Source organism: Calypte anna, chromosome 3 (genome assembly GCF_003957555.1).
Source record: "Calypte anna isolate BGI_N300 chromosome 3, bCalAnn1_v1.p, whole genome shotgun sequence".
Classification (NCBI taxonomy): Eukaryota; Metazoa; Chordata; class Aves; order Apodiformes; family Trochilidae; genus Calypte; species Calypte anna.
Genome location: NC_044246.1, coordinates 4,589,672 through 4,733,850, shown reverse-complemented (window position 1 = coordinate 4,733,850; position 144,179 = coordinate 4,589,672). Strand labels below are relative to the sequence as shown.

Here is a 144,179-nt window from a genome sequence, read left to right as displayed (position 1 = left end):
TCCTCAGGACAGGAGATGTGGTTGCGTTTAACCAGATCTCCATCTCTCCCCCTTTCTCTCTCTACCTCCACCACTATAGATATGGTTTTATGCCAAATAGCTTATCCCAGAACCAGGGAATCATTTTCAATGGAAAAGATCTGCAAGATGATCAAATCCAGCTGTTTACCCAGCACTGCCAAATCCACAACTAAAACGTGTCCCTAAGCGTCACACCTACATGACTTCCAAATACCTCCAGGGATGGGGACTCCCCCACCAGCCTCACAACCCCTTCAGTTAAAAAACAAAACAAAAACCAAACCCAAATAGCCAATCTAAATTATTGATTGGGGGAAAAAAACATTTAAAAAAATCACTTTGTTCTGACTTCAGGAGAGGGCTGCAGGCTATGATCCCAAATGGAAAGAAACATTTCCCTGGAAGTCTGGGCTAAATACCTGAGGTCTGGAGAGACCTGGGGCTGAGGATTCATCTCTCTCCTTCTCCTGTCTTACTGGCAAGCTCCAAGCAGGTGGTCCAGATCCCTGCCCAAGCACAAATCCTCCCCAAGCACTGTATCCCTAAGGATGCCCATCCAGGTGACAGTGTGCTGGGACATCTAGGAGTCAGAGAGCTGCTGGAACTGGATGCTGGAGAACAAGTCCTCAATAACTTATTAAAGACCAGCAGGAAAAGCTACATTAGGTTGTCTGTGAGAGACCTAAAGAGAGCATTTGCATGGCACACAGTAAGGGGACAGGCAGACTAAATGATGGAACTGTCTCTCCTGGCCTCAGCTCTGTGTAAAAGGATTTTTATCTTAGAGAGGCTGAGAGACTAATTAATCTGTGCTTTAGAAAAAAAAAAAAACAAACAAACAAACAAACAAAACATGAAACTTGGAAGAATGATGCTATTCTGTTTGTAAATCTTTCATTCTTCTTTAGTTGGCTTAAATCAGGCTCCTTTCCCTTAGCATCTATCAGTGTATCCCCCAGTAAGGTACTCTGAGCAAAGCAGAGTAGGAGATGCTTTGCAGCACAAGGCTGATGACTACTTGAACACATTGCTTTTATATCCTGTATATGCTCAGCTGGCTGAAAAGCTAAGAAATAAATTAAAACTTGAGACTGCCATGAGGCAAGTTCTGTCCTTTGTTCCTCTCCGTTATCCTCAACATGCCAGAAGGTTGGGAACAATGTCTGGCTACTCATCTCTGGCAGATTATGATCACCTACAACAACAACAAAAAGAAACAGGTACAGCTGGGAGGCTGGATTTCCTTGCCTAGATCCAGGAGATCCAGGCTTGCTCCAAATCAGGGGAAAATAAACCATTGAGAGCCTCCTACCATGGCTCCTGTCCAAACCTAGGAACTATTTCCAAACTTAGGGAGAGGACTAAACACTATTCCAACAACTATTCCAGATAGTGGGATACAAACCCAGGCACTGGGAACAAAAGATACCAAAGCATTGCTACCAAGGACCACAAGTTACCAGTGTGGGAACCACTCAGAAGTTCTCCACCACCACTTAAGTGCCAAAGTGAATGGAACAAGAACAATTTCTCCTGCTGGTCATCCAAGACTCTTTGCCTTCCACAGGGATGTAGGGAATAAAGATACAAATCCCACTGTAGCATATACACATGTGGAGAGCAAACAAAACTTCTGTGTTCTCTGGGACAGTTAAAATCTTGGGTTATAACTAGAACAAAGCCTGGATTTAAATCAGCTTTAATTTACACTTCAATTCCTTAGCTCACCTTCAAAAGATGGGATTCTCATTGGATACCAACCAATAAAACATGTTCACCCACAACCAGATCATGCTGTATCTGAAAATATATACTGTATGTTTTCAGAGCACATGATATAAACATTATTTAAACAGATTTAACCACTAGACTTGTACCTTTATATTTATGATGCTCATATTTATTTTATTAGTGACTAATAAGCTAAGTTTCCATAATGATTTTAATATATTTATACCAAAATCAGCCCAAATGAAAAGGCAGTCCTGTTTAAAAGGCACAGAAGACCACTGCAAAATGATATTAATTCACTAAATAAATTACTTTCAAAGACTTGTGTACATATAGAATTCAAAACTGTATTTAAAATTGATCAAAAGGAAATTTTGCCTCCAATTAGGGAGGAGATACAACCAGTTCTGGGTCCCAAGTCCTTCTGAGATTGCAGCTCTGTGTGTCCACACCTAGCTTTTCTTTCCAGATTTGGGGAGGGAAAAGAAGCTTCTGATTAGTTTAACTCAGTCTGTTCCTTGATGTTCAATAAACCAGCAACTAAACTGGATCAGTCAAATAAACTGAAAGAGAAAATTCTCTTGCAGCTCCTGCAGGAGAGACAAGAAGGAGAAGGCACTGTCAGAAGGTCCCTGTTTCAAACAAATTGGGATCCCAACTGTTTGGAGTCCAAATTTCTTTTCAGATCCACTGTTCTGGTAAAGTTTTAACTCCTGCACACAAGAAGCAAAATATGAAAACTGTCTCAGCCAGCTTAGTTCTTTACTGCTTCATAATAATCCCAAGCCCAATTTCAGACCAATTCTTTTCCTTTTTGGTTCTAAACCAAAAATGTGTGAGGATTTATTTCCTTTTCATCACAAACAAATAAGCCACATCTCTCTAGATGTGCACCAGTTTTTCTTGCTGCCACTTCCCCAGAGACATCTCCACTGCCAATATATTCAATTTGGTGTTAATAAACCATAATGAGTCAGCAGAAATCCCTCCTATCCGAAGGTTTTCCTCCTCCCTGAGGGTGCCAGCAGATGTTCAAAGGAAAAGATCAGCAGCAGGGCACTGCCAATCACCATGGTGTTATTTTAACCTCAGCTTTTAACAGTCTGCATTAGAAAAAAAGGAGATAAAAGAAACAAATCTTTTCTAGGGATATAGTTTGCTCCTATGGAGATAAAAATCTAGACAGTCCCATTCTCACTTGCATGGCAAAACATACAGAATATCCCATTATCAGCTGAAATGATACAAAGGCACTGTCAGCTGAATCAATTGGCCTCCTGTTTGCTACACACACAACAGAAAAAAGCTCGGGGGGGGATTTGTTCTGCATTTGCAGATCCATCCATTCCTTGAGCTGAGAGCTGTGGCACGTAGGAAATCCCACATTCAGTCCTGGACACCTCATTACCAGAAAGCTAACACATTAGAGAGGGTTATTAGAGAGGCAAGAAAAATGGTAAGTGGAGATTGAAGAGATTTGTTCCATCAAGACATTGGAAGTTCACTGCCTAAAGGTTGGCTAAGAAACATCTTTCTGGAGGGCACAGTAAGAGCCTGTAAATATTGGAAGGCTATGTATGCCAGCAAGGAAAATGAATTATTTAGGCTGGCAAACACTAGATACAATTAGGAATAACACGATGAAATTAAGAAAGGCCTGACTTTTAAGAATAAAAAAAGAAGGGTAATAGAAGGCAGGCCTTGAGAAGTCTATAGCTTGGGTGACTTAATAGGTCCTTTTGTATCCCTGCCTCCTGTAACTCCATGATAATAATGATGGAGAGAAAGAAAGGACTCAAAGTATGAAATCCAATTAATTCTTTGCCAGTAGGCAAACCATCTTTATCAGATACTTTGGCTTAGCAATAAGCTTAAGCTTGGCGTGATAGATCCTACCTGTCAGTTATTCAGATGTAGCTTTTTGTGAAGTCTTCAGGGAAGCCAAGAGTATTTTTTATACTTTCATTAAAACACCAACTACATCCATCAAAGGAGGAAGTTATATTAAAAAGATCTGTGGCATTTTCAGACTAATCTGTGCATCTGACCAGTGCCATATTTAGCACTCCCTTACTGTTTTCTGCATCTAACAGCCTGCAGAGCCTTTGGGGCAGAAATCCCATCCTCCTCTTTCTTTATATTACACAGCTTTGAGTGTGTTGTCAGCAATCAACAAATAACGGCCAATTCCAAGGAAGAAGTCTGCACTGAACAGTGTTATTTCAAGGGATGAACCCTCACATTCACAATGGAGCTCGGAGGCTTCACGTACGTTCCAAGAGAAGAATAACTCCTACTTTCTCAGGAAGAAAAAGAACTTTACAATCACAGAAAACACACCAGGGCACTCAAAATAATCCATCATGGGGATAGGCACAGAAATTGGCTGGAAGTAGTGACAAAGAGGATACAAATTCTTTAGAAAAGGGAGAAAATCTGTTAAAGAGCGAGGCTAAAATTTAGCACCCACGAGGGAGGATCCTCTTTAAAGACCTCTACAGACAATTTGGATGCATCCTGATACTCCCTTGAAAAGCCCAGCCAGGCATCCCTTCTCAAATAACAACTCATGACTAGGGGAACACTTAAAAGTCCCATATCAGTGCACTTCTCAGCTTCCTAAGCAAACATCCCACCCAGGGCTCTATTTATTGACACGACTTGGGCTGGTGAGAAGCTCCTGTAGAAACAGGTCCTGTACAAAGAGCCAAGGAGTCTGTTCTCCATCTCAGTGTCTGCCAAAGTTAGTTTTCAAAAGAGCATCCAGGGACATACACAGTTATGTATTGATAAGCTGCCCTTTAAGGTATTAATATGTTGCCCTTTAAGGGTGTTCTGAACTAAAGCATAACAAGCCACAGACTACTTATAAGATCAGTGGGAGCAAGCTAATGCTGGCACATGGATACTGCTCTGACAAACAATTCCTTTAAATATTCAAGATTTCAGTCACATATTAGTGTATTACAGACTCCTTGTGGTTACAAACCTGATCTCCTTTTACGATCGGGTGACTGCCTGGTGGATGAGGGGAAGGCTGTGGATGTGGTCTGCCTGGACTTCAGCAAGGCCTTTGACACCGTCTCCCACAGCATCCTCCTGAAAAAGCTGTCAGCCCCCAGCTTGGACAGGGGCACTCTGTGCTGGGTTAGGAACTGGCTGGAGGGCCGGGCCCAGAGAGTGGTGCTGAACGGGGCTGCATCAAAATGGCGGCTGTGGTGTCCCCCAGGGATCAGTGTTGGGCCCAGTGCTGTTCAATATCTTTAGTGAGGATTTAGATGAGGGGACTGAGTCCATCATCAGCAAATTTGCAGATGACACTAAGCTGGGGGGGAGTGTGGATCAGCTGGAGGGCAGGAGGGCTCTGCAGAGGGACCTGGACAGACTGGAGAGTTGGGATGATCCCAACGGGATAAGGTTCAACATTCCAAGTGCCGGGTCCTGCACTTTGGCCACAAAAGTAGCAGAGAGGGACCTTGGAGTTTGGATTGACAGGAAGGTGACCATGAGCCAGCAGTGTGCCCAGGTGGCCAAGAAGGCCAATGGCATCCTGGCCTGGATCAGGAACAGTGTGGCCAGCAGGTCCAGGGAAGGGATTCTGCCCCTGGGCTCAGCTCCGGGGAGGCCACAGCTTGAGTCCTGTGTCCAGTTCTGGGCCCCTCAGCTCAGGAAGGAGATTGAGGTGCTGGAGCAGGTCCAGAGAAGAGCAAGGAGGCTGTGAAGGGATCCAGCACAAGTGCTGTGAGGAAGGGCTGAGGGAGCTGGGGGTGTTGAGGCTGGAGAAGAGGAGGCTCAGGGGAGACCTCATCACTCTCTCCAACTCCCTGAAAGGAGGTTGGAGCCAGGGGGGGGTTGGGCTCTTTTCCCAGGCAACTCTCAGCAAGACAAGAGGGCACAAAAGGTCTCAAGTTGTGCCAGGGGAGGTTTAGGTTGGAGATGAGAAAGAATTTCTTTCTGGAGAGGGTGATCAGGCATTGGAATGGGTTGCCCAGGGAAGTAGTGGATTCTCCATGTCTGGAGATATTTCCAAAGAGCCTGGATGTGGCACTGAGTGCCATGGGCTGGGAACTGCAGCGGGAGTGGATCAAGGGTTGGACTTGATGATCTCTGAGGTCCCTTCCAACCCAGCCAATTGTAGGATTCTATGAAATGTTCCGGGCTGTCCTGTAAACTAGTGGCAAACTGAGCTGTCCAAAGGAGCCAAACCTTGGTGCAGTTGGTGATACTGAATTATTTTTCTCCTAACTACACAGAAACCCTGCCCTAAAATAAAAAAAAATAATTGCAAAAGTCAAAGGGCTGTATGTTCACTGAACTAAATTCAAAATAATTAGCTTTTAGCTTTAAAACTACAAAATAAATACCTGCTCTTACAGGAATTTTCCTCCAAGAAGTGCCAGATGAAATACTGATGGCCAAGGAAGGGGCAGGTTTTACTGAGATGCTTTGGTATTTAAATGATCCCAGTCCAGTGTATGAAGCACACATTGCCTACTGCCCCTGGATACAAAACAGATATTGGAGAAAGTAATTTCCATCACTGCAGTCCAGTGAGATGAACACTTACAGCACATTTGCCACAGCCCTTAAAAACTGTGTGCATTTACAGAGCTACCAACTTCAGAAGCATTTGCATTGTGCTTTCTCTTTAAAAGGATAATATTAGTACATATGCAATAAACTGCATTTCTTTGGCTCAAGTTAGTAATCCTCAATCAAATAAATCCCAGGTTTTGATGGAAAACTTGGGATTTTTTGTATTTACAGGTACTTATTTTTCTTGTCAAGTTTTCATTTAGTCTGAGAACTAAATTATTTTTTTTAAAATATTGTAAGGCTTAAATGAGATAGGAAAATAGATTTTTATTCATTTTTCATTAATGATTCTAGACTATTTAAAAAACCCAACAACTGTTGAAAAATATACTGGAAGTAATATATAGAAAATAAAGTATATATCTCATTTTTGTAATCACTTCTCTCATTAAACAGCCTAAATTCTAGTTCAAGTCCATGGGACCTCACCACTTTTGATAATTTCTTCCACTGGACAAGCCAAGCAAGGAGAAACTCTTAAGACCTGTGAGAGCATCCCAAGCTCACATGTTCCCAGCTTCATCACCTCTGACATCAAGAAGCACCTGCAGGCAAATACATCTTTTAGAACTCCTAAAAGTCAGGGACAAAGACAACCACAATGACAGAAGGATTTTGTGATAATGATAAGAAGATAGCTCTGCATAAACAAGGATGGAAAAAACCCTAAGATGGCAAATGTGTTGAATAGTATTTGTCTAATATTAGCTAGAAACTCAAAGAAAAAGGGCTTGATGAGAAAGCCCTTTACAAAAAGAGATTTAAACAATTCATGAGATGTCACACAAACTCACTGGAAGTGGCTGACTACAAGGCTTTGGGACCAGAAAACACTGAGGCTTTAGGTCCTGGCTACCATTTTGAAATTCTCTGATATATTCCAGGATAGCTGGGTGATGACTTAACTCTCCAGAGCTGTTCTCATTTTAATTGTGGATAAAAGGAGTTCAGAAACCTGTGTTCATTAGAAGTGGCCACATTTGATCTTACACCAGGTGTTCTGCTCCAAAGGAATACAAGAGAGCATTCCAGAGAGCAATGCAATCAACTGAAGGGGTTAGTGCAGGTTTTCCCATCTTCCATACAACAGAACTAATAAAGTGAAGTCATATAAAATAAAATAAAAGGGGCAAAAAAATTAATCCTCAGTAAGGTCAACTATGAAATTCACATTTTTCCTCTTATTGCTAAACAAATGGCTAAACACTAGTTCTGAAAGGAAAATGGTTGCATACCTCAACAAATCATATTCTGAAACAGTAATTTGGCTGCAACACTTGTATTGATTCCAACAGATAATAACATTCCTCTCCCCCCTCAAAAAAAAAGATATATTTCACGTTGTCTTCACTCCATTGATCAGGAGTGTTTTATAAATGTTTCAATCAATCTGATAAGGCTTGTAGCTACACGTGTGCATCCTGCAGCTTTGCTGAGCTCCCAAAGCGTGCAGGTAGTGCTTGCTAAGTAAAAGAATTCACATTTTTGTAATGGGCTGTTTCATCCTCTATATCCACTACCTTGCTAAAGTATGCTAAATCAGATTTACCAGCAGCCCCCAGCTGTTCATGTCTTCTGTAAGAGCAAAAGTGTAGCAAAAAGGGAGGTTTTTCAACACATTTTATGCTTGGTAAATTACTGGTATTTTTAGGCTCCCTGTTGATACAGATGCAGAGTTTTTTCCCATCCTAGCACACATTTTTAATACATTAACCTTTACTGACAGAATAAGTCTGAGACTGTATCAGCATGGCCTGCCTGGCACATGTACATATCATGATACAGATGAGCAACAACCCTCATGGAAATTGGAATTGCATTTACAACACAGATCTGAAAATAAAAAGAAGCCAAGAAACTGAGACTTGAGGGCTGTTAAAGTCACTGACAACGTGTGATGTCTTGGGGGGTTACAAAAATGTTAAAACTGACACCTCAAAGTCAGTGTACATCCTCACCAGAATATGAGTGACCATCCTGATTCCATTTCAACACTCCAATGAACCTCAGTTCTGACTTCCTGGGCATAAGCCTAAAAAAGAATTCAAGTATTTTGCTTATAAACCAGAGCTACTTCTCATGTGTAATTCCCTTCCAGGCATAAAACACCACAACTGGTTGAGCTGCAGCTGGAGGGAAGTGAGGAGTGACCAAGAAGTCTGAAATCTGTTGTGAACAGATCCATCCTGAAGATGGAAATCCAGGCAGAGAAGGGAACCTGCCTTTCATTACCAACTACTTGAAGCATTCAGCTGCCTGCTGAAACTAAGCATGGTGGTTACAAACCAAATAAAATCTCTTAGCAAGCTCAAATCCCACCAGCAACATAGGAAAGTGGTATTTCCACCTCTGTCAGTACAAATTCCCAGGGACAGAAGGATGATTTAATGCACACAGTGGCTACAGAAAAACAAAGCTCCAGCAGTGTTAATGCACCCACTTGTTTCCTGTACTGACAACTGAGATTTGTCCTCTATGAAAAAGCACTTGATGGGGCTCAGTCTCTCATTATTACACTGTTTTAAAATCTGGCTTCCTTACATGAAGCAGCATCACCAGCACTGACCAAGGACAATAATTCAATTTTAATTGAATAATAGTCATTTAATCCAAGCAGCATTCTGACATTTTGAAGTTAGGTCAGACAATGCCCAAGACTCATCCTGTCACTGTATCAGGAAATATTAATTCTCTCAAAGTGCTTGTTTACCCCTGAGATGGTGGAGCTATCCACCCAGGAAATCGAATGCAAGAGACAAGGAGGGTAAGAGGCTCAGCATCACCCCTCTGCTCCTGCACTACCTCATTCTGTGAAGAAATCTGTGATGCCCCAGCCCTGGAACTGTTCAAGGACAGGCTGGATGAAGCCTTGAACATCCTGGTCTAATGAGAAGTGTCCTGGACCACGCAGGGAAGTTGGGTCTTCAAGGTCCCTTCCAACCCAAATCATTCTGGGATTCTATGATCTAAGGTAGCTCAGAACCAACCCATGCCTGGGCCTGCCCATGGAGACCCCATTTCCCAACCACTGTATTTGCTGGGGATTTTGGGGGGTTTTGGTTTGGTTTGGTTTTTTTGCAGCCTTTGCTTGAAAGAGTTTTAGTTTGAGCTCTTCTGAGACACTCCAGCAAACCCCAAAGCTTTCCTAAGCTTTTACAAAATGTCTTCTTTCCAGTTCTGTTACCCAGCTTGTCCCAAGGGCTTTTCCATTCAGCATCTACAAGGAAAAAAAAAAATGCCTCACGCTCCTTGGTGTTCTGGTTTTGAACAGTTCCAGAGGAAATGCAGAATGTCATTATTCCATGACACAGCAGTAGAAGCAGCACAAAATCCGTGTGTGGTGTGATGTGCTCCCTCTGTGCTTCTGGGAGAATTTTAAGAGTCTGTTATTACTGTGATTAAAAGGTTCAGCTCAGTCGTATCACTTCAGTAGCACATCCCAGGTTTGTCATCTACCTGTTTGGGACACTTTCCCCCCTAATTATGCAAGTTGGTCTTTTCCTCTCACAGAATTAACTCTTAGCTTGTAAGTGGAACTTGAACTAAATTTGGAGTTGGGGAGGCATCCTCCTCCCTGTGAAACAGCTCCAGCTCCTCCATACCCCACTGCTTCTTTGACAAGTTACCATCAGGAAAGTGCCTGACATAATACCCGAATTTCAGATGTTTTGGGTTTGTTTTTTTTTTCCCCCCCTTGTTAAATCCTTAAGCGTTTTGAACACAGCACCAGGGTATAACAGAGTGTGAATAAGTAATGAAAGGTAAAGTAGTGGATTTAAATAAAATATCCCCTATTACCATTTCTAATTCTTATCTATTATTAAGACGACAGCCGTCTGGAGCTTTCCAACAAGGTGTGGATCCCAGCAAGGTGTGGATCCCAGCAAGGTGAGCATTCCAGAGGAACCCAGGGAGAGGGAAACGCGACTCAGCACCCAGAATGAACATCACCAGGTGCCGGCTCCCGGGTAGTAAGAAAAACCGTGTCCATTCGCCCTATCCGGGCCGGGGGAGGGATTGGGGTGGAAGGGTGAGAGGGGGGGAAAGGAGGGAGCAGATGATGGAAGGGGACGGGACGGGAGGAGGGGACGGGACGACGACGGGGAACGGGGTGGGAGGGATGGGAGAGGTGGGACAGGGGTGGGGACGACGACAGGGGGGGTGGAATGACGGGTGGGGACACGACGACGGGGAGGGGGGGAACAACGACGGGTGGGGACGAGGACGACGACGGGGTGGAACGACGGGGAGGGGGACGACGACGGAGAGGAGGAGGAAGAGGGACAATAGGGAGGGAAGGGGGGGCGGGGGGGAAAGAAGGGGAGATAGGGGAGCACGAGAGGGAGGAGGGAAGGGGGGTACGACGGAGGGGAGGGAGACCCGGAAAGGGGGACGGGGAAGGGGACGACGACCGGGGTGACGATGGGGACGGGAGGAAGGGAAGGGGAAAGGGAGAAGGGGAAAGGGAGAAGGGGAAAGGGAGAAGGGCAAAGGGGGAAGGGAGAAGGGCAAAGGGAGACAGGGAGAAAGACGGGGAGGGAAGGGGACGACGGGGAGGAGGGAGAGACGGGTGGGGGTCGCCCCCGGCCGGCTCCCTCCGCACCATCGCCCCCCGGTGGCTGCTGCCGGTGCTGCCGCTGGGTTTCAGCCTTAGCCCAAGGTCAAACGGAACATTCGGAGGCAGAAGTGATGAGGAAAACACGGTGTTAAAAAGAGCTGGTTTGGGGTTTTTTTCTCTTTTTTTAATGTAAAATTTGTCTCTCGCCCTGTGTAACCCTCCAATGTGTGTATGCAGAGCAACCCTGTAACCCACCCGCCAAACTAAACTCAGCCACCACCAAGCTTTTCTCTGAATTAAATCATTCTTGAAAATATTTTCTATCTCTTTCCCAAATGCAAGTGGCCAATAATGTCACGCTACCTCTGATTCTATTTGTGTGATATTTGTAAGAACATAACGGGTCCAATTCAGGAGTGATGGATACAGCAGCTCAGAGTGGATTTCGAGTGCAAACAATAAATCATAGAAATTGCATAATTACAACTTCCTAGGGTTCCAGAGACAGCTTGCACCAGGAAAAGCACTGAGTGATAAAGCAGGATGAGTTTTATAAGCCCTAAATGGAACAGTCTCTAGGATGGGGGTGAGGATGCAGAGGTGAGAGCACAATCCTTCCTCCAGAGCTCCTGGGACACCCCCATCCCCTCCAGCCTTGCCCTGTCCTGGGGGTCAGGGTGGTGGATTTAGGTGCTAATGAACTGAATGCAGACACAGCACCCTCAGATAGCACCCTAACTGGGATACAGGTCTCCCACTTCTTCAAGGGGAAAAAAAAAAAACACTAATTCATCAGATTCTGAACATTTGCAGTGGGAGAAGATTGAAGCTTTGCTTTTAGCTGAAGGAAACTTTTCATACATGACTAAATCAAGACCTTCTTCCAATCTACCACACTTTCTGTCCTTGATTTCTATGTGCCCTCCCTGCCCCCACTTAAATTCTTCCACTGTAGCTTTTTTTTTCTTCTTCCCTCCCTCAATTTTCCAGTTCATTAGACAAAAATGAAAAAGAAATGATTTGCAGTACCCAAATCACAGCTACCCCCCTCAGGACAAGAGAGGAACACCCCCTTCCCTTTTTCTTCTTCATTGCAGCAGATTTAGGATGAGTCTGAGCTGAGGGTACCAAACTCCTCCCTCTTGGTGCCCCCTGACAAAGGCACAAAAGAAGTGGCAAAAGCAGAACTGGCATGAGGCTTCCTGCAAGACTTAGTTCAGCTGGCACAGCTGATGATCCAAGGCTTCAGTGAATGCTACAACAGTTTAACTTCATGTTACTTTCTCTCTGCTAGCAAATTGCTCCCATTTTCCAACCAATTTACAGCCCACATCCCTACCCTCAGCTGTTGGAACTGCTTACAGTAAATCAGATTTGCCTGAGATTGTTGAAGCAATAACTCCTGGCAAAGGGGGCAGCAAGAACATATCTCAAGCTAATAAAATAAACCATGGCAGATTAATCTCTCTTTTAAAGAATGCCTTATCAAAACTGTCATTTCACAGAGGTGCAAGGGGGGGGGTGGGTTGGCAAAGCTGGGAAGAGTTAAAGAGTTTGCTGTCACTCACACAAGGTGTGCCAAAATAACACTAATAATGTGTGAAGAAAGCAATCACCTCCAGGAGGAGCAGGGAACAGGAGCTAAATGAGTTTTGTCTGTGCTGGTGACCTTTGACTGCTGGGCACTCAGAGAACTCTCCCCACCTGACCTCTTACTACAGAGTTATTCTTGGGCAGCTCTTCCAATTCTGTTCTCTTCCAATTACTATTCTTTTACCTGCTTTATAACATTAAAAGCTCAAACTATTCAGACTTAAACTATTCCCTGAAGAATACCCTATGTACCACAGAACTCTTTATTAAATAATCATTTTAGATAGGGCATTTCCAGAAATTTATCTTTTTGCCTCTCTAATTTTTACAGCTAATAAAATGTCCAGAAATACCATGGATATACAAATTTATCACCAGCTCTTCTGGAAGAAATACAGACAGAAATAAATAAATGAATAATAATTTCAAAAGAAAGACAACATCTTAGGCATAGGAGAAAGACTCCACACTCTACCTTGAGAACTTTGTACTTCATCACAGCAAAACTTGCTGCTGGGGCTGAAATCCTGTCAGTCAATCCCTGCTGATACAGCCTGAAGAAATCCCTTTGGATAGCAAGAAGTATAGAATCATAGAATCATAGAATCATAGAATCCTAGGGGTTAGAAGGGACCTCGAAAGATCATCTAGTCCAACCCCCCCTGCCAGAGCAGGGCCACCTAGAGCACCTCGCATAGGAACGTGTCCAGGCGGGTTTTGAATGTCTCCAGTGAAGGAGACTCCACGACCCCCCTGGGCAGCCTGTTCCAGGGCTCTGTCACCCTTACAGGAAAAAAATGTTTTCAAATATTCAACTTGAACCTCCTGTGCTCCAATTTACACCCATTACCCCTTGTCCTATCACTGGTCACCACTGAGAAGAGCCTAACTCCATCTCCCTGACACTCACCCCTTACATATTTGAAAACATTGATGAGGTCACCCCTCAGTCTCCTTTTCTCCAAACTAAAGAGACCCAGCTCCCTCAGCCTTTCCTCATAAGGGAGATGTTCCACTCCCTTAATCATCTTAGTAGCTCTGCGCTGGACTCTTTCAAGCACTTCCCTGTCCTTCTTGAACTGAGGGGCCCAGAACTGGACACAATACTCCAGGTGCGGCCTCACCAATGCAGAATAGAGGGGGAGGAGAAGCATTTATTCCCAGGCTGGAAAATACCTGTCAGCAAATGTTGGCAATTTTTCCAGCAACCATCTAACTACCATGTCCACAAATCATCCAAGTAGAATGCAGAATCTTCTTGTAACTCAGGTTTGCACATGTGAGTTGAAAAAAAAAGGAAGAACCTGCCATGTTTTTTTAAAAAAACTCAGTTAAGCTACAGAAAAGTAAAGAAAACAAAATGAAATTAAGATGCAGCTTATACTTCAGGAATCATTTGGATCAGAAAAACTACTAGAAATCAGAGGATAGCATGGTTTTACACATACAAATGGACACAAATAAAAAGACTATAGAAAATGGAAAAGGTTTCAAACAGGTGAGGAAAGATAAAAGTGAAAGATCAATAAAAGGAAAACATGCTAATTGGATTGAGGAAAATGAAGGCTTGCAGTGAAAGTAAACATACAATAAAATAAGAAAGAACATTTAAGTGGAGAAAAATATATATAAATAAAAGGAAAAGCTGTAAACAACTTAATGTCCAGATTTTAGAGGTTAACTTTTTTTTCTGCTGCAGAGGTGCATGGTGTTTATCAGAGATGCAATCCATTAAAGCTCATGCTTACTAGAAGGCTTAATGCTAGAAAGAGGCTGTAAAATAAACACAGTGATGCCAAAGACAAGAGACATTGGGAGTCAAGAACTTTTAAAACAACTCCCCAACCCCCCCAAAATTTTAAAAGATACCCAAATTTCTTGCTGCTTTGTATTTCTTCAGAAGGCAGAAAAAGATGCCAGGTGCCCTATCTAGGGGGATGCTACAGAAACAGAACTCATCAATATAAACCACGATGGTTTTCAGCTGCAGTTCAGTATTTTAGTGCTGTGACAAAGTATCCTCAACAGAGGAAAATTTTCATCCTGGTGCCCTGATCCTTCATCCTGCCAAACTGTGAATACATCTTCCATTCAGAGCAGTGAACATGGGTTTTCAAGGTCAAGCAGACAGCTTGGTAAAATGATCTGCACTTTTTGAGTGTTCTGGGTTTTCCTGCAGTCCCCATTTCCCTCCCCAACCCACTCAGACACTACAGAAGTGACCTCAGCAAGGGGCACCACAAGAGGCAAAATGCAAGCAGAATAACAAGTAGGTAACACCTACATATTCTGCCTTTGAGGAGTCAAACAAGTCAGAGAAGACTTGGACATAGCAGATTTTTTAAAGAAGGAATTAATCAAGTGCAGAGAGTGGTCTTGGTTAAGTGTGCACTGCCCTGGAAAAGGTGTGAAATTGCCCTCCATGTGATTAGGAGCTCAGATAAGCAGAACTTCAATTAATTACTGAATTGTAAGTGTAAGATGGGCAAGAAAATAAAGCATGCAGAGGCTGAAAAAAGTATTGGGAGGTAGTAAATGAAAAATTAAAGAAAAAAGGAAGAGAATGAGAGGTTACTATAGAACCTAGTTGACTGCAAAAATAATAAAAAATGTTAGTGTCATCCTGCACTGGTCTTCATTGATCTAAAAAAAAAATAAAAATAGGAATAGCTTCACTAGTTATTGTTAAATTGATAAAACAATAGTTCCACAATTCAAATCTAATAGATTATTGCTTTGACTAATCCTGGTCAGCTGCAAAACACTGAACTTCTCTGAATTCATTTAAGCTGGAACCAGTTACTGGGAATTTGCAGCAATCTTTGCTGAACTCTGGCAAAAGCTGATTGTCCTGTCAGCTAAAAGGTGAAAGATTCATTTTCTTAATCTAAAGCTGTCAAGCTTCAATTGCTACCCCTTAGGAAAGATCCCTCTGCTTTTCCATATCATCAGAAAGATCCAAAGAAGTGATTCTGCCCCTGTGCTCAGCTCTGGGGAGGCCACAGCTTGAGTCCTGTGTCCAGTTCTGGGCCCCTCAGCCCCTCAGGAAGGAGATTGAGGTGCTGGAGCAGGTCCAGAGAAGAGCAAGGAGGCTGTGAAGGGATCCAGCACAAGTCCTGTGAGGAAGGGCTGAGGGAGCTGGGGGTGTTGAGGCTGGAGAAGAGGAGGCTCAGGGGAGACCTCATCACTCTCTCCAACTCCCCAAAAGGAGGTTGGAGCCAGGGGGGGGTTGGGCTCTTTTCCCAGGCAACTCTCAGCAAGACAAGAGGGCACAAAAGGTCTCAAGTTGTGCCAGGGGAGGTTTAGGTTGGAGATAAGAAAGAATTTCTTTCTGGAGAGGGTGCTCAGGCATTGGAATGGGCTGCCCAGGGAAGTAGTGGATTCTCCGTGTCTGGAGATATTTCCAAAGAGCCTGGATGTGGCACTGAGTGCCATGGGCTGGGAACTGCAGCGGGAGTGGATCAAGGGTTGGACTTGATGATCTCTGAGGTCCCTTCCAGCCCAGCCAATTCTATCATTCTATGATTCTATGATCTCTTCAGTACCCAGCTCTGGTCTTTGAGCAGGCAGATGCAGATTGCCACCAGATCATCTCAGAATTCTGCTGAGAAGTGACCAGAGGCACAGAGCATCTTCAGCCTCATGGCTGGGGCTGTTTTCCAAGCCCTTCATCTCCAATACCTGCTCCACAAATTGTCTTCAATTTTTGGAAGTGCTGAATTCATTCCATCACTGAGCAACACCTATGGCATTCAGAAAAATATGTAACAAAAATATTAAAAAAAAAAATAATAATTACATGTTCTACCTGTTGTTGAGATTAGGGAAATGGCTGCTCAAAATGAAAAAAAAATTAATTCAAACTGCAAACTAAAATTTCATTTTTTCTTCCAACTGCTATCCAAACCAACTCTGTGATCAATGCAAAAATGCTCATATTTAATACAAGACAAACTCCAGGCAATGGAAAATACCCTGATCAGGGGGACAACATTGTCTCAGGCTGCCTGCAACAGAGCAAAGAGAGCTCATACCTGACACTGCTTTTCAGCAGCCTCATTACCAAAACCCATTCAGCTTCAAAGGCTTTATTTTTCTATTTCCTCTGGTCTGTAACCCACACTGCAGTCAGGCTTTGGCAAAACCTTTTTAACTACTGGCCAATTTCCTCCTGAAGAATTTTCAGGCTTCACTGACACACATCCATGGATTTTTGGGTGTGGATGCAGAAGCTGTCAGACTCAGCAGGAGAAAGTTGCAGGATCTGTATCTCTCTCTAGAGTGCTGTTATTTTAAGTTTTTCAAAGATTCTCATTACTTAATCATCACAAAAATAGAAGTCACAGGGAGACAAAAAATAGTTTTTGACACCTATGCCTTTGTAACTCCATCTCAGGTGCTAGAGAGGTCACTGTAATGTTGGGTAGTTCAGTTAGTGTCTAAAATTTATTTAAATGGCATCTGTCATTTAAAGATCATCATCTTGGTGGCAACTGAGCCATCTGAGACCCTGGCTTACCACCTGATGGATGATGGTGCTACACTGGTACAGACACAGCTTTTTCCAGAGGTATTGAACAGAAGGAATAAATTTATACCAAGGTTTTAACCTTCTTCTGTTGGGATATGCAAAAAAAAAATTTTTTTCTATTTATCAGTAGATGAGAAATAGCAAGAACATTTACATACCCACAAGACTGCATATGGGAAATGGGAAAATATGTGAGCAATCCATTTCATTCAGGTCATTCTTCTAGTGCTGTAACAAGGATGAATGCTACAGGTGTTAGAATCTGTCAAATTGCAAATGCTCTGACTTGTAAAAAATTATTTTTCTCCTAACTCCTAGCCTAAAACAAAAAAATAATTACAAAAGTCAAAGGGCTGTATGTTCACTGAACTAAATTCAAAATCATTAGCTTTTAGCTTTAAAACTACAAAATAAATACCTGTTCCTTCTTTAGCAGAAGAGGTCTACTAACTGCAAAAAGCAGCATCTGGGGATTAAACTGAAGTATTTTCAAGTTCAGAGAACTTCTGAGCAATTTCTGCTCTTCAGAAATCCCTGATCTCACAGACAGATCCCTCAAAGGGGATTTGCATCCCTCAGAAATGGTCACTGCAGTTTCAGTCTGTGCCAGTTTATACATTTCAGAATGCCAGATATGAAGCCCTGAGCTCTGCTGAAACTAGAGGGAAACCTCTTACTCTTACCAATGGATCAGAATTTCTGCTTCTGGGTATTTTCAGAATTCTCAAACACAACATTCAAAATGAAGAACACAGAAGATCTGCAAACCCCACTGTTTCCTGCAGGATTTAACATTTTCCAAAGGTTCTTTAAGCCAAGCCCAGAGGACACATGTCTGGTACCTATTTGGTTTTTTCTGGTATGGAGCTCTAATTTTTCTCTCTGCAATGCTTTAGAATGCAGGAACTGGGAAAAAAATAAATTAGTTGAGAAATAAAGTCCAGACTTGTGATGTAGACATAGGATTGTTTATCTGCACAAAAATACACCTAGTTTCAGCCTGTCATTTCCAGCTCATATGATTATATTTCAGTGCACCCGACCAGATAAAAGGCATAATCCAGCCAAAAGCATCATAATGTTATAATCCAAATTATGCAATGTGTCTCCCAGTTGATAATTCCAACAGGTAATGAACAGTTTAATCTTCTGCAGCTTGGCCAACACTGCCTCTTTATCTCCACCCAAGCCTTCACCACATACAAACCCAACATTAATCTGAATCCTCAGTTAAGCCATCAAAGTTGTTAATTATATTCTGCCTACTACAAATTTTTTTTGCATGAAGAAATAAACCAGGGTTTGAACACAACAACAACAAAAAAAAGTGTAGTCATTGGAATACCCAGTTTGATGCATTCCTTCCATGATCTCAGGCATTTCACTTGAAATCTGGTGGGTCACAGAACCCATACCAACCACTACCACCTGCTCCACAGACTCTGGGGAGTTATAGGTGACAAAATCTCTGTTTTTACTACAGCTTTCTACTACTACTATCTCCTGTGCTTAAGTATTGAGTCTGCAGAGCCCACACCTCGAAAGCTCCTGGTGCTGGTGGTACCTCCACTCCTCATACAAGGAAAAGATCATAGAATCATAGAATCACAGAATTGGCTGGGTTGGAAGGGACCTCAGAGATCATCAAGTCCAACCCTTGATCCACTCCCGCTGCAGTTCCCAGCCCATGGCACTCAGTGCCACATCCAGGCTCTTTGGAAATATCTCCAGACACGGAGAATCCACTACTTCCCTGGGCAGCCCATTCCAATGCCTGATCACCCTCTCCAGAAAGAAATTCTTTCTAATCTCCAACCTAAACCTCCCCTGGCACAACTTGAGACCTTTTGTGCCCTCTTGTCTTGCTGAGAGTTGCCTGGGAAAAGAGCCCAACCCCCCCCTGGCTCCAACCTCCTTTCAGGGAGTTGGAGAGAGTGATGAGGTCTCCCCTGAGCCTCCTCTTCTCCAGCCTCAACACCCCCAGCTCCCTCAGCCTCTCCTCATAGGGTCTGTGCTTGAGTCCCTTCACCAGCTCAGTTGCCCTCCTTTGGACCTGCTCCAGGACCTCGATATCCTTCCTGAACTGGGAGGCCCAGAACTGGACACAGGACTCGAGGTGTGGCCTCACCAGGGCTGAGCACAGGGGCACAAATCAGCTGAAAGATGAGAAAATTCTCCCTGATCCTGAACCAGTGAGAAGATAAATCAAACTGAAAGATGCAAAGTCCCAGCTCCTGACCCCAGGTATTAGCAATTCCTTGGGTTTATGCATTTTACTCCAGTTTGTGTCTCCAAAGATGAAAGGAAGAAAATTTTTGGATGAAAACTTTCTGTTCCTGAAGAGGAGATACAAAGTACTTAACACTGCTCTAAAAAAAGTATGATTTCTGGTGCTTCTCAGTAATCAGTATTTAATGGGAATACAGAAAAAGACAAAAAGCTTAGAGGACAAAACAAACAAAAGGGAATTGTAGACACATTTTCTCTGAGGAATATTAGCCACAACATATAATCCCTCTTCTCCATTTAAGTTTTCTGGTTTTCCATTTTTGTATCTTGGTAAAAGGTGTGAATTGCAAGAGGTTTTCTATTGTAAAGCCTTCTCTAGAATAATACATGCAGCATCAAAATAATTTGGGGGATAAAAACAGCTTTGGTAGAAAAGATTACAATCTCAGTGGTTTTATTCAGGTTTTATCATCAGATATTATACCTCCTCCATTTTTTAATAAGTATTTTCCACTACTTCAGATTTGCTTATCTGCCTTTGTCTGTGGGTATAAAGTCTGCAGCATGCTTGGAACCCAGTGGTGACTCAAGTAACAAACTCAACAGCAAACTAGAGTAATTTTAAATATATAATTATGAAGTGGAAAGTCAGTTGGGGATGATAGTGTCCCTATTTCACAACTTCTTAATTACAGAAAACCTTCATTTATCTGGTATCTCTGCTACTCTGTTTGCAAATACCTCGAAGAAAACCTTGAACCAGTAACAAGAATGAGGCAGGAAAATCAAATTACTCTGCATCTAACAGTCAACAGGAACAAAAACTGGAAAAAAAAAGCCCACCAGAACTCTTTAGTTCATGAGGGACATGGTGTATTCCAAATGGAATGGTATCCCAGGGATCTCTTAGAAGTTTGAACTCCTAGAAACTCTAACTGAATATTGCCAGTAAGAGTAAGGTCTCAAAATCATCTGATTTTTCATTCAGAGGTGAAGTTACCATCAGTGTAAGGAGGTGCAATCCTTGCATTTATGCAAGAACAGAATTAGACTTGTACACTGTAACCCCAAAATACTGCCAGAACTCTTAAATTAAAACTTCTGAGTGGAAGTGCTGATTTTTAATCAATATACAGGGATCTGAAAAAAAAAACCAAAACCAAACCTGTAAATAAAAGCTCAACAAATCTTCACTCTCTGTTTTTGCTGCAGTATAACCCTGTTCTAGGGCACTGATTTTCCATCAGTGATCACAGATGACCCAAACCCATCGTTTTCTTGTTTACAGCTGAAAAAATTAAATAAAATCTGAAACACTGACTGAATGTAAAATGCTGTGCTATTTTTATCTTTAATCTGCAGAAAGCCTGAATCTTTGGAGAGGATAACTGCCTGTTTTCACTGAAGTGCTACTTGAAAACAAACTGACACTATTCCTTAAATCCCCCATCCATCCCTATACTCATCCCCCAATGGAAGTAAGTGAGGCAAAGCATCCTAAAGAGTCCTTTGAAAATATCACACCATGTTAACAGAACTTCAGCAGTACCAAAAGAAACAAGATAATAAATAAAAGCCCTGCTCTGTGACACTGAGAATCAAAACTGTAATTAATATAACTTAAAGAAATCTGTGAACACCTGGCAAACTTAGCTGACTTGTGCAATAAAACTTCAGGTTAAGAGGTCAAACAGTGTTTTCACACTTCCAGCCTGTAAATGTTTCAGAATCAAGGAGCTAAATACATGCTCTAACCCCATCCAACAGGTCCTGAGCAAACACCTACAGGCAGTAACTCTGACAAATGGCAAAACTAACAGAACCACAAAAGCAATTACCTGAGTGTCTGTTCCCTCACCTGCAAGGCAAGGAAATGAGTATTTATCTTCCTTTGAAAAGCAATTAAATACTACCTCTTAAGTATAACTACATATGTCAGCAGTTTTTGGTCCTTTTCTGAGCATCTCACCACCCTAAGGCAGGTTCCACCTTTCTGCCTGCCTCCCAGCATCTCTAGAGAGGCACAACTTCAGAAGAATTCTCTTTAATGCGGGATCTAGAAATGGCAGCTCTACATCATCAAGGAAAAAAAGGCCTTCAGAATGAAATAAAACAAAGTACAGTAGCATAACAGTATACACTATCTGCTCAAACTCCCCAAGAAGCAACAAACCTTAGGAGTTAAAAGTCTAAAGGAGTCTAAAGTACTTAGAACTGCATGTTGGAATGTGTTCCATCTGTCTGATGAGAAGACAACACTTAGTTTTTTCTTTCTTTTTTAATTCTAGCTTTCTGACACCTTAGCATCTCATTCCTTTGGAAACTAGATACAGTAATTAAAAAAAACCAAAAAAGTATTGAAAGTTCAATCTGAACCCAGTATCTCAGAAGATGCAGCTGTAGAATTAGAATCTAATGAAGAATGATTAAAATTCACAGCACACACTTCCAAATTTACTTCATATTCACTCATCTGTGTTGTCCCATATTTATCCAGTTGCAACTCAAGTCAGCTGAAGCAGCTGAACTAAAATGTGGAGTAATGCAGGAACCTAAAGCAGAGATGCTAAACCAGGAGTGATTTGATATTACACACCCCAGAAGTTTAATGCACTGTGCATACAGCTGGCAACAGCATTTCAAATGTAAAGGAACAAGTTGCCTAGCATACCATCAGAATTTAGAATTAAAGACTGATTAAAGTTGGAAAAGACCTTTAAGATCATCAAATCCAACAATCAACACCCCCAAGTGCATTAAACCATGTCCTGAAGTGCCAGTCTACACATTATCTAAACACCTCCAGGAATGAGGACTCCACCACATCCCTGGACAGCCTGTTCCAACACCTGACCACTCTTGCAGTAAAGAAATTTTTCCTCCTATCCAAAGTAAACCTCCCCCAGTGCAATCTGAGGCCATTTCCTCTCATTCTATCACTTGTTTCTTGGGAGAACAGACCAAACCCCACCTTGGTAGAACCTCCTTTCAGGTAGAAAGAGAGCAGTAAGGTCTCTCCTCATCTTCCTCTTCTCCAGACTGAACAATCCCAGTTCCCTCAGCCACTCCACATAAGAATTGGGCTCCAGACCCTCCATCCACTTGGTTGCCCTTCTCTGGACTCACCCCAGCACCTCAATGTCCTCCTTGCAGTGAGAGCTCCAAAACAGCACTCGAGGTGCAGCCTCACCAGTTCTGAGCAAAGGGACATGGTCACATCCCTCCTCCTGCTGGCCACACTACTCCTGATCCAAGCCACGATGCTGTTGGCCTTCTTGGCCACCTGGAAACACTGCTGGCTTATATCCAGCCAGCTACTGACCAACACCCCCTGATCCTTTTCTGCTGGGCTATTTTCCAGCCCCTCTTCCCCTGGAGCTTTGCATGGGGCTGTTCTGGCCCAAGTGCAGGACCCAGCCCCATACAACTCCCTTGGCAATCTGTCCAGATCCCTCTGCAGAACATTTGTAACCCTTCCTACCCTGGTGTCATCTGCAAACTTACTGTGGGTGCTTTCAGTCCCTTCATCCAGATCATTGATTAAGATATTAAACAAGACTGCCCCCAGACCAGCCCTGGGGAACACCCCTTGTAACAAGCCAGCACTTGGATTTAATTCCATTTACCACAACTCTCTCAGCTCAGCCATGCAGTCAGGGTTTTTTATCTATCAAAGAGTAACTTTCTGCTTGTTTGTCCATTTGACTGTACACCAGCAGACTAAAATACCTGTGTTACATGACAGGCTGGGGGTTCCTCATCTCTCCTTGCAGCAGGAGGCTCTTCAGTAACACTTTTCACCATCACATTGCACTTCCAGCATTCCAGCTGAGCCACTCTGTATTCCTGCTGCACTACAACTGAGGAAACCTTCCTGTCTTTCCTGCTTATCCTAGTTAAATGAGATCAACATTTTCCCCAAAGAGAGGCAGCAAACTTCAGATCAAGCTCCATTTCTTGCACTTCATACAGAACCACCTCGCCGACTGCCAAACCACTCACTCCAGGAGTTGTTATTCTGTAATTAGGTCACACTGCTGTCTACAAAGAAAGAGTATTACACAGGTACAGAAAACACTGCAGCAAAGTTCATACCATCAGATCTCAGAAGAAAGAGACAGAAGAGAAGCTTACCTTTGAGCATCAGCAGAGAAATGGCCTGATCAAAAGACCCCTGTAGATATCAGGGGGCTTTGAACCAAGCTGCAGTGTCACTTCAAGTTGCCTGAACACAGATGTTGTATTTCCCATATTACAGATATTTGCATCTAATTATACAGAATGGCCAGATTAAATTCAATGTTTCCATTGCATTTATATAAATTAAACTTCTTCAAGTGAAAGCCATAAAGTGTTCTACATACCCAAATGAACAACAGCAGCTGAGATGACCTTTATAATCATCATTGTAAGAAACACAATTACAAGTGACTCAAGACATATGGTAAATTTAATTATACTAAACCAGGCTGGTTTCCAATCTCTTCAATCCTGACAAAAATTGATGTGTAAAATAAAAACATATTACATGTTTCAGTTATAGGAAATGCTCAGAACTTACTCTTTATATGCTACTGAATTCTACTGATAACAGTTACCAAAAAAGCCAATTCCATAACACAAAAAACCCTTCAACTACTTACAGTTAAATATAATTTAAGACAGATGTTGCTAAGAAATCTTATTATATATAGATTTAGTACATGAAAACCATCAGTCTGAGTTTGATTATTAAAGCTTGACACCAATTTGAAATGTAGTGCCTGCCACTGGAGAATTAGAAGCCCTAAAGCTGCATATTGGTATATTTAACTTGAAAGAATCCAAGTGCTTTAAAAGTGACCCAAGAAAATGAAGATCATGCTCACAGTCAATAAAATGCAGACAAGCAGACAATCTGCACCACAGCACAAGTCCAAGCAAAGGCAGAAATACAAATTTCTCCTATGAAACAGCAGAGTAAATAGGGATGAGCTGAGGGCAAATACTTGTAACACAAAAAGAGCTCTGGGCATCTTGGGGGGTTTTAGGTTGGTTTTTTTTTCTTTTTCTTATCTTGACCTGGCTTTTCGCTGCTGCCTGACAGAAGGCTGCAGGGTGAAAATTTGGAGCGTCAGCTGAGAATAAAGGTACTGAGCCCAGCTGCCAGGCCAGCCCCACTCCTCCATCACCACTGAGGGCTTTATCCTGCCTCTGAAAGCTGCAGAGAATGACTGATGCCTAAATCTGACAAGATCCTTGCTTAATCAGAGATGGCCACAGACATAAGCCATAAGCTCTTCCATTTCACCATTCATCTAAATGACAAGCATTCCATGTAGGTATGGGAAGCAGAAGAGAGAGCATGCACATGGAGGGCCAGAAAAATTATTTTTTATGAAGAAACGCTGAGGGAGCTGGGGGTGTTCAGCCTGGAGAAGAGAAGGCTTCAGGGAGACCTAAGAGTGACCTCCCAGTACCTGAAGAGGCTACAGGAAGGCTGGAGAGGGACTGTGTGCAAGGGGCTGGAGTGATAGGATGAGGGGTTTAAATTAGAGAAGAGCAGATTTAAATTGGGTATCAGGAAAAAAGAATTCTTTACCATGTGGGCAGTGGAAAAATGGAAGAGGTTGCCCAGGGAGGTGGTTGAGGCCTCATCCTTGGAGATGTTCAAGGTGAAGCTCTGAGCACCCTGATCTGGGTGAGGGTGTCCCTGCTGACTGCAGGGGGTTAGACTGGATGAGCTCTGGGGGTCCCTTCCGACCCAAATCATTCTGTGATTCCATATGAGAAGTGGACACACAATGAAATTCACAAAGGGTTGTTCCCCATGGCAGCCCCTCTGTCACACACTATCTGGTTTTCCTGGAACAATTTATTTAAACAGAAGTCATCAAAAGGTTCAGCTTTTCAGCTGGGAATCAGACAATGTCTCAGCCACGGAAGGAACTCTGGAAACAACACAGAAAAACTATTTGGTGCAGGAAAAGCAGAACCATGGAAAAAAATTAAGCACATCACCCAAAAATTCAGGGAAGCAAAAGATGGAAGCATTCTTGTCATGTCCTAGGCAAATATTGAATTGGCATTTTTTTGCAGTAATTAAAAGCAGTATGAAGTTTTTAGTCATCTTCAGATATTTTTTAAAAACACTACAAAATCAGTTACAAAAAGAAATAGAGAAGTTTTGGTGTTAACAGCTATTATTGAAAACAAATATTTAAACCAAAAAGAAATAAATTTTCTCCCCCAAGAGGAGCCACATTGCATGTACTATTATGTGACTTCTAGTGCTGAATCTGTCAGAATAAAAAGGTGTCTTTGAAAGAGAATAAAAATGCTTTGCAGTCACTGTCATTAAGTTTGGTAAATCAGATCCTATATAAATGTACATGGAGCACAGAACCTGCTTTTCAGCAATATTTCAGTATATAAAGGGAATATTACTTTAAGCAGAACCACAATGGTTTCTGCTCTCCACATGATATTAAGTTTCAGACTATATTAATTGCATCCTCCATAACAACTAAATATGCAACTTGTTGAACAGTGGCTGTCAAAAGACTTGAGAATTTTTGTTATTCTTCAAAGTCCATTCTGAATTCATTTTATTCTTAAGCAGCTAAGTCCAAATATATTTTAATAAAGGAAAATTCAAACATGGACAATGGAAAATTTAAAAATGGATACACTTATTTTCCATTAGGAGCTGAGATATCCTGTGCAAGCATGCAGAGTACATGCACTGAACAAGAGAAAGAAAACCTGAGTGTGCAAAAAAAAATTCCAACTTCCTAAGAAATTCCTCTCCCAGACCTAATTCATGATTTAATGAACACATCTGTTCAATCCCACAAGGCTTTACCCTACAAGCAGGCTGGGAAGAACTTTAGCACTTCCACAAACACAATCTATGACAATAAAACTCAGTGATATCAATGAGAGTTGAGCAGTAGAGACTCAAGTATCAGCCTGCAGAGAATAATTGGTTAAAAGGGATTAAAATTTTATTTTGATCTGTGTGATAGCCTTTATTTTATATAAATTCAGCATAGAAATTCTACTTAGGATGACTTAGCAAGCAGAACCAAACAATTAGATCACAAAATACAGTCCCCCCCTAGTTTGGGCTTATATATTATTTACCAGGAGATGCTTTCCCAAAAGTGACAGAAAAAGGAAATGAGCAAAGGAGGCAGGAAAACCTGCCCATCAGTACTGGGAATGAGGAAGCCAGGAGAAAAGGGAGGTTTCATTTCCAGCCCTGGGTTAGAGATGCCAACCAAGCCAAGCCAGAGTTATAAATGCAATCCAGGAGTTTGGCAGAGAGGTTTCTGGGATGAAGTTTCTCTTGTCTTGAACACAGGTTTGGTTGTTTTGGGCTGCCAAGCAGTTCTCTTCCAGGCCTGGACAGAACATTCTGAGTTTCTAAGGCTCAACACTGAAGTACAAAACCTCCAGTAATTTCCCCAGAATCATCATGCCTTAGGCTACCCAGGTTGCTGCAGTCTAAAAGAAGCTACAATGATAATAAAGAATTATTTTGTGCTCTGCTCATTGCAAGTGATGAATTCAATCATGCTTGGTGCTAGAGCATCAATCAGAAAAGTTTCACCACCATTTCAGGTAAAAATACATCACCTGTGTCCCTGAATTCCCTATCTAAAACAGCAATAACAGCTGATCACTTTTATACAAGTTTTGTGATGCTCTCAGAAGGGGGTTGCTACACAGAGGACAAATTAGTACCATTCATCCTAAAATGCTAATTAATAGCATTACTTCTTGATGTTTCTATTGTCCACTGGGAAAAACATTTTTGAGCAGCTCTAAAAATAGAAAAGGACTGCTGTCAAATCTCCTTTACAAAGAGCACTGCCAGCTCTCAGCACAGAAAGTCAAGCCTGACTCTTGCAGTAAAGAAATTTTTCCTCCTATCCAAAGTAAACCTCCCCCAGTGCAATCTGAGGCCATTTCCTCTCATGCCATCACTTGTTTCTTGGGAGAAGAGACCAAACCCCACCTTGGTAGAACCTCCTTTCAGGTAGTTCTAGAGAGCAGTAAGGTCTCCCCTCATCTTCCTCTTTTCCAGACTAAACAATCCCAGTTCCCTCAGCCACTCCACATAAGACTTGGGCTCCAGACCCTTCATCCACTTGGTTGCCCTTCTCTGGACTCACCCCAGCACCTCAATGTCCTTCTTGCAGAGAGAGCTCCAAAACAGCACTCGAGGTGCAGCCTCACCAGTTCTGAGCACAGGGACATGGTCACATCCCTCCTCCTGCTGGCCACACTACTCCTGATCCAAGCCAGGATGCTGCTGATCACTTTTATACAAGTTTTGTGATGCTCTCAGAAGGAGGTTGCTACACAGAGGACAAATTAGTACCATTCATCCTAAAATGCTAATTAATAGTATTACTTCTTGATGCTTCTATTGTCCACTGGGAAAAACATTTTTGAGCAGCTCTAAAAATACAGAAGGATTGTTGTCAAATCTCCTTTGCCAGCACAGAAAGTCAAGCCTGATTTTTGCACCACGTCTGCAATATCTTTTCTGCTCTGGCAGCTGGCACAGAGTGAGAAATTTCATTACCATGCTAATGATCTGTCCTCTTTACAATTCCAGCTCTGATTATTATGTGATTAAGTCTCTTCCCTTGACGTCTGCTTCCTTATATCTGCATCACTGGGAGAAATCTACAATTATTAATGAAGTAAAAAAAATAAGGGACCAATTTGTACACAAGGGAAAGACAAACATAACATGGAGTTTTACATTGCAATTTTTTTGTTTCATGTTTTCTAGACATAGCGATGTTGTGTCCAGGAAAAAAAGAGAGAGCAATATTTCTAAAGAAGTTATCAGGGAGTTCACAGGTGTAGAGGATAAGAGTTCAAGTGCCAGATGACACAGGAAAAGGGAAAAGAAGAGGAGGAGAGGAGGAGAGGAGGAGAGGAGGAGAGGAGGAGAGGAGGAGAGGAGGAGAGGAGGAGAGGAGGAGAGGAGGAGAGGAGGAGAGGAGGAGAGGAGGAGAGGAGGAGAGGAGGAGAGGAGGAGGAGGAGGAAGGAGGAGAGGAGGGAGGAGGAGAGGAGGGAGTGTACGAGGAGGGAGGAGGAGAGGAGGGAGAGGAGAGGAGAGGAGGAGAGGAGGAGAGGAGGAGAGGAGGAGAGGAGGAGAGGAGGAGAGGAGGAGAGGAGGAAGAGGATAGGAGGAGAGGAGGAAGAGGAAGGAGAGGAGAGAGGAGGAGGAGGAGAGGAGGAGAGGGAGGAGAAGGAAAAGGAAAAAGGGGCAAGGGGACAAAAGAAAGAAAAAGAGAAGAGAAAAAGAGAAAAAGAAGAGAAGAGAGAGAAGAGAGAGAAGAGAGAGAAGAGAGAGAAGAAGAGAGAAAGAGAGAGAAGAGAGAGAAGAGAGAGAAGAGAGAGAAGAGAGAGAAAGAGAGAGAAGAGAGAGAAGAGAGGAGAAGAGAGAGAAGAGAGAGAAGAGAGAGAAGAGAGAGAAGAGAGAGAAGAGAGAGAAGAGAGAAGAGAGAAAAGAGAGAGAAGAGAGAGAAGAGAGAGAAGAGAGAGAAGAGAGAGAAGAGAGAGAAGAGAGAGAAGAGAGAGAAGAGAGAGAAGAGAGAGAAGAGAGAGAAGAGAGAGAAGAGAGAGAAGAGAGAGAAGAGAGAGAAGAGAAGAGAAGAGAGAGAAGAGAGAGAAGGAAGAGAGAGGAGAGAGAAGAGAGAGAAGAGAGAGAAGAGAGAGAAGAGAGAGAGAGAGAAGAGAGAGAAGAAGAGAAGAGAGAGAAGAGAGAGAAGAGAGAAAGAGAGAAGAGAGAGAAGAGAAGAGAAGAGAGAGAAGAGAGAGAAGAGAGAGAAGAGAAAAATAAAGGAAAATAGAGGAAAAATAAAGGAAAAATAAAGAAAGGAAAAATAAAGAAAGGAAAAATAAAGAAAGGAAAAATAAAGGAAAATAAAAAAATAGAAGGAAAAAATAAAGGAAAAATAAAGGAAAATAAGGAAAAAATAAGGAAAATAAAGGAAAAATAAAGGAAAATAAAGGAAAAATAAAGGAATAGGATAAAGGAAAAATAAAAGGGGAAAAATAAAGGAAAAATAAAGGAAAAATTATTAAAGAAAAATTAAGAAAATTATTAATAAAATTAATAATAAAATTAAAATTAAGAAAAAATATTTTAAGAATTATTCTAAAAAATATTTTAAAAATTAAGTTACTTTCTGTAACTTTAGTTTCTGGGTGGCCTCCTATTATCTAAGGAGTTGCTCAACAGTGCAGCACAACCATTCTCAAGGAGGATTTGGGTCCATCCCTACTGCCCACCAGGACGTGGAGCAGCCAGCCAGCCCTGATGGGTTTTGCTGGGTTTTTTATGGCTAATTTGGCCTAAAGGGGTCCCTAATCAATTCTGAGCAGACAGAGAGTAAAACCAAGGTGCAGGACAGTGATGTCCCCAGCCAGTGGTTAGATGGGGAAAGGATTTCACCCCTTGGCTGACAGCTGGAGAGGGAAAAGTCAAATTCACCAGGAATGGGACCAACCCCTCAGATTCATTTAGCCAACAGGTATCATCTCAGCAGCATCCTGGATTTTCCAGCCCTAAAAGCCTGAAACCAAGCACTAAGCCAGCTCTGACCCCCCAGTGCAAATCACACCTTTCACAAAACTCACACAATTATCCCCAGAGCTAAAACTTATGGTAACAAAATCCTATTCCAACTGTTTGTGCTTTATTCTTATCCCAAAATTGAAAGTATCTCACAAAATAACAACTTGTCCCCAAAAGGGGATGTCATCTTGGAGATTCCAGAGGGTATCAGAAAGCATTTATTCATTTAAAGGGTTGGTATTAAACTCATGCTGGTGTTATCAACCCAAAGTGGGTTTCCAGTTGTTAAAGGAGAAAGTGGTATCAATTACCAGGAGAAAAAGGGAAGATCTCAGATTTCAATTTATGTATCTCTGCCTAATATGTGCTTGATAGAGCTTTATTTTACAGAAGAATCAATTTCTCCTTAGGCCTAGAGAGTGACAGCAAATTAAAGGAAGAAGCCACATAGCAAACACCCAGTGTTATGCAATTTATTGTCATAAAAATAAAGACAGGCAAGGTCAGCCCAAGAATCATAGAATCCTAGAAACATAGAATCAGCTGGGTTGGAAAGGACCTCAGAGATCATCAGCTCCAACCCTTGATCCACTCCCGCTGCAGTTCCCAGCCCATGGCACTCAGTGCCACATCCAGGCTCTTTTGAAATATCTCCAGACACGGAGAATCCACTACTTCCCTGGGCAGCCCATTCCAATGCCTGATCACCCTCTCCAGAAAGAAATTCTTTCTAATCTCCAACCTAAACCTCCCCTGGCACAACTTGAGACCTTTTGTGCCCTCTTGTCTTGCTGAGAGTTGCCTGGGAAAAGAGCCCAACCCCCCCCTGGCTCCAACCTCCTTTCAGGGAGTTGGAGAGAGTGATGAGGTCTCCCCTGAGCCTCCTCTTCTCCAGCCTCAACACCCCCAGCTCCCTCAGCCCTTCCTCACAGCACTTGTGCTGGATCCCTTCACAGCCTCCTTGCTCTTCTCTGGACCTGCTCCAGCACCTCAATCTCCTTCCTGAGGGGCTGAGGGGCCCAGAACTGGACACAGGACTCAAGCTGTGGCCTCCCCAGAGCTGAGCAGAGGGGCAGAGTCCCTTCCCTGGACCTGCTGGCCACGCTGTTCCTGAGCCAGGCCAGGATGCCATTGGCCTTCTTGGCTACCTGGGCACACTGCTGGCTCATGGTCACCTTCCTGTCAATAAAAGCCACCTCATTACAGCTACAAAATGCAAAGGGGAAAAAAAAGAAACCTATGAACTGCAACCAATTCTTTTGCTTCAGCACCAGTCTAACACAGGGCTTTGCTGAAAGAAGAAAACCACAAATGAGAAGTGCATGTGTGTTACAGGAAGCTTAATTGTTCTAGAAACAAAGGAGCAACAAAACTGACAGGTTGGAAGGGCAGAACTTCCTTCAGCTCACTTGCAAATCCAGGCAATGAAGAAGGATTAACCTGATGGGAGCTTGGATCATATGGCTTAGGTAATAGTGCACTCATTTGAGGAATCATTTTTTAAAGTGTTTATTTAGTTTCTAAGACAGTTCATACCTAGTAGAGTGTGACTCTGTGTGTGTGTATATATATATTTATATATATATATATTCCTCTTACCCTAACCCTAAGTTTGTCTTGTCCAGAGTGTGAGAGATCACTGCACAGCATTGCACTGGTCCTTTTGACTTGCCCAAAATCTGTCATTTGCATCTTTAAAATATTGTCTTATATTATAGACATATTATAGACATATAGACATACTATAGACAAAATAGTCTTATTTTGTTGCTACTAAGATAGCTCTTGCCTATGAAGAAACTTATTAAAAAGCCACTTTCCTCTTTTCAGCCAACATACTGCTCATAAGGTCCTGGAAAAGCAAAGACATCTCAAACCTCAGAGTTTTCAAGTACCTCTCAGATTTCTACTTCACTGTTGAGAAGTACATAGAATAACTGAATATTTGTAGACAAAAAGCTGTCATTTTGTCTCTTTCAAGAAGCAAGGCCACTTCATGTGCTCAACTTCAGGAGAGGGTACAGTAGACAAGAGGATAATCAAGTCTAGGCAGGACATTGCTATTTTCTTTTCACTCTCTTCCCAGTAATGCCAGAGAACTTCCCCAGTGCCCCCATTGTCCTGGTTTGGGCCAGGATAAAGGTGATTTTCTGTCTTGTACTTTTGCTTTTAGCTGAGTCTCTTTAAGTAGTTGCACTTGCTGAAATTAACAGCAAGTTTCTCAGACAGTGTGTGCTTCTAGGACTGATAACACTTGATGTTTATAGTTACTGCTAGAGACTGGTGTGCAGAGCCAAGGACACTGCTCAGCTCTGAGGAAAACTTTTACCCTCCAGAAGGAATAAAGAGGTCCCACCTGCAGCCTCCTTTGGGGAGGAACAGACAAGAGAGATGCCAGAATTGACCAAACAGAGGATTCCATCCCATACACCTCATACTCAGGATAAATTTGAGGCATCACGAGGGTCAAGCCAGATTTCCTGCTTCCCTTCATTCACCTGTCCTTGTTTCCTTCAGCATCCTGGAAGGATTCCATCCATTCCTCTGCCTGTGCTCCTGATCCATCCCAGCCCATATCTGTGTGTTCCTGCCTCCAGCTCCAACTGCTCCTGACCCAAGGATTCCAGCCTCGACTTTCCCAGGGCTGCCCTGCAGCCTCGGTGGTGACGTGAGAGTTATTGGGGGAAAAGGGGGGAGGAATGTGGGATCCATTTTCCTGTGTATTTGTATAGATTTAGTCATTTTTCCTATTTATCATTCCTGTTTCATTAAAGTTGTGTAGTTTAGTTTCCAACCCTTCAGTCTCTCTCCCTTATTCTCTCTCCTTTCTTCATCAAGGAGGAGAGGGAGATTAATAGAGAGCAGCTGTCACTTGGTCTAATTGCCGGGCCAGTGTTAAACCCTGACACCCCATGCACTGAAACTCCAGTTCCATGGGAGCTGTGCTTGGCAAACTGTTCAACCCTCCTTTTCAAGCACAAAATTAAAAAGAAAACCCTTGTCTTGAACCAGGCATGCCTTGCACATCATACATTCACACTGACCACCAAACAAGTCACATATACACTAAATATTTATAGTAAATATGGTTCTAATGTCACAGCAAACCACATCTACTACTTCATAGACTATATTCCTCTGTGTATGAATAAATCCAGAATATCAACATCTTAATGACAAAAGTGGGCTTAGAAAAGGATGATTTTGAGAAATGGGCTAAAATTTGGATATATCCCAGCTGTATATTACTGGGATATCCCTTCTGCCCCTCAACCTACCCCCAGCTCCAATGGAAACAGCTGAGGGCACAGTCAGAATTTTGCTCATCCAGATCCTGAGCAAAGTGCCCTCAGCAACTCAGGAAGTTTTGTGAAATGCAGGATGGTTCTTTGAACCCAGCAGACCTCTAGGCACTCATGACTGAGCAAAAGCTTTAACAGACTGGGAGCTACTTACCAAAGGCAGCCTCTCCTTCTTCCAGCTCTTCTTTCAGTCTGGAGTAATCATCTTTTATTCTCTCTAATTTTCGGATGTTTCTGGCACTCAGAATCAACAGTTCATTCAGAACTCCTTCCAGCCCTTCCTTCTCAGATGTCAATGATTTTATGTCTTCTGCTAGATCCTTTGCAGTCCCAAAATTACTTCCTACATGTTTTGTGGAGGCAGAGGGAAGAGGGAGAAGAGAGACAATGAAAAAGACACTTGCAGCATACATAAATTAAGAAACAAATTAGGGAAATTAAGCAACTGGACTTTCCAGCAGAAACTGAAAGACCAATTTTGGAAAAAAAACCAAACAACAAAACCTGCTTTGTAAGCATCCAGTTCATTAACATGCTAAAGAATGACCCACACTTGAAAAAATGCCACACTAAGTCACTGATTACTGAGGTGGGATCTGTCAGACCATTTTCTTCTTTTGGAGGACACCTCAACTCCCAATACTTTTAAAACAGATGCTACTATCAATCTGCTAAACCCTGAAGGATTTCTTCCTTGGACAAAGCAGCTGATGGCATTGTCCATAACAAGCACCAGAAGGTTGTTTAGAAATGAGAAGCTGTATTTTTTAGATGATGTGCACCCTATGCAAAGACCATCAGGAGATTGTTCTGAGAAAACATCTGTAAAAACCCCAACCCTCCACACTTCTGGCACTCCCTGGAGCATGAAACCTCAGAAACAGACAGAAAACTCAGTATCACCAACTGCACCAATGCTTGGCTCCCTTGGACAGCTCAGTTTGCCACTGGTTTACAGGACAGCCCAGAACATTTCATAGAATCCTACAATTGGCTGGGTTGGAAGGGACCTCAGAGATCATCAAGTCCAACCCTTGATCCACTCCCGCTGCAGTTCCCAGCCCATGGCACTCAGTGCCACATCCAGGCTCTTTTGAAATATCTCCAGACATGGAGAATCCACTACTTCCCTGGGCAGCCCATTCCAATGCCTGAGCACCCTCTCCAGAAAGAAATTCTTTCTAATCTCCAACCTAAACCTCCCCTGGCACAACTTGAGACCTTTTGTGCCCTCTTGTCTTGATGAGAGTTGCCTGGGAGCAGAGCCCAACCCCCCCCTGGCTCCAACCTCCTTTCAGGGAGTTGGAGAGAGTGATGAGGTCTCCCCTGAGCCTCCTCTTCTCCAGCCTCAACACCCCCAGCTCCCTCAGCCCTTCCTCACAGCACTTGTGCTGGATCCCTTCACAGCCTCCTTGCTCTTCTCTGGACCTGCTCCAGCACCTCAATCTCCTTCCTGAGGGGCTGAGGGGCCCAGAACTGGACACAGGACTCAAGCTTTGGCCTCCCCAGAGCTGAGCACAGGGGCAGAATCCCTTCCCTGGACCTGCTGGCCACACTGTTCCTGAGCCAGCCCAGGATGCCATTGGCCTTCTTGGCCACCTGGGCACACTGCTGGCTCATGTTCAGCTTCCTGTCAATCCAGACTCCCAGGTCCCTTTCTGCCTCTCTGTGCCCAGCCTGGAGCTCCCCATGGGGTTGTTGTGTTGAACCTCATCCTTTGGGATCATCCCAACTCTCCAGTCTGTCCAGGTGCCTCTGCAGAGCCCTCCTGCCTTCCAGGAGGAATTTGCCCAATTAACCTTTCTGAAAAGCATTTTTATAAGAAGCTGGAGAGGAACATTTCCTCACTTCTGAAATATAAATAGGTAATGACAGTGAGATGCTGAGTTATTATCTTAAATAGCAGTATATTACAATGCTACAATTACATGCTGTACCTGTGTGTTTTCAATAATTTAGCTACTCGGCCAAGGGGGAAAAAAAAGGAGAGAAAAAAATAATCCAAACACAAAAAGCCCCCACTTAAATCTAAGGAATACTTGACTGAAGTAATTTCCATGTAGAGTTGCCCAATACAAGACAAAATATCTCTAGCAGAAGATCTAAACTTCAGCATCATCCTAACTCAGCAAAAATGTGGTGGTGTGAGCTAAGAGGTGATGACATCTGGTAAGTAAAGGCACTTAGGAAATGTAGCCCTGAAACAAATATTATGCACACCCAGTCACACCTATGTCTTATCACCTTCTGAAGTATCTGCAGTAACCTTAGACTGCTGGAATACATTTTTAATACCAGCATAATTCAGATATAAAGGTGTCCTTTGGCTTTTCTTCCAGGAATATTGCTTAAACAGAGCAGATCAATTTTAAAAAATTATTTTAGAAAACTTATACATAATCCAAAGTCTTAAACAGGATTGGTTTAGCTTCTGTTTAGTTCCTTCAGGACAGGGGAGCAAGAATGGGACAGGAGGATTTACAGAGGTGGGAGGCAGCAAACCACCCCAGCAGAGTCTCAGGGTGGATGGAAGAACTCCCAACAGATAATCACAACCATTCTCCTGCAGGAGAGATGTTGTGCAAAGTCAGTGGCTGTCTGAGGACAGGTTTGCCAAAGGAAAACTGTACTTTCATTGGAAAAGACCATCATAATCATCAGGAGTAAAGACTGAATGTTGCTAAGTATGGTAACTTCATGTTTTGTGGGGATTTTTTTATTTAGTCCTAGAGCTACAGTAGTTTCAGTGAACTTGTTTTCCTTGTTTAAATTAAAAAAAAAATCAGCTTTAAGAGTTCAAAACTCCCTTGATTTCTAATTCTCAGCTAAAACCCTGTGTGTCAGTTTTATTTTTTACAAAGAATTACACAGGTGAAAAACTACAAACATGCTTTGCAAATAGTAGGATCTTCTGGCTTCCAAGTGCATTTACTGAGAAACTACACCACAAACTTTATCACTTTAATCTCTCATGTTTCCTAAACAGTAAAACCAAACAGCAAGACAAGCAAGGCAGAAATCACTGGGAGGATGGCAAATATTCAGAGGCTTCTAAGGGTAATGAGACTCAGGGTGCACCTTGATTCATCTCAGCTCATCCCAGCCATCAACACTCAAAAGCCTTAATAAAAGATGAAGGCAAATTCTTCATTACAATCTGAAGCCTGCTCTGAAGTTTCAGAAGACAGCAAGGAAAAAATGGGTAAGGTATTAAAAATGAAAGTTTTATACAGATTGAAGGGATCTTAATTCTCAGAGGAAAACTTTCTATCAAAACTGAGGCTGTGAGGAAGTGGCATCACATATATATATATATATATTTATATATATATATATTTGGGGATATATATATATATATATATATCTCCAAAAGCCCCAACTGCCTGATGCAGCTCCCCTTGGCAGCAGAAATCTCTGGAAGTCTGCAATGAAAATTCAGAAGTGTGCATACAAACCCCTGTGCTCAAAGTGCCACCAGTGACCTCAATCACAGCAACAAAAATAACTGCTTTCTAGATGCTGTAAGAAGCTGATTTAAAAATTAATATATAATCCCTAGCTGCCAGCAGTAAAAAAAAAAAACAACAAACCATGCCCTCCTGGGGCTTCTGTTTGGTAAGAGACAAAGTCACATTGAATGCTGTAGAAATATTCTAGTGTCAATCTGTTTTATTTTGCTAATATCCTGAAAATGTTCTAATTCCTCTTTTTGATGAAAAAATAATTGTTCTAAGTGCACACAGTAACTGCTACTTTGTCAGCCACTCAGTGTTTGTTGGGAGAGTCCCCCCCTCCTTGGGGGACATGAGACAAATCAAGTCAGCCCTAACTCTTGCCATGAAAGTCAAAAAGCACTGAAGCTAAGAGGTAATCACTGAGAAAATCTGCATGGAGACAACAGATCTAAGGAATTAACAGTCTAAGACCCAAGCTGAGCTTCTGGTCTAAACCAAGAGATGAGACAGGGATGCTGTGGAGGGGACTGAAGGGCAAAATGCCCCTTTTCTCACTCTTCCCCTGTACCCCAGTGATGCAGACCAGGGAAAAAACCCACAAGGTCAGAAAACTGCTTATAAATGTCCAAGCTAGAAAGTCTGTTGCTCCATCAGTCTGAAATCTATTAATTATTGATTAGTACTTCAACCTGAATGCATATATGAAATCAACAGTGCTGGGATAAAATGGGGAAGAAGGGAAGAACAACCATGTGAAGGGAAGTTGGGATTAGAGCAAAACCAGAAACCTTTCATGAGAACTTGGCCAAACTGATTAGAATCCTCCAACACTTGAATATTTTCTCTTTCCAGCTCATTTGAAGCATCCAGTGCTCTGGCCAGGTTGGATAACATCTCTGCAGTACATGGTCATAAGGAGCTGAGTATATACACTTAATTTTGAGGGGCTGAACCTTACTATTACCCAAAAAGACAGCAACAAAAAAGCCCAGTTTAAACTTCCCTCTTCATCTTGCTCTCTTCACACAAACCCTTCATCCCTTGGTCTCTACAGAAAGTGATATCAGGTAAGCTCCAGGCTTGATGTCAAGGCCAGAAACAGCAGCCAAATCAAGCAGAGCAACCCCAATTGGACAAATAAAATAGTAATATATATATATATATCCAGGCACCTAGTTATACTATTGCTTTTACTCACTTTAAACATAAATAGTATCTTTACCTTATTTTCCTCTCTTCCCAAAATCTTACATGTATGGCTATACACTACAGCCCTCAGAATATATCAAATATATTCCCTCTCTCCATAGTTACATGCCACAAACTCGTGTCCATTATAACAGCTCACTGTCAGATTTTACTATATTGGGCAGACTGTTGCCCATTTAGCAGGCTTCAAACTAATATTTAATGATTTTGAGACCATTTGTCAGCAACAAACGGACTAAAAATATGGTTTGAAATCTGTCCCATTTTGTAAAAAACAAGAAATGTGTTATTTTTCATAGAATGATAGAATTGGCTGGGTTGGAAGGGACCTCAGAGATCATCAAGTCCAACCCTTGATCCACTCCCACTGCAGTTCCCAGCCCATGGCACTCAGTGCCACATCCAGGCTCTTTGGAAATATCTCCAGACACGGAGAATCCACTACTTCCCTGGGCAGCCCATTCCAATGCCTGATCACCCTCTCCAGAAAGAAATTCTTTCTCATCTCCAACCTAAACCTCCCCTGGCACAACTTGAGACCTTTTGTGCCCTCTTGTCTTGCTGAGAGTTGCCTGGGAAAAGAGCCCAACACCCCCCTGGCTCCAACCTCCTTTCAGGGAGTTGTAGAGAGTGATGAGGTCTCCCCTGAGCCTCCTCTTCTTTAGGCTGAAGAGCCCCAGCTCCCTCAGCCTCTCCTCATAGGGTCTGTGCTCGAGTCCCTTCACCAGCCTGGTTGCCCTCCTTTGGACCTGCTCCAGGACCTCGATATCCTTCCTGAACTGAGGGGCCCAGAACTGGACACAGAACTCGAGGTGTGGCCTCACCAGAGCTGAGCACAGGGCTTAAGCTTTGTTAAATATTTTCCCTTCAAAATACAAGAGAAAGATAATGACCCACAAATCCTTTACTCTCACTTTTCCTCACATTGACACCAGAAATCACAGAAATTCCTAGTTTCCATGATTCACACTGAAGCAGAGAGGTTTGTCCTATCCCAGCACAAGCTATTTTCATTGTGGTATAAAAAAAAGAAGGAATTTTTGCACAACACTGAAGCATTCACACTGGACATTGGATGGAATGTCAGAAAGAACAGCCTGACTGTTATTTATCATTAATGAACTGATTCTTCATAGACTGACACACTTTTAATAATACATAAGAAAGTGGAAATTTACATTTTAGCTTGGGGCATTTGCCACCATGGTATTTATCAATGGTACTGGAACACAAGGCTGAAAATCCTCCATCTTGTGATTAATGAGAATACAAAGCAACTCCAACAGCAGAAACTCAAGAAAAGAAATATCATGCTCAGAAAGAGAAAAAAAAAAAACTAAAAATATTAAGATTTTGGATTCACTGTCAGTGTGTTTGCACCTCTGAAAAACAAATAGCAAATGAGGGACAGTCTATTATCTCCTGAAAAGTTTTACAGGATTCCAGCATGTCCAAATTACAATTTTTATTTTTAAGCAATAAGATGTGCCAACACTTTTATGAAACATAATGCAACTGAGTGGCTGATGTGATCCTGAAAGGTAATAAAATATATCTAGAGGCAGACAAGAGCCCCTATAGCCATGCTTTTGGAGGAGGAATTCTCTGCCACAGAAAGCCTCTTGTATCAGTCACCACAGAGCAACCCAGGGATCAAAGAAAGAAAAGAAAGAGAGACAAAAATCCCAACAAGAATAAAATTTTAAATCAGTAATAACACAAAAGCTCCAGTGAAAATTATAGAATTATATATAGTAAAATTATCAATGAGGAAAGGCACAAAACAGGTGATAAACTTTGACTCTTTGTGCATGCACTTCTAGTACCTAAATCTAGGTGCCATGAATATTTCTCTCTCTGTTTTGTTTTGGGTTTTTTTGATTCTTCTTGGCAAAAAGGAGGTTGATTTCATGCAGCCCTTGGGAATGGTGAAGATCAGAGCTGGGCTTGTCCCCTTCCACAGATGTCACAGGGGTTTTCTCATGTCCCCTCCAGACCACAGCACAGCCTGCCCATGGGACAAGAGTTTTGGGTTTGGTTTTGGTTACAATTGTTTCCTGGGCCATGCAGAACTTGCCCTAAATCAGCCCCAAAGAGAAGGCAGAGAGGCAACAGTCCCAGCAGTAAGTTCTGTGAAAATACACTGGTATTTATGTCATGTTATTTAGAAATCCCATTTGTACATTGACATAAGGACAAAACCCTTTTCATTGCACTGCTGGCAATCACCCCACAACAATATTCCCATTTGCAGGTATTTCATGGAACAGAGCCAGGGTGATGAGACACAAACCCTTGCTGGTGTAGGCTGTTTGGAGAGGAGAATTTTTAAACTATTTTTTTAACTACTTACAAGTCACAACATCCTCACTCCTGTGTTGGATTCTATTTGGTATTTGTGAAAACAGAAGCTACTGACATCCATCTGATAGATAAGTACATCAGGAACTCAGGATTTCATTCCTGCCTGCTTAGCTCCCATCCTGGCTCTCCAGTCCCAAACTCTTATGCATGCTCTAGAGGGAAAAAAATTCACAGAGCACCTCTAAAGCCATTCTAACACACATCAACCAACAACCTCTCATTCAAATATATGAACCAGACAGAATGATGACCAAAAATTCACATTAGCTTGCATCCTTCCACTTCCAATTCATTTTTTCACAGAGGAAGAACCAGAGAAACACACCAGTTCTCACATTTGCTCTCCTGCAAAAGAGCCCAAAGCAAGAAAATAGATTTTTATTATATTTCTACAGTTACATTCACACCAGTTTACAAATCATCCTGTTTGAAACCTCAGCCAGTAAGAAAATTATTTCACCTGCAATCATTCCCTAAAAAAAAAAAAAATTCATGCTAAATAGACACAAGATGCTCAGAGAAAGAACAGAGCATCAGGCACTGCCACGTTCTTCCTATAACTGATAAGAATTTTTTTATTAGTTAAAGCTACTGTAAGATGCAACTGTTCCAATGGAGGTTTCTAAGCACTGACATTGAGGTGCTTGATTTAATTAAAAGAAATCTACAAGATGCTAAAGCATAAGATTTCATTGCTATGTGTTTACAAATGTGTTTGTCAACAGGAACACCTCATGCCACTGGGAGCACTTGTTAGCTGTAATTAGCCAGTGCTACAGACTTTAAAAAAAAAACCCCAAGAACAATATAATAAGATTCTACTAATTACATTTGGGGGAAAATTCTGGACTAGCATCTCAGGAGTATGAAGTCATTTGTCACAACAGGCAAATGCCAATCAGAAGTAGGAGAGGTTTTGAAATAAAGGATCTAATTGTAACTGCTGAAAGAAACACCTCTTGAAAGTATGGGCTTTTGAGTTTTCTCCCTCATCAAATCTCGCTGCAATTTATTTAATTTATTGTATTTATTTTACAGCCTTCAATAAACCAAAGATTCATAAACCTATTTTTTTTTTCTCCTCTAGATTTGATTTTACACTTCTCCCATGGTCAAAATAATATGGAGGAGAGATGGTTACATATGTAGCATCATCTTTTATATTTTTACAATGTCATTTATTATATAGTCTTAAAACCCAAGGTATTGTATTGAGAGAGGATTAGTAGAATTTTTAAGCTTGCATTGCATTTATTGTGGTATTTGAAAACAAGAGAGCCTATATTCTCATATTGTCTGCTGCAAATACTGCAAATCAATATGTTGAAAACACCAAGTGCAGCTCAGAGAGGAGCTGAATGTTGCCTGAAGCCATCAAGGCTGCCATTAAATGCTGAGGTATCCATCATGCTTCCCAAGTCATCACATGTAAGCTCTGAAAACCAATGTAACCATTAGTATGGATGTAGTAATGTATGTGTGGCATAATAACTCTGTTCTTTAGGCTCATCCAGCTTGGACCTTTGGAATATGTGGATCCAGATATGTGCAACTGCTTTCAGTTACTTTTTGCTTTGACTCTGTTCCAGAATCACCCTGACTGCTTCCTCAAGGAAAATGCTGTGTTAAACTAAAATGATGCAACATCTGCTTAGAGAAAACTAGCTGTTCCCTGCAGCCATTGGTTCTGTTTGAAGAAATGGTTTGAATGGTTTGAGCCAGCAGTGTGCCCAGGTGGCCAAGAAGGCCAATGGCATCCTGGGCTGGATCAGGAACAGTGTGGCCAGCAGGTCCAGGGAAGGGATTCTGCCCCTGTGCTCAGCTCTGGGGAGGCCACAGCTTGAGTCCTGTGTCCAGTTCTGGGCCCCTCAGCCCCTCAGGAAGGAGATTGAGGTGCTGGAGCAGGTCCAGAGAAGAGCAAGGAGGCTGTGAAGGGATCCAGCAGAATTCCTGTGAGGAAGGGCTGAGGGAGCTGGGGGTGTTGAGGCTGGAGAAGAGGAGGCTCAGGGGAGACCTCATCACTCTCTCCAACTCCCTGAAAGGAGGTTGGAGCCAGGGGGGGTTGGGCTCTTTTCCCAGACAACTCTCAGCAAGACAAGAGGGCACAAAAGGTCTCAAGTTGTGCCAGGGGAGGTTTAGGTTGGATATCGGAAAGAATTTCTTTCTGGAGAGGGTGATCAGGCATTGGAATGGGCTGCCCAGGGAAGTAGTGGATTCTCCGTGTCTGGAGATATTTCAAAAGAGCCTGGATGTGGCACTGAGTGCCATGGGCTGGGAACTGCAGCGGGAGTGGATCAAGGGTTGGACTTGATGATCTCTGAGGTCCCTTCCAACCCAGCCAATTCTAGGATTCTACGAATGAGCTAACTGCTATGGTACCCCAAAAACAAACAAGAAAAAAAGCAGAAATAAGAGATTTTTTTTCTCTGTCTGATGCTCAATGAAAACCTCTAACTCAGACTACCTCAACTTCATTATTACTGCATACTTATATATACACTGTAATGCCCTCTAAATTATTCCAAGGCTGTCCCTAAATAATTGTATTTTACCCAACTAAAGATTCTCCCACCTCTACCAATTTAATATATCCAGGCTGTTCATTAATATTCTGTTAGCTGCCTGACACTTCAGGGGACAGGCACATACAGTATCTTCCTTAAACCCCAACACCAGTATCTTAAAGGCTAAAGTCTACTTCTAACTATGCCTTATTCAAGAGGTGTCATTCATTCCTGCCTGACACAGGGATGCAGGGAAGCTGAAAAATCCAAACTGAATAATCCAGCCTTCTCCATGCTACCCCCTGCTCACTGGTTTTGCTTTGGTAAGTAAAACAAACCCACAAACCCCCTATTTTTACCTCTTCCTTCCTCTTTCTTCTTCTTTTACCAAATCTTTTCTTCCAGACTTCCCTCTCTGCCAGCTACAATTCATCCTGCAGCCTGGCTTTTCTGAATTTATTACTTCATGCTCTAAGACTAAAATACTCTGATTTTTTCAGAATTTTTTTTTCTTTCAGGTCTTCTGAGTGATTTTTTATTGTACCTGTATTTCCCCTGTATCCTCTGCATTCCAGCTCTGAATTTAACATAAGCAAGTGCCAACACACCAAATGAATGTATCCTTATCTTACAATGAAGTAAAGAAATTACAGTATAAACTGTCACCAAATACCTTTTTCTCAGTGAATTTCAACCAGTTCCCTCCAAAATTTTCCCTTAGTAGCCAATTAGGATTGTACCTCCCAAATCCATTACAATTTCATTAAGAGCTTTTTTGAGCAAGAATAAGAAAAAGAATCAGTGCTTCTTATTAGTACTAAGAAAGAGCAATGATGCATCTCAAAAAGCACTGGGAGAGAATCCTAGAGTTGCAGTACTGTGAAAATTTCTCTTTCTAGAAAGATAAATAATGTCTTTCTAGAAAGATCAGCATTAAATTGTCTTTTCAATTCATTCCTGAAACAAGCAACTTATTTTAAGAGCTAGAAAGTATAAAATATTGCTCTTCATGCTTTGGATATCATCCTCAATTTGTTATTTACTCTCTCAAAGCATCAGACTGAGGCACATCTCTGGCCAACTGCTGGCAGTACTGAAGGCTGCAGGTTAGTTTCTGGGTTATTTTGTTCTCAGGAAAGTGATAAAATGGCTGAGGGAAACTTCGACCTCGTTTCTGAAAAGAAAATTACTACATTCAAACAGCCTTTGGGCAGAGAAGGGTGATTGCTCAACTTGCTGCTCACAACTGGACACAGAAAAACTGAGGTTTCCATTCCTAAAAGGTGTTAAAAGAAGCAAGGAAACTTAGAATGTTCAGAAACAACACAAGGTATGGTTCTTAGTTTCCTTAAGGCTCAAAACCTGATTTTATCCACTTCTGGCAAACCAACCACATGACACTGCACAAGGTTTCATTTTAGAATTATTCATGTGTGCTGGTGCTAATTCCTTGCATCCAATTGAGAAGGTAAATCACCACCAGATAGCTACCAACATGTTGCCTGGATGTGTTAAAAAAACCTCTTAAACCTTTCTTTACTCACTGGAAAATTCCTTGTAGCCAAGGCTACATTCAGTCCTTCCTGGCTTGCTCTCTGGGGCAGGTGTCTGGCAAAGAGACACAGCTCTTCTCACATCTGCAAGCAATTTCCTGAACTGGAAACCCCACTTCTTCAAACTTAACAGACAGGACTGTGCTTTGCCTTTTTTTCCTCAGCAAACAGTGCAGTAATCCCAAGTAAAGGGTGTGCAAACTGTTATGTATCAGACTCTGTAATCACATTTCAATGTTTTACTGGTTGTAAATAACATGCCTGGGTGCTTCAAGGACCAAATTGCTCCTTTACTGCCAACAATAGTTGTCTAATGATCTGAGCAGCAGAAACTGCCAATTATTGTATTCCATTCTAAAGTGTCCTTTAAAGCCACACTTGTTATTATTCTACCAGTGTTGTAAATCTGTAGTCTTAGCAAGAGAGCTTGAGGCATGTAATTTCTAAGGTCTAGGAATAGCTATTGATAATTATTTGGGAAAATATTGATGATTATTGGGAAAATATCATGTTCTTTTCTTCTTTCCTCCCTACCACCCAGCATTGCTCCACCAGGAATTCCCAACCATGGAGAAGGACCTGAAGTACTTGGCACAGCCTCTGGATTTGCCATGACAGCAAAGGATCTCAACAAAACCACATCTAAGCTACTTCTTAGGATTTTCAGCTATGAAAAAGTCAACAACTGCCTTAAATACATCACTCATCAGTCTTGCTCCTTCTCCTCACTTCAAACTTACCTGAAACAGCCAGCATCTTGGCTTGGAGTAGAGCTGGTAGCTGGGTCTCAATAGCACTCACTCTGCTCCTCAAAGTGCTGCAGAGCTTCTGATTTGTACAGACCTAGATTGAGGGAGAATTAATTGAGATTAATTCATTCATGTAAAAAAGTTATCAGGCAATTTAAATCAGGCTTCAAATATTTTTGAGGTAACACCCTACAGCAAGGTGAAAAAGCTTAATAAAAAGTGATGTCTTCATAGAAATAGCCAAAATTTCCAGGCTCTGCCACACTTTCTGTGATAAAAAGAGGGAATGGTTTTAGCATTAGCCACCTAGATGAGAGAGGATGGGTCTCACTGCTGGATGCTGAGGCTGCACATAAAAGAAAGCCTACAGTGATGCCTACAGTGGAGCATAAGACACTGTTTGGAGGTTAAGATGTCATAATACTGAATGTACAGTGGGTTTGATGCAAAATATACTGTGCCACCTGTAGCGGGAGGAGCCATTCTTGCTCCTGAAGCTCAACGAGCTGCTGGTCTCTTCCAGGACTCCAGCCACCACACAGCGCTTCCAGGGTAGAAGTGTAGTGGGAAGAGCCTTTCTTGCTCCAGAGGCTCGACGAGCTGCTGGCCTCTCCATGCCTCGCACCAGAGTGAGCTGCTGGCCTCTCCATGCCTCGCACCAGAGTGAGCTGAGGTTTCTCTGTGGGTGTGTGTTCCACCTTTATTGGCCCCCTGGCCTTGCTCATGCCCAACAGGGGCCTGTCCTAATCAGGCACAGGTGGACTCACACCCCTCACTGGCAATTCAAGGCACCTGATTTATCTTATTTCTCTACAGCCACCTATCTTAATTGGGGCAAAGTAAAAGGCGAAGTAGCCACCGTTAATCCTCTGCCCAGGCAATAAATAAGACTTACAGCAGCTCAATACTGAGCTTTGTTTCACAGTCAGGAGACACAGCTGACTGAGGTTCAGGTTTCTGACTTTTTCTCTCTTTTTTATCTTTTGAACTGAAAGTTCCTTCAGCAATTACTCAGGACTGGTATTACAACCACAGGGATAGGGAGAGGAGAATAAAAGTTCAACTGTATCCGTACTTTACGTGTCCATTACCACCTCAGAAGGGCTTTATACAGCATACATAACTCATACAACTCCCACACATTCAAAAACGTTGGTTCTGACTCTATATTGCATCATTTGTGAAGCAAAGCAAACAGAAAAACCCCTCATCAAGCTAAGACAAATCTCTTGTTCTGAAGGCAGGCATCAAACAGTTGCTAAAATCATAGCCAACACTTCAGAGAACACTGCATTCATTAGACCCAGGAATAAAGTAGTAGTCAAGAGAGAGCCAGGCCAGCTGTGTGAAGAGATGAGATGTAAAATGAAATCTCCAGATGAAAGTCTCCCTGCCCTCCTTTACTCTTTTTCCCTCCTCAAAAACAAGTGCATGTGCTGTACTTGTTACCAGTTGCACAGCAATCACTTCATTTTTTAAGAGCAGAAGCCTTACAGCTCTAATGGTTTATCTGTTTGTATAACAGAAGTATAATCACTCAGATATGGCACTAACTGTAAATCCTTTTAAATGAATAATACTGTCTGTTTTCAGCTGAAAGCATCAGCTAACCACAAATAGGTCATATTTTCTTGAGTTAAGCAGTAGCTGTTGGTATTGAAAGACTTCAGAGTCTTCCTATTAATTTAAAAACACATAGGGCTCATCACTTCTGAACCTATTATAATTTTTAAATTAAAAAGAAAAAAAAAAAGTTCACTTTGTTTCAATACTCCCTTCCAAGTGACTTGCCTACTAATTCACTTTAAATGCTTTTAAAAACCCAAACCTGTCAGAGGCGAAGAAATGTGCCCAAAGAACCCAAAGGCCATTTCTGTCTCACATCTCCAAAATAAATCTGAAAGTTTTTAATGACTTCTTTCCAAGCAGCACTTTCTCTTTAGAGGTACTGAATGGCTCAGTGAATTGCAATTAGATGGGGAATCTTTCAGCTCCAGGAAAATGATGTGAATATATCCCATGCTGGCAGTAACTTCAAGTCATTACCAGTAGACAGCTGTTTGGCAATTATGCAGAATAAGCTGGGAGGTTTCATCAGTTTTTAGTGAACATTGTCCACTTTGTAAGCACCACTGTCAGACCAGAGCTTGCTGGTTCTTTATTAATGAGTGAAAGGCAGGGAGCAGAGGCTGAAAGGAGGCTCCTCTGGAGGCTCCATCAACTGAGATGATTCTCCTGGAACATGAGATAAGTGCATTACCCATCCCTTGCTTGTATCCATCTCACAGACATTCTGTAGATAAATGAATAACATTCATCTCCAGAGCTATCTTATGGCAAAACTAAATGAGCAGCTCCGAGAGGCAAAATAATTCAGCATCCCCCACCCCTTAGCACTGCTTCTGTCTTACATCAGCTCTACCCCACAAGCTTTGCATTTCTCTAATTATTTTTTTCCCAATTATTTTATCTTAATAACAGCTACCATTATTCATCACAGGAGCTTATTCAGCCACTGAGGAAAGGGCTGTTTCTTAGCTAAGAAGGATGAGGAACATTTACAAAGCCAGTGCCATCCTTCTCTCCCTGGGAACACTTCATCCTCCCCTAACCATGCTGATCACAAGCACCTATGGCCCCAGCAATGCCCTTTCCCTGCTCTCAGTGACCAGCTTATGGATCAGGGAGCTCCAAATCTAAAATAAAAACCTCTTTTTCTGTTTTAGGAAAATTCTCTACAGCCAAACATTACTAGATCTATTTAAAAATCCTCTTTCAGTGGTTTGTGAGGGGTTTTTTAAAGTGTACTTTAAAGAAAAAGCAGGGACTGGAACTTAGAAATCTAAACACTACTCAGGAAAAGCTGTCTATCTGAAACCAGCAGGGTGTTGGTTAGCAGAGACACACAGAAACAAGATGAAAAGCAGCAAAATATCAAAAGCAAATTTGCCCATTGTCATCCTCTTCAATCTTACTGGTTTATCATGTTAATTTAAAGCAGCAGAAACTGGGACAAGGATACTGACTGGAGCACTGAAATTTACTCTCCCTCCAACCATCTGAAGGGAAAGGAGGTTTTGAGTAACATTCCCATTTCTTTACAGCAGCACCTTGGAAAAGAGAGAGAAATTCTCTTCATGCTGCCTGAAAAACTGGATCCCAGCTGGATTTCCCATCCAGCACAACCTTGGTATGAGCAAAACCAGGAATTCCTTTCTGAAGGAAAATGGTGGGAAAAGAGCAGCTGAAAACAACACAGATGAGGCAGAAAAGCCCAAATAAACACCAGTGGCACAGGGGGAAAGAAAAGGCCTTTTAACAAGGTAGTGTTTTTCCCCTTATAATAAAAATATTTAAAAGGCCAACTCCATTCCATTTCAGAATAGTTGGATGAGTCAATCTAAATAAAGAAAATAAATTATTTGCAGTATTATGTGCTTCCTATTTATCTTCCCCAATAAATAGAAGCCATCACAAATGAATGGAATGAAATAATATTTTATCTATTGAATTTTTAAATAAACAAGCAGGCTGTGGAATTCTACCTTGCAGACTTCTCAACTCTTACCCAACTTTTCTGCTCTTACTGAAGAAGTCTCTAGACACTACAGTTATAAAATAAACAATCTTTGTAACAGTATATGATGAATGTGCTGGTCAAGATAACTAGGGAAGAATAGATCATAAAGGATAACATTTTCCCTCATTTTGGTGAGTGATATTAGAGAAAGAACATGAAAAATAAGACATTTCAGAGTATAAAATCCATTTAAACCCAGAAGAAAACCCAGAAATATTTTCCACTCCCTGCTGCATGTGTATCCTTCTGAATTAGCTGCAACAAAATGGATCTTTTTTTCTAGAACACTCCTGGTGCAAAGATGCTCTGTGGCTCAGAGCAACTCTGAAAAAAAAATAAAACTTTTATAGTCTCTATTTTGGAAGGAGGCCATGAGAAATAAGAAAATTAAAAGTAATAACAGCTCTGGTCAGGAACAAAAGGTATGCTAAAAATGCCACATCACTTCTCTTTGTATCTTTAAAGGGAAGTAAGGATTAGATTGCCAGTTTATTATTAGTGAAAGGGTGGGGAAGAGAGGTGCTTCATTTATGCTCCTCCTCCCCACCAGCCAGGTAGGAAAATAAGAAGGTCTGTATGAAGAAACATTCACCTGTGCCCAGAGTTCTCTTTCATTTCATGATGCTAAAAAGCCTGTTCATAAATGCAGACCAGCAAGGAGCCTGCTCACTACTAAACATAAGCCAAGAAACAATAGATGACTCCATCTGCTACCTGAAGCATCATCTCTGTGGCCTGTCCAAATACAAGCTGGGGGGAGTAGGTTTGGAGTGGCTGTTTTAAAATATTTACATGCAAAATCTGTTTAGAAGAAACACACTTTTTAAAACCCAAACTATTGATTAAGATGCAAGCTTTTATCTGCTTCTCTAAATATTCTGAAGAACTGAAAACTGATGTGTACTTACTTTGGCAGTGGTTTCTTTAATGGACATGCTGAATGATTGATCTTTTTCCTGAAGGCTAAAAGGGATTAAAACAAAATAAAGTTTACCTTCTCTGCTCATCACAGCCTGCTACACAAGACACATTTTCATATGGAAACACCCACACCCAGCCTTTAAGATGGCCCAGACCAACACCAAGATAAAATCTGAATATTTGGTTTCAGTGTTGCTAATGATTAACATTTTTTCTCACCCAATTTCTACCCACTTAATCCTGTTTGTTTGCAGAATGGTTTGTACACCAGCTCCCAGTTGTTAATTAATGAGTTTATAAGCATTTTACTTAGCATCTGAAACACAATTATGATTATCTGTGTTACCACAGTAACTTTGATGTTCCCAGCAGTGTCCAGACCTGGTGTTTTGCCAGGCTACCATCCAAACATCTAACACAAAGGTATTTAACATGGAAAGTTAACCACTCCTTAGTAACCCAGCTTCCAACTCTGCCACAACTTCAGCTGCTGTCATTTGCCCTCAGTCCCTTCATATGAAACATCCCTACTCTCTTTAGTTTACTAAAAACCTAAAGATTTGTACCAAATCTACTCAAGAGTGGCTGAAATGGAGGCCCTGTCCATGCATATATAAATTCAAGATTTTCTTCCACACACCCAAACAGATAGATTTACTTACTTGATACTACTGAGCATCCATACACCAGTGCCTTAGGTGCTTGTAAACAAATTCACATTTTTACATTTTTAACACACCGTTGAAAAACCCAAGTCAAATAAAACACTAGAAGCTGGCAGAGACTGGTTTTGCAACTTTAATACTTCCTTCCCTCCTACTTAGCAGGCACAGACTTTCATACAGCCTTCAATTATTTATCACACACTATTTTATTTTCCAGACACCTCTGCTCAGTGTACATGGCAGTCAGCACTCCCCACCACCAGCATTTCAATTCTTCCTTCCAGCTCTCCAATAAAACCCATACTTCTCTCAAAGCTACCACTGCTACTCTCCCTGAATAAACAACTTTTCATTTATTTCTCAGCTTTCCTTTCACCTTGGGCACAGATGTATCCCAACATTTCAGAAACACCACTGAATTTATTTCAAGGCTACTCTCACAACACGGGGCAGCACTGTATTCATTTTACAGGTGGAAAAAACACAAGTCCCCTCTATTCTGAAAGCAGATGAAGATGAGTGCCTGTTTTGACAAGCACACAGTCCCTGTTGCCCACCTCTATGAGTTCCAGCTTCTTTTTGAGAACTTGATCCTTTGTCCTTTCCAAGCACAGCACTTAGAGCATCCTGCTTCAAACCTGAGACCCAAGGCAGACAGAGCTGGACTTGCACCCCCCTTGCTGACCCCAACAGGCTGGAGCATCTTTGCCCAGCTGCAGAAAGAAGCCCAGTTCAGCTGTCCCAGAGCATCCTTGCACTGTGCTGAGGAGAAACCTTTCCATTGCTTTCCCTAGTGCCCTTCTTCATGGAACACACACCTTGCCAAAGCTACAGCCCAGCAAGGCCAGTCAGCTCATCATCACAGAATCACAGAATCATAGAACTGGCTGGGTTGGAAGGGACCTCAGAGATCATCAAGTCCAACCCTTGATCCACTCCCACTGCAGTTCCCAGCCCATGGCACTCAGTGCCACATCCAGGCTCTTTTGAAAGATCTCCAGACATGGAGAATCCACTACTTCCCTGGGCAGCCCATTCCAATGCCTGATCACCCTCTCCAGAAAGAAATTCTTTCTCATCTCCAACCTAAACCTCCCCTGGCACAACTTGAGACCTTTTGTGCCCTCTTGTCTTGCTGAGAGTTGCCTGGGAAAAGAGCCCAACCCCCCCCCTGGCTCCAACCTCCTTTCAGGGAGTTGGAGAGAGTGATGAGGTCTCCCCTGAGCCTCCTCTTCTCCAGCCTCAACACCCCCAGCTCCCTCAGCCCTTCCTCACAGCACTTGTGCTGGATCCCTTCACAGCCTCCTTGCTCTTCTCTGGACCTGCTCCAGCACCTCAATCTCCTTCCTGAGCTGAGGGGCCCAGAACTGGACACAGGACTCAAGCTGTGGCCTCCCCAGAGCTGAGCACAGGGGCAGAATCCCTTCCCTGGACCTGCTGGCCACGCTGTTCCTGAGCCAGCCCAGGATGCCATTGGCCTTCTTGGCTACCTGGGCACACTGCTGGCTCATGGTCACCTTCCTGTCAATCCAGACTCCCAGGTCCCTCTCTGTCTGGCTGCTCTCCAACCACTCTGTGCCCAGCCTGGAGCTCCCCATGGGGTTGTTGTGGCCAAAGTGCAGGACCCGGCACTTGGAATGTTGAACCTCATCCCCTTGGAATCAGCCCAACTCTCCAGTCTGTCCAGGTCCCTCTGCAGAGCCCTCCTGCCTTCCAGCTGATCCACACTCCCCCCCAGCTTAGTGTCATCTGCAAATTTGCTGATGATGGACTCAATCCCCTCATCTAAATCATCACTAAAGATATTGAACAGAACTGGGCCCAACACTGATCCCTGGGGGACACCACAGCCGCCATTTTGATGCAGCCCCGTTCAGCACCACTCTCTGGGCCCGGCCCTCCAGCCAGTTCCTAACCCAGCACAGAGTGTCCCTGTCCAAGCTGGGGGCTGACAGCTTTTTCAGGAGGATGCTGTGGGAGACAGTGCCAAAGGCCTTGCTGAAGTCCAGGTACCATATCCACAGCCTTCCCCTCATCCACCAGGCAGTCACCCGATCATAAAAGGAGATCAGGTTGGTCAGACAGGACCTGCCCTTCCTAACCCCGTGCTGGCTGGGTCTGATCCCTTGTCCACCCTGCAGGTGCTGTGTGATTACACTGAGGATGATCTGTTCCATGACCCTGCCAGGCACTGAGGTCAGGCTGACGGGCCTGGAGTTTTCCAGGTTCTCCTTCCAGCCCTTTTTGTGGATTGGCGTGACATTCCCCAAATTCCAATCATCTGGGATGTCCCCAGTGAGCCAGGACTGTTGGTAGATGATAGAGAGAGGCTTGGAGAGCTCTTCTGCCATCATCATCATCTCAAGGGGGGTACATACACCTCCAGATGAGGCAGTGCCCTCACAAATACCTCCTGACAGTGGAAGTCAACACCTGGGTAAGGCAACAAACAGAAATACAGCTGTCCAGGTCATAAAAGCAGTTCAACAACATTTCCCACATAGCAGTCTCTAATTTCTCCCTTCTCTACAGCAATATGTGGGCAAAACACAATTATTACATGTTGAATGATGCTATTATCAGCTGCCTGCCTGCCTCTGGACATGCCAGGGGGAATGAACTATTCAGCCTTTTTTTTTTTTTCTCCCCTCTCAGGCTCCAGAGCTCCCAGAGACTTTTAGCATCTCTCACAATCAGTATCTGAACTGGTCAGGTTATGTAAAAAAGAGCTGGGCTTTGTGTACAGATGTCAATGGGGAGCAGCAAAGCTCCTGTGTGCAATTGAATGAATTATGGGTGACTGACCCAATTGCTTTATAAAATTCAACTCTTAAGGACCCAGGCCACAACAAAATGTAAAGTGCAGTTATAGCCAGGAGAACAAGAGTATTAAGATGACACCTCTATTCAGGCAAGTCTCTTCCCTGTGCTTTTCTTATGTTTGCTTTGCTCACAGAAAGCTTCTCCAGGTTCATACCATGTTAACACAGCCAAGGGGACTAGAGATCATTTTTAAATTTCTTTTTAAACCCTAACCAAGACTCTTTTGTAGAGTCTATATTGCTAACAAGGATGCCCACACAGGCTCTCATGTCCAGGTCCTGGACCTCTTTATACCCAGATTTCTTTGTTACAAACATCACTCAAGCCACAGAAAAATAAATAAGGCATTGCACACTGCCATTTCAAAGACAGCAGAACTATAGTTTTAAGAGAACTTTACATTTATCTGACATATCTCAATAAAGTATAGCATTAGTAAATCATTTTCACTCAAGCCACATTAACCACAGCCTTGAATCTAAGGAATTCTTTTCTTTTCTTACAGTTACAGCATTCATGCTGACTCTCAGAAGTGTATTTGTATTATTTATGGTCTGAATTTCCCAGTAGTATCCTGTCTGGAATCCTTGTTAGCCTTCAGAGCAATACCACAAGGATCTCTTATCCTTTTTCAAGATGAGACCATCACACAGTTCACACACAGGATTAAAATTGTCTATGAACCAGCCACACTTACCAACTATGAACAGCTTTTAACTAAGTTTATTCCTGGGTTGTTTTCTTCTACAACAAAACAACATCACAGAAATACCCCTCACAAGCTTTCCAATTAACTGACAAGCTAATGACCTGCAAAAGAAACCAGGCAGTGAGATTGATTCACTTTGCAGGCAAAGGACCTTAACAACCACGATCTGTTCCATGGCACTTGAACCAGAAATAGCATTTGCTTTTACCACCACCCTGGAGCATCATATTTCATTTTAAGAGGAGCATTCTGTCTGCTTAAAAGTTGCTTTACTTACGACTGCCAGGGAAAATGGCTTGAAACCAAGCTCTTTGGAATAACAGTAAATTCTTGCCTGGGAAGATGTCCATAGTTTTGAGTCGTTGCTATTCTTCCCTGCCATAACAGCTAATCAAGAATCTGACTGCCTGTCCTCACAGTCTCTGTAATCTATGATAAGGACCATTTAGAAGTTATATTGAATTTGAAAAGATAACTCCATCACAAAGAAGGCAAAATTCTTGACCTAGTTGATAGAAGCCCTCGACACAAACACAGGAATTCAATTAATACAAATTTAACTAAATGTAGGAAAACAGAAGTTTTTAACACTTGCTGAGCTGACAGCAATTTATACATCCCATGTAATTTCTTCCCTTCATGCAGATGGCCCTGTAGGGCTATCCATTTAAACTGCAAAGGATTTGCACACATAAAGATCCCTAATGAGGAGAGAAGCAAAGGAATGCAGGCTTGCTGCATCCTAGGTCCTCAGTGCATACACCCTAGAACCAAAACAGGAAAGCAAGGGCTAAGGAATTACCCTTTCTCAATGACGGATGGAGTAATGCTTGGGTAAAACATGGACTTCAGCTGGAGAGCTGCAGAAGGATTTGGGAATGCTGCATGTTCAGGAGCTGAGGCTGACTTGGTATGTATTAATAGACTGGGAAAAATGTCCATGCCAAACACTTCAAGCAAATCAGTGCCTTTTAAGGATGTCATTTTAGTGACCTTTAGGAAAAATAGGTACTGAGTGTGTTGATTTGTAGTGACACAGTCAGAACCTTTTGAGATGATGCTGTTCCTAATCAGGGATGGTGGGCTGGCAAAACAAAGCAAGGCAATGCAACAAAACAGGGGGCAGAAAGAAGACTGGGATCAAGTGGTCTTTTTCACATACTCCTCACAGGTTTCACACATGACCATGACAGAAAATGATTAAAACAACCTTTTAAAAGACTAATCTGAGAAGTTATGGTTTGCATGCAGGAATTAGAGATACTGTGGAAGTGGCTTTTGTTCAGAGGAAGGCTGAGTAGCACAATACTGGGAAGAATGGCTTTCTGCTAAAGGAAGGAATGTTTTTCCTTCCACTTTGCTAGGATACTTCCCTTTGCATACCAGGCTATTGTGTCTTTATGTTTGGCTTCCTACAAAAAAAATACAAAGAATGAAAATGGGCCAAAGGCAAATCATGCTGTTCTCTGCATTAAAGATGCATAAATATACATACTGCTTAAACAGAAACAGGTCCTGTATTAATAACAAAATATATTTACAGTGACCCAAAAAAATGTAGTCTGAATCCAGTTTCCATAACTGCACAATAGAACATACCACACACATTGCACCAGTGAATAAATGAATTCTGTACTGGAAATTCTTACTTTCATACAGAAACTCATCAGTCATCTCTGGAGACACTGAAAATGCATAAGGATGTTCTGTAACAGCAAATGTTCTTCCTTACACTACTACCACCTAAAAGATTGCTCTAGATCCTGTTATTTCACACCCACCACAATAGAATGTTTAAGTAAAAAACACTTCCATTTCTTTAAAACTAAGCATAAAGCAGAACAACTCTAAATTACCTATGTTTGAATTTCTAATTCAAGAGCAACAGCCCAGAAACCTAAGCTCAAATGGGATGTATATGAGAAAGCATGATGGGCTGAACCCCCCATTCAAGTGTCTCTGCATTTTCTCCTAGAAAAAAATGATTATTAAAGAGTATTTTCTTGACTATTAGCAAATTTAAAGAGTTTACTGTATGCCTGAATTTGGCCTAGAGTACTGGAAGTGCCTGCAAAGGATAACCTCATTTTAATGGTCAGAGCCTGCAGAAAGAAGGATTTTTCCAACTTTAGGTCTTCTAACAACTTCCCTTCTCCAGCTGTGAAGTCACAAGCAGCTGTACTCTCTTAGAAGATGAAAACACATAAATGAAGCCCTACACTTGTAATCTTGCTTTTAACAGAGACAGGAGCTGACCTTCCAAACAAGCTTTTGTCCAGTCCTTTGCAAAAGAAACCACAAATGCTGCTCAGGGAACATTTGGTGTAAACATCTGTTACAGTCTACATCAAGGCAAAAAAAAATATCCAACAGAAATCCACCAAAAATCTTAAGTCTAGGGACTTCATTGAGTTTTTGAGGAAGAAATCCACAATACAAAAACCCAATCAAAGAGCTGCTAAGTTTCTTGAACTTTTATGGTTCCCTTGATGTGTATATCTCAAAAGCATTGAAGAAAAGTCAGAAAGAAAAGCTTTTGAACTAAACTGTACTTAGCAAGAGGCAGCTTTAAGCTAGGTACAACTGGGTCTAAAATAAAAAAAATGTGAAAACTTAACTTCCACCCAAAGTTTTCTTTAGTAAAATCAACAGATTCCTGATCACAGACACCACATGCAGGTTTTTTACCAGGACAAGACCTCCAAGCATGCTGCCAGTCCCAGACTTCTGCAGTTAAAAAGTTCAGACATTATATTAAATGCACCAAGGTGAAACAGCACTTCTGGTTTTCCTTTTAAAACTCTGCCCCACAAAGTTTGATTCTACATAATCAAGGAAATGAAAGGATAACAATATTTTCCACATAAGCCTGGCTGGGCTACATATCTGGGTTTTACCATACCAGGAATCTGTCAGTCAAGCATGTAAATTCCTTTTCATCTTCATGCAATCATCCATGGGACTTAAATGAGTGGAGATTTTCAGTGTCAGGATGCAAAATCATCATTTAAACATAAGTCTGGGTTTTCCCAACAAACCTGGATTTTTCTGTAAATAACATAGCCCACAGAAAGCTTCTCTAAAATGACAAAGCTGGTTAAACAATGATGAAAACACATTTCTGCTGAACTGATGTGGTGGAAATCCAATTTCTCTATCTAAACTTGTCAGTGCTCTTGAGGCATGGACTTTGACTCTAAATAGGAGAGAAAATTGTGTTTAATTCATACTGAAAATGAAATTCGTGGCTGTTGCAAGGACTACTCACCTGAATGAGAAGTAAAATGCAAAGTGTCACCTTGGAAAGCTTCCAACCTCAAAAATTAATCTGATCTGAGACAAAAATTATCAAGAGATGTGCTTCAAAGTACAGGAGCATAGGACCTTCCACACTTTTCAATCTCCAGAATTCTCCACAGAATATGAATAAGAACCCAAAATTATGCACCTCCATCTGAACCAGAGCTGTTTCTACCCCAGCAATTTGCTCTTCTTCTAGCTATCACCTGCAGAGCAGTTTTGCTCCATTCCTGCTTTATGCCAAGGATTGCTTCAATACCTCTGGCTCCCCCACTCAGAATTTCTCAAGAGGCAGAAATACAATTTCTTTGCACAACCTCACCCTACCAACAGGAATTCCCACTGAGTTAGGGGTTGCTGCATGTGCATCCCTGACTGCATTTGTCTTTGTCAACTCTCAAAGAATTATATAAAGTGGATTATAAAACTCATCAGCTTGCCCAGAAGATCTAAAATGCACAAGAACTCTAAACTGTGATGCCCCTTGTTTACTGCAGTGCTGCCAGCCACAAGCCCAAATTATGGGAGGCTTGAAGAAAAATCAGGGCATTAGATCATAATTCACATTTTTTTTTTAAACAAATGATATTTTTTAATGCCCACAAAAGGAGCACTGAGGCAGCACCTCAGCCTGTGTAGTATGGTGGCTGCGTTTTGAGATAACATCATTCCAACCAGATGATGCTGGCATCTTTAATGATTATTCCAGATTGGTTTTTCACTACACTGCTGTATCTTCTGCTCCTATAACACACCAGAGAGCCAAACTGGTCATCTGTGCAAACCAACCACTCCCATGCTGCTGTGCATCCCAGCACCCTCCCATCAGCTGCTGCCAGAACAGTTGTTACCCCAGCTGCTACCTGAAACGGGACTCAAAACAAAGGCACAATCAAGCAGCTCCCTGCAGCAGGACTTCATCACATCCAAACACCATCCCCAGATTTGCTGATCTGTCAAGGGATCCCCATTCTTCTGCTACATCTGTCTGGAGTGCACAAACCCCAGAGCTCGCTCACAGCAGCTGCAATTATTCTCCTAAGAATAAAACCCATTGTGCTGCACTGACTGAGAGGTTCTGGCCCTGGATATTGTGAGCTGTTCCTCTTCATTATATACAAATGAATTCTGTAAAACACACTGATTGGGACAGCTGGTCATTTTTCTCAGAATGATAAAGAAATCTCAGGGGATGCACAGGCAGAGGAATCAGCACACATGTGGCCTGAGCTTTACAGGCTGCTAAATCCCACTGGATCCTGTTCAGGAAAGCAGGGGGAACCAGATCCCTCGTTCCACTCCACACATAGGTGGTACTCATCTTTCTGCTGGGACATTTTTCCTTCTCTAATGTTGCTTGGCAGGACAAGAAATGCCTCTAATATTGTTCCAAATCAGGTTGCTGGCAGTGGGTCTGTCCTTCAAGTTGGAAGATTTGCTCTCTGCTGTGTTTTCAACCCCTCTTCTTGTCTCTGGGGAAGGTCAGTGCCCACAGGTTAGGAGCAGATCTTACAGAAGCTCTTTCTCCTCTCTCCAAGAGGGTTCCTCACCATTCCTGGTGTTATCAAGAGGCACAAGGAACTGCTGAGCCACAGAACAGAGGATTCTGCTCAGACACAAGCAATGCAACTGCCTGAAACAAAGTCACCAGGAACCTTTGAATACTCCCATGCCCAAGTTTATCACTGGGGCAGCAGTGATCAAACAGGGAGAGAAATTCCTGGGGCTGTGTAGCATTTCTTCCCAAGGTGTATTTTAGGCACAAGCACTGCTTTTCAACACCTGCTGACCTGCAAAACTAAAATAACTGAACTAGTGAGGTGACTGAGAGCTCTCTTCTTCAATCCTATTGCTCAGGGATGAAATCCTGGCTGTGATGCCCACTGCACAAGCCACCTGCTTCACCCATGCATCTGACAGCTCAAAAACTTCTATTTTGTCCATATTTTTGGTAAGAGGAAATCAAAGGGGAGGAAAGTTCCCTTCTCCTGCTCATCTATTTTATTTGCATTCCTTTTTAATATTATCCTTTCCCTGGCTTTTCAACACTTTACAAGAGCACCACATTGATGGGTAGTGTGGTGTAGATGTAAGAGACAGAGATATTTTTAAGAAAGGGAAAAAGAATAAAGATTGTCATACAAAGCAGAGGAAATACAGAGGAAGGAGGCCACAAGCTTTAATGTCTTTTAGGAGAGGAGCAGGAATCTTGCACAGATCAGGAACACACAAACCCACACATGCTTGGAACATCATTGGTGAATTATAACTGGATGTGGGGAGGCAAGTGACCATCAGGCAGTGCCAGCTGATGGCAGGAGAGGGAAAGTTTGGTCAGAAGGACAGAAAGCCTTTGTGGCAAGGGAGCACCACAGCACTGCTGATGTCCTCCTAGGGCAAGAGAGCTGATGATGCAGCATGTGAGCATCACCATGAGTGAAAAACCCAAAGGTAAAGGAAGTTGCATGAGCAGGTGAAAGCACTTGTGGCTTGCTAAAAATGGTTCCATCTATAGGCAGTCCCAGGACCAACTAAAACTTCCTGCAACTGTGGTTCAAGGGTTGGACTTGATGATCTCTGAGGTCCCTTCCAACCCAGCCAATTCTATGATTCCCCAGACCCACTAGAGACCAGAATTTACACAATGATGCAAACTATCATGGTCTGACTCCTAATAGCACAGGAATGTCCCTGTTCAGTGCTCAGGGCAACCCAAAACCCAGAGAGCAGAACTGGACTCTGTTACTCACCCTCCCAGGGAAAGACAAAAAGGGAATAAGGAAGAAAAGCTTCAAGGCAAGTTAAAACCATAACAGGTTCACTAGAACAGGGAAGGGATGGTAATACATGGGGACACTACTGAAAAATATACAAATATATATAAAACTTGAGTTCAACAGTTGGTGATATAAGTGTCCAAAAGTCACTTGAAGCAGAGCAGACCAAGGAAAAGGATCCAGGGATCTTCCCAGCAACTGATGGGGTCAGATCCTGCAGAGCACATAGCAAGACAAGGAGCACAACCCCCTCTTAGATGGGCACCAGATGAGGGAAGGCAGGAAGGATGAAGGACAGAAGGGATGGACTTCACAACACTCCTGGATTTTATAGGGTATGGCAGGAAAAAGGGAATACTGACCCCTCTGTGCTCTGCTCCTTGGGTCCCTCAGAGCCTTGAACAACACCTTGTCTATTGCTTCTCATTCTGATACCAGAAAATTAGCCTGTGACCCTTCAATCCATTCCATGGAGCCTCCCTCCAGAAAACACTCAGGAAGACCTCTAAACCAAACAAACTTGGATTACTTTGCCCCTAACATACCTGCCAACATCTATTTCTCCCTGGAACTCAGCACTACTAAGGTAGTGAAATCAGGAAAAAAAATTGTAGAAAACAAAAAAGAGTCAAACAACTAAAAAAAAAAACAACTAAAAACCAAGCCAAGAAGTAAAACCAGAAGACTCCAAGAATATCTGGCATGAAATGTACAATTTCTGTACATTCTGCTGTCCCACACACAGGCCCAGCAGTCGGGAATATCAGCAGCACTATAGTAGAAACTTTTTGATGCTATAAAGCCATTTCATCCCTCTGCTCTCTCTTTTTGTGCTCCCCTGGCTGTTCCCAGAGGGTGTTTTTTACATTTATGCAATTTCACAGAAATAATGAAAGAAAACCTCAAACCACATATTTAAAAAGAACTTTCTTGGATAGACTGGATGTCATCAAGCAAACAACAGATGCCTTCTTGAAATTTGGTGCACTTTGTTTTGCTGCTTCTAAATACAATTTTCCAAAGCTAAGATTTCTCTTAAAAGGCTGAGATGAATAAATACAACTACACTCAGACTTCTTCAGCAATTTCATGTAGCTTGCTAATTTGACTCGAAGTTTTATGTGGGCATTCATTTTGAAGAATAAAAAATATATCCAAAGCTGTCTCTCCTCATGACAGTCCCCAGCAGAAAAAGTACCATTGAGAATGGGCTAAATTATCATGTCAAACTATGTAAATCTCTTCTTTTTTTAACTTTTTCCAAGTAAATTAACTTCTCTTAAAATAATATAAAACCTCACCTTTTTTGCTTTATCTCTCTGAAGTTGCTGAATGCTTTGAGTGGATTCCAACAAATAAGGTTTGCAACCCCCTGAGCATTTTTATTTTATTTTGAATTAATCTTTACCAAATGAGCTCCAGGTATCACTAAAGCAGAGTGAAATGGTTGCATGAAACTTCAGTTCCTTGCATCCCTGGCAGTACATGACAGTACCATAATAACCACCATACAGAACTTCCCTATCTTCAGAAGATCCCACACACCCACAGATTCCTATTAATTCAAATTTTTTCCATGGGAAGGGTGGGAAAAGGGGTGGAATATTCAAATATTTTAGGGAGCTATTTAATTGAATTTCTTTCTTTCAACCAGCACTCTGTGCTCAGATGAAAGTTCAGATGGAACTGTGCAATTTCTCCTCAGGATGACAATGACTTGCTGTACAGTTCTGTGCAGAGAGATAGGGGGAAAACCAACAGAGAGAAAATGGCAAATGAAATATGAAAAGTATAACAAACTTAAGGAAAAAAAAACCCAGGAGGAAAAAGAGGAAAAAGTAAAGGAAAAAAAAGGAAAGGAAAAAAAAAGGAAAATAAAAAAAGGAAAGGAAAAAAAAAGGAAAAAAACAAGGAAAGGAACAAACAAGGAAAGGAACAAACAAGGAAAGGAACAAACAAGGAAAGGAACAAACAAGGAAAGGAAAAAAAAAGGAAAGGAAAAAAAGGAAAGGAAAAAACAGGAAGGAAAAAAAGGAAAGGAAAAAAAAGAACAGGAAAAAAAGAACAGGAAAAAAAGAACAGGAAAAAAAAGAACAGGAAAAAAACAGAAAAAGAAAAAAAAAGGAAAAAAAGAAAAGGAAAAAAAGAAAAGGAAAAAAAAAAGGAAAAAAAAAGAAAAGGAAAAAAAGAAAAGGAAAAAAAGAAAAGGAAAAAAAAGAAAAGGAAAAAAAAGAAAAGGAAAAAAAGAAAAGGAAAAAAAGAAAAGGAAAAAAAGAAAAGGAAAAAAAAAAGAAAAGGAAGAAAAAGAAAAGGAAGAAAAAGAAAAGAAAAAAAAGCAAAGGAAACACCAGGTAGTGAAAAGAGTAAGTCAACTAATACGATCTTATTATGCAATTAGAAGATTCAAGTTACACCAGGTTAAAACATCTATTTCTGAAACAGCATCCTCCTCAGCAGCAGATACAGACATGGTATTTTTGTTACCTTTTCACACCTCCAGGAGAAAGTACTTCACACTGAAGCACTCAGACCTATTTACCTCCATTCCCAAGGTGCTGTGTGTAGTTAAAACAGATGTACAGTGGTGCACACCCCACCAGCTGCTCCCACCTTCCACACGTAACTCCACACAACCCCGAGTAAGAGAACTGAACCTTTGCACTACAAATCCCTTGGTTTATAATAAAAATCACCCCCTTCAGTTTACCAGAACCCTGTCTGAATGAGCAAAATGACCACACTCTGGGGTCTCCACATCAGTGAGAATCCCTGTCAAAAAACAAATTAATGTTGTTTTTTTTTTAGGACAGAAACTGGCCAAGTTCTGACCTCGTCTTCCAAGAGCCCTCAAGAAAGAGCCCAGGGTAATGTCTGCAACATTTCTCAATACTTCAAACTCAAAGCATGCTATAGCTACTGAAAAAGGCTTTTTGTTTTGCAAAAAAGTCCACCACATACCTAAGATAATAAAAAACAAAGCATTGTTAATCTTCCTGGAAATAACAATGTTTGACAAGAAAAATAAGTTTAGAAACAATGCTCAGCCCAATATTACATTGATTTGCTCTCCTGCTTCTGCACACTTCTATCTGGGCAATTATTCTTAATTTAAAATATTCTCCCACATTCCCTGAAGTCTGTTTTAATAAGTTGCTATTCAACAGCAGTTAGACCAAGAAAAGCAAAATAATCTGTATTTTATAGTGAGCTGCAAGCCACTCAACATCATTTATTAGAGCACAGATTGCCTTAAGATGATGCTTTACATCAGCCATGTGCCATTCCAGGGCTGAATGCAACTCATGCACCCAACAAATAATGGTGTAAAATCACATTATAGCACTGCCCTACTGCCTGGCAGAATGCAGGTACAATAAATCCATAATATCTTGCAGCTCAATACCCAGGAGCCTTTCATTCACAGCCCAACAACACTCAATGACTTTCTGCACAAGCACAGATCTTTACTGAGTATCTGCATGGGTAATAGCTTTATTTCTCATTAGATAGCCCTAACTTTAGAAGACTTTAATAAGTAACTTTTATTTCCTCTCTGTAATCACTCAGAAAGCATACCTTGCCAGGAAAATCTCTTCTACATGTTAAATACCCCAAAACTTTGGAATTTAAAACTTAAATGGCTTTGTCAAGTGTTTTCACCTGTTACTTAATATACATCTGCCCTTCACAAGAAGTACTGGTTTGGGATAAGCCAGAGGAAGTTGCAATGAGGGAAATTCTGGCTAGAGAGGAGACAAAAAAAGTGCAGAACACGGGTGGTGAAATGCAGGATGCCTTGGAGACCCAGCAAAACTCAGACAGATGGGGCCCCAAGCAACCTGATCTCACTTGGAAATCACAGCCCTGCTTGGAGCAGGGGTTTGACAAGATCACCTCCTAAATTATTCTCTAATTGTATGATAATGTAGGGGATGCCCCTAGGCACATGGGAAGTATATCCACACCAGATGTCTCACTATCTGCTTGCTGCTTATCTTCTGAAAGAGAGAGCAGAACAGGACTGGATGCAGACAGAAGATCCCTGTACTTGAGGCCTGCACAGCTTTAAAAGGAAGACACCCACCACTTTGTTCAGTCTAGCAGCTCACTGTTAACTCATTGTAAAGGTTGTAGGAACACATTCTTCCCCTCAGCCCTTCTGGACATCCATCCTGCCCTGAAAGAGAAAGGTGGCAGAGAATCCATGCTGGAAATCTTCCTGTTGGCCATCATGCAGGTGCTGCTCTGGGATGCTTGCAGCCACCTAAAGCAGCAAGTGCTTTGGGGAAGGAGTTTGAGAACCACAAGGAAAGGGTTAAAACCATAATAAAAAGTCAAGTGTTTGAGTCACACAGCTGGGCTGGAGATTTCTGTCTCTGCTCCCAAGGCAGCTTGTGCACTTTTCAATACAGCAGCAGACACAGCACACACAACACTTGGGGAGATTTTGAAGGGGGTTTACCAGACCAAGAAGCCACACTTTGTACAGAAAACACCTAAAAAAGGTGGTTTTAATTCAGAGAGAGCCCCCATCTCCTGTAGAGAGAAGAGAAGCTGCTGAATAAGCAGTGACTGGTACCTTGCTTGTTTGAAAGGCTGCACCAGGCAGGTTTGACACTTTCCCACCAGCTCACTTAGCTTTTAAGTTGGGTAGAAGGAAAAAAAAAATATCTAGCACTTCATTGATTCTCATCAAGAGATTGACTCTCTTCATTGAGTGCTGCCAGCTCTCAGCAACTGAAGCCACCAGGTCTCTCCCTCATCTTATCTGAGGGCTACAACCATTTATCTGCTCCACTTTCACCCTCCCAGAGTCAGATCTCCTCTCACCTCTCAGTCTCCTGGCCTCTCGCCACATTTCTGCTTTTGCATTCCTAGGTCCAGCTTAAGAGCTGCACTGAAGCACATTCCCTGCCAAGCAAGGAGGGAGGACATGGAAATTCTTTGCAGGGCAAGAGCTTCTTCTGAGGCTGCAGGTTCTGATCCAGACAGGCTGCAGAGGACCCAAATGCAGAACTTCCACATTCTGAACCAAGGACTTGAGTTTCCATGTACCCCTGCCAGAGGTGGCCACCAACATATCCCTGCCAGTAGTTCTGGGCTGAAAAGGCTTTGGGATTTGGCAAGAGCACACAACTATAATGTGGCACAGGAGGTTCAAACCATTCCTGAAGGCTGTCACAGATGCCTGCTTAAGTGTGCTGACCAAACCAGCATTTTCTCAGCGCTGGTTAGGCCACACCTCGAGTCCTGTGTCCAGTTCTGGGCCCCTCAGTTTAAGAAGGATGTAGAGGTCCTGGAACAGGTCCAAAGGAGGGCAACCAGGCTGGTGAAGGGACTCGAGCACAGGCCCTATGAGGAGAGGCTGAGAGAGCTGGGGCTGTTCAGCCTGAAGAAGAGGAGGCTCAGGGGAGACCTCATTGCTGTCTACAACTACCTGAAAGGAGGCTGTAGCGAGGTGGGAACTGGACTCTTTTCACAGACGACCTTCAACAAGACAAGAGGACACAGTCTTAAGTTGTGCCAGGGGAGGTTTAGGTTAGATATTAGAAAGAATTTCTTCACGGAGAGGGTGATTAGGCTATGGAATGGACTGCCCGGTGAGGTGGTAGATTCTCCGTCCCTGGAGACATTTAATAAAAGACTGGATGTGGCACTCAGTGCCATGGTCTAGCAACTGCTCCGGTGGGTCAAGGGTTGGACTAGATGATCTCTGAGGTCCCTTCCAACCCGGCTAATTCTATGATTCTATGATGATTCATTTGCAATAAGGGAGCTCCAGCTTCAGAGAGTGGTAGCACCTGATCGTTGTCCCTGGTGATACAAAGCTGATCAACAAATAAAACTAAAAAAACCTAAAACATAAAAGTCCCATTCAAAGCAACTTTTAAAATGAAAAGACAGATATCAATTCTCAGTCTCCCTTAAAGTTCTGAATCTACTTTGAAGGACAAATGCCTGTATTCCTACAAGTGGTTGGGCTATTTGTGGTGCTGGTGAGTGAAGAACTCAAAGTTCCACCAGTACAATTTTAACTCATCTCTAAATAATTTCCCAAAGACTTAAATGGAAATCAAATGATGCAACAGAAATGTCAGAGCAAAAAAAAAAAAAAATCTCAAAATATCAAGTCTCAAATTAAAGTTTGTTCTCAGACTGCTCAACACCTTTTATTCCCCAATCTCAGAAACACAGGTATAAGATACTAGTAAAACAAACTAAACTTCATTCAAGAAACTGTTTCCTAGAACCTAATGTAAGTTTTTTATCAAAACTCAGGAGAGGAATATGACCTCTACAAAATGTTCTGCTGACTTACAGTCTGTATAAATTAAGACACCCATAAGCAGCAACTTCACATAAGTGTTAATACTAAATCTAGTAAACATGGAGAAAAAAATTGCAAGCAATGTAGTTATTGCTTATCTTAAAGAAATGCAAGTTGGGATAAATAGGAATTTTATTTTGTCCTGGTGACACAGCAGCACTTTCAAAGTTTTATCACCCATGTCCTATTAACTGACAGTATGGTTTAGGCCCTGAAGCATTTCTGTTGCTTTTGTAAATAAAGATGAGGTTATTTACAAAGAGTAGCTACTTTTCCATTTAAAGGAACCACATCCTGTGTATTTAACTGTCATGGTGCTGTAACCCTTCCACCACTACCCCCACTCTCCCATCTGAGCCTCCAGCACACTGGAGTTCACTGAACCAAGCAGCATCTCTAACATTTATTTGGATGGTGCCTGGCAAACACTTCCAGGCTGTGAGAAATATGTTGTAATTACTCTATGTAATGTAATTCTATGTATGTAATGTAATTCTCCTACATTACCAAGCTGGAGAAAAAAAATTCCACCAAGAAGTAGTTTAAAACACTGATAGGTATTAATTGAGAGCATCAACATCTGTGCTGAGAAAATTTTGAAGTGCCTGAATCCACCTAATTAGCTGGCATAATTAAGATGAAAACAACTGATGGCCATTCAACGTGGGAAGAGAGAAGACTCTACATTTCACTGACAACATATCAAAATTTAAATACCTCTTTATTGTCCCTGGAAGTTCCAGACTGAATGGAATTTGATAGGAGAATGCTAGAGTGTCATCCAGAGCCTTGCTGATTTCCTGTAGTTCTCTCAAAGAGATGCAGCCAAGTACAGCAGCCAGTTCACAGTCCTGGGACTGAATAAGCCCATCTTGTTCTTCAATTTCTTTTCTTAGCTGCTCATCTTTTGCTTCTAACCCAGCCAGTCTTGCTCGGAGGTCTTCAATTTCTTGCTGTATAAAACAGAAACCTGAGTTTACTGTGAAGCTTGATAAAGAAACCCCTCTGCTTCTAGACAAATGCAGTATAAGTCTCAAAAGTAGCAGGAATTCAGGTTGCCCAATTTAGCATGACAATAAATGAGAAGAGATTCTTTTGTTGGCACACCACAACCCCCCTTATGTCTGTGGTATTTAGAAACTCCAGTTTCAGTCTGAAACTCCTCACCTCCACTTCAACACCAAATTTTAGGCTCCTCTTCCAACACTGTCCAGTCACCTTTTACCTTTAAAATACAAGTGTAATTCCCAAGTTAAAAACTTCCCAAAATATCCAAAATCTGAGTTCAACCAAGACAAGACTGGCAGCTAAAGAGATCAACCACCTGTCCTGCAGAATCCCCCTGCAATGGTTCCACCTCCAGTCTTCCAATCCATCATCAGGCACAGGATGCAAGTGAACCATTGACTGCTCAGCCAGTCTTTTTTATTATTATTTTATTTTAATTAAAAGCACAAAAAACCCCTCCCCTTGACTTGCAAGGACCAAAGCCCCTCTTGTATTCACCTTGCCCAAAGTTCAAACCCTGCACAACATGATACTGATGTTTTTGGGAGGAGTTCCTTCTAATTTTTCCTTGAAAACCCAACAGAGAGCTTGTACCCACAGAAGGAACACTTTGTGGAGGAGTCTAGGTTGCTGAGTTAATAAAGGAATTTAATATATGGCCATTGGTTCATTTGTTCCACAATGTGAAAACTGAGCTTAAAAAAAAATTAAAAAAAAAACAACAAAGGAGAACAACTTGGTATTCAAGTGCTTGAATGCCATACTAGAGAACTTGGTTCTACTTCTACATTTCTTACAGTCTTCAATTTTCATTCCCTGTCTGTAAAATAGCAATAAAAATCTCTCTTCACCCAAAGAGATGTTAGAGAGATAAAATTAAGTGGGTCTGAATCACTCAGATGCCATGTTGATTAATGCTGCAAAAGGAGACCATTCACCAATTAATAAATCTGCATCCCAAAGAGGGTTTGAGTGGCATATTGTAAAAGGGTTCTAGGGCTAAATACTGAGCAAGGAACATAAATGGCATTCTGAATATCTGAACAAGCACTTTTCATCTTCATCAATGTGTGAAGCAGGGATTCAGGGAAAAAAAAAAAAAAGGCACGGTCACATAATTAAAGACTTTCATAAAAAATACACAGTATGCACAGATATCTGACTTTGCCTTTTCTTTGCCTTTTGAGTGCTACACTTTAACATTCTTTTACTGTTTCCAATGTAGTTGAAGTGAAGTTTAGCTCACTGGTGCTCATTATGTCAATGAACACATTTTCAGGTTTGGTGCAACAAGCTCCCCTTCAGTATCACTTAAACCAAGAAAGAGTCCTTGCAGGTTAAAAGGCTGACTGGCTCAAAAATCTCAACTTATATTAGTGTTGTGCACTAAATTAATCACTAAATTAATCACTAAATTAATCCTTTTTTGGTTTTAGATTTAGCAACGAAAGAACAGAGTGGGCTGTGTTTAAACCCATGGGCATCTGTCAAGGACAGAAAGGTCAACAGGCCAAAACCACCAGTTTTGTTCCTTTCAGCCTCAAATCAGGCTTTTAGTGCTCACAAAGGACAATTCTGTCCCTGTGTTACTGGTTTGGGAATACTGCCAAAACTCTAATAGGCCCTACTTAATACAAAGACCTTCATATTCTTTGAAAAATCAAGTAATTGCAGTCAGTGCAATGAGCATCCTACACAGGGACAGAAAGGGAGATGAACAGAATTTGGTTTTTCAAACACACTTTTAGCACTGAAATGTTTTTACAACAGAAATAGACACCAGCAGCACACAATCTGCATTCACAGGGAGAAAGCTGTTCTGTTTGGGAATAGTTCACAGGCATTTTTCAGAGAACAGAAATTTTAGTCAGGAATTCTTTTTCCACACATGCCAAGCTGACTTTAATGTGCTCCTGGTCAGTCTCCAGAGACAGATAAAAGGGACTGGAAAGTGTAAGCATGGGGCAGAAGATGATTTTCAGCTCACTAAAGAGAAGCTGGAGTTTTATTTGGTTAAAATTTGGGTTTAAACTGAGATTTCTAACAGGACATCTAATCACTACTGATGATAAACCTCCAGCTTCACTTCCAGGCTGCCATTCCCCACCAAATACAGATTGCAGTCAAAACATTAATATGTAAGATTTTAGATACTGTCAAAGGCTCTCAAATCCCTGAAGAGAAATGCAGACCCAACAGGAGGGCAGAAGGAAAAGGAAAGTGGGGCTAAAGAAAAACAAAACAACCAAAAAACAATTATTTCAGATCATGTGAGATTCTGGGAAGGAGCAATCCATAAGTGATGGTGGAAGCCACCAAATATCACTACTCAGCCTTCTCCAGAACCTCAAATCCAGAACAATTTTGATCAAATGCTCATAAATATCATGCCTCAACAAATATGGGACTCATTTTTTCCCCTGGTGTAACTGCATAGGAACACAAATTCACCTGAAGCACACAGAACACATCAGCTGATACGGAGTCTTAAATACAAGAACTTTCTAGTTGAACAACTTGGGGTGGCTGGTTGGATGTCTGGAACATCAAAAACAGTATCCTGGACACTGACATGTTTAACTAGATTGTATCTCCTCTTGCATGTTGATGAAGTAAATCCAAACAATACTAAGAGGTTATGACTTAGGATAGAAAAGACATTTCATCATATAGGCAAGGCTTTGCAATGCCTAAGATGCTTTTCTCAGTTTCCTTCTCGTTTATATAGATATATCTATATTTACATCAATACAAACACACAGATGATTACACTATCAGATTAGCCAAAGGAAGAAAACAGGAAAAATAATGACATTTCAAGACAGAAAAAAAGAAAGCTAGACCTACTAGCTCTCCAAGATGCCACCCTGCTGAAGTTTAAAAGGAGATGGAACAAAGGCTCACACAGACAGCAAACTGAGATTTTTGAAGGACAGTGAAAAGAAAGAGCTAAATTTTGCTGGAAAGACTTGCAGATTTAAAATTGGACAGAAGCCACCTAAAAACTTTCAATTTGCCAAATTACCACGTTGTGACATCACATGTCAATGTAAAGTTATTGTTGGCAAATGCCAACTGCTCCGTGATGATTCCTTCATCCTTATGAAACACATCAATCATCTTTCAGGAACAAAAGCTGGTAAATCATGTATTTATAGCCAATTCTGATCAGAAATGTCTGAAAGATTGCTTCCTTCAAAACTTTTTCTCTTCAGATCAAAACTTCTGAAGACCAGCGAGATATTAAAACAGCAAATTACAACCTAAAGAGCACACTTAAAAAGATAATGAGAAAAGTTAAAGCAGGCACACAAGCCACAAAGCTTTCCAGTTCTGCTTCTCTGTAATGAGATTAACACAACTCCTGTGGCTGCCATCTCCAATCATCACTTAGATTATCAACTGGACCACAGCCAAGGCTCTAATTGCTGCACAGAAGCAAAGTTGCTATTACAATAAATTTATTTAATTTTGTGTGACAGCTTACAAGCTCTTCCCTACACAGTGCTGGTTCTTATAAACAGCTTTGCAGTCCTCTTACCTGTAAACATTTCTTCTCTTGCAAAAGTTGGTTCCGTCTTGTGGCCCAAACCTGCATCCTCTCCTGGTAAGTGGATCTCAAAAGCTTGTGTTCATTTTCATGCCAAAGCTGGGTTTCTTCATGTCTAACCCTTTGAAAAACAAAAACAAAAAACCAGAAGCTAAAAATGAGTATGGCTGAGTATCAATTCAAAGATGAAACAGCTCAAAATGCTACCTGTTACCTCCAGAGTCATAAGACTCCACCACCAGAAACATTACATCTTAAGCAGTCAGAGAACAAGAGATTTTTCCTTGGCATGTCTTCCTGTATTATAATCTCAAACATTTACACTGTTTTTACAACATGCTGAAGAAGGAAAAAAGAAAACTTGCACAGCTCCATGTATAGCTCCAGGCTTCGTTTTCATGTTTCAGAAATTTATCCATCACTGCCTCGAAAGAGACAAAACTAAGGCGTGTAATTTCTATCAATACAGAGAAAAATCTCTCCTAGACAGAAGTTTAGAAACTTGCCAAAGCCATTTTTGCAGCTTCTGTCAGCTTTTGGAGACCACATTAGAGATCATCTGGAGTGTTTGCTCCACGCTGCCAAATTTTCCTCTTCTCTTGAGCAGCAACTTCTTTCAAAATCACAGTCAGTGGGATTCCTCCCAGTGGTGGGTACAACCCTCAGCTGTAAATTTTTGCCTGATTGGACCCCAAGGTGCATTATGTGAGGTGTCAATCTATAACCAGCCTCTCAGAATGCACCTGCAAACAATGCAAACCCACTTTGTCTTGCATGTTCCTGCAGGAGGGCACATAAAGCTGAGAGGCCAATAGGACTTCTGTGCCCACTTCTAGAGCCAAATCCATGCATTTCCACACAAAGGGGACCACAATATCTTGCTTTAAAAAGTACCCCTGGGTCACAGGGGATTCTGGAAGCATGATTTCCCATTGTAAGCTTGCAAAGCAAATATTTCCATGCCACATACAAACCATGCATCCCAAGCCTGGGTAAAACATGATTTATCACACAATTACAATTACAGGATGAGGTTCAACACGGCCCAGTGCTGGGTCCTGCACTTTGGCCACAACAACCCCATAGGGAGCTCTGGGCTGGGCACAGAGTGGTTGGAGAGCAGCCAGGCAGAGAGGGACCTGGGAGTCTGGATTGACAGGAAGGTGACCATGAGCCAGCAGTGTGCCCAGGTAGCCAAGAAGGCCAATGGCATCCTGGGCTGGATCAGGAACAGTGTGGCCAGCAGGTCCAGGGAAGGGATTCTGCCCCTGTGCTCAGCTCTGGGGAGGCCACAGCTTGAGTCCTGTGTCCAGTTCTGGGCCCCTCAGCCCCTCAGGAAGGAGATTGAGGTGCTGGAGCAGGTCCAGAGAAGAGCAAGGAGGCTGTGAAGGGATCCAGCACAAGTGCTGTGAGGAAGGGCTGAGGGAGCTGGGGGTGTTGAGGCTGGAGAAGAGGAGGCTCAGGGGAGACCTCATCACTCTCTGCAACTCCCTGAAAGGAGGTTGGAGCCAGGGGGGGGTTGGGCTCTTTTCCCAGGCAACTCTCAGCAAGACAAGAGGGCACAAAAGGTCTCAAGTTGTGCCAGGGGAGGTTTAGGTTGGAGATTCGAAAGAATTTCTTTCTGGAGAGGGTGATCAGGCATTGGAATGGGCTGCCCAGGGAAGTAGTGGATTCTCCGTGTCTGGAGATATTTCCAAAGAGCCTGGATGTGGCACTGAGTGCCATGGGCTGGGAACTGCAGCGGGAGTGGATCAAGGGTTGGACTTGATGATCTCTGAGGTTCCTTCCAACCCAGCCAGTTCTATGATCTCCACACGTGGCTGTTTAACAAGGGGGTAGATAAAGAGGTTCCTGCCCCTTCTGCAGGACCATCAGAAGACATATATGCTTTAATCCCTCTCTGTGGGCTGAAGAATGGGCTGAAAAAGCAAAATAAAACCCTGACACTGAAATAAGTGGCATTAATGAAGTAGACAGGGCTGTGTAACTGTATTTTCTGTAATAACATAAATCAGAGATATTATGAGGTGCTAGGCCACTACTGTCTATGTATCTAATCATCAAAGTCTGCTGTGACATAACCACACCTGGCTGCTACCACTTGTCCTCAGTATCCTGTGTCAACACTAAATACATTCACCTAAAAACTCAACTCCTCATTTATTCAAGTAAAACAAAACCAGTGAATAAATTTCAATCTCATGTATTTAAAAAAAACCAAAACCCCTGCCTTGTACACTTCTCATTTTACAAGTTCTTTGTTAGCAAAAAGTTGAAAGTGCCTTCATTACAGTAAAACTGCAATGATTTGGTCTTCTGGGGCTTGTCTGAACATCTTCTAAATTTTTCAGATGAAAAAAAAAAAGAAATCTTGGGTATATTGTTTTTATTCTGATTAAAAATTAAAATAAAAACTGAAGCCTACACATTTTCTTGGAAGTGATCCATAAGTTCTACCCCCTACTATCTAAAATTATGGTTTTACCAGAAAAATTTGAAACACAAAGGGTACACTTGCTGCATCAGTGAGAGAGTCAGACCACAGACAAAGTGATGTGAAAGGATATGAGAATGAAGTGGAAAAAAGAAAAGGTGTCACAATAAGACAAAAGCAAGCTCAAAAAAAAGGAGTGTGCAAAAGACAAAAGTCAAAAGGATATTCATCTAACCCTGAGGAATGGCACTGCCCTCAGACCTGTGCAAAGAAAGGAGTTACAGATATAATCATCCAAAGAACAGGAACACTTTTATAAATGTATATTTATATATAAATGGTAAGCATAAGCACATTATATAGGAAAAAAATAAATAAGCAAACTGCATTATTTCAAGGATATTTTAGTGACTCAGTTTCTATGACACCAAAGAAACATCACCTCTAAAGTCAAAATCATTATTACAAATCAATGCATGGAGTGAACACTCCCTAATGATGGAACACAGCATGTTGTACTTCAGTCATTAAGGAAGCTGAAACAGCTGCTTGGGGGCTCAGACGAAAACAGCTCTGAGGGAGTGCAGTTTCCTTTAAACCTGGCTCATTAGTAAATACCATAAATAGAGTCTTTAAAAAATCCTTAAAATTCTCAATTTTTGCAAGATCCTATTATCTGTACTACCTGATTTTCATGTGTATCAGAAATTACACTCAAATATATTGACTAGCCAACTGCAGCCTCTATATGCCCAAGCTGCCATAAAATGAAAGGTTTTTCTTCTTTCATTTGTGCTGCTGCCTTTGAGGAGAGCTTCTCATAGCTCTGAGGAATCCTCTTCCTTCTAACAACAGCTAAAGACTGACCTAGAAATAGAGCCAACTTTTTCTTCCTAAGCTAACTACCTTCCTTGGGTCATTCAACACATTCCCCCAAACCTCTCAAGTTGTTATCCCTTCAAGAGAAGGCTGAGAATTCATTTTTATGACAGTTTACTGCCACTTAACAAGTGACATGTAAGAGGAAGCTCCCAAAGATCTATGTGTATCAAAAAATAACCTGGTTTTACTTTCTATTCAAATATCTTTTCATTGCCTGGAAAAGAGCACCAGAATTAACTCCACGGGGAATCACTGCTCAAGCTGCTTCGCTGTTGTATGCTCAAGCTGCCATGTCAAGGATTCAGATCCATTCCCACTCAACATCAGTGAGAAAAGTTCCATTTAATTCACCAGATCATCACTATCAATGATCCAAAGAAGAATCTACAATTCCAAAAGAGTTGTGAAAGAAATTTAAAAGGGGGCTGTAAGGTGGAAGAGTGTTGGGTATTTATAAACAAGCTCCATATAGAGATGTTAGGGTGTGTCTTGGTTTGGGCCAGGATAAAGGTGATTTTCTGTCTTGTAATTTTGCTTTTAGCTGAGTCTCTTTAAGTAGTTGCACTTGCTGAAATTAACAGCAAGTTTCTCAGACAGTGTGTGCTTCTAGGACTGATAACACTTGATGTTTATAGTTACTGCTAGAGACTGGTGTGCAGAGCCAAGGACACTGCTCAGCTCTGAGGAAAACTTTTACCCTCCAGGAGGATAAAGAGGTCCCACCTGCAGCCTCCTTTGGGGAGGAACAGACAAGATAGATGCCAGAATTGACCAAACAGAGGATTCCATCCCATACATCTCATACTCAGTATAAATTTGAGGCATCACGAGGGCCGAGCCAGATTTCCGGATTTCCTGATTTCCTGCTTCCCTTCCTTCACCCAGCATCCTGGAAGGATCCTGTCTGTTCGTCTGCCTGTGCTCCTGATCCATCCCAGCCCATATCTGTGTGTTCCTGCCTCCAGCTCCCAACTGCTGCTGACCCCAGGATTCCAGCCTGGACTTTCCCAGGGCTGCCCTGCAGCCTCGGTGGTGACGTGAGAGTTGGGGGGAGAGGGGGAAGGAATGTGGTTTCCATTTTCCTGTATATTTGTATAGATTTAGTCATTTTTCCTATTTATCATTCCTGTTTCATTAAAGTTGTGTAGTTTAGTTTCCAGCCCATCAGTCTCTCTCCCTTATTCTCTCTCCTTTCTTTATTAAGGAGGAGAGAGAGATTAATAGAGAGCGTCTGTTATCCGGTTTAATTGCCGGGCCAGTGTTAAACCCTGACAGGGTGTCCTTAAAACTATTCACCAAAATTATTCATGAGCTGCATTCCATCTTTAAAGACAATCAGACGTGGATTAAGACAATGAGATGTGGATGTAAGAAAATCAGAGGTGGATTTGACAGAATGAGGAACCAAAACACTCACCGATGCTCAGCAGCCCAGCGCAACGCTGCTTGAACTTGAGTAACAAACTTATCCAAAAAACTGCTAACAGAAGGATGCCTTGAAGGGAGCTGAAATTTTAAAGAATTCTTCTCTTCCTCCAGGTCTTCCAGCCTCTGTCTAAATTTATCAGCTAGAAATTAAAAAAAAAACAAGTTACTCAACAGTGACAAAAAGGTTCCCGTTTACCTGAAGAAGTAAAAAGTCAATCAACAAAAAGCAAAATCCACCTCACAGGCAGTTCTTCCCCTTTTGATAAAATACATCTGCCTGGTTTGCTCAGGGATTAATTACTAAGGCTTCAATGGAAAGCATGAGATAACCAGGGTACTAAAATTCTTTCTTTCTAGGACAAGGACAAAACTGCAGACTTCCCAGCACTTACACAGAATTAATCCAGTAAGGCTCCAAAGAATTGGCTCAGTTATCATCTGTGCTCTTTTCCTAGAGTAACACCTCTGAATTTTTAAGAAAACCCTACTCTTCACTGGTCCAGTTTTAAAACACTCCTAGATGGCAATTATACATTTTTAAAGATCTTTTTTTTAAATTGTGTTGTTCTTAGGTCAAAAACTGAAGAACCCCAGCAGAAAATGTGCAATTAAACCATTATCTTATTCGAGGCTCCCTTGAATTTTGCTTATCATCCAGCAAAAAGATAGATTTTAAAGGTAACAGTGGTCCTTCTGAGAGTGCTCTGACTACCATGACTATACATTTTTAGAGTAACTATTTCTCTGTATCTACTAGTTCTTTGTTTTCTTTCCCTGTGTAGAAAACAAAGGCACAGCATTCCAATTACAAATTAGGATTTCTGGTACATACATATTCTCTATAGTGCTGGAATACTAACAAAAATCACACCCATGACAGATAACAAGCCTGGCTGCTCCAAGCCAGAGCACCTTTGATGACTACATTAGTAAGATCAGAGAATTCTGAGCTAACCCACAACTGGAAACCCTTCACAGTTCAGTACTTCCCTGGTGACCTCTCTGCCTGCAATTTTGTGTGATGAGCATTCCTTCCATTTTAACATTTCCAATACAACATGTTACTATCAGAATAACATCCATCTGTGCATGCTTTTCACTGCCTTTTTTTTTTTTTCTTTATCCTCAAAGGGTTTTTAAGAAGAGGGGTTGTTTACATTAGCTGGTTCAGTGAAATGATCCATTTTTACAATAATCTATCATTAGCACTAATCTCCCTTCTGCTTCTATGCCAGCGGGGTGGAATAAAGACACAGAGTAGTAATGAGACCAGTAGTCTGGTTTACAAGCCTAGGAGACCATTCCAGGGTAGTTAAGCCCATATTATTGCTGCTGCTATTATTATGAGGGTGCAAAATGGTGCCAGAAGGCTCCAGCTGAAATGATCAGCACCCAAGTCTCAGCAGGGTGCAAGCTCTGCCCCAAAAACCACATGGAAATGTTCACACCCAAAGGAAATGTTCACACCCAAAGGAAAGGCACCTCCTCAGGGTGAACCACATCTCAGTGTGTGCCCCAGCAGCTCCAGCTGAACAGATTTATCCCATCCCTATCACCACAAGGGAATGGGAATTCAGGCCCAGAAGAGACTTCTGAGCCCACACTTGGGCCAGAACAACTCAGCAGAATTTGCACTTTGTGTGGAATTCCAACCATGAGATCAAAACCAGCACTGTCAAAACCAAAAACGTAGGGGTTGGACTGTGACTTGTGCCCACTGAACACCAACACACGTGGAGCCACCTCCTTTTATTCAAACCATCAGGATTCCTGTGCTACCTGAGCAGGAACTGTGGCAGCCCCCGTAGCCACTCAGTGATGTTGTCATTGCCCTTCACCATCATTATGCTCACTCTCTGTGTCCAATCCTATCCCTATTCAGCCTGGCCCTAGAAACAGGCTATTTTGGGAAGGAAAACAGATGAAGGGATCCACATGCCAATTCATTCTCTCATTAATTCTTGGCTGCATCTTGCTTTCTGTATTCCAGTCCACCCAGGATTCAATTAGTTTCTACTAACAGACGTTTCTAAATAATTTGTTTCACTGGCATTTCATAAGTACTATTGCTGGCCAGCTCTGCTCATCATCTCTCAGCACTGTGCTTGGGGGTTACATCTGGAGAGATTCTACCACCCCTGACCTGAACACTGCAGCACTCAGCTTTTAGGCTCCTCTCCTGGAAAAGGGACCCCTTGGTTGGACTTGGCTGATGCTTTCTGTGCCTGGAGAGACCAAGGGAACTCTGCATCCAGTTCCAGCTGCAGAGAACCACAAGGATAAGGATCATCTCAGTCCAGGTCAAGCAGAAGTCATGGAAATGAGAGAATTCTAGCAGGTGGGACACTTACTATTAAAAAAAAAAAAACAAACCAAAAAAACCCACAAACATTCCTTCTTCAGTCTACCTGCACATTAGTAACTTGGGCATCATCATCTTCAAATTCCATCATTTTCCAGGACAGAGAGACTTCCATTTGTAAAAGCAATGCAACAAAAGCATTTTCAAAAGAAATTGAGGAGTCTAATGCAGTGCTTGAATCCATGATGCTGGAGAGCAGGCCAGCAAGCAAGATGCCTTCAGCCCAACTCCTAATATTGGCCTCCTACAAAATGACTTGTAGGAGAACATCCAGAGCAATATCCAAATCTGATGTGTAAAGACATCACGTTTACTATAATGGGAAATGAAGGCATTACAAGCAACTGGAGCATGTTTGTGCTCTTAATTTAAGGATAAAATAACCATTTAACAGTATGAAACAGCTACACAGCAGAAAGGAGACAATTCCTTGCAAGTTCTTTTTCTTTCCCATCAATGAGACACCAGAACACACAAATCAGGTGGGAAGGAAAGAAAAACTGGTACTCCAAATGGTGCCTGTGAAGGGAGCACCAGAGAACAGTGTCTGAAGGGTATCTTACAAAGGACTGAGGGCTCAAACAGGTTCTCTGGCTCCCAGCAAACTCTGCATTTTCCCCCATCAGCCCACACCAGTTACAAGCTAGAAAATTGCTGCATCCTTACAACACAAATAACACTTCAGAATGTAATGTACCAAACGTCAGTCAGTGCTGCAGCAGAGCTGGAAAGTATGAAAGCTTAAAAACAAAAAAACCAAAACAAACCACCACAAAAAAAGCCCAGACATTTCAGCTGTTACACTTCTTATAAGAAGAAACTTGACACATTGGCAGATACAGATTTCCCCCTCCCCTCTAATATTGAAAAGCATTCACTTATGCTTCAAACAAAAAGCTAAATCCTCAGAACTGTCCCAGATACTTCCCCCAAAGCTCAACACCAAGTTTCCCTCCTACAGTTTAGATCTTTACACTGAAAAGTAGAAGCTGTGCATTAAACTTCATCTCACAACTGCAAGTTAGTGTAGGACTTCAGCACAAATTTTGACCAGTGCCCCCATTTTACAGAACATCCATGGCAGCATCACTGACATTGCTGCTCAGATCTGTCAGTTCTGTGACTCTTAGTAGGAACAGTTAAACAGAGGAATGATTTATGGGCACAAACCACAGGATTCAGGGGAGTTTGTGAGGCTTCAGGTACAGTCAGTACTCTGCACTTCAGCAGGAAGATGAGCGAGAAGCCACAAAGCCAGAAATAATCTGGAAAAGGAGCTGGGGGTGAGAGTCCAGTGGGAAATGGCAGAGTCCTGACTTGGGTGATTAAACTCTGAAGTTGCTTTGCCAGTGTTAGGAAAAAGTTGGTTTCCCATGTTTCTTCCTCATTATCACCTGCAGTGATGTCCCCACAGCTGTGCTTGCTGAGCTGAGCTTAAGGCAGATCACAGAATCCTAGAATTGGCTGGGTTGGAAGGGACCTCAGAGATCATCAAGTCCAACCCTTGATCCACTCCCGCTGCAGTTCCCAGCCCATGGCACTCAGTGCCACATCCAGGCTCTTTGGAAATATCTCCAGACACGGAGAATCCACTACTTCCCTGGGCAGCCCATTCCAATGTCTGATCACCCTCTCCAGAAAGAAATTCTTTCTCATCTCCAACCTAAACCTCCCCTGGCACAACTTGAGACCTTTTGTGCCCTCTTGTCTTGATGAGAGTTGCCTGGGAAAAGAGCCCAACCCCCCCCTGGCTCCAACCTCCTTTCAGGGAGTTGGAGAGAGTGATGAGGTCTCCCCTGAGCCTCCTCTTCTTCAGGCTGAACACCCCCAGCTCCCTCAGCCCTTCCTCATAGGGTCTGTGCTCGAGTCCCTTCACCAGCCTGGTTGCCCTCCTTTGGACCTGCTCCAGCACCTCAATCTCCTTCCTAAACTGAGGGGCCCAGAACTGGACACAGGACTCAAGCTGTGGCCTCACCAGGGCTGAGTACAGGGGCAGAAATGATGAGGGTTATTTGAATAAACCCACATCCCAATTTCCTGTAACATGACAGCCCTAAAAGCAAAGTATTTATTATTTGCCATTATCACCTCACAGATGCCAACCCATTCATAGTAGGTTCAAACAGAAAAAAAAACCTATTCCCCTAAGTTTACAATCAACAAAACCAATGAGAGCCAAAAAGACAAATGGAAAGGATAAAGTATCAGACACAGTATGGGGGAAAATTATGCACAATAATTTCAGTGTGCCAGAAGCAGCTTAATCTCCACTGCTCTTGATCTTCTACTTCTGAAAAACATTTTTGTAGTATCTTGAATAGCATCATTTTTAACAGTACAAATTTTTGGTATTATTTTACATTGCAGCACAAACAACTTCCAGCTTTTAAAAGATGGAAGGATTGCATTTAAGTGCCTGATAAGCATAACAGTCGTTGAAATAGTGAATGGTTTCATCTTTGTGACAACCCCTCCCTCATCTTTGTCATTGCAGTAAAACAAAGATGCAATTCTACCCTGTGTCTTTTCCATAAAGCTCTCTCCAGATTTGCTGCATGGGTAAATGCCTTCCAACAGCACAAGGCTTTTAATATATAGACATTTTTGGAGGCATCATTTCTATTTTAGTCAAGTCACCCCCACAAAAAAGAAACAATGCCCCGCTGACTCTTTGCTTTTCATATTCTTTTGTGAACATCAGATTTCCAGTGAAACCACCAAGATGCCTACATGTCTACTACGACTCTACAGTAAAAATACTTTGCAATAACATCAGAAGACACATTAAAGGGAAAAAAAAAAAAAGGTGACTGCTGGTGCATTTTATTTGATATCAACCATTTTTTTAAGCAGTGCTGGCAGTCCTGTCACTACATCCAAAACCATGTACTGATTATTCCAGGTTGCACCTGCATTTTTTTTTAAAGTACATCTTTGAAGCACAATAGCATAGAACCTTGTTATGAATTCAATTCTCTCTTAAAAAGATCCCTCAAGACAAGGAAACCAGCGGAAATCAATGCAAAGCTCCTTGGCTTCCAATACAGCTCCTTTTATTGGATGTGGTGGAGAAAGAGCTTTGGTAAAGGTTTCCATCAGCAGAGTTCACATCCATGAACAACTGTCAGCTATTTATTAATGTCAACTGCAAGTGATTCAATCCCAGTTCACTACCACCCTTCCCTTGATCCAGGAATCTCTAAGCCAACATCTGCCCTTCTTCAGTGCCTTTGAATAAATTCAGAGGTTGATTAGAAGCCAGGCCAGCCAATTAATAGTGAACGAATGCAATACCCTACAACTAATTGCATTACATTCTGAGGTTGTGGTCATTTTTACAAAGCAAGCTCCAAACCCTCTAGCAAGAAATTAAAAAATCTGATAGAGTTTATCAAGGCTTTTATAGCAAAGATTTTATGACTAGAGAGTCACTCAGATTATTTGGGGAATTTGTTTTTATACCAGGCTCTGTTTAAGCACATATTGTGAATCTAAAGTGCTTTGGTCCAGCTCTCAACCAAAGAAAAGGCTCCTTTGTCATTGCCTAACCTGAATGTATTGAGAGGACCACCCTAAAACACACCACTTGGAAGATGATTTTTTGTGATGCAAGTCCAGAACCAGCATAGATAATGTAAGAAGTGTTCTGCAAAGGCTCAGCTCTGTATTTTTAAAAGCCATGCTATAAAAATGCACAAAGTCTAGGCTAAGAAACACCAACGAGTGGGTACTTGAAGACTGTTGAAGGCAGCTGCTTGACGTTTGAAAGAAAATAGCACAGATTTTAAAATGGGGAGTAAATTGGATTGACAGGAAGCTGAACATGAGCCAGCAGTGTGCCCAGGTGGCCAAGAAGGCCAATGGCATCCTGGGCTGGCTCAGGAACAGCGTGGCCAGCAGGTCCAAGGAAGGGATTCTGCCCCTGTGCTCAGCTCTGGGGAGGCCACAGCTTGAGTCCTGTGTCCAGTTCTGGGCCCCTCAGCCGCTCAGGAAGGAGATTGAGGTGCTGGAGCAGGTCCAGAGAAGAGCAAGGAGGCTGTGAAGGGATCCAGCACAAGTCCTGTGAGGAAGGGCTGAGGGAGCTGGGGGTGTTCAGGCTGGAGAAGAGGAGGCTCAGGGGAGACCTCATCACTCTCTCCAACTCCCTGAAAGGAGGTTGGAGCCAGGGGGGGGTTGGGCTCTTTTCCCAGGCAACTCTCAGCAAGACAAGAGGGCACAAAAGGTCTCAAGTTGTGCCAGGGGAGGTTTAGGCTAGATATTAGAAAGCATTTCTTTCTGGAGAGGGTGATCAGGCATTGGAATGGGCTGCCCAGGGAAGTAGTGGATTCTCCATGTCTGGAGATATTTCAAAAGAGACTGGATGTGGTACTCAGTGCCATGGTCTAGCAACCGCAACGGTGATTCAAGAGTTGGACTCGATGATCTGAGGTCCCTTCCAACCCAGCCAATTCTATGATTCTATGAAATTAAATTGGGCAATGTTCTCCAAGGGCTGTAATATGTGAGGGAATTGGCTTCCAGTTCTGAGATCAGCACCACCAAAACCAAAATGCAATTATAGAGCATTATCTGCCCTCTGTGGCAACGTGTGCTGATGAAAAGGTATCAGCTCTTCTTTCCTGCAGGATGGATGCTACACACAAAGAACTAGAAAGAAAATAAATGTGTGCACAACCCCAAACTGCTCTGAAAACTGCAGTGGGGAACTCTACAAATAAACCTAAAGCTCTGCTCTGAAAACCAAAGGGGAGAGACAAGATAAAGGAAGTCTTTATGGTAACTGAGCTGAAAGCAGTACAACCATTCACTGTAAGTACCTGGATACTCAAACTTTGCTTTTGGTTAAAGAAAATCCTTTTTTTCATACTCTCTTGCTCTCCCCGTTCCCCTTCATAAGCTCCCACAGTAGTGCTCAATGATTCCTCATATTCCACGTCTCCAGTCTCACATAATCTAAAATATACACCTCTAATCTCCTCCACCATTGTTCCTTCCTTAGCCCCAGTGCTCTTCAAGAATTAAAACTTGACCATCCTATTAAGCTGATACCCTTGCCCAGCACTAGAGATCAGAAAATGCAAAACCACTTTACTTCCATGAATTGTTCCACTACATGAAAACGAGAAGACCTTCCCTTAATGGGCACAGAATCCCATGGGACACAAACTGCTCCAAGCTGCCTTTAGCTTTAATTGTTTTGTAAAGCTTCCAAACCAGATTCTTGCCCATTCTGTGGCTGAGTGGTTTTATTTTCACAAGTAGCATCGACCCACGAGCAGAGGTGCCAAGTATCCAGCTCTGATAGTAATTCCATGCTGAAAGTGATATATTTTCAGGTACTGCTGTTCTCTTAGACCCATCTTATAACTTGAACTCAAAAGAAAAACCAAAACCTTAAACACACACACACAAAAAATAAAAAAAAAGCACCAAAAAACCCCACTGCAGATTCTTATTCTAAAAATCACCTTGATTTGGTGATTTCCCTTTCATGGGCTGCAAGTCTCTGTTACAGAAGACAAGGAGATATAAAACATACTTCCCTTGAAACACCACCTGCTTGTTCTGCAAAACTCAAAGATTCCCATAACAAAGTAATTTATAAATGGTTTATAAATAATCCAGAACATATGATAGGACAACAGGGTGCAGAGCTGGTGACTCAGGCACCATCCCATTCTATCCATACCAACACATCATGGTAGTGGTAGAGTCAGTGCATCCATCAGATTCAACCCATTATGGAGCCTTCCAGGCACAACAAAATCATCAATTTTAACAGGTTTAAGCTTGGATTTGCCCAGGGGGAACAAGTACACAAGGCAGTCATACACACACACACTCTGTGGGGTATGGTCAACCAGAGGAAATGCTTGGATGACTCTCTCAAAAGTCCTATAGACAACTGTGGTCTAAAATTATCTCAAAATTCATTTCTCCCACCCTCAGCCATCCACCAGCATTTGTACAGAATTTCTGTGGAACTACCAACAGCCCAAAAGCATTATAGGAAGAAAAACGAGAGTAAAGAGTTGTTTGGTTTCACTGTAGGGAGCTCACAAAACCATTTTTCTGCTCTGAATTGGGAAGACTGAAGCGATGAAAGGAACCAGCAGCCAATACCTCACCAGCACAGCTCTATTTTCCTTATTGGTGGTTCCCATGTGGCTCTCAAAACACTGAATGTTAACCAAAACATCACAGAACCCTGCAAGTTTCAGGCTTAAGACTAAAAAAAACTAAAGAAAAAAACCAAAAAACCCAAAATAAAAAGCAAAGAGGTGTAGTTACCAGAATAATCAAGACAGCCCATCTAGAAAGAGGAACTTCTCTAAGTCCATTTTTTTAATTTTTTTTTTTAACTGCAGCTCCACATTCAGGAAAAAAGCAGTAGAGACAAACATTATGGTTGCATGGAAAGGGTTCTGCCCATGGCTGTTTCTGGGGGGCTTCAAGTCATGGGGGGGCTCTGCCTCTTCTGAGCACCTGCTCCCCACTGCTTCATTCCATTCCAGGATCTCAGCTGGATAACCCCATTGCTTTCAAGCTTCTGGGTCCACTGTAAAAATGTAGATAGTAACAACTGCTCCATAGGGGCCTCATTAGGCTTTAATTAACACCTGTGTGGGATCTGCAGCTAAAAGGATTGCTGTAATTACACAATCTGAACTGCTTCTTGCATAAGAAACCTTGTATTACCCCTTTCAGAGTCTGACCTTTGCTGAAAAGTTAGTGCCCTTCTGGTTTACTACAGGACTGTTGCCTATAAAAGGCTCTTACCTTCATAGAATCATAGAATCCTAGGGGTTGGAAGGGACCTCAAAAGATCATCTAGTCCAACCCCCCCTGCCAGAGCAGGGCCACCTAGAGCACTTCGCATAGGAAAAGCAGATAAAGCCCAGCCTGTCTTGTCTGATTTTAACAAAAGGGATACTGGAATCTTTTGGTTTGGTATTTTTTTGTTTTTTAAACTCATTGTTTCCCTAACCTTCCTCCCTTTCAGCCACACTTTCCTTTTTTCACATTTGTGATATTTCTTCTCATTCTGGCTCTGCAGCTGTCCCAGCACAGCATTCCTGAAAGTGTTTTAGGAGTAAAAAAATTCCCCCAAGCACAAAGGGCAGAGCTGAAGAGGAGGATGTCAGCAGAGGGGAAAGGACCACAAGGCTCTTCAGACAAGTTCCACAGCCCTTCAACTCCCCCTGGGTCCCCACTCACCAAATCAGATATTAAAGAGCCAGCATTCCATCAAGCACTAAATGCAGCCAGGACAGCAGAGTCAACCCAACACCACCAACTGCAAAGAAGCTCAACATCCTCCAGCACACAGATCCATGGAAAAACCTCGTGTGTGTCCCACCTGAGTAGAGAGCAGCTCTGCCAAAGCATCTTCAGGCTCCATGCTTCATGCTACTAGGACTTGAAAATTTTAAATAGAAGCACACACACTGTGCTCTTCCAGTCTCAGCCCATGAAGTTTCCCTGCCTCCAGCAGCCTCTCCACCTGCTCCTTAGAGCCTCCTGGGGCTGAAGTTCAAGCTGCCAACCCAGGAGCTGTGATGCCTGAAAGCCAAGTGGGAATCAGAGCCAGGAGGGAAGAGCAGCAGAGTGGGATCCTGATGGGACTTGACCTGCAGAGGCAAGGGCAGGAGGGACACCTCTAGAAACCCAACTTTGCAGAGAGGTTTGGTTATTGCCACACTCTCCAGAACAGATTCAGAAAAGCAGAAAGACCACTAAATTAAATTTGCCATGTTAATATGAACCCACTTAGACACAACAGGATGTCTTTCAAGTGTGACCCTGTTGTGGGTCCCAGAACTGCAGCTCCCCAGATGTTGGTTCTCCTTCCAGCCCTGCTGAGCTTTCTACACATCTCCTGCAAGCATGGAAAATAAAACCATCTAAGCTTGCTCTCTTCTGTAGCACATTAACTACAAATGGAAACACTGCAAGAAAGGTTTTTATAGGGTTTCTCAATAACTGATCTCTTCTTCATGACTTAAAATTAAATGGGATTGTAACAGAAGAGAATCTTGCTATGAATTTTACTCTGTACACCCCCACCTCAACAGTTTTCCTAAGTGGTTTCACCATAGTAAAACAAATCCTTTTATCCAGCCTTCCACCTTGATTCTGTCCAGCAGCACCCCTTCCTATGGATATTGTTTGAGCAGTATGTCTTTGAAATAGCAACTAATTCATGTGTTTAAACAGTAACCTCTAGAAACCAGTTTTTTTCTTTCCAAATACCTCCTGCAAAACCAACAGCAGACACTTGCTTCCCTCTCCCACACCCAGTTTAGCTCCTTTTCACCTCAACTGGACACCTTGAGAACTCTGGTAAAATAAGTAGATCAGAAAAATGGTATTGGCTGCTCTTTTATCAAGCTTGACCCTCCAGAGTGTTTAAAGTCATGATAATTCATCACTTGGGGAGTCTCAGATCCTGGGTTCCACTAGAACTTTTACCATATCCATTTTGTGAATAGAATTATTTTATTTACAAGAAGTGTCAGAAGTTTCAAGCAGGGCAGAAAGTGATACTGGGTTATAACCAAACACATGAAATAACTTTTATTCTTTGCTCTGAATTCTTTTTCCCCCCTCAAAAAGCACAATCCCCTCCCTGCTTTATTTTCAAAGATCTGAAGAGCAGCTCTTCTTCCTCTGCACTGCCCAGGGAAGGCAGGGATGGTTCTTTGCCCCAGTCTCTCTTTCCAAAATTCTATCCAACTATTATTTCCTTAATATATTAATAAGTAACCAAAGAAACTAGTCATACACAAATATAGATCTCCAATTTAGATAGATGTATACACACCTCTCTCATCTATATATAACTATACACACATCCTGCCATACTCCTGGGACATCTTCCTCATTATAAACTGAAAATTTTATCTTTCATTCCTCTTCCTTTTATAGACAGAGGTGTTAAGATAAGAAGGTTAAAATACAGAAAACCATTCTTAGCTGGTTACAGAATAACAAAGAGAGGAAAAAAAGAGTTGAAACAATGGATTTGACTTTAAAAATATCACTATTTGTTTTGCTAGAACCTCAGTTAATCAGTGCTCAAATTGCCATTTAGGCAGCAGTTGTTTGTAAGTAAAATATTAATGGGTGATGGGAGATACCCAATTTTTATCATGTTATTCAATAGAGGCTCCACGTTCCACCACATCTTTTTCCAAACAATAAGCTCCTGTCAAGTCACTGTTCCATCAAATCTGTCAATTGCAACTCATTTGGTACCACAGAACAAGCTGACACATTGCATAAAGGTCAAGTGGAAAAATGTTCCTTCCACTACATCAGTGTCATAAATTGGTAAAGGTCACTCCAGCCAATAATTGCTACTAGAGAAAGTAACTGTTGCTATCTACATGATAGGGAAAAAATCCAAAAAACCAACCAAAAAAAAACCCACTTTTTTTTTTTTTAAGATATGACAAACTAACATTACTGTCATTTCCTTGCAGCCTATACTATACAGTCTAATGAGAACAGCTTTCACAAGTACATCAATTATAATATATAAAGTTACACAACTTTTCCATTAAAAAAAAAAAGAAAAATTAAAATGCCAGAATTCCTTGGTTGTAACACCTTACAGCTCTGGAACTCCAGTCACAATGGGAGCTCAAAGGGCTTTCCAGTCTTTGATTAAAGCTCTGAAGACTCTGGGATGGAAGTGACTTTACACCCATTTTTACAGACAGTTCATCTGAAGCAGAATGAAGTAGACTGCCTGCAGTGAAAACAGAAAATGCCATCACATAGTCTAACACTAAGACAAAAAAAAATAAATCATGCAGTATTTTTTTTTCCTTTATCTCCCTGTTCCTGCATAATAATCCAATCGCTCTCATCAGAACTTTTATCTATCTCCCCCAAAAAGTATCTCACTATCATCTGGAACACAAGACCATGTTGTAAAATGTAAAATTCAGGTGTACCATTACAGAAGTTAGCATTAGGGCACTTCAGTGCTGGAGCTGAAATCCTAAGACTGTATGAGCAGCAGCCTGACTTACACAGATGCTGCACAACTCCTCACCTGGGTTGTGTTGCAGAGTGATGGAAGAGAAGGAAGATGATCATGTTCACCTCCTCTAATACATCAATCCAAAAGAGATTCATATACATGAATCCATTCTTTTTATTAGTGATGAAATATTAAATACTGAACACTAGCACATAGGATTCAGACCTTCTATCATCACAACTAGTCTGGAAGAAACTTTGCAGTTACTGGAAAGAGTGGTAGAAAGATTTTACAAGCTGAGCTCTAAAAGCAAAAAAAAACCAAAACCCAAAGACTTTCTTACTAGAGTGTGCAATCAGTGCTCATAAACACTGGGATTCTGGATTTGTTGCCAAGCTGCTTAGGTCTTAATACACTTACCAGGTGCCAGCTGAATACAACTAAAATCTGTGCATCCAAAGTAAGCTTTGGATAAAATCAGGAAGAAGTAACTTTTTGGTAAAGAGAAACTTGACTTCTGTTAAAGAAACAAAAAGTTAAGCACAGATGGCTGCAACTCCATCCCTAAGACACAGATTAAGCATTAACTGAGTGTCCCCAGAATGATGCTAATGGAAATGATAAAACCATCAGCACTAATGACAGAATCAGATCATCTTGTCAGTAAGTCCTGTAAGAGATAGAGCACATGGATCTGAAGCCACCTCCCTCTCTTTCAAAGCACTATTGCTTCATTTAAAAAAAAAATAAAATAAAAAAGATCTGACACAGCAGAGTAAGATCCAGCTCCTCTCATAGCTTTTCATTTCCACAGTGAAGGGGAGGCTGGAAGCTGGCCAAGGGACAGGGTGACATTCTTCAGACCTCTTCACTGCCACGTGCAAGAATGGGACTGATGTTTGTTTTCCCCTCTGGCACCTTTCCTGAGGGTGTCAAATTTAACTGGTTATTCAAACATCCCCAATAACAACACTGTCAGAACCTTAGAAAGCCAGAATGGAAGTGTAGGGGCTTCCTCAGGGATGAGCACTATGTGTGATGGCAGCATCACAATGGTGAGATGCAAGCAGCTGCAGCAAAGCACATTCAAAAGAAAACAAAATTAGTCTCAAATACCTTTGCTTTCTAGTCTTAACCTGGGCTTTTAAGTTTTAACAAAGTACTGTGCTTGAAAAGTGGCTCCAAGATGTGAGCACTTTAATTATAACTTCATTAATATAACATAACACAACATAACCTCCCCATTCTGGAGAATGTTATTCACAGAAACATCATCACATAAATTCATTATTGTGTAAACAAAATTGTCCTTGGGCAGTTCTTTCCTACCTGAAGAGATGAAAACTTAAAATAAATAAAAAAAAAACCAAAAAAACCCACAAAAACCCAAAAAAAAACCCAAAAACAAAAACCCCACACTTAATCACTTAATAACTAAGGAATTTGATATCCACTGAAGTCTTTGGGATTCTCAGGTTACTTGCAGGTTACACAAGCCTAACCTGTGAAAATGGTAATTTTTATTTCTAATGAAGGACTCAAAAAGTTTACAGACCATACCTTATGTTTTTCCAAACACAATCCATCAGCAGAACCATAGAATGGGTTGGGTTGGAAGGAGCCTTAAGGATGATCTACTTCCATTCATCCAAGTGCCGGGTCCTGCACTTTGGCCACAACAACCCCATGGGGAGCTCCAGGCTGGGCACAGAGTGGTTGGAGAGCAGCCAGGCAGAGAGGGACCTGGGAGTCTGGATTGACAGGAAGGTGACCATGAGCCAGCAGTGTGCCCAGGTGGCCAAGAAGGCCAATGGCATCCTGGGCTGGCTCAGGAAGAGCGTGGCCAGCAGGTCCAGGGAAGGGATTCTGCCCCTGTGCTCAGCTCTGGGGAGGCCACAGCTTGAGTCCTGTGTCCAGTTCTGGGCCCCTCAGCCCCTCAGGAAGGAGATTGGGGTGCTGGAGCAGGTCCAGAGAAGAGCAAGGAGGCTGTGAAGGGATCCAGCACAAGTCCTGTGAGGAAGGGCTGAGGGAGCTGGGGGGTGTTGAGGCTGGAGAAGAGGAGGCTCAGGGGAGACCTCATCACTCTCTCCAACTCCCTGAAAGGAGGTTGGAGCCAGGGGGGGGTTGGGCTCTTTTCCCAGGCAACTCTCAGCAAGACAAGAGGGCACAAAAGGTCTCAAGTTGTGCCAGGGGAGGTTTAGGTTGGAGATTAGAAAGAATTTCTTTCTGGAGAGGGTGATCAGGCATTGGAATGGGCTGCCCAGGGAAGTAGTGGATTCTCCGTGTCTGGAGATATTTCCAAAGAGCCTGGATGTGGCACTGAGTGCCATGGGCTGGGAACTGCAGCGGGAGTGGATCAAGGGTTGGACTTGATGATCTCTGAGGTCCCTTCCAACCCAGCCAATTCTAGGATTCTATGATCCAGCAGGGACAGCTTCCACTTGGCCAGGTTGCTCCAAGCCCCATCCAACCTGGACCTCAACACTGGGTCCCAACCTCTGGAACACCACATCCACTTCTGGTGCTGAGAAATCCTCTGGGTCTCTTCAGCAGGCTCCAGGAATTACAAGGCTGCCATACCTTATCCTTCATGTAATCATGCTATGATGAACACTCAGAAATAAACCCTCAAACAAAATTTCATTGTTCTAAGTTTCTCAAACTCTTCCCAGAAATACTTTTAAACAGATTTAAGCAGAACGTGGAATCAGGTTATATGTCAAACACATGAAAGTGTATAATAAAAAAATATGAAGTATTTGCATAAAGTTTCAAAGAATTTAAAGGTCTGAAAGTTAATCTTTAAAACAGATCCTATAGAATATTTCCTTCTGTACCACTACCTCATCTCCTACATAAATCCCTGTTACTGAGCTTCAATGATGATCAAAAGCCTTTTTTTACTTTTCCAAATAAATTCTACAGAAGTTCTCCCTGACACTACTCAATTTGCACTGTCATCATTCTAACTAATATTAACTTTCTTCCTCCACTGTTTGTAGACAAAAGAATCCAGAAATAAAATCCTTTAAGTGGCAAAAATATCTTGTCCAATTCAGACACTCCTGGCCACTCCATCCAGTTTCACAAATCTCACTTTTGGAACCAAACCATCCATCATTTGTCCTGAAACCTGATTCTTTAAGTTACTTAATTTCTCAGGAAAGGATTGAGATATTTAGATATTAAGCTATCCTCTAGCACTACAGCTTTTTCTTTTTTTCTAGTTTTGCTTTATTTTCTTCACATATACCCAACCTTGTTTTATTTGCCTGAATCCATCCATGAGACCTGGTACTGAAACAAGTACAGATTTTTAAGGAGGTGCAGCAGCAAATCTGGTAAAGAGCATAAAAGATGAGAACTGCAGGCAGTGGGCAGAGAGGTTTCAAGGTGAGAATTTAGGCTGGAAAAGAACAGCAAGAAAAATGTAAGGCTGATGATATGAGGCCAGGGAAAAGAGAAAGCAAAAAGTATGTTTCAATGTAAATATTTGCTCATTAATGAGAAACAATCCCCAAAGTATTTTTCCATGTAAATATTTGCTTTTTAATGAGAAACCAGCCCATTGCTCTCCTAAAATGGGAAGCTCTGACAAAACCAAGGACAAAATGCAGAGGCAAAGAGCAAGCCAGAAGCACAATCCTTTTCTTCCACTCCCAACAGACCAGGACAGCAAAGGATAAGTTTAACCCAGCCCTTTCCTTTTCCATTTCTGCCAGAATTCTTCTCTTGTGATCACACGTGAAGACTCAGGACAGGGAATTTCCTCAGGAACCAAGGACAGCCTTGTGAATCTGACCCAAACCACTGAGAGCCAGCAGAAAAGCAACACACAGAAACAGAAACAGATACTGCCACAACCTAAATCCTTTCCACTGCTTTCCAGAGGTCAGAGATTCAAACCAGCAGCATCTCATTTTGATGCAGCAGATCCAGTGCAGAGACTGCTCCCTCCATACTAAAGAGCACCGTGCCTTGACCTCCATCTCCTCTCATCCAGGCACTGCTGTTCCTCAGGCTCCTGGGGAGCTGCTGCAAACCAAGGAATGTAGGGAAACACCACCTGCTAAGGAAAGGTCAGTTGTTTTCCAGTCTGGTGAAAATTAACTCCTTGAGAGAAAGGGAGAATGAAGATGCACCTTGTCACCATGCCTCTATCCTCACTTCAGGTGACAGAGGGGCAGCAGTGATTGCTTTGCATCAGCCCAGCAGCAGCCTGAGCTTATCCCCTACCACCCCCCCCCAGAATTATCTTATCCCCTGCCACCCCCCAGGGAACCACAATGAGCAGGTGAGGAGCAAATCCAAGCCCTGCCCAGCAGGTGAGAAGCAGAAACAGCAGCAGCACAGGCTGACAAAGCCTCCTGGCTGAATAAATAAAGAATAAGGGCATGGGAGAGGAAGATGCTCTAACTCAGGGGAGGTGACAAAAGACACTTGTCAAGCAAGTGTCCTAAATACTAAGTGAAGAGAAAAGTTACTGCTAGGAGATACCCTAATGTAAGATGAGGGCATGGAAACAGAGGACATCAGACCTAGAGAGAGGAAAAAGCAAGTTTCTTGCCTTATTGTCACTGAAGTTCCTCTATGCCTGTGCACACCAGATGTACTCCTCTTGGTCCCCAATTCCCATGCCTGAAAGACTGAAAATCTTCATTTTTAAAGAAATATTTGCCTGGGCTGAATTTGCTCAATAGGAGCCCTGGCAACTCCTTATGTCCAAAGTTAAGGCAATAAAGAAATAGCCATTTGTCAGCCCTTTCACCAGAAAGGAACCAACCCCCAGCATATTTCTGAATCAATGAGTACAGAATCCAACCAGGGAGAGCAATTCTGACAGATCTGTAGTTCCCACTGGGATTACCCTGGTAATTAACACTCCTTTTTTCATTATAGTCATTCCCACAGATTTCATTAGGAAGCAGCTGCCTATGCTTGGAAGCAGCTGAGCAATGAGGAGGGAAGAGACCATTTAAGAACTGATGGAAAAACAAGCACAGCAAGAGCATCACCTGCACAAGCACTGAACACATCATAATACTGCCAAACACATCCCAAACCTAGAGGATGTTCCTCAAACAGGTACTGGAGGCCAAACTATCCCCCTCACTGATAAAAGGAAGCAGAATTAATTTTGTGAGAGCTGGATGTGACAAAACACTCAACTTTTTGACCTGAATGCTGAGCTCACAAGAAGGATGTTCTCTGACTAGAAAAAAGCATTGTCCCAGCTCCACCCTGACCTTCAGAAGAAAACTGCAGCAGTTAGGTTAATCTTAGCTGAGCAGAATATTCAAGGAATCAAGGAAAATCCATCCACTCTGTATCTCTCTTCTGCACATTGGTTTAGGTTGCTGCTTTAAACTCCTTTGCATAGAAGGGACAATTGGTATTTGTTGTGATCTTTAGCTGGCACTGCTATCTTACTTATCTGAGATGGCAGGTTTGTGTGCTCTACATCACTTCAAAGAAGAATTCCAACTGTCAGGAGTCAATTGGCCCACAAAAATAAATAAAGTTATTATTTATTTATGTTTTTGTGATTTTTCCAAAGGTTATGCAGTTTACTTTGGGAGAAGCAGCCTTTCTTGTTGCCTCCCAGGGCTGTATAAATGATTTCTTTGTTTTCCCACTGGTATTTCAAGAAATTCTGCACCAAAAGTAACATTTTTGCACTATTCTTTTTGGTAGGCACTGGAGGTATTAGGAATAATGTGCACCTTTGGAGTACTTGACAAATCCTGAATATTAAAAATGTAGTTTGGCAACTTCAGGCAGACACAGAACACAGGCTCATAACAGATGGATGAAAAGAAATTAAGATTATACAAAAAAACCATGAGAAAGGCATTCCTTACAACTAATGGGCATCAGCTATACATACCTGAACAACCAACCAAACAACTCCTTAGATCTCCCCTTAAACAAAATATATGAGCCCCCAAACATCTGCCTTACATGAAAGGAATGAAGAAACCCACATCTATCCTGGATAAGGACACCCCAACTTCTAGGATCTCTGTTCCAGCTGTGGGGAAGGTACAAAAGCCACCAGCCTACCCACATTTTAGAGAGAAGAAATAATTTGAGTAAAAAAGCACAGAAAGCAGCACACTGAACTGGGCAATGAGGAGCCAGGAGCACACAAGTTCAGTTCTCCAGCTGAAATAAGAGGAAAGGGAAATCTGGGAAAAGCTTTTAGGGGCAAGGAGGGTGTGTGTTTCCCTGAAGAACTCATTTTCCATCCCTTCTGAGTCCTGAAACAAATATTGATTTTGTAGGCAATCAGTTCATTTTCAGTTGTACCAGTTGCCTCTGAGCAACAGGCATGTCTCAAGGAGGTTTCTCCCAAGTTATAGACAATAAAATTAAAACAGCCAGCAAAGGGCTTCTGGGCAGCTGAAAGCAATCAGAGGATGCAGGGCAGACTTGGCTTCCCACCCCTGAGAGCCAGGATGCTGCTGGGGCACAAAGGGGATGCCAGGGAATGGGGCTGACACCAATGGCACAGTCCCTGTAGGAGCCCTCCTGGAGGCACCAGAAACCTCTCATCACAGCCCTGTGGAAGTGAAAGTCCAGATTTGCCTCCTCAGAGCTACAAGCCAGGATATTCTTGTCCAGCAGAACCCCCTGAATGGACTCCAGTCCTTAGATGACCTGTGCCTCCTGTAGCCACCACATAACTGAGCTCTAGTTTGGGGAAAAATTGAATTTTTATTTTTTTTCTGAGCAAAAGCAACATTTTTCAGCACGCTTCAGCAAGTGGAAAAAATCTCCTTTCACATTTTTTGACATGAGAAAAAATTTTTCTCCCTGTGTTCAAAAAATAAAAGTGCCATAAGCAAAGAAATTCAGTCCAATAGAGCTCAGCTGCTTTGCTGCTCCATGTTTCTGAGTGACTCCTGCCCATTTACACAGGGCAGGCATTTGCCACTGACACCCAGACAAGCAGCTTTGCCTTTTTGCTTAAGGGGAAAGGGCTTTATTTGGGTTTTTTGGGGTTTTGTTTTTTTGTTATGGTTTTTCCCTGTGAAAAATAATAGCACTGAAATGGTTTTGCTGAGCATGTAGAGCTGCTCTAAATCATAGAACTGGCTGGGTTGGAAGGGACCTCAGAGATCATCAAGTCCAACCCTTGATCCACTCCCGCTGCAGTTCCCAGCCCATGGCACTCAGTGCCACATCCAGTCTCTTTGGAAATATCTCCAGACACGGAGAATCCACTACTTCCCTGGGCAGCCCATTCCAATGCCTGATCACCCTCTCCAGAAAGAAATTCTTTCTCATCTCCAACCTAAACCTCCCCTGGCACAACTTGAGACCTTTTGTGCCCTCTTGTCTTGCTGAGAGTTGCCTGGGAAAAGAGCCCAACCCCCCCCTGGCTCCAACCTCCTTTCAGGGAGTTGGAGAGAGTGATGAGGTCTCCCCCTGAGCCTCCTCTTCTCCAGCCTCAACACCCCCAGCTCCCTCAGCCTTCCTCACAGGACTTGTGCTGGATCCCTTCACAGCCTCCTTGCTCTTCTCTGGACCTGCTCCAGCACCTCAATCTCCTTCCTGAGCTTCCTGAGGGGCCCAGAACTGGACACAGGACTCAAGCTGTGGCCTCCCCAGAGCTGAGCACAGGGGCAGAATCCCTTCCCTGGACCTGCTGGCCACGCTGTTCCTGAGCCAGCCCAGGATGCCATTGGCCTTCTTGGCCAATATTCAGACTGAGTGGGTCAGTCAGTCAATTCCTACAGGGAAGCAGAGCCTGAGAGTCCTGAAAGGAAGGAGGAGGGAATAAAGAAAACACCTCTTGTATCCATAACAAGCACGGTCAAGCAAGAAGCAAAGTGGCACAGAAAGGAAAAAAATTAAGACATTGGATAATAGCAGAAATGCAGTGCACAGCTTGGGAATGAAGATTATTTGTTCCTCTGAGTTTTCCTCTTCCTTCTTATTTGGAACTGCATGATTGCTTTTGAAATTGTCCAAAAGAAGAAATGCAAGAGTCATCTAGATGGAATAACAGCTCCCAAGTCCTGTGTATTCCTCATTACAAGTCCTGAGAGCTAGAGGTACAAAAAAAATTACATAAAATTTAAAAAAACCCAAACCACAACAAAAACCACTTGAGACAGAAAATATAAAACTGCACAAAACCCAGAAGACATTGACAGGCAAATATGAACAAACTTGTGATGGCAGAATAATCAAAGCAAGATATTCAGTAGCAGTGCAGGCACAGTGCTCTGAACAGAATTAAATTTCAATTCTGGAAAACGTCTACTACAAGTTTATTATTTTTTTTCTGTCTCCTCAGCATTTCTTCTTTTCCTAGAAGACCATGGCATTTTATCCAACATAACAAGCATTTTTTTTTTTTATTAAACACACATCTTGACTCTTCTTGCCCTGGGCCCTGCAGGCAGGTGACACACATGACTGGGACCTTTGGTTCAGAGGTCCCCAATGTTTTCATTCTTGCTGTGAATGAGCCTGCACCTGAATAACAAGGTGATGAGGTCTGTCTGTGACTGGGACAATTCCAGCTCTTGCTTACAGGTGTTTTCTCCACCAAGGAAAGGTCATCATTAAAATATTTCAAACCCAAACACTGTGTACTTCATGATTTGGGGGTTGATTTTAATCACTGAGGGTGCTTAAAAGAGCTGAGCTTTTTGTTTTATTGCTTTGTTTCTTCTTTGAAAGGACAGGACAGCAGTATCTCTATGAGCTTGAGCAACTAAGCATGACACTTGGCTATGAATACAGAGCAGCAGGTTCTGCCTGTACCCATCTGGAGAAGGTCAGGACCAGTGCAGCACCCTTAGGTCACTGGAACAACTTTCTTAAGCCTGTAAACACAAGACTACAAGAGACTTACAATGGGCTATTGAGCTTTCTGCTTCCAGTTCACCAGCTTGACTCTTGCTCAGATTAAGAACTGAGAAATTGTTCTCCTTCAAGGGTACTTGATAAATGAGGATTTTTCAGCAATAAACCCATTAGTAAGCCTTGCACTGCAGTGTGGCATGCAGCAGGAACCATCTCTCTCTGGCTTATTTTGTGCTCCTCGTTAAGAAAAGCATTGAATTTCAGATGACCCCACTGAGAAAGCTCTCACTGCTGCTCAGGTTTCATTCTAAAAAGAGCACAACTTCAGCCCAGTTGTTGCAGAGCAGCAGCCAGAAGTCATTCCACTGCACAACCAGAATATTTGCCAGTACAGGGAACCACTCATACCCCTGAGACCAAGCAGGTAAAAGTCAAAACATGAAAAAAAAAAAACCCAAATAACTTACTTTGGTAGAACATTTAATACACCATTTGGGGGCAGAGCCATACCCTCAGCTTTATGAGGTCTAACAAATAAGAAGTGACAAATCAGCAACTTATGTGGCCCTGATTCATTGCACTCTTAAAGCATCTTGAGCACTGCTTCAAGAAAATCCAACTGTACTGATGACTTCCTACAACTCTTCAGCCCTTCCTGAAGCCCAGCTGCAACATATCCTCATACTCTAGACCTCATTTAGAGGTGGAATTATTTGCCACCTCTGTCCAGTGCCTGGATATATATAAAATATACAGAATTTGACTCAACCCATAGATTTCCACTTGAATGTTAGTTAAACCACGCTTACAGAATTCCCCCTCCTCCTAAGAGATGCTCCTAAGAGATCTTGCCATCTCCTGCACATAAGCACAGACCTTCAGCTCTCCCTAACCTCCCTCTCCTCTCTTTCTTAGTAAGAACTTAAAGCTCAGACCTACTCCAAGTTATTCAATGCCAGGCCCAACCAAAGGATGCTCAAAGCACCCAATGCAGTAACACAGTCAACAAACTCAGACTGAGAAGGCCACTCAGTGCCAGACCAATGCTCTATAAGATTATTCAGAGGAACCAAACATGGTTGATGTTGTACCACAAGACTCTGCTGCCTCTGCCATTTCCCTCCCAGGATTTTGCATTCCAGCAGCAGTCATTCCATCCTCTGCTACACAAGCTGTCATCAGTCTCAAAGATGAAATGGCTCTGGAAAGCAGACAAAGAAATTTTTTCCCCTAAGAACTGCTGTAATGCAGGAGGGATGCACACAGGGAACAGTATTAGATAGTGGGATGGTACCAACAGAAGTTTAAAACCCATATAATGATGCCATTCTCCCTGGCATCAGTTTGATGCTCCCACTGTCAGCATTTCCTACAGACTCAGTAACAATTGTCCACAATTTCTCTTGTGCAAGTGTGCAGGTATTTGAAATTTCCCCTCATCACCTTCTTGATTAACACTCATTGCCACTGCCCTAAAAGGGGGCTAAATGATGTCCTTAAAACAGCACATTTCCTACATTACCTCCCCATGGACTAAAGATAAGAATGGAACACCAAGAGGAAAGCAGAGAAGCATCAAAGAGGGCAGATGTTCCAGCAGAACCATGAACACTCTCCAGCACGGGCCATGTGGAGAAGGAACCCAGGAGAAAGGAGAATTAACTGACTTGAGACAATCCCACTTTGCAGGACTGGCAAGTGATGGGATGGCTCCAACAGAACCATCCTAGTTCAGAATTCAAACAGACTCTACCCACCATCAGTGCCATCAGTTCCCCACAGAGGACTCACAGAATGTCTTGGGTTGGAAGAGACCTTCAAGATCATCCAGTCCAACATTTGACCAACACTGTAAACTCATTTTTGGGCTACTCATAGACCACTCTCCTGCTCAAGGTGGCCAAGGATAGAGATCAACCCAGGCTTCTTAGGGCTTGGGAAAGAGCTTGGCTGGTGCTCCCCTGCCCAGGGAGCACATTTGGTGGCTCCCAGCAGCCACGCTCACAGCCATCCCAGCAGTGGGAAGGAGACATCAGAAGTGCTCCACAGCTTCCTCAAAACAAGGCTTTCTGCTGGGAAAGGGCTTTTTTTGGCATCAGAAAATGCAGGAAGAAATTCAGGCAGGGCAGAAGAGCTACCTTCAGGTGGGTGTTTCTATCTGGAGTTGGTCAGGACCATTGGGCTCACATGGAACACCTTTGGTTTTGCTTTCAAAGAATAACCAGAGTAATTCAGCATCTTTAATCCCAGATTACAGAGAAACTTCATTACCATGACATCTAGAAGTTTCTACAGTCATTAAGCAGACAATATTTTAAAAGAGCAGGTGTTTCCCTTAACATTTTTCTATCCTAACTCTAAGATAATGGCAGTAAAATCAATTTCTAGCTGTTGGTTGAATTAATAGCCATCCTGTCTCCAGTGGTGACATTACAAATGAAAGACAATTTTGTTATCTGGAGTTAATATTTCCAAAGAGCTAAGGAAAGATAAGTCTGTCCTGAATATAAAATTGGGCTGCATGATTTTGTAAGTGCAAAGTAAGCAGATGGGCTGGGTAGCAGAGGAGCCACATCACTCACTGTGTGTCTGTCCAGATAGCACATCAAGACATCTCCTGAGTTACACCCATCAGAGTACTATGCTTCAAAGTGTAATTCAGTAAGTAGCTCTTAAATTACCCATAATTATTTTGTTCACATTTTTTATTGCTTTTTTTTGTTGTTTTTGTTTGTAAAAGACTAGCCAGGCTGGCTGGGAACAGCTTGGCTGCATCATGGGCTGAGAAATAGAGCCTGACTGTCAAGGAGGGTTGCCTCCAGTGCACTTTAGACAGCAGATGGCTGGAGTAGAGAAGCTTCCAAGCACTGGGATGCCAAAACTCAGCAATTTCTTTTTTTCCAGGCAGCTGAACCTCTTCACATTGGCCAAGATTTAATAAGAGAACATAGCAGAATCCTACAAAATACTACCACTCTAAAACATTTAGGTTGCAGAGTCTAAACAAGATACTGCAGACTACAGCAGCTTCCTTCCAGTATTTTCTAAGGAATCAAGACACAGGAACACAACCACATTTCCATGTGTGCACATAAGCAGCCAACAGCAAGATCCTCTGACCTCAAAGCTCTGACACGATGGAAACTGACAGCTGGCCAAAACAAGGATCACATCAAAAATGTTCAAGAAGTGCAATGATGCACGTGCACACAAGTAATAAATACAAGCAGTGAAAGTACCAGAATTAATACCAGCCTTCCTTGTAAACATTGCCATTACTTATTTTCTAGTATTTAAAGAAAAAAAATCTGACAGTTTTCCAGCTGTCTGCCTGACAGTAAGATAAGGAGTGTCAGACTTGCACGTTGTGGCTGGCTCAACTCCTGTCCCAATTATGTGACTTTAAAAAAAAAAAATCAAATAGCAACAGGATAAGGCTGACACAGACTGAATAAAAAGAAATGGTGATGTTGTTCACTGCTGCTGGCAGACAGAAGCCAAGAGCCAGTGTTGAGCAGTAGATCTTGGACCACAGTTTCAGCAAGTATCAAATAAATGGATTCAGACAAAAAGATCATTTCAGACTGGTGTCTTAAACAGCATAATTCAGGCAAGGTGGAAGAGTTGCAAGCTGTGTACTGCTTCTGGTTTATTGCAAGGAAAATTAAGTCTAATTCACACTTGCCTTAAAACAAACAGCTGGTTCCAGTGAGCAACAGCTCCTCTTCTAGTGTAAGTGTACAGATGGCAACCAGTACAAGTGTTGCCTTTCCCTCCTTTTGTGATTAATGGCAAATGTGCAAAGAGACTTCTCAACTCTGCACTCTATAAACTTCTGTCCTCCATGCCCTGAGGTCCTGAGACATGGAAAGGACAACCAGTATGATGAGGTCACAAAGAGCATGAACAAAAAAAAAAAAAAACAAATTAACAAAAAAAGAACAAAGTACTAACACTACATTCTACAGAGACAGTGCACAGCCCATGGCAGCTCAGCAATTCACATAGCTCAAGCTTGAGACCTCAACTAAAGCATCTGAAGGCTCACATGATATGAAATGTATCCACAACATGAATTTTCACTGTTGATACAGGAATAGGATAGATTTTGCCCTGACAAGTGTAAAGGTTTCTGTGTTCTATCTGCCATGCTGGCTGACAAGGAGTTGCTCTGATCTGTTCTATGATCCTCATGAAAAACCCTAAATCTGAATGCAATCTGGTGCTCAGGAAAGCTACCACTCCTGTGAGGTGCAAACAGCAAATCCATGCACTCATTTTCCTACACACAGGAATAAAATAAGAAAAAATTAAAAATAATTTTTAAAATTCTGCAGAAACTTATTTCTGAATAACATAAGATGACATGTGAACCAATAGTGGAATCCACCAGAAAAGACTCAGTCTAAAGAGTTATTTACCAATCCCTTTGCCTCTTGAACCAGGCAAGGTTGAAGAGCTCAAGAAGCAAGAAACAGGAAAAGGTTTTAAATGTTTATACTGAAAAATACACTGTTTCCACTGCAAGCACAACTCCCACAAACACAAAAATATGCTGTGGTTTTTGGTGGTTTTTTTACCTCCTGTATTCAGCAGTGTGTTTAACCTTGGAGCTGTCAAGCTCCATCATGAATAATGAGCCATGACAACACTCCAAGTGATCCTTGGAGAACAGACCAATTTTACTATAGCTATGCAAGGCAAACGTTGTTATCATATTCCCATGGTATTGTACCTTTGAAAAGATACAGTAATGTGGCCATCAAGAGGAGACACAAGTAAATACAGAACAAATAAGCCATTTCCTGGTATTTCATCACATCCACAGGATGAGCAAGAAACATGTAAATATTAAAGCTTCCTAGATAAAATTAAACCAGGACTGAGCAGATTTCTCTCCTTGACTATGCATTTACACAGATATTTCATAGCTAAGGAACCATTTGACACCACCCATGGTTGCTACACAATGAAGAGAGAGCATCCTGTAGGGCTGGCAGCATCCTGCTTGGTGACCTCTCACAGACTATCACTAAGATGGGACAGGAGGGAGGGGGACTCTGCCCAAGCAGCCCCAAAGCTCTCTCAGAGAGAGACACTTGGCACTGCCACAAAGTAAAGGAAGAAACTGTAATTGCTTGAAGGTTGTGGTTCCAGATATTCCTTAAAAAAGAAAGTCATCATCTCTTCAGGAAATAAATGCTAATTCATTAACATGTACCTGGAAAATATGTGTTTCTCTAACAGACCCAGGCAGCAAGCATCTGATCTGTGTTTCTGTGAGGAAAAACAAACATATCCTTATTCCTGACTCATGCAAAAAGCTCCTTTCTCTTGGTTTGGGGTGGGAAAAACTTGCCTCCATTTCTGTGCCATTCCTTAGTCTCATTGCTATGATGGGAATCACAGTGCTTCACTTCCCTCTCTGTAGGGGAACAACTTACATTTCAAAAGTTACTATAAAATTATAGTTCCTTTCAAAAGCTCTGGAGCTGCTCAGTTTGCAGTGTCAGCAGTGCAGCAGAAATCATCCCTGAGCATTCAGAGGAGTTTGAAGTGCTAACACATCTCTCTCCACTGAACTGCTCTTCAAACCAAGCCCCCTCTGCAAGGCTGAATGGCTCTTAGAAAGTTGCAGTCAGAAAAATCTCAAATTCTTGTTTGGAGAAAACCTTCTACCACTGAAGCAACAACAGAGCTGCACACAATATTAACTGGGTGTATTTACAAGTTTTTTAATGACATTTTTTTTCTAGTCAGGAGCACAGCACCCTTACTCCTACTCTCCTTCCTCTTTTCTCAAGTCTTCCACCCTCAGGGCATCTCACAGCTACACACATCAGACCAGATCTCCCTGCCCCTGCAGCACTCCCGAATTCACAAAACCCGCTGCTACCACCACACCAGCACTGCCACAATCTCTGGTGGAAAAGTTCTACACTTCACAGACTATACTCAAAGTGAAGTCCCTGACAGTTATTTTCTTTTTTAGCATTCTTGTTAAAATGTCCTCAGCCTCTGCATACACTGTGTCAGTTTGCTCCCACTCCCTGATATTTCCATTTATGCCCAAATCACAGCTCTGCACATTTAGCAATTCCATTCCCTGCTAGCAATATTGCCAATAAGATCTCTTTAAAGCTGCCTAATTACAGATTTCACTCGAACAGAAATTGGTACCAGGCCAATCTGTAAGCTCTTTAATAAGATTTCAAACTTCACTTCACACCAGGCAAGACTTTGTTCTCCACCAGGAGCATCAACATAGCTCTAAATGTGGGGGTGGGAAGCTTGCTCCTGGAAGAGGAGGAGGAGGGGAGGTCAGAGGTTTAATTCTTGCAGCACTGCACCTTCCCAGTCTTTGCCTGGAGTTACACTGCCATCCTTCACAAAAGGAAAACCAGGGAAGTCAGATGAGGTATCATCAAATAATTAAAAGCAGACACCAAAAACAGTTGTATCAGAAGAGGAACAAACACCAGGATGAGAGAAAGTGGGTCAAGGACTCAAAAATGAGGAATTTGTAAAATTAAGGATGCGTGTTCACATGGATGGATGGAGCATGGCATTTTCTGAGAACATTGTGTGAAAGTAGAGCTCCTGTTTTCACAAGGGATGGAGAAACTCAAGGCATGCAAAGGCTCTCAAGCAGCACCTCAGTACCTATGCCCATAATTCTCTCTGCCAAATAAGCCAGACCTGTCACAGGGAAACAAAACACATGGGAATGCTCCTCTCCAGCTTTGTACAGCTGCCACTTTTGCTCTCTATGCTGTGCCATTTTCCCAAGGAAATTAATAAAAGACTCTTTGAATTGGCCTTGGTGCTACCTGTCTGATAACTGGGGTGGAAACTGCAAAGGGTACTTGATAAAATGCTGGTCAACAGAAAGATGGTCCTCTTTGGAAGATAAAGGATATTTGGAAGACACAAGATGGGTATTTGGAAGACACAAGATGGATACTTGGAAGACACAAGATGGATACTTGGAAGACACAAGATGGATACTTGGAAGACACAAGATGGATATCTGGAAGGCACAAGTGGATATCTGGAAGGCACAAGTGGATATCTGGAAGGCACAAGTGGATATCTGGAAGGCACAAGGTGGATATTTGGAAGATTCAGGACTAGCACCTGGGTAAACTACACAAGAGTTTTCTGTGCAAGGTTAATCAAGTCATAATTTTCCACTGTGGTCACCAACTTCATGGCATCACACCCAAATACAAAACACTGCTGATGGAGTGGCTGGCTGCCCAGAAATCCCAGCTGGAACCAGTGGGAACCATGCACACTTGAGTACACAACTGTGGGGAAGTCTCCAACTCAACCCACAAGCACTTAAAGAATTATGAGTGTTACAGATATAAAGCATACAAATCAATAATGTCTATTTAACAGAGATTAAACTCATCCTCAACTTTTAGCACCCAAGGTTTTCTCCACTGGCAGATGCCACACTAAAAGAATGACTTGTGACAGTACCAGGCTTTTCTCCTACATATAGGGAAGCCTTTAAGGGGCTGACAGAACCATTCCTGCAAAAGGGTTGCACACTGACTCCTTAGACACCATTAAAGCACATTTAATCATTTTGGGATACACCTTTGGGAGCAGGGGTGCAGAGCCATGGTAAAATTGCAAAGCTTCACACATTAGTTTTAAAAGGCAAACCACAAATCTGAACACTGCCTAAAGGCTGAGAATAAAAACAAACAAAACAAAACCCTGTCAGGAAAGAACTGTCTTTTTCCTTTGTCTCTCTCTGAAGTAACCAGACTGTACTGAAATGTTTGCAAGGCTTCCAACTGAAGCTACATCCAGATGGAAGGAATTCATCTAGAACCTCAAGACTAACAAAATATGAGCACCTGAACACAGACTCACCATAACAAGAAACAGTAAGAAACCAGAGGTGTCTGTTAATAGATGCTTTAATCATGAACATGCACACAAACAGAGCTTAACACAAGCTCCAAGGCATTTGAAAGGAAAAGCACTTCAAAAAGAGAGAGATTTCAGCAGCTCCATCACCACCAGAGTCTCTAGCTGGTTTTGATTCAAGTCAGTGGACATCAAGTTAATCCCACGGACAATATCTTTCACTTTATATAGCTACTGACCTCATTTCTGTGTTTGAGCCCTGCTGTAGCACCATGACTAAATGTGGCAAGCAACATCATACTCCGTCAGCAGCCAGTGCCTGTCCTTTTCTCTCAAAGCTTTCATTCATTTCTGCATTTTTTTCAAGTCATGCTGCTTCAAAAGAGCAGATCCAGATGGTGGATATTTGGATTTCAACCTTCCCACATGGTCGTGTGGCTCAAGAAAATAAAAACTGTTGCTACCTGCTGCTGACCTACTTCTTCCTTTAATTTGTTTCCTGACATCCAAAAGAAAACAGTACAGTTCATGGAACTCTGTTTCTACATCTAACCACCACCACGTAGCAAATAAAATTAAAAAGGAAGGGGGAAAGGAAATAAAAAAAGCAGAATGATGCAATGGGAGCTAGGGGAAAAGATCTCACCTCTATCATAGTCATCTTCCTCTATTGCTTTTCCTGAAGCCTCTGAAGCTGTAAGATCAAGGATTTTACCTATGCAAAGAGAAAAAAAAAAGTATATTATGAAAGAAGCTGCATTTGAATCTGTTTAAACTATTAACCTCTATATAATATAATTTAATGGATTACACACCACTAGAATGGCACAAGTTTGAGAGCCCAGCCCAACATTGTAAAGTGGAGAGACCTGTTAGGAAGTCAGCTGAACTGCAGCTACAGGAGCCAAGCAAGGCTTTAGTCCAAACACATAGAGAGAACAACAAATGGTATTTCTTGAAAAGCAAAGATCATGATTGCAGGGTATTGTTCACATTTGGCTAAAGCAAAGGAAGGATTGTTAGAGGCTTCTGTCAGCATGACATCTGTACCTGATCATACTGCAGTCAATAAGTGTGTTCTTGTGTCCATTCTAACAATTCTTTGCCCAATTTTTTCATTAAAACCTGCAGAATTCCCATTTGCAAACCACTTTTTCTACTGCAAGGTAAGAGAAATACAGTATGGATATTTTGGAACAGGTAAACTCATGCTAGAGCACTAAAATAATTGTGTTCACATCCAGCCAATAAAGTTTCCTTAAGATAAAATTTAGGCTCATCTACCTAACATTCACATTTGCATTTTCAGAAACATACACCTGCAAATACTTGAGGGAGGGGAAAAAGTCAGACAAAGAACCCCTGTGTTACATAGAGAGTGTTCTTCCCCAGCCAAAAAGAAAATCTACTAAATATAAATATATATATGAAAATAAAATATATTTTACTATAAATATATATAAATAATATTTCAAAAATTCCTGCTTCTCTTTAGTAACATGAAGGTCGGACAAGTTCACATGTACTGAAAACTTGTCAGGCCATGTCTGCATCAAAAGCCAGGATAAGTTTTCACTGTTAGATGTGGCCAGAAGGGAGGCAACAAAAGGCCAACAAGCCATTATTAAGCCCTGGGAAAAAGGTAAGGCTGGAAAAGGAAGCAGCATATATCCTGACAGCCCAAAGCCTGAAAATGCTTGGAAAGTGGTTCCCAACACAAGAAAAATCAGTATTTTAGACAATCTGCATTTAAAAAGATTTAGCTCCTCCTTTAAACTCTTCCCTATATAAATCTATTTAAAACTAAATTGTATAGGGAAATTATGCCCAACAACTTCACAGAACCAGTTATTGGGACTGCACAATGAACACACAATCTGGCAAGACATTTAAATTAGTGGTATCCCTTCTATATATTGTGTGGGAGTGAACTAATCAGAGAAGAAACTGCAAATAATAAAGCTGGAAAAGAATCAAAACATGCTTGCTTAATAGGCTATAGGATGCCCACAGGAAAACAAAACCAAACAAAAAACATTGTATATACTTCCTTTTTTCTCAAGGCTTTGTTTATTTTGTATTTCACATCCTGAAACTCCCATCTATTCTCTGAGGCTGATGAAAGTGAACCATACTGAAGGGAAGAGCTCTGAATCCTCACCATAAATATTTCTGTGTTCTGTGCCATACTTTTGATAGAATTTTAAAGCAGCCTGCAGTAGGAATGATTCAAATGACACTTTTTTCATATATGTGATGTATAACAACCATCTACAGGAAGATCACAGCTGCTGCTGTTGCAGTGGTTATCCATCATCTGCTCAGAGTGGAAGATATTCCAAGTCTGCTTGGGTACCACAGCCCAGACAAACCCCCAGCAAACTGACCAATTGCTTTGGTAAGATGTGTGGAGCTCAACTAATAAAAGAGCTGCTTCACCCTGGCATATCCTAAACCTGTATCATGGATTACCATTTTTTTCCTTTAATACGTACAGGAAAAGAATCATTTTAACAACTTAGGATTGCCAGGAAAGTGACCATGAGCCAGCAGTGTGCCCAGGTAGCAAGAAGCCAATGGCATCCTGGCTGGATCAGGAACATCGGCCAGCAGGTCCAGGGAAGGGATTCTGCCCTGTGCTCAGCTCTGGGAGGCCGCAGCTTGAGTCCTCTGTCCAGTTCTGGGCCCTCAGCCCCTCAGGAAGGAGATTGGTGCTGGAGCAGGTCCGAGAAGAGCAAGGAGGCGTGAAGGGATCCAGCACAATGCGGAGGAAGGGCTGAGGGAGCTGGGGTGTTGAGGGCTGAGAAGAGGAGGCTCAGGGGGACCTCATCACTCTCTCAACTCCCTGAAAGAGTTGGAGCCAGGGGGGGTTGGGCTCTTTCCCAGGCAACTCTCAGCAAGACAAGAGGGCACAAAAGGTCTCAAGTTGTGCCAGGGAGGTTTAGGTTGGAGATGAGAAAGAATTTCTTTGGAGAGGGTGATCAGGCATTGGAATGGCTGCCAGGGAAGTAGTGATTCTCCGTGTCTGGAGATATTTCCAAAGAGCCTGGGATGTGGCACTGAGTGCCATGGCTGGGAACTGCAGCGGAGTGGAATCAAGGGTTGACTTGATGATCTCTGAGGTCCCTTCCACCCAGCCAATTCTATGATTCTAGGATTCTATGAACTTTGGTATTGTCCTCTTCTTGACTACAGTTGTTTTGTTCCTTCCTGGAAAGTTTAAAATTTGCTCATTATTTTTACAATAGCTTCAACATAAAACACACATTTGAGAGCCAAGAGCAAAGACATCTAAGGACATCAATCCCCAAGTCTACATTCAATGAATTAATAACACAGAATTAACTGCAATGTCTCCATTGTGCCTATCAATTCCATCCTGAAAAGCAGGCACTTTCCAATTTTCATTAGTGCATATTCCAAATATATTTTGATTATTCCCCAACCATCCCAGACTCTGGGCATGTCATTCCAGGAAGAAGCCAAAGAAACTGCTCCACAATGTGTGACGTCTGTAAAGAAGAACCTAGTTTGAATCTGAAATGCATCCTCTACATAAGTCAGTACCAGAGAGCATCATAAATCCAGGTGAGATGTTTGAAAGTCAAGTAAGACCAAGTTTGACATTTTGTCTCACCCAGACAGCAGAATTGTGCAAAGCCTCCCAAAAAGTTTTACCAGGCTAAAGATAACAGTGCATCTCAGCAAGGATGTCTGAGAAGTCAAAAGAACCTGGGTTTCTGAAGTGTCTCAAACTCAGGCACTGGTGAGACACTAGGAAGAAAAAGGAAAAAAGCCACCACAGAAAAAACACATCATCCACTTTGTGCACCTTGAACAAATCTGAATCATCGTGCCCACCTCTCTGGGTTACTGCCCCTGCAATAAAGCAAAATTTGGCTCCTTACTGCAAGTAAAGTCAGAATGGTTCCCCCTGATGCTAATGCTGCCATCCCAAAATGTGTAGAAACCAGAACTAATGCTCTTAAAGCTTCTGAACCTCTCTACAAGGAACACAGTGAATGAGAGTGTGTAAGAGGCAGGTACACATGTGGGTACACACATGCAAAAAGAATTCCTAATTCACAGCCCAGTACTTCTCTGGGGTTGGAAGGGAAAAAAAGGTTTAATTCCCAGTTTAAGTTAGAGTGGAACCTGACCCATATTTTTTCTTCATGCAGGAAGAGCACCACCTGCTAGAAACTATTCTCAGAGGTACCTCACTACAAGAAATCTTTGGCTAGACTTAAACACTTAATTACCAAGTTTCATGCTGTTAAACAGTGCTTCAGAACACTGCTCTTCACCACCCCAAAACCTTATACTACACAATCAACCGCAGACAAAAGCCAACTGGGAAAGAAGAGAGTTGAACTGGGAACCTGATGTGTGATACATCAGAAGAGGATCCAGTTTCAGAAGAACACAGCAATCAGGTACTGCAACATCATCACTTTTTTTTTTTAAAACACAAAAACAAACCAGTTCTTCACTTTCTCACTCAGAGTGCTGCTGTAACCTTAAAACTAAGCCACAAGCCACCCCAACTCCTAATCAGCTTTGACTTGGCAGACAAATATTTGAGAAGCTGGGGAGGACTGAAAGCTGAAGAGGTGTCACTAACCTTTAATGCACTGCGGTTGCAAGCAGGCAGTCCTGCAAACACTGGCTCATATTTTTTCATCACAGAATCCAGTTGTGGTCACTAACAGTAAAGCTGCTTTCATAGCCCGAGGTGACAGAAGAACCAGCAGATGCTGCATCCAAGAATCTGTAGAACAGGAACATGCTGCATCTGTGTCTGAGAGGAGATAATCTCACAATCCTGGAGTTTAGAATTTGCTGGGCTTCATTTTCATACTCCAAATATTCTCTGGCTTGGAGAGCAATGCAAAGCTTCTAAGTGTCAGGAGTCTGGGCCCCCTTGGGCATCTGCACATTTTCCATGTGCTGGGCTGCAGAAGGAATTCCTCTGCCTTGGCAGCTATTTGCCTTCAGCATTCCTCACTCCAGAAGCCAAGTCCAGGAGAGCTGTATGAAGCTGAAGCTTGAACTAAAGCTACACTTGCCCCACCAAAATGAGAACAACTTCTCTGGTTTGATATCACAGTTATTATTCACTTCTGTCCATCAAAACCAAGCATGGCTGGGGGCTTGCTCACTCCAGTGCTGGGGTTTTCTGCTCTGAACAGCATCCAGCAGAAACCTCTCCCTGCTGTGCTGCAGCAGATAAATCCCTATCCCTGGGTTTTCTGACCTGCTTCTTGCAACATGCAAGATTTTTGCAGCTTCCTGGCATATTTCCAGCAGGAGCAAAGGCTGTTACCCCATCAGAAGGGAACTACTGCACTGTTTGCAACTGAGCTGCAGTGGAAGAATTCCAAGTTTTTTTGGCACTCTGTGTTTGAGGCAGTCCTCAAAGTCCCACAGTGCTGGCCATCGTTGAGTTCTTCTGGCTGAATGGCTTGGAAGCACCCAGGGACTGACACTCTCTCTGCCCCGGAGCTTCTGGCCTCATGTATCCTTATTCCAGTTTCTTTTAGGAAAGAGCCTGCAGTCATTAATGCTCTTCATGATCCTGGGGGAGGGAAAAGAAAATTATTAAGAGTTGCTGTATTTATTTTTTTTTTAAGGCTAACACATTGTAGCAGCTGAAAAGAATTCTTTCAGAATGTCATAAAGCAGACAGGTTTCCATTTTGGACAAAACAAGACACTGACCATACTGCAGGTAGAGAACAGTTTTGCCAGGGAATGCTTTGTGTATTCATTCCCTTTCTGAAGAGTTTACACCTGCTTTAAGTGAACTCACTAACACAGTCACATTCATCAGGACATGGTATGATCAATCACATCATCTTCCTATTCATAGAAATACCCTATACATCTTCATTTTCATTTGCTTGGCAGCACACTGAAGCTCACACCTTGTTTAAGTCTCTTATCCAGAATTATTTTTTAGACCTAGAAGCACATCAGGGCAAGACTAAATCTGCATCAAAAAGACAAGAACCAGACTCACAAGTTCTGCACATAACCTGTTGCTGCTCCTGTTCATTTTCTTGCATCCATTTCCATGCTTCATTAATACAAAGCAAGTGCTGCAAATCCTCCTGCAAAACAGGTTCAACCCTGTAACAATCTGGGGCTGTAAATTCCTTTTTTTTAAAGTTTCATTTAGATTTACTGCACTGCCAATTAGCCAAAATGTAAAAGTAAAGGAAAAGTTCTGTGTGCAGGACCATCACTCTAGAAAACCAATGCCACTGTATGCTTGCCAGAATTACTGCAGTATAATATTGTTAAGGGCCTCTGCTCAGCCTCTATTTCCCACATATGCCTTACTGAAGAGATGAAAAGACAAGTTTGCTGCTTGCAGAATAGAAAGAACTAAGAACCTGCAAGGAACATACAAGTAATAGATTAGACTGTTGTATCTTTGGGTTGTGTGTGTTCTGTAGAAAAAAAATAGTGGTGAAAGATTAGTGATGGAAACTCTGCACCATCATGGAACATGAGCCAGCATGTGCCCAGGTGCCAAGGCCAATGGCATCCTGGGCGGTCAGGAACAGCGTGGCCAGCAGGTCCAGGAAGGATTCTGCCCCTGTGCTCAGCCCTGGTGAGGCCACAGCTTGAGTCCTGTGTCCGTTCTGGGCCCCTCAGCTCAGGAAGGAGATTGAGGGCTGGGCAGGTCCAGAGAAGCAAGGAGCGCTGTGAAGGATCCAGCACAAGTGCTGTGAGGAAGGGCTGAGGGAGCTGGGGGTTGAGGCTGGAGAAGAGGAGCTCAGGGAGACCTCATCACTCTCTCCAACTCCTGAAAGGAGGTTGGAGCCAGGGGGGGTTGGCTCTTTTCCCAGGCAACTCTCAGCAAGACAAGAGGGCACAAAAGGTCTCAAGTTGTGCCAGGGTTTAGGTTGGAGATGAAAAGAATTTCTTTCTGGAGAGGTGATCAGTATTGGAATGGGCTGCCCAGGGAAGTAGTGGATTCTCCGTGTCTGGAGATATTTCAAAAGAGCCTGGATGGCACTGAGTGCCATGGGCTGGGAACTGCAGCAGGATGGATCAAGGGTTGGACTGATGATCTCTGAGTCCTTCCAACCAGTCGATTCAGATTCTATGATCATGCATTTTGTAACAAAAACTGACCAGGCCTATTTGCCAGAATACCTTCCAAGGGAATCCAAGCTGAATCACACCCTCAAGAATCAAACAGAATCAATCGCCAGCATCTCAGGTGTTAGAAATATTCTCCTGCTCACACAGAGCTCTAACAAAACCACAAGTTTCAGACAGAAAAACATTTTACATGCAATATACTTAATTCACCTCTAATCACAACTGAGTTTACATCTTCCACTTTCACACTGACAGATGTGCACATGATCTGAACAAACATTTAAGCACTACAACTTCCAGGAGACTTTTTCATTCACTCTATCTTCTCCAAATACCCTTTAACAAACATTTTTTTTTTCATGTACTAGAAGTATTGGCACATCTCACCATGGACTGCAATTAAGTTCTTGTATTTTACTTCCCATCACCATAAACGCAATGTACTCATGTCTCCTGATGGTCTCTTTGTCAGAGGAAAAAGCATCACAGAAAATCAGAAAGAAAATGTCACCAAGTCCATCAGCCTTAAAAATCAGTGAAATGCTGTCCTGGAGTAATTTAAATAAGTCTAACAATACAAACTGCTCTTGAAGTAAAGGGGAAAAAAGTTATTTGGAATTTAATTCTTTTAGTTATGCAAAAAAGTGGCCTAATTTGCCTGAGCAGAACAATCAATCATGCAGAAAGCCTCTCTAAGCCTGAATATACTTGATTCCTTTACAATGCTTGTCAAAGCCTAGAGCTGTAAACTACAGAAAGTTTTTTAATTAAAATCATTTAAAAGATCTCACTGAATACCTATGAATTTCTAAGCAGACAGATGATAAAGCTCTTTAAACACCAAATTTAATTAAGGTAATTAATAAGGCTTCAGCTGGCCAAAGCATTTGATATTTGCATCAAGTGAGCGGATGGACAGCTCTTGGATCAAAAAAACTCTTTCCTGATGGTCATTCCCTAAAGACCAACCAGCCAAGGAAAGAGAAGAAGCTCGTGCTCTACAGCAAGGAATGCAAGCAATGCTCTCATCTTTAGGAAGATAGGGAGGAGAGATGAAGCCAGAGAGCCACACAATGCTCCCAGATGAAAGAGCACCTTCTCTTGTAGCCAGCCTGATGCTGAAGGTCAGCAGAACAGTCATCTGGCTTATTAAAGATCATCAGTCTGGCTTTCAGCCACAGAACTGGAGTTCAGGTTTTTGCTCACATCTCTAGCACAGCATTGTGATGAGTGGTGTAACTCCCGACATCTTTGCAAACCCCACTAGATTCTCACAGAGCATACAAAACTCTGCAGCAATTCTTTCCCTGCTTCGCTTTCAAAACATAATCCATAATGCTGCAAACTGATTAAATTTGTACCTAAATTGGTATCTTACATGAAGTAGAGAGTTCAGACTATCTGAAACCTCTATGGCACTAGTGTTATAGATACAAAGTCACCTTCAGAGCATTTCTGGGAGGTAACTTTGGCATTGAGGAGAAGATACTTGGTCATATTCAAAGCACTGCTCTAAGTCAATTCTGTAGTTAAAGAAGCCCTTAAACACCATTTAAAGAAGCCTTTCATAGAATCCTAGAATCGACTGGGTTGGAAGGGACCTCAGAGATCATCAAGTCCAACCCTTGATCCACTCCCGCTGCAGTTCCCAGCCCATGGCACTCAGTGCCACATCCAGGCTCTTTGGAAATATCTCCAGACACGGAGAATCCACTACTTCCCTGGGCAGCCCATTCCAATGCCTGATCACCCTCTCCAGAAAGAATTCTTTCTCATCTCCAACCTAAACCTCCCCTGGCACAACTTGAGACCTTTTGTGCCCTCTTGTCTTGCTGAGAGTTGCCTGGGAAAAGAGCCCAAACCCCCCCTGGCTCCAACCTCCTTCCAGGGAGTTGGAGAGAGTGATGAGGTCTCCCTGAGCCTCCTCTTCTCCAGCCTCAACACCCCCAGCTCCTCAGCCTTCCTCAGCACTTGTGCTGGATCCCTTCACCAGCCTGGTTGCCCTCTTTGGACCTGCTCCAGCACCTCAATCACCTTCCTGAGGGCTGAGGGGCCCAGAACTGGACAGAGGACTCAAGCTGTGGCCTCCCCAGAGCTGAGCACAGGGGCAGAATCCCTTCCCTGGACCTGCTGGCCACGCTCTTCCTGAGCCAGCCCAGGATGCCATTGGCCTTCTTGGCCACCTGGGCACACTGCTGGCTCATGGTCACCTTCCTGTCAATCCAGACTCCCAGGTCCCTCTCTGTCTGGCTGCTCTCCAACCACTCTGTGCCCAGCCTGGAGCTCCCCATGGGGTTGTTGTGGCCAAAGTGCAGGACCCGGCACTTGGCCGTGTTGAACCTCATCCGTTGGATCAGCCCAACTCTCCAGTCTGTCCAGGTCCCTCTGCAGAGCCCTCCTGCATTCTAGGATTACTCATCTGAAACTACAACAACCATTCAGTTCCTACATCAAAATACATGAAAACTTGCAGATTCCTAATTAATTTTATTTTGACCCATTTGCTGAACTCCAAAGTTACCACAAAATATTCCCAATAAGATGGCACTGACCTCAAGGCAGCACATCTAAAACCAGCACCATCTCTTTATGCAAGCAAGCTCTCCAAACAAAGTTACTTTTAATACAGAATTTTATAACTCTGAAAACACAAAGATCCCATTCAGCTTTTTCAGTATATCCACAGAAGACAAGCAATGGCTGAGCTACTTGATACCCCTTACAAATTAGTTCCTCACCAGCAGTTCCTGGATTTCTGAAGTTGCAGGCTGGGTTCAGTTATTCAACTGTTAAATTTCCAAGACATCACATACAAAACCAGTCTCTGAAGCCATTAAATGCATCTTAATTCCTATTCATTTAAAAACAAAACACCAAAACAAAAAAACCCAACCACATTCTAAGAGTTGTGCATTTTAGAATGCCAGAATGGTCTTCCTTAGCCAGTGTTTAAATAATGGTATTTTTATTGCCACATTCCCATAATGCACACCCCAATGAGTTGTTACATTTGAGCCACTTACCTCTTTAATGCAACAGCTCATTTGGTGAAACTCCAGCACCTCTCTCTAGATTAAGAATCAAATTAGCTGATACCAATACCAGCTAAGAAAAAAAGGTGTTTTAAACCTAGTTTTACCCTAAGGCTAAGAAAGTGAAAAGTACCTATAAAAAAATCAGCTGCTAAATACCAAAACACTTCCCATGCCAGTAAAAATCACCTCTTTCATCAGGGGGAATAAGAGAAGGAACCCTTTCATTCCATGTTATACTTGTGTTCAGTACTTCTAGCACTTTCAAACCCACAGATATCCAGCAGCACCCTGAGCACACCCACAAGCAGATTCATTTCTCAAGCAAGTGCCATGCTGAATCAGGGTCCAAGCACCTTGATGGCACAAAAAAGAACAGAAATTGCCTTTCTGACCTTTTTAAATTTAAAAATACCAAAACTACCCTGCCTGTGAAAGCATGCAGTTGTACTGAGAGGGTCTATTTGACATCCAATCAACACCTTCAAACCAGCAAGCTGAGATCCAAGGCTTGGGCTATTACAGAAAATTGCTTTCCTCCCAGCTGAATGAAAATTACCCAACACAACCTCACCCCTGCAGCATCCCAAAGAAACTCATTTTGCTGGCCAAGGGAGCTGCCAGATTTGCTCTAGAACAGCCAAGTGACTTCTTGTTGTCTCAGGAAAGTGAGACCACTTGGCTGGCACAATAAGGTCCAGAAATGACATTTCTTGCTCTTTTCATTTTTGTTTTCACCCAGTCAGCTATTGTTAAAAAAAATAAATATACAAGGAAGCCCAAGATCTTCAATAAACTCTGGCATAATCCTGTTACAGACATTCCTCACACATCTCAGTCTTCAGCTGTTCCTACATCTCTCATTCAAAATTCATCTGAGGAGCTCAATCAGTCTCCAAACCTCCTAGCACAACCAACCCGTGGATTTCACCCAGCCCATCCTAGCTGGATCTGCCAAATTCACATAATCAACCACTTAATATAATCAACCACCTTTTCAGTCATCACTTAGGCTACACCCAGCTCTTCAGTCCACCTGACAGACAACCAAACATCCTGCAGAAACCACAAGTGGGGTTGGGAAAACAAGGCAGTACCAGCACTGGGTGCCTACAGCAGGATCAGTAACAGAAGACACTAAAATTCCTCACAAATAGCCAGCCCAATCTCTTTTCAACCCATCAGCACAAATCCCTTTAACTTACAGTTAAATAAGTGAGAATAAATTATCTGTAGGAGGACACACAAGTTTTAAGCCTACAAAGAACATTCACAACAGAACCCAACCTTGTTTCAGGAGTTTTTTGGGGTTTATGGTTTGGTTTTTTTTCTTCCAGAGGAAAAAACCCAAAAAAACCTCTTTTGTGCCCAATTTCAGTGCTGAAGTCTGGAGAAGCAATCCATCAGATGTCTGAAGTGGAGAAAACACCCTGGTTCTTTGAGTCAAAACCTGAAATCAGCTTTCATATTACACAAGAATAGGGCGGCAAGGATTTTGCACAGAAACTGGGAAGTTTGTTTAATTCCTAAATTAAATTTGTGAACCAACACTTAATGGGCCTTGCAGTCACATCCCAACAACAGCATCCCCCAAAAGATTGAATGTAATTATTGACATTAGTGACATCACAGGCAGTCCTTTTCAAGAAGGGCCCATTTAACACCCCACACTCCTCTTCATCACTTTGTCTCTGGAGTGACAATGTGGATTCCCACTTCTTCTGCTCAGTCCCATCATCTCCCCAGCACTATAAAACTCACTGGGGAAGGAAGGGAGAGAGGAATTAAAAAAAATAAATAAAAATAAAGTGAAGTGTGAGAGCACATTGACAGCAGTCAATTTCTAATTCAAGCACAGTTTGCATGCTCCAGCTTGGAGATTTGAATTTTTTAATTTCACCAAGAGACAGGGTTCCAAATTAAGCATCTGATGCACACCAGGCTGAAACCAGAATTGAGTTTACTGAAATAGAAAGTACATTTTCTCTTAACAGCTCAGTAGTGATCACATATAATGAAATAAAACAACGTGGCAGTTCCTATATTGCCAAGGGTGAGGAGTCAGACTGCTTTTAGCTTTGGCAATTCAATATTCAAAAGTCCCAGGACAAATGTTCCTCCTTTGCCTGCTGGAGGAAGTTTACCTTAGAGCCCCAGGTGGGCTGTCAGGATGCAATGTCAATGATGGGAGATGGCTTGGAGCTCCAGACATCAAGAAAGCTGAGCAATAAACCTCAGGCAGAAAGCACAGCACCTCAGGATGCAGCTTAAATACAAGATAACTGCAAATTCCCAGGCAGGAACACAAAGTGCAGATGTGGCAATGAACAGGACAAAGCCCTCCTGCAGCAGGAGGGAGGCAAATGAGCAGCACTCACCCCTTATCCTGCTCCCCCAGCAAGAAACTCTTCTGCTCCCAGAAAATTTTTGGATGTGAGCACTTGCAGCTGTTTTGCAGTAGTGGACTCTGAGGACTGTGGATAAATAAATCACCACGAGGAGCAGTGAGATGAAGATTCTCAGCTGGACCCACCAGTGATTGCTTCTCCTCCTCTCAACAGCCCCACAGACAGCTAGGGCTCATGCACATCCTTGCTCCAGGGCAGCAGATTGCTCAGCATCATCAGACTTTCAGATGTTAGAGCCTGAGAAGGGTCAGCTGCTGAGCTGCAGGGAGATAAGTGCAGATCCCCATAGAGACCTGGAGCTTCCCTGTTCATCTTTTCCCCTTTGGAGAGCTTTGATGAAGATAAAAGATTGCCCTTTGCAATCCTAACCCAAAGCTGGCAGAGAGACAAAACACAAGTTCAGAAATTGGGTTGGATCTGACCCAAGATATCAGCTGCACACTTTTTCCTTTCACGTGGAGGAAAAAAGAGATGGAAATACCAGTGCAAATTCCAGTATCATCTTATGATCAAGCTATAGAAGTACTCCAGCAAGAGATGCTGCTGGAACTGCAGCAAGAATACAGCCATGGGCATCCAGTGTGTCTCTTTTAGCCATAAATCAGAGTTATTCCTAAATAAGGTGGGATAGAAGTCACTCTGTGTGGACCAAGCCAGTTATTTAAAACAAAACAAAAAAAGCAACAAAGCAAACCAAACACAAGGGGAAAAAAAACACAAAAAAAAAACCCCCAGCAACACAAATAATTCCAGCAATGACAAAAAATAAACATTCTGGGAAGGAATAGTTTCCATCTAGAAGGAAACTGAATGAATTTACAGAAAAACCAGTGCCTTTTCCCCTTCTCCAACAAGGTGCAACTGATTGTAACGTCACTCTTTTCTGGGATATTAACAGCAATTCCACATTTAAGGAGGAGAACAACAAGAAAAACAGGAGAGGATGAGAAATACACCACCAAAAAAACCACCACAGCACAATCATGAAAAGAAGCCAAAGCTCTGTGCAGCAACATAACTCAGAGAACCAAGCCAGGTGCGGTATTACCAAGACCTCTTACATTTAGCGCAAACACATTCCAACAGGCATTTTCTAAGCACTAAGCCTCAGTTTCCCCAAGAAGAAGAGAACATCTCAGTAGTAACCCATGGCTGTGGCCACAAAGCCAGGAACCAGGGTGATTGTGTTTCCACTGTTTTCTGTGCAAAAGCAACAAGGACAATTTTAACAAATGCTCCAGCACTGAGCTGTGCTGGCAGTCAGTGTGGAGAATGAGGAGACCTTGAGAAAGGCCAAAAGAAAGCACAAAGGCAGCAGCAGTCCTTACACCTCCCCAAAGAAGAGCCCCCTAAGGGCTTTAGAAGCCAAACACATCCACCAAGAGCTGCAGAAGCAGTGTCTCCATCACTCTGCTCCTGAGGTGACAACTCCTGAGGTGACAAACTCATAGGACATGAGTGTGCTGCCTACTCAGCAAAAGGCAAGGAGCTGAGAGTTACCCCACAAACCTCACACATGATGAGACCCCAAAAGACTTGAGAGGACCAAAGGCAGAGAGCTGAAAGCCAGGCCTGCCAGAAGCAGCTGAGGCTCAGGAATGCAGCCAAGGAGCAGGCAGCCATATCCCAGTCCTGAAGGAGGACACCACTCACCCAAGAGATCTCCTGGGATTGGGAATTACTCATTTTGGTGCAATCCCAGCTCTGCTGATACCAAGGCTGCACATGTTTCACACTTCTCGCCATCAGCCCTGCCTTCCTTTCCAACTCTGACTGCATTTCTCCTCTTGCTCCCCAGTTATTTCTCACTGACCGCACTGTTCATTTGCTCTTGTCAAATAAGCAAAGAAGCCAGCTGAACCAGAAAGACTTCAATTGCTGCCTGCTCTGGACCTTTGAATGAACTTCTCCATGGGCCAACACTTAATGCCAGACAGCCCAGGGTGCTAACCATCCACCAACAGTGCTCAAACCCCCAGAAACACTCCCATACCTAATCAATACCATCTCTTTGGTTCTCCCTTTTGTAACCACCCCAGTAACCCAATCCTTCCCCTAACAGCATCCCCCCCAAACTGCAGGACAACCATTCCTCAACATACCTCCAAAAAAAAATCTTCCCCATAGGAATTCCCAGACCCTCCAGGTCCTCTCAGACCACCCCATCTCTTCCCAGGTGAAGAACCTTCTGGTTTCACACACCCTCAGCAACCAGGGTGAAGAAGTTTCTAGACTTCTCCAGGTGCATTTAACAAGAGCCCAACCCCACTCCAGCTGCATCCCCTGATTTAATGATTGCTTTCAGCTGCTCAGCTTTTTGGCTACCAGGACTCCAGCCAGCCAGTCCTCAGGGCTCCTCTTAATTCTTCCACAGCAACACAGAAACCAAACTCCCTTCTACAGGCACTCTGGCTCCATTCATCCCTCTTAGAGAGCACATCAATAAAAACACTCTTCAAAGAGCTTCTTTTCTGAGCCTGTAAATCACCACTATTCACATCTAGGAAATCAAGACAATTACCTGCCACAATTACTTCCAACAGCCTCCCTGGGTTAATATATAATAGCTAATAATACAAGTTGCACTTCGCTAACAATGCCTATGGTGTTCAATAGAAACAGATTTCTGCCAGAGGTATTTTTATTTTACTTTACTTTAAGTTTGCACTTACTAATAGATGCCTGTGGCTGTTCAATAGAAACAGATTTTTGCCTGAGGTTTTTTTTATTTTGCTTTATTTTTCACTTATTTCTGTCACAAGCTGTTTTGTAATTTAAGTAGCCCTACTTATGGATAAGGCCATAGGATCTGCACCTTTTTGGAACCTTACCTGTCTGCTCTTATTATCTAAATTAAAAGCAATGGGTATTAATCTTCAAAAAAAAATCAGTGCCCTTTCATGAGATGGCTTGCAGATGTTTCTTGGGTGCCAAGGACTCTGTGTGATGCTGTAATGAAACCAAGTCTTAAGACAAAACAACCTTCAAGTTCAAAACTGATGTGATGCCAAAGTCAAAATCTGACCTTTCAACAGTTTTCTCTACAACAAACAAACAAACAAAAGATTGTCTCAATAGCCAATGAAAGAGTTTTTCAGGTCAAAATATTCTGGTTTTCAGCTTAGCATTTTAAAATGGATAAAAGAAGGTGCAGATTGTACCATATGGTGTTAAACATGCACACCTGAAATGATTTGCTTCACTAACAAAAAGCTTGGCAGAGGAAAACTTTGAGTGTCATTCAAAATTACCTTCCAGAATAAATACAGATTATTAACTCTGAGTTCCAATAGGGACTTTTTTTTTATTTGTTACAGACATTCAGAACTCAGGATCAGCAGGTTCCTCTGCAAGCAGCACAAACTTGCCTGAACCTTTCAGTTGTGTGTTCAGAAGCTCTGGGTGGTATCAGTGTAGCAGCAGCATGGGATTTCTTTCCCTGAATCTTTTCAGGTTTGGGCACAGCACTCCTGAGAAGGATTACTGGTAATAAAAAGTAGCAGCAGGGCTGCTGCAGCTCCTCTCAAGAAAAGTAAAGCATTTTAAGAGCAATAATCTGTTTGTGGTTAAAATAGACCATGTGAGAAGCTCATCACTTACCCAAGTGGAAAGCATGCTTAAGAGAGGAGTAAGGACTCTCACAGGACTCCTGGAAGAAGCTAAAGAAAAAAAAAAAAAGAGGAAAAAAGAGAGAAAAAAAGAGAGAAAAGAGAGAGAAAAGAAGAGAAAAAGAGAGAAAAAGAGAGAAAAAGAGAGAGAAAAGAGAGAGAAAGAGAGAAAAAAGAGAGAAAAAAAGAGAGAAAAAAGAGAGAAAGAGAAAAAAAAGAGAAAAAAAAGAGAAAAAAAAGAGAGAAAAAAGAGAGAAAAAAGAGAGAAAAAAAGGAAAAAAAGAAAAAAAGAGAAAAAAAGAAGAGAGAAAGTGAGAGAAAGAGAGAAGGAAGAAAAGAAAGTGAAGAAAGAGAGAAAGAAAAAGGAAGAAAGAAGAAAAGAAAGAGAAAAGAAAGGAAAAGAAGAAAAGAAAGAAAAAAGAAAAAGAAAGAAACAAAGAAAAAATAAAAAGAAAAAGAAAGAAAAAAAAGAAAAGAAGAAAAAAAGAAATAAAAAGAAAAAAGAAAGAAAAAAGAAAGAAAAAGACAGAAAAAAAAAGAAAAAAAAAGAAAGAAAAAGAGAAAAAAAAAAAGAAAGAAAGAAAAAAAAGAAATAAAAAGAAGGAAAAAAAGAAAGAAAAAAAGAAAGAAAAAAAAGAAGTTCTTTTCACTGAGAGAATAAAGCTAAGGCTTGTACCTTTGTAAGTGCTGTCTCCATGGGAAAAGATTGCAAATTTTAAAAGCAGCATTTGGACAGGAATTTTCTGTCTAAATTTATGTCTAATTCAGACAGAATTTGCTGTCTACAACTATCAGACCTTGGAGTTGTGAGTCTGCCTGAGCCAAACCCTGTCAATAATGTTATCTCTGTGTGGGATACAAGTTCCACTGGAAGTTCAACTTTGAAGCAAACCTAATAATTTAGATGATCCCTTAAGTTAGAAGATAACATCAGTTGAGCCTGCCCTACATTTTTGTATTCCATACCTAAACAAGTGTCTACTAATCACAGATCTGATACAGGAAATTATATTTATAAAGTATATTTATTAATTCCAGTAGGATAGTCCTTTAGACAGAAGTTGTTCATTGATTAACTCCTCTAATTCCTGTAAAACAGTTTTACCTTTAAGCTGGAAGCCTTTTAAATCCTCCAGTGACTTCCAGGAAAGGAAAATTCAGGATTTTTAAGAGGACTTGAAAAGCTTCACAACTCTCCCTCCATCCCTTAGAGAGCAGGGAACATCTTACCTGAACAGCCTTACAAAACAAAGAGGTGTCAATAAAGCTGGGGAGACACATAAATCAAACTGAGGACACTGAGGAGACACATGGATTTTCATTTTCTTGTACAATAAAAATGTCACATAGGTTTTCCTGAACAAAAACCATTGCAATGCCTTAAACATTAAATTGCCTTAAAGTCTGAGTCATAAGTGAAGGATTTCTGGGGACTTCTCTACCAGAGAAAGCCATGAAGACACAACTAAGGCCATCTTTAGGGTTAGAATGCCCCTCTTTGGGTGTAAAGATAATTTGCAGCAAGAGTACTTCTCAACAAATGCACTGCTATTTGATGCTATAGTAAGGAAAAAATAAATAAAAGAATGCCATGTGCTCCACTCTTAAGACTTTTAAAGATGTTATAAATGGCATCTGATTACCCTCATTATAGCAACAGGCAATCCCTACTCAGCAGGCTGCAGAGGGAGGCCAAAAAAACCCCCCAAAAAACCCCAAACAAAAAGAAAACAAAAAAAGAGATGGAGGTAGCTATGACAAGAGAGATTTAGACTTGATCCAAAGAAAAACTTTTCACCTGGTGGGGCAAGACTGCCCAGAGATGATGTGGAGTCCCTGGGGGTCTTGATAAAACCCTGAGCAGCCTGGTCCAAGCTGAGAGTCAGCTGGAAGCTGGACCAGAGACCTCCTGAGCTGCCTTTCCATACAAACCACCCTTTAACACAGCTTTAAATGGAAGTCTGTGGATTTGCAGTATTCCACCAGTCACCCAGAGCAACAGTTCGAGTTTCACCTGTGAAGATGCTTCCCAAGAAACCCATTTATCCTTCTTAACTCCACAAAGGAGTCACAAGGACATTTTCACACAATAGTTACATTACCTTCTGGAAGCTGGGAGCAGCTGACTTTCTATCACCAAAATGAAGAATGAAGTTCAGTACTTGCAGTAAGTAGGTCCTCATTCAGCATTTAAGCATCCAGCACACTCACAGAAATCACAAGTTGCAGTGATGGTCAGTGCCTTAAGCAAGACTGACACAGCAAGGCATTATAATTTAGGAATTCCTATTTCCCAGCAGATCTTTAGCACTTAGCTGGTGATTAAATGATGCTCATGAGCATCACTTGAATGTCACTTTGATCTACTCCAGTTATTTCACAAAATGTTTATTACTGAGGCTTTTTTACTGGTTGTATAAACATTGGAGAGCATTTCTCTCCAGGCATTATTTCAGTTTGCTGTATGAAAAATTATTTTGGTACCTTTTCCTAGGCTGCTTGCCAACTGGAGGACAAGAGAGACCCATCTGGTAGACTACAACCCTCTCAAGACACTTGCCTTTCAAAACAGTAATCCCTTAAATGGTGCCAAGAGTGTTATGCCTGAAAAAAAAAACCCTAACATCACCTCTGAACAGCTGCAACAAAACTTGCCTCTTGCACAAAATTCCTGGCAAGGGAAGGAGGAAGACCACCCCTGCTGGGGAATACCATCTCTACCCTATGCAGCCCAAAAAGTCTAATTATAAGTGGGCATGGCAAAAGATAAATCTGAATACTCTGCACCAGGCAGCCACAACCATGCCATGGATGGGTATTTCCCATATAACTTACTGCACAAATACAGTTATTTCTATATGGTTTTTCTTTCTTGGTGTTATTTCAAATTTAAGGGGTTTGGGGTGCTGGTCTCTTTCTTCTTCCACTACTTTGAAATTCTGGTGTTTAAAATACATAAACAAAAACAGAAAGCTGAACATGAGCCAGCAGTGTGCCCAGGTAGCCAAGAAGGCCAATGGCATCCTGGGCTGCATCAGGAACAGTGTGGCCAGCAGGTCCAGGGAAGGGACTCTGCCCCTGTGCTCAGCTCTGGGGAGGCCACAGCTTGAGTCCTGTGTCCAGTTCTGGGCCCTCAGCCCCTCAGGAAGGAGACTGAGGTGCTGGAGCAGGTCCAGAGAAGAGCAAGGAGGCTGTGAAGGGATCCAGCACAAGTCCTGTGAGGAAGGGCTGAGGGAGCTGGGGGTGTTGAGGCTGGAGAAGAGGAGGCTCAGGGAGACCTCATCACTCTCTACAACTCCCTGAAAGGAGGTTGGAGCCAGGGGGGGGTTGGGCTCTTTTCCCAGGCAACTCTCAGCAGACAAGAGGGCACAAAAGGTCTCAAGTTGTGCCAGGGGAGGTTTAGGTTGGAGATGAGAAAGAATTTCTTTCTGGAGAGGGTGATCAGCCATTGGAATGGGCTGCCCAGGGAAGTAGTGGATTCTCCGTGTCTGGAGATATTTCCAAAGAGCCTGGATGTGGCACTGAGTGCCATGGGCTGGGAACTGCAGCGGGAGTGGATCAAGGGTTGGACTTGATGATCTCAGAGGTCCCTTCCAACCCAGCCAGTTCTACGATTCTATGATTCTATGATCTGTCCTGTGTTGTCCTCACCTGGTCTGCTTGGGGGTTTTTTGATTATTATTATTATTATTATTATTCCCAACTTAGCTCCTTGCATTGTAATCCTTCTTTTAAAAACTCCTCTGATATTTTACATCATGATTTTCAAGCCATTAGAGATCATTTTTGGACAGCTAACATGTGGAACAACTGCTCCTAAGAAAAGATCTGGGAGAAAGACAGCAACCCCATGTCCTTCTTGTAAGGCTTGCACCAAATATTCATGCTGGCCTTTCAATATTAAAACCACAGCCACACTGATGTTGTTCTGGCCACAGTTAATGCCCAGATTTTCAAATTAATGGCCCAGGCAAAGCACAGAAAGACTGGAAGCAGTAATATAAGAAGATTGTGTGTGTTCAGATCCAGTGAAAAGGTTTGGACCCTCACCAAGAAATTCAATGCCACACTAAGCTCAACAGAAACACAGCAAAAATGTTGCTACAAACTGTTACCACTAGTTACAAAAAAAAAAAAATAATAAATACATTAAATTAATACAGAAAGAAAGTGGCAACCTATTCAACTCAAAAATAAAAATTAAAAAACCTTACTAGGGGCACTCAAAGCCCTGAAGAAGGACAGGGCAAGGCAGAAAAATTCAAAAGGGCCACCAGAAATCCCATGAATTGTTGTTCCCAAAATATCAACACTGGTTACCTGTTCCCAGGCCTGCCTCATACAGGGGAAGACAATAACAAATGTAGTGCTGAAAAACTAAGCACAGGCAGAGAGCACCTGCCTGGCTGATATGAAATGGTTCCTCACCTGGCCCTGGAGCTGATGAACTTATGGAAAACTCTGTCCCTGGCAAAAGCTGGCACCAGAGGAGGAAAATTCCCAATCTGCTAAAAGAACAAACCCCCTGCTACTCACTGCACACAGGACAGGAGTGAGAGCTGATTTTTTTTCTTACCCCACAATAAGATTTTCCTTCACTCTCATAGGAAGCAGCCAGGCTTGATGCTCAGAGGAGCCATCAAGTGGAGCAAGCTCATGGCCAAGCTCTGTCCTCACTTTTTGGCAGACTACAAGCATGGGAACACTACAGCAGATGTCTCCCCACCAGCACATTCAGGCTTCCCAGTGAATGGGGAAATGCAATTCTTGTTGATTATTACCCAGTTTGAGTCAGTGCAGCAAAACCCCAGAGAAGGACCAGCTGTGCTGGTGTCGTGCTCCAGGCAGTGGCAGCCAAACGCCTCCCAAAACAAATTTTAATGAGGGTCTCTCACAATTTGCACTGCCCCAGCAGGACAGGAGCAAAGTTCCAGCACAGTCCCCTGCCAAAAAAAGGGCTGTCCCACTGCAGAGCAGAGCCTGGCACCATCCAGGGTGCCCAGGGCTATCTCATGACCCTAAGACCCCACATCACTCCTGATGCACAGATGCTGGCACTCCCCCCTTGTCACTCCCATGGGGAGCAGAGCAACCACATCAACATTAAGAAATCAAAGAAAATCCAGCTACAGTAATGCAATGCAAAAGACCAGAGTGGTTGGAGAGCAGCCAGACAGAGAGGGACCTGGGAGTCTGGATTGACAGGAAGCTGAACATGAGCCAGCAGTGTGCCCAGGTAGCCAAGAAGGCCAATGGCATCCTGGCCTGGATCAGGAAGAGCGTGGCCAGCAGGTCCAGGGAAGGGATTCTGCCCCTGTGCTCAGCCCTGGTGAGGCCACAGCTTGAGTCCTGTGTCCAGTTCTGGGCCCCTCAGGAAGCTCAGGAAGGAGATTGAGGTGCTGGAGCAGGTCCAGAGAAGAGCAAGGAGGCTGTGAAGGGATCCAGCACAAGTGCTGTGAGGAAGGGCTGAGGGAGCTGGGGGTGTTGAGGCTGGAGAAGAGGAGGCTCAGGGGAGACCTCATCACTCTCTCCAACTCCCTGAAAGGAGGTTGGAGCCAGGGGGGGGTTGGGCTCTTTTCCCAGGCAACTCTCAGCAAGACAAGAGGGCACAAAAGGTCTCAAGTTGTGCCAGGGGAGGTTTAGGTTGGAGATTAGAAAGAATTTCTTTCTGGAGAGGGTGATCAGACATTGGAATGGGCTGCCCAGGGAAGTAGTGGATTCTCCATGTCTGGAGATATTTCCAAAGAGCCTGGATGTGGCACTGAGTGCCATGGGCTGGGAACTGCAGCGGGAGTGGATCAAGGGTTGGACTTGATGATCTCTGAGGTCCCTTCCAACCCAGCGAGTTCTAGGATTCTACGAAAAGCAGCAGCTCTCCATCCTGCTGCTCCTGAGACTGGTGTGCTTCTTGCTCTTCAAGAGAAGAACTGGGAACATGGACACAGAGAGAGCTCAGCTCTTGCTGATCAGAGCCTGAGGCATGAGTGCAAAATCTGACAGATGAATGCAGTGTTCTAGAAATGGGAATGAGCCCCAGCAAACAGCTGAGCTGCCCGTTCCCACACCAGCTGGGTCCCCATTAGCAATAGGAAACACCTGGACCTTCACCCAGCTTGTGAAATTCAACCTTGTCCCTCTCCCAGTAACCAAAAACCTAACAGCAGGGAAAGCTCTTATCCCTAAAGCTCTGCTCTCCAACAGCAGGGAAAAACAAAGTCCTTCCTGATAAGGTCAGCTTAGCCCTCACAACAACAATCCAGGTATTTTCTGGAGCTGAGACTGCCTGGATTTACTGCACTGACCAGGCTCAGTGACACTCCTTCCTTGGAACCTCAGGATGTTTCCCCAGAGTAAGACATCTGTGTGGGTGGGAAGAGAAAAAATAAAATAAAATAAAATAAAATAAAATAAAATAAAATAAAATAAAATAAAATAAAATAAAATAAAATAAATCAGACCACAAGAATTAGATGGCCACAATGTAAGAAAAAAGCCTGAAGCTCTAAACATTTGGCCTTGACATAAGTCTCCACCAGCACCATTCCAGGTGCCTGCATATCTGCAAGAGGTAATCCAGAAAACTAAGGTGATGTCAGTGGAAAGGAGGATGCTTGCTGTTGTATGGGGAAAAAAATACATGCAGCATTCCACTAAAACAACAAGGAAGCAGCTTACTAGCAGGACAAAACTGTCCTTCCACTTCTCAAGCTCTCTGGAGATTTTTCATTTTAAAAGAAAACAAACAAAAAAACACCACACCACCAAAAAAGACCACAAGAATGGGTTCCTAAGAGTGTTCAAAACAACTTTTTAGACACAAAGAGTTGACTGCCAATCTCAACTCAAATCAGGACCAGCCAGATGAGCTGGGCTAGAGACTGCTCTGTTCACCCTATCTATCATCTGAGTTGTCAAAGCCATTGTCAAACTTCATTATTTGCAGGCACATTACTATCATTTGACTATTTTCCCAGTATTATTATTATTATACAGAATTCTAGCAAGGTCTTGAAAAACTAGAGCAATGTCATCTGCCTTACCTACCTTCCACAGATCTGGAGGCTTGCAGAACAACTCAGCAAACCTAATGATCTCTCAGCTCTCAGTTCTTGCCTCTCCCACAGATACCAACCCCTTCCCTCTTAGTTTTGCAATACTCACTATCAACCTCTTGACTTTTTGCTCCACAGGTTGCCTCAAAGTTGCTCTACTAAGAGATTTTCTTCTGTAATGGTTTCCTGCCCCACTGACCTCTCAGCCCAACAAAAGAAGCCTTTCAACCCAAGCCCACTAAATCCCTACAAACAATCAGCTCCTCAGCCATCCCAGGGAACAGGGGAAGTTCACACACATCACACTCATTTTGCTCTCAGTTTCAAGCAGCCACTTCTCCCACACAGGGCTTTTCCTGGCAGATTTTATCCTCTAAGCCTCCATGTGCTGTGCTTAGCAAACTGATATTACACTTGCAGTTCTGACTTGGGTGCTGTTTGCTCTATAAATACAGGTAACACAGCTCTGAAACAACAGGAACCAGGTAAGCACTGTTAAGAAACTGCATTTCCCACTTTGGATCCATAGTTCTGATTACATAGCTGATAACATAGTGAATATTTACTTTGCAAAGTAAAAAAAAAATCAAAATATTTCTCCACTTCTTGTTGTCACCAATAAAGATACTGACAGAAGATAGAAGGACCACAGTAAGTAGACAATTTAGTCTGGTACCAGGGTCACACAACTAACACACCTATTTATAAGCAGCAAGACTGAGAGGAAGAGGAGGTGAGAAAGAATAGAAAGTGCCACCAATCCTACCCATTAGGCAGCAGGGTCCCCAGTACTAATTAATCACACAGAGCTAATGAGAGGTGGATGTGCTGGAGGAAAGCATGGCAGAGATGCAGAGCCTGAAGCAGAGAGAGCAGAATTGCACAGAAAAAGGGGAGGCAGAACCCAAGCTCTGCATGTCCCAAAGGGATCCCACTGAACCAAGAAACCTTACTTGAGACAAGCACATCATCTCCCCAGTGTCTCCAGACTTCAGATCAGTCACCAAGCCACTTCACATTCTCACCACCAAGAAACAGGTAAGGAATTCCACAGCAATGGCTAATTCAGTGTCCATACAGCACACTCATGTTTAACAAACAAACTAAGTTGACTCCTTGCAGGGCAGCAGCAGCAGCTAGGAGGTTGTTAGATGTTGGTAAAGAAACATTTCTCCCTGAAAGCATCTTTTCAGGTGAGCAGTTAATGGAGTCTTTGCATATATGCTAAAAGAGAAGAAAAAAGAAAATTAAATGGAGTGTTAAACAGGTAACATGACACAGAATTAAGTCAACACCTCCAAATAATGATATTAACATAGCAGTGGCCTTTGTCCAGTGCCACGTTCTTCCTCGTGTGGCTGCTGATCTACAAAGGGCACATTCACCCCCAATACATAAGGGTTTTGCAACAGTTTCCTACAAGAATATTGAATAGTATTACAACATACCCCAGGCTCAATCCTAATCTAAGTGACACACCATGAAAGGGCTGTTCTCCAGAAAAAGACACAACATGCTAAGGATGAATTTGGAAATCACTATGGCAACCCCCCAGGTTCCTTTCTGGTCACCTTTGGGCCAAGAGTCCAAAGCAGGTAAGAAAATCTGTGTCCACAGGAGATGTTAATATTCATTATGGCCAAAACAAGGAATGGCCACACTCTGTCTGCAGCTCAATGAGAAAATCCAATGCTAAAATGAAAAAAAATCATCTCCTGACAAGCACTCAGGAGGTGTTACACACTCCAGTGACTCTCCTTTGCAAGGTCAGGTGGTTCAGGATCTGTCAGAGGCCCAAGTTATGGTGAGCAAAAAAAAAAAACCCTAAAAAACCTAACCAAGTGTGTCTAATTTGTGAACAAAGTCAGAATTAACCTTTAGGGGGGTTGCTTTTGTGAGTATAAAACATTGTTTGCAGTGCTTTCTGTCTTCCTGTTTGCCACTATTAATTTATCCTGGTGCTAATAAATCCTCTTTGCCCTGAGTCCCACGTAACTCCAGCAGCAGCAGCCTAAACCCAAACTTTTGACTTTACTGCAGAGAACAAAGGCTGATTTATCTACATTTAAAGACAGAGGAAGCCAGCAGCAATACAACACTTTCCTCTTTGGAGTGCTGCTGCACTGGAATCATCAGTATCATGGATGAGAACAGGTTAAAGTCTGGGCAGGGAAAATAAAAGCTATACAGAAAACTGGGAACTTTGATAGTATAAGCACTGGGAAATCAGAAAAAAAAAGGCAGTTCAGCATGGTCTTATCTCAAGCATACAAAACACTGTTCATAAGCATTTGGGGGTTTGCTTATGTCCCCTTGACCCACCATAACCACATTTTAAGTAACCACAAACCTCTAAACTCAGCTTTTTTCTTTTTAAATCAAGTATTTAGACATACCTGGTTTTTTTTTTCATAAGAGCCCAAAAGCCCTGCCAAAAATAAAATCCTCCTGTACCTTTAATAATTCTCAGTGCCTTCTTCAGAGGAACCACAACAACTTGAACTTGAGCAGTGAGATGGGGGGATACCCACACAACAGGACTAAAGGAACTTGGGTTTTAAACAAGAAAAGTTTAATAAAGTGGAACTCCCATTTTCAAGAGTTACTCCAAGGCTAGCTGGAAATTAGCAAGTGAATTAAGGAATATGAAAGGACAAAACCAGAAATAACACATCCTAGTGTACTTTGTTCATTTCTTTGATAAATCCCATTTCATTTCTAGCAGTGCTTGCTAGGATGTGTTCTGTAAAAGCCTTTATTCTAAAAGCACTTTACTGCAGAGCTCTCAAATCTCTATTCATAGAATCCTAGAATTGGCTGGGTTGGAAGGGACCTCAGAGATCATCAAGTCCAACCCTTGATCCACTCCCGCTGCAGTTCCCAGCCCATGGCACTCAGTGCCACATCCAGGCTCTTTGGAAATATCTCCAGACACGGAGAATCCACTACTTCCCTGGGCAGCCCATTCCAATGTCTGATCACCCTCTCCAGAAAGAAATTCTTTCTAATCTCCAACCTAAACCTCCCCTGGCACAACTTGAGACCTTCTGTGCCCTCTTATCTTGCTGAGAGTTGCCTGGGAAAAGAGCCCAACCCCCCTGGCTCCAACCTCCTTTCAGGGAGTTGGAGAGAGTGATGAGGTCTCCCCTGAGCCTCCTCTTCTCCAGCCTCAACACCCCCAGCTCCCTCAGCCCTTCCTCACAGCACTTGTGCTGGATCCCTTCACAGCCTCCTTGCTCTTCTCTGGACCTGCTCCAGCACCTCAATCTCCTTCCTGAGGGGCTGAGGGGCCCAGAACTGGACACAGGACTCAAGCTGTGGCCTCCCCAGAGCTGAGCACAGGGGCAGAATCCCTTCCCTGGACCTGCTGGCCACGCTGTTCCTGATCCAGCCCAGGATGCCATTGGCCTTCTTGGCACAGCAAGAGTTCCTCAAGCACCTGTACAGAAAGTTTATGGATGCCCAAAACATGAACCAGCTGTTTTCTCCTGAACTGTTGGCAAGGACAACTGAAGTGTTTGCAGAAAGCTCTGCAGGACTGACAGAGCTCAAAGAACCAAACAGTCCCAAAGCACCAGATGAGGGATGTGCTTTTCCTCCCCGGATCTCCTAGGAAAGGTAAAGAATTTTATTTTTTTTCTGAATTTTCCCCACAGCTCCAGCCTTTTGCCAGCACCAGTGTGAAGAGCTCAGCTTGGGCCATAAACTTTCTGATGGCTGCAGCTATGAAGGGAGAAGGAAGGCAGCACATCCACCCCAGAAGGAACAGTCTTAAAATGTGGGTATTCCTATGAGTATATACACACAGCTGCTCCACTGAGATGGCAGTTTCCTTTTTCTTCCCTTCAAACAAGCCGAGAGATACTGTATGGAGGACTTTTCTATTCCTTCCCAATTTTGCAGCTACTTCGGAAAAAAAAAAAACACCAAACATTATGCAACTTTGTATCAATACAACTGTTTCCACAGGGATAGAGCTGAACATCGAGGAACTTGTTGAAATAGTAACAATATTTTAGGTAAAATAATAATTTTGAGTGGTGATGATAGTATCTTTAGTTAAAATAATAATAATTTTGAGTGGTGATGATCATATCTGCAGTTAAAATAATAATTTTGAGTAATGATGATCTTAATGTCTTTAGTTAAAATAATAACTTGAGGAATGATGATGACATTTTTAGTTAAAATAATAATTGAGTGGTGATGATTAAAGTAATAATAATAATAATAATGTTATGTCAATGTTGTAACACACTTTCTTAGACTACATTTACTGTGAGATAAATGCCTAACACCACTGGGGACTTAAAAAACAAAATAAAAATTAAACAATATCAAAAACCCAAACCCCACCAAACTTTCAAAATGAAAGATCCGTATTCTTTCAACCCAAAAGCTCTAATATTCATCTCGACTTCCCACACGACGAGCTGCTGGCCCTCCTCGCCTGAAAGCAGCGTCCAACCGAGCCTCCCGGCTCCTCCAGCCGGGAAAAGCGCTGCCGGCCCCGGCCCCGTTAGGGCTCAGCTTCTCTCCCCCAAAACCCTCGCCCTTCCCCGGCTTCCCTCAGCGCAACGCACCCGTTCCGACCCTCCGGGGACAACCAGCCAGCCGCGCCGGCGGCAGGAGGAGGGTGGGAGTGGGGAAAGGGATCCCCGCCGTTACCCCTCTTCCTCTCTCCCTCCTCCTCCCGCCCTCCTCCCCCTCAGCAACCGCGGAACCCTCCGCTCGTCCCCGCTCACCTGAGCGCGTCCTCTGCCCCCGCCGTGCCGCCTGTGGGGACGGCCCGGCCGGGGCTGCAGCTGCCACAACCCGGTGTCTCCCAGCCCCATTCCGGTGTCCCCCCGCCCCTTCCCCGACTCTCTCCTTCCCTCACCGGGGCGGAAAGCGGCGGTGACGCCGGTCCCTCCCTCCTTCCCTCCCAGCCGGAGGCGGGTCCCAGGCTGCTCCACCGCCCCGGGAAGGCCGAGGGGGTTGCGGGAGGAGTCGGGTTGGCAGCGCCGTGCTCAGCGCTAAGGGCCCGGGCGGGAAGTCCTAAGAGAAGGGGGCAGAGGATCTCAGAACTACCTTGGTTGGAAAAGACCTTCGAGATCATCGAGTGAAAGCGTTAACTTAACACAAGTCCTTAACTAAGCCATATCCCTAAGCGCTGTTTTAAATACATCCCAGCGCGGTGACTCCACCACTGACCTGGGCGGTCCCAATGCCGCCTTCACCTTCTTTCGGTGAAGAAATTCTGACATCCTGTCCTCCCTTAGTGCAACTCGAGGCCATTGCCTCTTGTCCTGTCACTTGTAACTTCACCGGACAGGCAGATCCCTAAGCAGATCCTGGGCTGCACCAAGAGAAGGGTGGCTCAGGTGGAGGGAAGGGATTCTCCCCCTCTGCTCTGCTCTCCTGAGACCCCTCTGGAGTCCTGCGTCCAGTTTTGGATTGCCTGTGCCAAGAAAGAGGTGGAGGTGCTGGAGAGTGTCCAGAGAAGGGGCAGGAGGATGATCAGAGGGCTGGAGCACCTCTGCTATGAGGAGAGACTGAGAGAGTTGGGGTTATTCAGTCTGGAGAGGAGAAGGCTCCCAGGAGACCTCATTGTGGCCTTCCAGGGGCTGAAGGGGCTACAGGAAAGCTGGGGAGGGACTTTTGAGGCTGTCAGGCAGGGATAGGAGATGGGGGAATGGGTTCCAGCTGGAGGAGGGGAGATTGAGGTTGGATGTGAGGAAGTTCTTCCCCATGAGGGTGGTGAGACCCTGGCACAGGTTGCCCAGAGAGGTGGTGGAAGCCCCATCCATCCCTGGAAGTTTTTAAGGCCAGGGTGGATGGGGCTTGGAGCAATCTGGGCTGTGGGAGGTGTCTCTGCCCATGGCAGGGGGTTGGACCTGGATGATCTTAAACGTCCCTTCCAACCCTGAAAATTCTATGATTCTATGATCCTCACCTCTTTTCAACCTCCTTTCAGGGAGCTGTAGATGGTGATCAGGTCTCCCCTCAGCCTCCTTTTCTCCAGGCTAAACAAACCCAGCTCCCTCAGCTGCTCCTCATAAGACACAGACTCCAAACCCTTCACCAGATTCATTGCCCTGCCTTTGGACACACTCAGGTCCTCTCTGTAGGGAAGGACCCAAAACTGAACACACTACTTGAGGTCCTTCAGGTCCCAGCTTCAGGGGGATGTGGCTACATTGGGTGATTTAGCAGCAAATAAGATGTTGGGAAATTATTTGTTTCTACAGGTTGCCAGACTGTGCACTGCTGGGCTCTTGCAGCCATCATGGGTCAGATACTCATCAAATCCAGCAAGGCTTGGGTACAATCAGGTAGGATGGTGTTTGTTGCCTTCCTGTAGATTAAACGTGAACTCAGCCTCTGCTCCATAAATATTTTCATCACTTCTGTCCAGCTTCACATCTCTTGGTGTCAAACACAGAGCCTTCTCATTTTGTTGCAGTTGTTTTTGTGCCTGTGGCTTATCTATATGTATGGGTTTGTTCTGGTACAGAGGCAATTTTCTTCAGAGCAGTCTGTGTGGTGCTGCAGCTCGGATTTGTCACCAAAACAACGCTGATAACTCAGGGATCTTTTGGTTACTGCTGAGCAGAGCTTACACAGTGTCAAGGCCTCTTCTGCTCCTCACACCACCCCACCAGCAAGTAGGCTGGGGGTGCACCAGGAGCTGGGAAGGGACACAGACACAACAAATTACCACAGTGATGTAGAATTATAGAATTATTAGAATAATTGGGGTTGGAAGGGACCTCTCAAGGTCATCCAGTCCAACCCCCCTGCAGTAAGCAGGGAAATCATCAACCAGATCAGGTTGCTCAAGGCCTCTGTGCATGGCAGTAAAGACTGGGGAAAAGAAGGAGAAAGGGGGGGAAGACTCAAAGTCTCCCCCAAAGTTGCATTTGTTGCATTTGTCTCCCCAAGCTGTGACATGGCTGTGACAGAGCCCCATTTTCCTGGAAATGGCCAAACACCTCCCTGCCAATGGGAAGCAGTGAATGAATTCCTTACTTTGCTTTGCTTGCAGATGCAGCTTTGGCCTTCCCCAGTGAGCTGTCTTCATCTCAGCTCACAAGTTTTCTGTTTTTTTTACCCCATTCCACTGGGAGAGAGTGAGGGAGCAGCTGTGTGGGGCTCAGCTGCCTACCAGATTATCCCAGAACAATATCATTTCAAGTCCTTTTTCTAAGATTACTGTAATTTTTCTGAAGCTGTCCTCTTGAATTTACACATCATGGCAACAACATGGATTTCTGCTTAAATTCCCCTCCCCTGTTTTGCGCTGTAGATAATTCACCATTTCCCATGGATCTTCTCCTCCCTGGTTATCATGAGCATTACCCGGTGTTTCATGCTATGCCAGCATTTCTCTTCTGACAGTTTTATTTCTGTAGTGACCCATATTGGGAGCTTTATGACTGTCCTGCTCTGTATAAACTGCTGAAGTTGTACCATGTACACAGAATGAGCATTTTTCAAGATGACTCCATCCATCCATCCTAGTCTCCAGGAATGTTTCTGCCTTCTCAAATACAGCAAATGCTATTTTAAGTTAAAAATTACCTTCGTGGGCACAGGGAAGTTTTCACAACATTCAGAAGAGTTGCTAGAAAAAAATCCCAGCTTTATCTAACTGACAGCTTACTGAAGTTCTGCAGTTTTGGTCTGTTTACTAAGAAACACAGGACACGCTCAGGGAATTTTTGACCCCATGTCCCAGTCTGTGCCCTTCCTGACCTGTGAGGGAGGACAGCAAGCAGCTGGGCCTCACAGAACAAAAATAGCCACACATCCTTCTCCTCCTTCCTTCAGCCCCACAGTAGTAGGTTTGATTCAGATGATCTCAGTGCTCACTCCCATCCCAAGAGAGAAATTGGTTCTTTAAGAGCAGCTGTAGTGGTGCAAAGGCTCCATTTGGGCTCCATTCCAAGCCCAGGGCAGTTGTCTCTGGAGCAAGGCAGCACCCACCACTTCTCCTTGGGCTCAGGGGCTTCCTCAGCTCTGTTTGGTTCCTGGAGTCAGTCACCTGCAGGGGATCTCAGGCTCTCCAAGTGCTTGCCCAGCCTCTCCTGGAACCCCCTGCAGATTTTGGCACACACAGCAACACGAGGGAGGATTCCTCAGGTCTCCACTTGCTGCATGAGGCATCAACTCCTGGAGCTTGCTTTGAGCTACGACCACCTCCTTTTGAGAGCTGCCAGATTTTAGTGCTTGAAGGACAGAGATTTTTGTCCCAATGTGTCCATGCCCATGATGTTTTCCATATGTGTTATCACATCCTGTGATCCCTTTTCCAAACTCCAAAGTCTACTCAGACTGGCCTTGTACAGAACCTGCTCCAAGCCTTAGATTATCTTTGTCTGAGGGCTGCCCTCTAAACCTTTTCTGTTTTTTGCTTTTTGGGATGAGGGGGCTAAGAAAGGCTACAGGTTAGCCATGGATTTCTGCAGTGGTGGCATCTTCACATTTTCCTGTTGTGTTCTGTTAGCAATAGTCTGTAGCATTTTATTTGGTTTTTTGTAGCTGCTGCCACTCCCTTAGCTTAAATATTCTTATATGCAACTAATCCCCCAGTTACCTTCTCAGTGGCACTGATCATCTCAGAGGTTTTCATGTTCTTTTACAGGCAAGGACTGTTCTTACCACTAAGTGCAATTTATACACAGTGAATTTCAGCTGGTTTTTGACCACCCTGTCATTCAGCTTCACCAGGTCCTTCTGCAGCTCTTTGCAGCCAGACTTTCTTCTTCCTACCTCAAATAACTCAGCAGCAGCAGCACTTGCTTCAGCTGCTTACATGGTGAACAACAGAGAAGTTCATCAGCCCAAAGCTACCAAAAGGGAACTGTTCTCTAAATGAATGAACTCAAAACAAGCCTGGCATGATCTGTATTCAGAAAGAAGCCCTGTTTGCTCTGAATCTTGTCCTAAACTTCAACACTTCTGCTTCAGGTGACTTTTCTGTACCTCACATGTACTCATATCTATGTGTATATTTAAGAAACAGCCTTAACATAACCAAACACTTAGCAAACCACAACTCATCAGGTGGGGAATCAGCATGAGTGGATAATCAGCAGTATGTGTGAATATACATATACAGAGAGAACCTGCCAAGCTGTTCCTCTATCAGCAGAAAAGCTGCTCCTGGACAGCAGACTCAATCCTCAGACCTTGGGAAAGGGGTTGGAGGGAAATGGGAATCAGTTTCTACAGAGGACTTGAAGCACATCTGAGCAAAAAGCTGCAGACAGATTTCTGAAGCAAGGACTAGTCAGAGGGAACAGTATTCATGGCTTTTGATGCTGTTTGAATTGTGCTCTTCATGGAAGGCCTGATCCAAATGAGACAGCCAGAGCTCACAGAGAGATCTCCCCACTACAGTTTGCCCTATTGCACCTTTGGGTGGCAAGCAGGTGTTTGGAGTGAGATGAATGGTGTAAGAATGACACAGAAGAGTGCAACTAACAGTGGATACTACATGTCTAACTTCTACTGCATGGCTAGTAGATTAGACAGGGTGAAACTGGAGTGTTTTGCTATTTCTTGATTCCCAGTTTTCATTAGGGTAGCATATACAGGCACAGCTGCCAAAAGAAATGGTCCTGCCTCTTCCCTCCCCTATTTTTTCCCAGTTGTGCCTTCCTTCCCTTCCCCTGTGCTATTTGTGCTGGCAATAGTGTTGCTCTGGCTCTACAGTAAACTGGGAACACAAGTGGATTTAAGCCTCTTATTCCCCACCAAAAACCTTCCCCCAGTCGAAGGCAGCTGGGAAACTACAGCATCAGCCATGCTGCAGCAGAAATCCCAGAGAACTGGAACAATCCCTCCTGTGTGCTGAAGGCAGGGCTGCCTCTTTCCTTCTCAAACAAACAACTTCCTGAGTCCCTCATGCCAGCCCAGAATTGCCCCCCTCTTATTTTGCCCCCCTCCTCTCAGCCTCTCATTGTCTACCCATGGCTGCTGCTTTGTGTGGTACCCACACTGCCCATTGACAGCAGGGGATGAGACCCCCCCCTTGCACCTGCTCCATCATGAACAGATTTCCTGTACCTCTCTGTCCCTCACAACCTCTGCTTCATCTCATAGCTCAGCTGCAAATACTGCTTTGCTTTTTCCTCTTGCATTCATCTTTGTTTTCTCACTCTCTGCCCAAATCACTGCTACCCCAGAGCCCTTGGCTGTCTCAGTGGTAAATAACATATTCACCAAAACATTCTGCTCCTGGGAAGCCAGCTCTGCTTGGGAATTCAAGTCAAATTCAGAGAGAAAAAGAAAAGGGGGCTGCCTAGCATAAAATGAGGAAAAGCCAGATATCTTAGGCTTATTTATTTTGATCTTGCCAAGATGAAGACATCTTGATCTTTTTAAGTCAGGCTGACATGCAGCACTGCAGCATCTATCACAGAGCAGAGGAGTAAATAACCTTCATTCTCATGTCTTCATGTTCTACTTTGGATTTTCCTAAGCTCTTCTCCTCTCCTACACTTTAAAACCACTCATGGCACCTTTAGAAGCTTCAGCATGGGCAAGGGAAACTGAACTAGGAGGCCAGAAGCAGATGGAGATGGGAGATGGAGGCTGTCCCCATGGGGAAGGAGGAAACAAGCTGCCATATCTCACCAGAAGACTCAGGACAAGACCACAAGGAGCCAGGAGGTTAAAAGAGGGCAGCTCAGCTCAGTTTTATGCTGGGGCCATGGACTCCTGCTCCCCACTTTACTGCCCTCTGCACAAGCCAGATACTTTTTTATTGCCTGATCCTGCTGGAGCCACAACCCCTGAGCTGCTTCCTTTCTACCTGCACACCCTCAAGGCTCAGCTCATCAGCTTTTCTTTCCCCTCAGTAACATCTTTTGCAGGGAAAATTAATGTGTTCTTCCATATTTCCTTCATTTTCACTTCAAATGTATAAAACCTGAAGACCTCATTGCACTTTCAGTGGTGAAATTAATCCCCAAACTTTGTTTTCCATCAAAAAACCAGTAAAAGTAAGGGCATTTTCAGGTAATCTGCAAAGAACTTTGAAGTATATATATACTTAGCCCATCCCCAGAAGGATTTTAGTACATCTAAATGCAGCTTAGATGTACAATCATGCTCTATCCAAAATGAGATGTTCTAAATTTGTGCTTTAGTCAACCCTGTGGGTACTTACAATAACTCTGGAATGTGCTTTGTGATGTGATTAGCATAAAGTAATCTTCATAATGGCTAAGTAACCACAATAAATTGAAGGGCAGAGGGTAAAATAATAATGCAAATGGTAAGAGCCCCTATTATTAAACCACAGAACTCTTAAAGATGGCATCTAAGCCAGAATTTTTTGAAACAAATGTAAACAGCTTCTTCAAAACTACTCACAGAAATCTGAAACTGAGGAGATTTTCATGTGTTTGTCTTAGGTTTCAGCTTCCAGAATCCTCTTCCTTTTTCATTGGAGCAGCATTGACTTCACCAGCACCATTTTCTGGTCCTCTTCCAAAGGCAGGGACTCAACTGGTGTCAGGGAAAACTTCCAAACAAGAGTTGACAGTTCATTACTACGAAATATTTATGGGATTAAGAGTCATATATTACAGATAACTCAAAAAAGCTAATGTAGTGGACATGCCAACCAAAAGAGTAAAGCCTTTTGATGTTTATTTTGACAGAATATTTTCCTAGAAACTTACCTATAAACCTATTAAGTCCAAGAAAAGGACTTGTTTCCCTAGAGATACCTGATCACTAGCAAACAAGCTGAAGATTCAGATTGCTGCTGTCCAGGATTTAAAGATGGATTTTAGGGACCTTTGCTCATAGGAGTGTGGACCAGCCAGAATTATTCTAAGATCAAAAATTTTGGTCAACTAACAGAACTGGGAGAATCATAGAATAGAATCCTAGAATTGGCTGGATTGGAAGGGACCTCAGAGATCATCAAGTCCAACCCTTGATCCACTCCCGCTGCAGTTCCCAGCCCATGGCACTCAGTGCCACATCCAGGCTCTTTGGAAATATCTCCAGACACGGAGAATCCACTACTTCCCTGGGCAGCCCATTCCAATGCCTGATCACCCTCTCCAGAAAGAAATTCTTTCTAATCTCCAACCTAAACCTCCCCTGGCACAACTTGAGACCTTTTGTGCCCTCTTGTCTTGTTGAAAGTCTTCAGGCAAAAGAGCCCAACCCCCCCTGGCTCCAACCTCCTTTCAGGGAGTTGGAGAGAGTGATGAGGTCTCCCTTGAGCCTCCTCTTCTCCAGCCTCAACACCCCCAGCTCCCTCAGCCTCTCCTCATAGGGTCTGTGCTTGAGTCCCTTCACCAGCCTGGTTGCCCTCCTTTGGACCTGCTCCAGCACCTCAATCTCCTTCCTGAGCTGAGGGGCCCAGAACTGGACACAGGACTCGAGGTGTGGCCTCACCAGAGCTGAGCACAGGGGCAGAAACCAAAGCACTGGTTGTTTAAAAAGCAGAACAGGCATGTTTTCTCAGCAACTGTCCTTTTTACCATATTAAACCTCCCCAAGCCTAAATTACCCCAAATTTGTGTGTCTCAGTCTTCAATATCTACTGCTTTAGAGAAACTGGGATTTAAACATTACAGTGCAGCCACTGAGTAAACAGCTAATTCTGCATTCATCTTTTGGCATCTGCATTTGGAATTGTTTTCTGCTGAACCATCATTATTATGTTGTTTTTCACAGCCCCTGTGTGTTTGGGTCTGAAGTTGTTGTTATTATTTGGGACTTTAGGTGTTTAAATTGTCATCTTACCCACAGGATGCTCACTGCATACATCTATTGTATACATCTGTAGAATTCCTGTGAGGTTTGAGAAGGCCATAGCTGGGGTCTGGGCAGTGATTCTGGCATTGTGGGAGACATCTCACACCATCCTGGAGCTGTGGCCACAGCTTGTCCCACCCTGCAGCACAGGGACACAGCTGCTCCTCTTGGCTTTCCCTCACTCCCATCAGTCCCCAGGTAACTCCATCAGTGCTATCAAATGACCTGCAGGTGCTGGGATGCAGGGAAAACTGCTGGCTGAGGAGCAAACCTGGGAGTGGGCCAGTTTATTCATTATTAGTTCATCATTATTTGTTATTATGAAGTTTTCAATTTCAGTATTTCAGGGTTTAATTCATTATTATTCAGTTATTATTCATTATATCCTTCCAAGTCACCAAAGGACTGGAAAGCACCTGAGATGCCTTCAAAAATCCTAATTCCCAGCCTCCTGTTTCTCATTCTTTGTCACCACCAGCAGATGGAACAGCTCCATGAAGCACTGAGTCTGCTCACACACCCAGCCATGCAGACCACTCACACGTGAGCTTTGTCAACAGGTCACTACTACATTTGTTCTTCCCTTTTTCATGCCAATATACCTGACCTGTGTAGGAGCATCTAAATGATGAAAGAAGCACAAATGTAAGAGATTAAAAGTGCAAACACAGACTCATAGAATGGTTTGGGTTGTAAAAGACCTAAACAGCCCCTGGTTCCAACCCCCCTGCATGGGTAGGGACACCTCCCACCAGCTCAGGTTGCTCCAAGCCCCATCCAACCTGGCCTGGAACACTTCCAGGGATGGGGCAGCCACAACCTCCCTGGGCAACCTGGGACAGGGTCTCACCACCCTCACACTAAAGAATTTCTTCCTAATGTCCCATCTAAATCTGCCTTCTTCCAGTTTGAAACCATTCCCCCTTGTCCTATCACTCCATGGCCATGTATAAAGTCCCTCCCCAGCTTTCCTGGAGCCCCTTCAGGTCCTGGCAGGTGCTGCAAGGTCTCTCCAGAGCCTTCTCCTCTCCAGGCTGAACAACCCCAACTCTCTCAGTCTGTCCTCATAGCAGAGATGCTCCAGCCCTCTGATCATCTCCATGGCTCTCCTCTGGACTCATTCCAAGAGCTCCATGTCCTTCTGATGTTGGGGACTCCAGACCTGGACACTACTCCAGGAAGGGTCTCACAAGAGTGAAGCAGAGGGGCAGAATCATCTCCCTTCACCTGCTGGCCACACTCCTTTTGCTGCAGCCCAGCTTACATCTGACTTTCTGGGCTGTATGTGCACATTGCTGGCTCACACTGAGGTTCAGCCAACACCCCCAGTTCCTTCTCCTCAGGGCTGTTCTAAATCCATTCCCCACCCAGCCTGTATTTGTGCTCAGCATTGCCCCAACCCAGGTGCAGGACCTTGCACTTGGTCTTAGTGAACTTCATGAGGTTGGCACTGGCTCTCCAGCCTGCCAGGCTCTCTCTGGATGGCATCCCTTTCCTCCAAGCCTGTTGGCCACACCACACAGCTGGGCATCATCCCACTGTCACGTAAAGAACATTCCTTGCCAAACAAGGAACTGCATGCCAGAATCCCAAGGGGAGCCAGAGCAGGACTGCAGTCTGGGGATGGAGAGGACACCAGATCTCCAGCTGGAGGCTGGGGTCTGCCTTCAAACCCATCCTGATCCATCAGATTGTCCTTGGAGTTTACATCTGGAACTGTCCTCTGATTTTGGGTGGCTATGTTAGAAGTAATTGCTGGGGATTTTTGCTGCTCTGTTAAAACAGCTCTTCCATGAGCTGCAGAGCTTGCAGAGCAGCTGGGGGAACAAAGTGACCCTGCAGGGCTTAGTGCAGGGAGTGCACCCCATGCTCTGAGCTTGGGGCAGATCCAGCAGCCTCTCAAATGCAGGGCTGAGCAGGGATTCTCTCATCCTTCCCTCTGCCCAAAGGAGAAGTCACACGTTTGGCATCCAACATGCTGTGGTTAGGTGGTTGAATCCCACCTTACAGTTTTACCCCAGGTGTAGAAGGCTGGGAGCTTCTTCCTTTGACTAAACTGAATCACAGAATCATGAAGTGAACTCCACAGCAGCTGATGAAAGGCTTTTTTTTTCTTTCTTTTTTTTTTTTCCCCAGTTCTTGAATTATTTCTGTGAGTCTTTGATTTGCCAACAGAAAACTCTTTAGTGCTCTTTTTCAGTGGGAACACTCCAGCAGGAGATATCTTCCAGCAATGGTTTCATGGGAGGCTTTTGATCCCTACCCACTTCTCACCAATTGTGTATCCAAAACCCATTAACTCCTTCTCTCCCATCACACTGGGAGCTCCAGCTGAGCTGCTTCTCTGTTCTGACCTCTCCAAAGTATTTCAGAGTCACTGCCTGCCCTCTGAAACTCACCTCCTCTAAGTACAGCCTCTATTCCTGCTTTTTAGGTATCTAATTTAGCTAGAAATTTCTTTTTTAGGACTGTACTAAGACATCACTTGCCTGAAAGGGCTTTCTCCTGAGCAATCCTGGCCACTCTTTTTTTTCATCATTATTTGCCACCTGGCCAGGGTTTGTATTACCCAATTTCTTGGCAAAAATGTTCAATCTCAGATGTTTATAAAAGCACTGAACAGCACTGAGTGTTACACTGCTCCCTGCAGACTTCACTACAGTAACTCCCATTCCTTTGCAGTTCTCCTCACACAGCTCTACCTTTTCAGTCCACCAGCTCTCATACTCCAGAATATTTTGATCTTCCAAAGTCCTACTTTTTTAAAGCAAAACAAAACAGTTTATTTGTTCAAATAACTGACAGAAAACTCTTCCATTTATGATGGTCCATACCCACCTAACTTGTGCTTTCATCACCAATGAACTTACTCTTACTACATCAGCATCTTCAGTTCACAACAGATTGGGTTCTTTAGCAGTTATTAAATTATTTTCAGGGACTTTGCCCAGGGCAGATGTTAAGCCAGCCTGCCTGGACTTCCCTGAAGTTAGTCTCCCTTGTTGAGAAGGAGCCTGTCACCAGCACAGCCTGACCTTCTGGGGCTTTGCCAGCACCCAAAATCACCCAACCCCAACACTAGCAAAGACTTCTTGCCCAAGACCTGTGACTGGGGTGGGAGCAGGCAACTCAAACCAACCAATTTCTTATTATTCATTGCATCCTTCCAAGTCACCAAAGGACTGGAAAGCACCTGAGGCACCTTCATAAATCCTGAGTCCCAGCCTCCTCCTCATTCTTTGTCACCACCAGCAGATGGAACAGTTCTGGGGATCACTGAGTCTCGCCTCTCACTAACATTTGTCTCTACCCAAGGTTTCTAAAACACATCCTCAGGGGTCTTCCTGATGGTTGACTCCACATCCTCACTCCTGTAGTTCTTGCCTGAGAAGGCGGATGGGCAACACACATCCCAGGCAACAGGAAAAAACATTTTTCTCCTCCGTGACCTTCCCGCCCCCTGCTCCTTCCCAGGTATTTTCCTGACCCTGCTAAGAGCCAGTCCTGCCACTGGTCCTGTTGTTTCTGCCTGATTAGAATCATAGAGGAAATCTTTCTCTAGCTGGTGATACAAACCAAATGTAACAATGCTGGGAAACCTGGTTGTTAAAAATAGATTTACTTTTTAAGAAATAAACGATATGAATTTAAAAAAAAAAAAATCCTCTTCGTTTTATTCTCCAATTCAGGAAATGCCACGAGATGACACAAAGATTTTCATTTGTTAATGTCTGGAAAGAGGAAAACTTG

The 144,179-nt window shown here is 42.8% G+C and overlaps 1 protein-coding gene across 1 annotated transcript; it reads right to left on the bottom strand.

Annotated features, from left to right (window-relative positions):
- Nucleotides 1-31,671: 31,671 nt before the first annotated feature.
- LOC103539863 (DISC1 scaffold protein) lies at nucleotides 31,672-132,496 on the bottom strand. Its single transcript, XM_030446704.1, has 11 exons — nucleotides 132,407-132,496; nucleotides 128,740-128,885; nucleotides 109,071-109,102; nucleotides 105,093-105,161; nucleotides 75,376-75,526; nucleotides 70,634-70,763; nucleotides 66,802-67,037; nucleotides 49,470-49,524; nucleotides 44,973-45,075; nucleotides 33,302-33,490; nucleotides 31,672-31,697 (listed from the first exon to the last, which is right to left on the bottom strand). The coding sequence occupies exons 1-11, from the start codon at nucleotides 132,494-132,496 to the stop codon at nucleotides 31,672-31,674; spliced, it is 1,227 nt and encodes a 408-aa protein (XP_030302564.1).
- Between the last annotated feature and the right edge of the window lie 11,683 nt (nucleotides 132,497-144,179).

Excerpts from the sequence above, each read along its gene's own strand:
- LOC103539863 (XM_030446704.1), bottom strand. The coding sequence starts at position 132,496 with ATGGGGCTGGGAGACACCGGGTTGTGGCAGCTGCAGCCCCGGCCGGGC. Across the intron at positions 49,525-66,801 it reads CTTCCAGGGACAATAAAGAG|CCTTCAGGAAAAAGATCAAT; the intron begins GTATTTAAATTT and ends AATCCCTTTTAG. Across the intron at positions 45,076-49,469 it reads TTAAAGAAACCACTGCCAAA|GTCTGTACAAATCAGAAGCT; the intron begins GTAAGTACACAT and ends CCCTCAATCTAG.